The sequence below is a fragment of the Xiphophorus maculatus genome, chromosome 15 (genome assembly GCF_002775205.1).
Source record: "Xiphophorus maculatus strain JP 163 A chromosome 15, X_maculatus-5.0-male, whole genome shotgun sequence".
In the NCBI taxonomy this organism is placed as follows: domain Eukaryota; kingdom Metazoa; phylum Chordata; class Actinopteri; order Cyprinodontiformes; family Poeciliidae; genus Xiphophorus; species Xiphophorus maculatus.
Genome location: NC_036457.1, coordinates 9,560,581 through 9,703,441, shown reverse-complemented (window position 1 = coordinate 9,703,441; position 142,861 = coordinate 9,560,581). Strand labels below are relative to the sequence as shown.

General features: G+C 38.4%; 5 protein-coding genes across 9 annotated transcripts in view; 2 read left to right on the top strand and 3 right to left on the bottom strand.

The window, feature by feature from the left end:
* Positions 1-23,261: 23,261 nt before the first annotated feature.
* Positions 23,262-65,462, bottom strand: foxo3 (forkhead box O3). 2 transcript variants are annotated; one of them, XM_014470080.2, is made up of 4 exons: positions 65,184-65,462; positions 64,203-64,931; positions 28,853-30,305; positions 23,262-26,634 (listed from the first exon to the last, which is right to left on the bottom strand). In XM_014470080.2, exons 2-3 carry the CDS (start codon positions 64,758-64,760, stop codon positions 28,869-28,871), a joined length of 1,995 nt encoding a protein of 664 aa, XP_014325566.1. In that variant the 5' UTR covers positions 64,761-64,931; positions 65,184-65,462; the 3' UTR covers positions 23,262-26,634; positions 28,853-28,868. The 2 variants fall into 2 exon arrangements, with proteins under 2 accessions (XP_014325566.1, NP_001273216.1); NM_001286287.1 differs by lacking the exon at positions 23,262-26,634 and having other exon boundaries at positions 28,803-30,305; positions 64,203-65,409.
* A 3,713-nt stretch (positions 65,463-69,175) lies between these two features.
* afg1l (AFG1 like ATPase) lies at positions 69,176-100,351 on the bottom strand. Of its 3 annotated transcripts, XM_023348240.1 has the most exons (16): positions 100,298-100,351; positions 100,100-100,119; positions 99,652-99,717; positions 99,008-99,168; positions 98,599-98,891; positions 93,854-93,911; positions 93,612-93,713; positions 93,247-93,374; positions 88,639-88,738; positions 83,394-83,452; positions 75,794-75,876; positions 75,036-75,106; positions 74,020-74,120; positions 72,915-73,055; positions 71,174-71,281; positions 69,176-70,998 (listed from the first exon to the last, which is right to left on the bottom strand). In XM_023348240.1, exons 4-16 carry the CDS (start codon positions 99,120-99,122, stop codon positions 70,852-70,854), a joined length of 1,506 nt encoding a protein of 501 aa, XP_023204008.1. In that variant the 5' UTR covers positions 99,123-99,168; positions 99,652-99,717; positions 100,100-100,119; positions 100,298-100,351; the 3' UTR covers positions 69,176-70,851. The 3 variants fall into 3 exon arrangements, with proteins under 3 accessions (XP_023204008.1, XP_023204007.1, XP_023204009.1); XM_023348239.1 differs by having other exon boundaries at positions 99,008-99,142; positions 100,100-100,319; XM_023348241.1 differs by lacking the exons at positions 93,247-93,374; positions 93,612-93,713; positions 93,854-93,911 and having other exon boundaries at positions 100,100-100,319.
* Positions 100,352-100,640: 289 nt separating this feature from the next.
* snx3 (sorting nexin 3) lies at positions 100,641-114,071 on the top strand. The gene is made up of 4 exons (XM_005802608.3): positions 100,641-100,837; positions 109,533-109,628; positions 110,957-111,081; positions 113,262-114,071. Exons 1-4 carry the CDS (start codon positions 100,676-100,678, stop codon positions 113,365-113,367), a joined length of 489 nt encoding a protein of 162 aa, XP_005802665.1. The 5' UTR covers positions 100,641-100,675; the 3' UTR covers positions 113,368-114,071.
* Positions 114,072-116,075: 2,004 nt separating this feature from the next.
* nr2e1 (nuclear receptor subfamily 2 group E member 1) lies at positions 116,076-125,220 on the bottom strand. Of its 2 annotated transcripts, XM_023347401.1 has the most exons (10): positions 124,825-125,220; positions 124,636-124,737; positions 122,187-122,332; positions 121,430-121,517; positions 120,224-120,459; positions 119,570-119,716; positions 118,355-118,451; positions 118,101-118,250; positions 117,853-117,958; positions 116,076-116,742 (listed from the first exon to the last, which is right to left on the bottom strand). In XM_023347401.1, exons 2-10 carry the CDS (start codon positions 124,694-124,696, stop codon positions 116,580-116,582), a joined length of 1,194 nt encoding a protein of 397 aa, XP_023203169.1. In that variant the 5' UTR covers positions 124,697-124,737; positions 124,825-125,220; the 3' UTR covers positions 116,076-116,579. The 2 variants fall into 2 exon arrangements, with proteins under 2 accessions (XP_023203169.1, XP_014325577.2); XM_014470091.2 differs by having other exon boundaries at positions 124,636-125,220.
* A 17,486-nt stretch (positions 125,221-142,706) lies between these two features.
* The window catches only part of ostm1 (osteopetrosis associated transmembrane protein 1), a 4,833-nt gene continuing 4,678 nt past the window's right edge, over positions 142,707-142,861 (top strand). The window contains exon 1 of the mRNA XM_005802612.3: positions 142,707-142,861. This exon is cut by the window's right edge and continues 331 nt beyond it. Within this exon, the coding sequence (XP_005802669.1) occupies positions 142,797-142,861 (65 nt within the window). The 5' untranslated portion in view covers positions 142,707-142,796.

The following is a 142,861-nucleotide window of genomic DNA, read 5'->3' as shown; positions in this document are numbered from 1 at the left end:
TTGGGTCATTGTTATAATTATAAAGAGAGCTTAAGCTTTTATTTCAGCAGTTCTTATATGTCCTGTTTAAGTTTGCAGTAGATTTAGCAAAAATCTATCATTAATTCAACATATTTACATCTGTTAAGATGTTCCACATAAGTATGTTTTGTTAGAGGAAAGCTAATATATAATAATCTGACTTTATGACCTTATATATACTAATAATCAATCTAACTTCTTGAAATTACTTCAGGTGGACAAAAAAGAAGTTAGCTAAAGTAACTATACATTTATGTGTTAGTTTGACAAAGCATGCATAATAAATGCCCAAAATAGTTTAATTTCATCCTTTATTCAGCTACTATCAACCAAAATATACAGTTGTGAAAAAGTATTTACCTGTTTACAGATTTCTTCTGTTTTTGCTTTAAAAAAAAAAAATCATACTTAAATGTCTTGAATGACACAAAATTTGAACATCAGAATAACTCGAGTAAGTTCAAAAAGCAACTTACTCAATTTAATTTGTCATTTTTTCCCCTGATTATTTCAGTATCTATGACTAAGAAACCCTTTAAATCGAAATAGTCTGAAAACACAAAGTAGGCAACAAGTCTCATAAAGCAACACATTTTGCTCTGATATAAAGAAATTCAAATTCAGTCCTCAAGGGTAAATTTCTTGCAGCTTTTAGAAGTTACCTTGTGCAATAGACCTAAATTAAATAGCAGAATTGTCTCCTCAGTTGGCATTGAAGTTATCCAGATTCCTGCTAATGATCTGATTAGTTGACTCTGGTGTGGGAAAGCAGACACATCTGAAAAGTTGATAACTTTTACAAATTAGATAGATAATTTGAAACACCTATGAGTGACAAAAAAAACAACAAAACAAATCCATATGGGGAACCTCGAAGTGTAACATTCAGTGCAAATACACATTTGTAATCTCAATAATTATCAATACACATACAAATATTAACCCACATACGTTTATCAAATAAATCATGTAGGCTATGCTTTCTTCAGGGCAACAAACTTTATAGAGATGCTATAAGTTACAGCATTTTATTTAGATGTTCTTGTCAAAAACTGAGTAATATTCTCTGTTGTCTGTCAAAAAAATAAATTACAAGTTGGAGCAGAGACATAGAGCTCTTCTGTTCTCTCTAGTTTTGGTAATTTTGTTTTTTTTAATCATCCCTATATCCTTCCCTTCCCCTATATGTTAACACAGAGATTACGCATTTTAATCCCGCAGGCAGAAGTCTTGATCTATCAATAAACTGGTCCGAGCTGCAAAATTTGTGGCCAATCTGAAAAAAATTGCAGAAAAAAGCTGTTGTCTAGTTATGACATCTGCTGGTTATTATTACAAAATATATGCATAAACAAATAAATATTCAGTTCTTTGAAGTAGAGAGAGTTTACTTGACAGGAATCATCATTTTCATTCGTCCACCATTTTGGATTTACTCACACTGTGACGATTGAAATAAGGGATACGTCCCAAAATGGCCGCAGATTTACACTCTAGTTTTTAAGTCTGCAGTTGTGGTCCAGTCGCAAGTTATTCTTCGATGCAGCAGTCCTGTTTCCGTTTGCACCATTAAATACAGACAGCTGGCTGTAGTTTCACCAAGCTGTCCTCACGCTCTTCAAGCGTCGTTTACTTCAGATGAATCGTCGCTGCAAAATGGTCAGAATTCAAAGGTAAACTCAGAATTATGGAGAGCACAGGATGCCGAAGTTCATAAGCCTAACTGGTGTTGCATTCTGTGTCTCTTCAACGCCGTCTCGATGGGCTGACCTCTTTGAAAACCAATCAGGTCTGTCTGGATTTTCACATTTATCCACTTGTAAAGCTTTCAGCCCCCTGGCTTTTTATTTTTTATACTCTGAAATATACATCTGAACAATCTTGCGAGTCTCTGGTTGGATTTAAATAGCCTTACATGCTTCAGTCTCTTGGATACAGTGAGCTTGATTGGCCCAGAGTGCACGCTGGCCATGCCCAATCACAGGGCATCACCGTGGAGCTCAGCAGCCAATGGGAGGATGAAGATGTTCTCTGTGATTTCATTGTCACTAAGGGAGGGGAAAAGGCACTGCCAGGACAGTTGGCACCAACATGTTAAGCAGTGAAGTCTGCAATAGTGAGGGTGTTTATGTTTGAGATAACCTGTGGAGCGAGACGAAGGAGAGCAAAAGTAAAGACGAAGCAACACAGCCCCATTCAAATGAATTCGTAGCACTCCCACATCACTGACGTCAGAGATGCTCTCGTCAGAGGAGTGAATAGTTTGATGTGTAAGGAGGTGTTGTGTCTTAGCTCAGACTGACCAAAAGCACATCTTTTCTGGGCTCCCTCACTCTTCACATTGATATTCAAACCCTGTTCGACCCCCAAAGGACTTACATCTGTCTTTAACTTCTTTCCTTTAACCTTTTCACCTCAAAATGCTACCTGAATGCACTTTATACCTTGTGTGTTAGGAATGTGCATTGCATTTCACAATTTCTATCTTTTTTTAACTGTAAGACATAACCTCTATTCTAATTTACCGATACTGAGTTTAAAGTAGATTTTTACTATTATTACCGTTATCTGTGGAAGAGAATATTAGAAAGCCAATTCTGCATCTGGTATGAATCACACAAACACTTACTTTTCTGTTTAAAATATAAAATATATTCAGTATTTGCTCAAGAACTCAGTTAAACTGCGATTTATTACACATTGCTACACATCCCTGGTAAAGTCGTGTAAAAGTCCTTAAATAAATTCATTTTTCAATACAATTTTGATTTATCAGACTCACTATTTATTTGCACCGGCGACCTGTCCAGGGTTTACCCTTCCTCTCGCCCACTGACAGCTTGAGATAGGCACCAGCATCCCTCTGGATCCCAGTGGGACAAGGGTGTAAGAAAATGGATGAATGGATGGACTATTTATTTGCAAAATATTATAAATGCCTCATGTAATTTATGTTTCATACTATCCATCTTTTTTTGATATCCAAGCCCCTTTTTCCTGTGACATTTTAGTATTTTTTTGTGAAATTGCCCAATGTGAGTGAAGTTTCTTTTAGTCAGCAGGTTGTTGAACTGACACCAGAAATGAAAATTCCCATTTAATAGGAAGAAACCTCCAGCAGAACCAGAACCTGGCTCAGAGTAAATGCCCATGTGTCATCACTGACCAAGCATGCACCACCACCACACACACACGCACTCAAAGAAAAACCTGCAGAGAATATAGAAGCGCTGATCCAGGAGTACTTTTTATGTTAAAGAAAAGTAAAACGTAATTGGGATTAGTAGGTCTTTTAGTGGCTTAACCTAGGATAGAAACACAGCTAAGTCAGCAGCTTTCATTTTGCTGACTGACCCTGACACAATAAATCAAATTTCTACCTTTTTATGCATTATTGCCTACACAAGATTACAGATTCAGCTTTTTACAAAATCTGCAGTGGAATGAGTTGTTTAAAAGGGAGTGGTCTCTTTGAACAACTTAACACTAAACAGAAATGCATATTTTGCATTTTAAATGCTTAATAAACTTATCTTACATAACAGCAGGCATTGTTTTTTCTTTTTGCTTGATTAATGCTGGTTATATGCAATACCTACCTTTGAAGATTTATCTATTTTTATCTGCCTGGCAGTTCACACTTGTGTCATGAGGCTGAGGTGTGTTTCCACACTCTGCAACGAGAAGCAGAAGTGGGTGAAAAGCCAGATACGTTGTCTGGACCATGAGGAAACCAACTCCGTGCACAGACATTCAAATAAAGCAGATGAGCTGGGCAGACGGTTGCCAGCTTATCACTCATCTCTCTTTGCATGCATGGAAAATAAAATATGTCTCCCACACACTCATGCTCACCCCCACACACCTGTGCTGCTCATACAGCAAATCTTTTGTATCTTTTGTTTTTACATCCGTGACATAAAATAACTTCTGGGAAAAATATAAATTAGCATGTTCCCATTTAGAGTTCTTTAAAAGAATGTACATTTTTTCCTCTGAGATATTTATAAGTACCTTATTTTTTAGCCACTCAGAGTGAGGACACTTGTTACCCAAGCTGCCAACCTAAATAAAAAGCGACAAATACTGACCTTCTTGCAGCCTCAACAACAACAGCTTTATACCGTTGCTTGCAAAAGTCTTCATACAACATTTGCACATTTTGTCATGTCACAAACCACACTGTCTTTTATTAAGATTTAAATGATAGACAAATGTAAAGTATTGTATCATAAATGTCAAGGAAATGGACTGCAGGTTTTTTACATTTTTTTACAATTACGAAACAGTAAATTTAGTGTGTATGAGACTGCAGAATCACATTTTGGGGTGTGTCTCTATCAGTTTTGCAAAGACTTGCAAAACTCTAGATTTTTGCAAGAGAAAAAATATAGTTTTTTGCAAACTATATATACCTATATAAATATATAGGTATATATACCTATATATTCCTATATATAGGAATATATAGGTATATATTCCTATATAAGGAATATATACCTATATATTCCTTATATAGGTAAAAATAAGGAATATTTTTACCTATTCCTTATAGGTAACTAAATCGATGTCACTTTGTAAGTAAGTCAATAATAGCTATTTATTTATATAGTACACTTCACTGGTAATGGGTTACTCCATCCATCCATTCATTTTCTTCCGCTTATCCGGGGTCGGGTCGCGGAGGTAGCAGCTTCAGAAGGGAGGCCCAGACTTCCTTCTCCCCAGCCACTTGTTCCAGCTCCTCTGGGGGAATCCCAAGGTGTTCCCAGGCCAGCCGAGAGACATAGTCCCTCCAGCGTGTCCTGGGTCTTCCCTGGGGCCTCCTTCCAGTGGGACGTGCACCTCACCAGGGAGGCGTCCAGGAGGCATCCTGACCAAATGCCCAAGCGACCTCAACTGGCTCTCCTCTCGATGTGAAAGAGCAGCGGCTCTACTCTGAGTCCTTCCCGATTGACTGAGCTTCTCACCCTATCTCTAAGGGAGAGCCCAGACACCCTACGGAGAAAACCCATTTCAGCCTCTTTAACTGTGATCTTGTTCTTTCGGTCATGACCCATAGCTCATGACCATAGATGAGGGTGGGAATGTAGATTGACCGGTAAATCGAGAGCTTTTCCTTTTTGACTCAGCTCTCTCTTCACCACGACAGACTGGTACAGCGCCAGCTTCACGGCAGGCGCCGCGCCAATCTGCCTGTCGATCTCCCGCTCCCTTCTTCCCTCATTCGTGAACAAGATCCCGAGATACTTGAACTCTTCGACTTGGGGCAGGACCCCCCCGCCGACCCGATCATGGGTTACTATTATAATTTTAAATATTTACTGAAAAAGGTCTCACAGAGATTCACTTGGATTTAGGGCTGGACTTTGACTGTTCCATTCAAACACACCAATACATTGCAAATCCAGATGTATGTTCTAGGTTGTTGTTTTGGTGGAACTTTAATCTCCTTCAATGGATGTTTTGTATTATCTAGTACAACAGACAGGACTTTCAATGGCTTTCTTTAAGCAATGGCTTTTTTTTATGCCGTACTATGACGTCGGCCATATTTGTTGAGAGCCCAGCCAATAATTGTCCTAGCAACAGATTCTCCAGCCTGATGCGTGGATCTATTCACCTCCTCCACATTTACCAGGTAAATCTTAACTGCTTTTCTTATTAATGCTCTAATCATATGAGTGAGAGCTTTGATATTTAATGTAAACCTGCTTTAGATTTCTCCACAACTTGACTGATCTGTTGTGTTCCTTCTTCTGATGCTGGTTCTTCACTAACGTTCTCTAAAAAACCTTCAAGGTCTTTAAGGTATATGCTTATTTAAGGTGTTTTACGGGGTTTGTTTAAATATTCTTCTGAAATATTCTTTTAATATACACATTAACAGGCTGTATGTTATAGCTATTATGTCACATGTAATGGAGGTGTTTAATAACAGTAACTAGTAAACAGAGTTTCCATGTAGATTACAATCTTCCAAACAAATCTTACAAAGTCATTTTCATCTAATTTTATTAGCTAATTTGGAAGTGGGCGGCTCAGCTTTTCCTTGATGGCCATCTTTGTTTCTATGAATAGATGTTTGGGCGTGAGTGCTGACCTGTCTGTGTGGTGTCCAGTGTTCCTCCCTCACATTGCTCCTTACTGTATGTTTCACCAAGGCCATCTGATCACACATGAAGCGTTAACAAACACGCATTCACTTACTCATTCTGAGTGATGTGTTCCCTCCATCCCCCCATTGTTTTTCTTTCCATATTAATTATGGAGAGAAAAATAATGGGTGAAGAAAGATTTGCTTTAAAAAGTGATCATCAAGGTCTGTGTTTGGCATCCTCTTAAATGGCTTTTCAGGTACACATGGAGGCTGGTGAAGGACACTGGTGCCTGCTGTGGCTTTTTTCAGACTGTAGGGTACAGTATGTGTTTTTTTGAATGTATTACAATGCCTAACCTTCTTTTTTTAAACACGTGTTTTCTGCTAACTCATGTCACAAAACTAATGTTGTCATCCTGCTCCTTTTTAGTAGTAAGTAAAATAAAAAAAATGCAGCTTCCTTTGTGATGAGAAAGATGAGTTGCTGTCTTCAAGCAGAAGACATTCACATAAGACATTATGTGGTTTGCAACAACTGTGGTCTTGAATAAAGAGGAGTTAGATAGGCATTTTTAGATGTTACCCAAGTAAGACCAATATGAAAACATCAAATATATCTCTGAAATATTCTCTCATTAGTGTGGCATAAATAAATAGAAGTCACTTTGGTGATTCTAAGCAAGAACAGATTGGTCTGACATAACATTAGATAGTGCTAATAAAGGTATATCTTTTTATTTGGTGTATTTCAACTGTATATTATAACTTGCGAGTATCACTGCTTCAAGTTTGTCATTTAAAGTTATTGAACGAGTCAGTTCTCCATAAATTTCAATATAAATATATTGATAGAAACCAATAAGGATATTTTAAAATGCAACACCTACAACTTTTTTGACACCACCAATAAATATGTGCAAAAAGCTTAAAACTGTATCCTCACACAGAAATATTTAGAAAAATTCAACTTTCAATTTGAGTACATTCATTCATTGGGATGGTTAAAGAAATGATGGTCTTTTTTCACACTCCTAAAAATTCCTATACAAACAAATTTTTCAGTTCATATCTTCATTTTGTAATTGATCAGTGTGTCTAGAAACTTTAAATTATTAATTCATGTTATATTTTCCTGGCCAGTTTCTCTAAGTCATTCGCAAAAATTGGAATAACAAGAAAGTACTCCATTAAAGTAGGCAGATTTAAGTTTATCTTCATTGTACTAAGAGAAATAGACAAAGATCCTTCTCTCTGTGTTCCAACTTTGTAAGATCGCATAGGAGAAATGCTTTAGTGTTGACAAACTGTGTGTTCCAAACCCAGAGAAGCTATTCTCAGTGGAAAACAATACAGGAAAAAACACAGGAACATGTTGCTTGCATAACTGAGCTAAACCACAAATGAGAAAATTATTAGTTTTAACAATAAAATGGTCAAAAACAAAAGCAGACTAAGTTTTTATATTATCATAATATTTTGAAGTTATTTGGGGAGCTTTACTATTATTACATCTTTTGTTTTGATATCTGCCGGTTAAATGGCCACGTTATCCTGACTGACTTTCTTTTAGAGCAACATTCTTCTTCTTTTTCTGAATAATTGTGATGTAACCGTGTCTTGTTTGGATCTTGCACGCTTCCATGTTAGCATACACAGAATCAGGTATTTTATCAGGGAACAACCTTTAAGCATTTCATGAATCAGCTGCATTCATTCGAATAATGAAAAGCTTTCCCCCACATTTGCAGCTAGAGATAAATCGTGTGCTTATCTTGACATGTGCCTTGTGAGCTTCCACAGTCCAAGCAATGGGATTTCCAGTGTAAGGACTGATTCACAGACAAACCCATGAACACCTGCCCTCAAGCTAATAAACACATATGAAATGCAGATGACAAAGAGGCTGCCCAGATGAAATGACTGTTTCACAACATAAGCACAAGGGCACACAAACGTGTACTGCTACACATGAAAAGCATATAAAAAAAGAAAAAAAACTACACAGATTGTGGTTTGGAATTGTGCTCCACATTAGCGAACAGCTCCATAAACGTCCAATGTACTAAGAAATCCTCAATATGAGATGTGTCGACTCTCTATAGGCTTTTTCTTTAAGGTAGATTAGCTCCTCTTTGTCTTTAACACCTCTGACATGATCACTTAACACGAGAAGAAAGCAGGAGGAACAGATGACAGAAGGGTGCCGTGAAGAAAGGGGGTAATGATGCTCGGTATATGCCTCCCCTGGTGGTTTCACTGTCAGCACAGGCCATTATTCACTTTAGCACACATAGGTACAAATGGCTGCATTCATACAGGCCTCATTGCAGATACACGCAAAGGAATGCTGCTGTCTCTTCTTCTTTGTGTCATTTTGTGTGTCCCACCCTCCATTTAGGCCACTGCAGTGAAGATATATGATGTGTGAAGCAGAGTAACCTTGACATTCTGGATATGTGTGGAATCAGGGAGCAAGAGGTAACAATGACACCCATTTAAATAATTTGCATAAAAAACAACTAAAAACTTACATCTTAAGAAAAAATGCCAAACTGGATGGTTTAGATAGGATATTTTAAGCTGTCGAGGATATGGTGACATACAGAGGCAAAGTTAATGTTATCAACATCATTTTAAACAATTTTTACCACAAATGAAGTTGTAGCCATCATTGTTGTATCACACCTTCTAAAAGTATTGATATCTCTTGAATCTTTTCACATTTGATCACACCACAACAATAAACTTCTGTGTTTTTTTTTTGATTTTTTGAGATACAGTCATAAAGAACAGTGCATAATTGTGATGGAATATAAAATGGATAATGGACTTCAAGGATTTTCACAAATAAATGTCTCAAGGTGTTTGAGCGCGTTTGTAGCTGGCTGTAATTGGTACACCCATAAATAAAATCCATCTCTAGAGGAATTTGCCAATCTTAGCATGAATGCAGGTGTTTTGTGGAGGCCTCAGAGTTTCATTTGAGAACTTTAGCAAACAAACCATATCATAAACCCCAAACAGCACAGCAGACTGATCAAGGATAAAGGTGTGGAGAAGTTTAAAGTAGGGTTAAATTATAAAACTATACTCCATGCTTTGAAAAGACCAAACAGAAAAAGTATGGCCCACTTGCAACCTACCAAGACCTGGCCGTTCCTCTTACTCAACAGACTGGACAAGGAGAGGATTAATCAGAGAAGCAGCCAAGTGACCCCATGGTAACTCTGTAGGAGCTGCAGAGATCAACAGCTCAGGTGGGAGAATCTGTTTCACTCTGCAAATCTGGACTTCATGGAAGAGTGGAGAGGAGAAAGCCATAAAATAAGACCCAGTGACAAAAACTCCCAAAAAGAATAAGACCCAGTGTTTAACATTTTCCAGAAGCCACATAGAGCAGGGGTTCCCAAACTTTACCATGCCAAGACCCCCCTACACCAGTACATTTTCAGCTGAGGCTCCCCCTCATATGAAACATGCGTAAACACTCATGTGTAAGCTACAGCGACAGAAAATGAGTGAACAAACCATCTAAATAAAAACACATTTATTTTGTAAAGATGAAGTCACAATTATATTTTATTAACCTTTAATTCATTAATTTAATGAATAACATACAACAATAACATAGGCCCACCACTTTAATTTTAATAACCTTTTTTTAAACGATGAACCTCTTTATACCTTGCAAAAACAGAAAGATTTGTGAACAAAATAAAAGTTTGTCCCAAATTAAACATGCAGGCATTTTATACAATGCAGGCCTAACAACAAATGTAGGCTACATGAGAGAGAGCAACAGACACATACCAGGCAGGTATAATCAGCTGAGCAGTAAATATTAATAGGAGGCAAGCAAGAGCAGAACAGTATTTCCTCTGCAAACTTTTCTCCTTGAAGGTACCTAACATAGACGAGCAGTTGCGCGGCATTAGCCACATCAGTGCTTTCGTCCAGTTGCAATGCGAAATAGTCACTTGCTCGTACCTGGTCCAAAAGTTGATTAGAAACGTCCCCTGCCATGTCACTTCTTCGTGTTGTCCGAAAGTGGTATAGCATCCATTTTCTTTGCCGCGTCCTCACCAAGCATTTCCCGAACCATGTCTTTGCTTGCTGGAAGTAAGAAACCGTCTCCGTGGATGTTTGTGGATTGGTGGGGTCTTCGCCAGGTCCTTTTCTTTTCAAAAACGTGTCCATGTTAACATGTTTGCCTGATATCTGGTTAGCACTATTATTTCCACGAAGCTAATGTCGGCGCAAGGCTAGTCAGGTTTGTTTACGAGTGCGTCATGGTCATGGCTATGCCAACCAGTTAGAAAGAGATGCGTTATTTAAAAATATTATTTGTAAGCTTTATGTGAATGATTTTCATAATGCAGTTATACCCAGACAGGAATATTTTAATTATTTTGATTCAATAAAATTATTTCATGTATAACTTTTTTTTTTTCTTCTCCATCTTCCCGCGGCCCCCCTGGCGCCCCCTTGCGGCCCCTACTTTGGAAACCACTGACATAGAGCACACAGCAAGCGTGTGGAGAGAGAAGAAGAAGGTGCCCTGAATGCACCACCTCCACACTAAAAGATAAGAGTAGCTTTGTACTGTAGGGAGGTTTTTCTTCACGTGGGACAGTGAAGGAGGTCAAAGTTGATGGGAAGATGAAAGTAGCTAAATATAAGGTAAGCCCTGAAGAAATCTTGTTAGATGCTGTAAATGACTTAAGACTTAGGTGAAGATTGACCTTCCAGCTGGATGCTGACTCAAAACATATAGCTTAGAAACTAGAATAGTTTATAGTAATGTGTGTTTATGTGTTAAAATGACCCAGTCAAAGAGAAGACCTGAATCAAATTCAGTCAAAGACAAGTTGATAGATATAAAAAGCTAGAAGACACTCCAAAAGACAGATGCACACCACATTTTATAGATTTTTTTTTATTATTTAAAAAACAAACAAAAAACATTTGTATTTTTTCCATTTTACAGCTATGCCCAACCTTGTGTTGGTCTATACTATAAAATACCAATAAATTATGTCGATGTAGATGAAGCAAATCGTGCTAAAAACATGTAGCTTTTCTTTCTGTCTTGTCATGCGTAGACTTTTCAGTCATTTCATACGGTGAGTATTTATTGAATATTTACTTTACTATTAAACAACATAGTAGAGCAGAGTGAAGCATGTTGCTGCATTATCTGCATCATCTGAACTCTGTTCAGATAATGCAGCCACATGCTACACCAGGAGTTAATACTCCTGACCCAGAGGGAGGTGGGGGGATGGAAACGTGATGAGGGTCAGTGAGCTTATGCATTACCAGGACTGAGCACAAGCTGAGAATGGTGCGCCCTCGTATGGGAAAGCAAAACAGGTCAGGTATGCATACTTGTGTGTAGGAAGACAAATATATAATTTCTGTGAAGGGTCTGCTTATATAAAAAAGGAGATGAGGGCAGCTCCTCTGATTCTTCCACCTCATCTCCCTCTCTGCATCCGGCTCAGCATCCCTCTCTGTGTCTCTGCGTGGGGTCGTTTTTGAAGTAAAGCGAGGCTGACAGAGGAGAAACGGGAGAAAAATGTGCACTGAAATGATACGGTAAAGAGCATTCAAAGTAGGAAATAGAAAAACAAGCCGAGGAAATTACCAGCTCACAAATTACTTATGAGATACAGTTAAATAAGATGGCAGATTTATTATTTTAAACCCAAGATTGCATCACTTTTTCCAATTAGCCATATGTATGAAAACAAATCGGTTCTAAGAAATGAAAAGTATCTATCAGCATAATAATATCTTCTCTTTGCTGCACTGCTAATGTGTGAGGGTATTTCATTCACTACCATTAGTTACAGAGAGGAGAAGAATAAAAATAATTTGGAAAGCTCCAGCAATGCTTCAGCAGGACAGATAACGAGTATGCAGACGGAGCATCCATCATTCTTTGGTTCTGGATCATTTAGTCCCTCAATAAACACATTTCTCAAACTTCAGATGATGATTTCAGATGCTACTGTAATATAAGATTACTTTTATTCAACTGAGCAGTTTGTTTTTGATAAGATTTATTTTTATTTTTCCTACCTGTTATAGTATGATAAGTGTGGGTCCTCGCCCAGCCTCTATCATCCTGGGAAATAGGAAATGCTGGAATAGTAAAAAGTTCATAGAAACTCTTATAAATTTAAAAATGGAAAGTATAAATAATAATAATAATAAAAAAATACTTTGGTCTAATTTCTTTCAAAGGATTAGGATTAGAATGCCAAATCTAATACTTTTGGTGATTTTGTAAAAAATAGATTCTATGACTGGACAGGTGTTAATAAGTGTGGTTACAAAATTGATATTCATTCCAAGAAAAAAGAGCTGACTTTAGCCTCTCTATGTATTTCATTTTGTAGTTCAACTTTTATAAACTCTTCTGTGGGAAAGAGTCACTATTTTACAAACTGTTACTAAATTCTATGAGCCGCAGTCTGACATAATCATGGTTTGAACATAATTTGTCACATTAAAGTGTACACTGGTGACATTTACAGATTTTGAAGTTTTGAAGACATCTGAACGTAACCAAAATGTAGAGTTTTCTCACAATTCTGTGTTCGGCGGTTTCACAGCTGACAACATTTTGAGGAACAGGTCAGATGTCTGTAACTTAACTCTAGTTTAAGAGGCAACATAAGACGGTAAGGTCACATGTTTAAGTGCCAACAGAGTAAGCAGGATTTATAACTTTATCTTGAACCTGTTTTGTATTAGAAGCAACAAAAAGACAGTGAGGTCTACTTTAATCCAGGTGTGAGTACAAGTTAGAAAATTATAATTTAAGTTAATGGAGATGAGAGAAAAGCAGAGTGGATGCCACACTCTGAGAGTTGTCCTTGTCCTTGTGTCTTTTCTTTGTGACTGTACTTTGTTCCTTGCGTAACTGAAGAAGACATGACTCTGCTGTGCCGTCATGATATTGTATGTATTTGAGTGCAACATTTCCACTGCAGAGGATGTTAAAGTACAATTTGGCAGCTTTGAAATCGTGCCACCTCCTATTCTCCTCTCTGCTAAGCCTGAACAGTTTTTATTACTTCCTCTCATTGGTGTTTCTGTCAGTGCTTTGCTCCTCACCTCCACCTGTCACTTTTCAGACCCTCTCGGGTTTTCACTGCTGATGTGCCCACACTGATCACATGGTGCTCAAGGAAAACAAAAATAAAGAGAAGGGATAGCCTGACTGACCGCAGTATTTTATGTCAACACATCAGAATAGGCCAAACCAAGTTAATGATTGTTTCTGTTTATTTTTGCTTGTCTTTATTGTGCCTGCAATTACAAAAGGACGGCGCAGTGTGAACAGATCTGTCTTCCCACCACAGGCTGTGACTGGAGCTATAATCTGCCCTGATGACGATGATCACAGCCTGTGAATGGAGGTGCTGCGGGACAATAACACTCAACAGCTCTGTGCCAGTGTGCCATTACAGGGATGACATCATTCCTCTGCAGCACTTAGTGCGCGCATGCACGATCCCTCTCATGCTACGTGCTCTCACGCACACACCCAGAGGTATCATTTACAACTGCTTCGGTCTCAGGTTAAGGCCCCCCCCACCTCATCATTAGCATGTGTGTTTGTTCATGTTTATTTGGAAAAGTGGAGAGATGAAAATTAGGAGAGGGTCTACGTCATCCATCAGAGAGGGGAGTGTCAGAGCAGGAGGATGAGAAGCCCACTAATGACCATATCTATCACATCTTTATCCTCCTTATACGCTGAAGCCCCACCCTGCATGATGACTCACTCCTTATTAGCAAGTCAGAGCGTAGCTGGGACTGTGGGTCTTAGATGGCAACAAACGGACTGATGGACAGACAGAAATACAGCTAGCTAGATAGATAGATACATTCTTTCATTAATCAGACTAATTTCTTAATGAAAATTCCTTAAATGCGTTCTTAAACTTAATAGAAGAAATAGAGGAAACCTAGGAGTCATATTAGGCTTCTACTCACACTTTAATTCTTTTTTCTCTTCCTGTTTTTTTCTTTATTTAAGAAAAATTTCTTTTTTTAAGTTGGTTTTTACTTAATTTCTAACAACAATTTTGTTTTTGAATCAGTTGCTTATGCATTTCTGTCATCATTATGGTTACCGTTTTACAGACATGTTTCACACCTCCAAGCTGTTCAGAGTGCAGCAGTCAGGTGTCCTAATTTCTTTCAGTTAATTTATATAATGCCAATTCTCAACAGGTATCATCACAATGCACAGATCCTGCTGATATAGTTTAGTTCAATCCAATCATGTAGACAGATTTTAACTATTTATTATAGTTTGAAAATGTAAACTTATTTAAAGTATCTCTACCAGGGGATGCGTAGGGAGTTAGACTGACAAAATGTGAAGGAATAGCATGTGTGCCTTCTCTTACATTGTGTTCGGACAAACCGGTCATCAACCTGTAATTATGAATAATGACAGTTAAAGCCAAAAGCCAGAGTGGTTTCTTGTTGTCTCTGCTTTGTCTTTCATGAAGGATTGAGAAGTCAGCTTATACATCATTCAAATATGATATGCTTTTTGAACGTGAATGTACCTTTGTCACAGTTTATTTATTTCTTAAAAAATGTTTTGATCATTTTGTAAACCCTACTAACAGCTCTTTTTTAAAGAATTTGTCATACACTATTTAAAGTTTATTTGGTTCCCTGGCAATATGATTAATATTCATAAGCATGTAACACGTGACATCAGTACATCTTGCAAGGGCAATTCACTGAATTAGGGCTTTGTCTGCTTGCACAAACAGTGCTTCGAAAGTCAGCACTTGAAAATGAAAATGTTGTCACACCCAAGGACTGCATGCTCTAGTTGAAGGGCAGAAAGATAATTGTCATGGTACCAACTTCTATTAGCTTTATGAGTCCATCACAAGTTATTTTCCACACTTTTACAAATTCAAACACTTAAGGAAGATGCTTACATATACAGACAATAAAATACAGTGAGTGCCTCTGGTCTAATAAGATACATAAAGAATGAGGTAAAAGCTGCAAGAGATAAATTGGGCAAAACACAAATTTTGGCCAGTTAGACGACAGCACTGGGCGAGTTTTCAATAAAGCGGAAACTAAATTATTAAGGTTTGTTGCTAGGGACTACACACATCTTTTCTTTCCTTGTCCCTGATACTATATATAAGTTGTATTTTTATCTACTTTTTTGTTTTGTGTCTTTTTAGGTGTCCAAATGATTCTTTCAAAAATTGTCAAGTACGGCATTTTTGAACCTATACCTCTATTTCTCTCATTTATTTGAATTTATAGTTGCCTTGTTGCATGTATCCATTTTTACACTTTATGTATTTCTTAAATAATATCCATTTAAGAGAAAGTGGAGGCTTCATGTTGATCCATTTCCTTGTTATCAACTCTTAATAAGACATTATTGAGATTTTATCCAAAAACAGATCTATTGATCATCTGAACGCTCCTATCCAGGTATTTATCTAGTGGTCATTGGGCAGGTAGGATACACCCTGGACAAGTTGCTATTCCATTGCAGAGGAACATAGAGACAGACAGGACAAATATCCACACACAGAGACACACACTCATATCTCAACACATTTTAGAGAGACCAATCAACGTAACTGCTGGAGAATGCTGGGGTACCCAGAGAGAACCCACACATGCACAGGTAGCCCCTTTGTTAATTATATGAGCAGCCAAAACCTGTTGATTTGAACATTTGTTCTTACAATTAAGTAATACAAATTTAGAAAATTTCTTTATGTGAACTCACGTTTCTGATGTTTCAATATGTTTAGCAACGATACCAATGTGTGTGTATCAGGCTATGATTATCTGCAGCATATTTCCTTCACATACCCACACATCACACTGGTATGACGTGCTGGCAGTGCCATACTTTCAGAAGAGTGACTGTAACCCTTTGATTGACTCATTTCAGAAGGTGTAACTGGATTTTTTTCTATTGTGAGGTGATAACAGGTCTTGTGATCTGGCAGAAGCCGCAAAAGTTGAAACTATGACTCACAGTACTGGTTTTACAAACAAGAATAGACTGTATAATACTTTGATGCGATACACGATAAAGAAACAATAAGGCTTGACCTTTGAATCACTGCATGACGTCTCAGTTTAAGTCAAGCAAAACAGATTAAATTGAGTTTACTTGTATAGCACTGCTTCACAACAAATGTCATCTAAGGCCACTTTACAAAACAAATAGCTCTAATTCAAATCCAATTATTTAGAATCCAATTTGGTGAAAATCAATCCGATTTATTCCAGCACAATCTAAATGTATAATCAGATTTAGATTAAATTAGAATTAGAGTGCAATATCCGCTGTGCAAGTCCTATACCAGAACAGGTTCCAATGCCACTCAGAAAGAAAGAAGCCATTATTCCAAAAATGAAATAAAAAGCCACGTTACAATTTGCAAACATGCTCAGGGACAAAGACCTTCATTTTGTCCTATGGGCTAATGAAGCTAAAATTAAAGTACCTGGCCAATTATTGATGTTGATAAGATTATCTCAAATATAAAGTACGGTGGTGGCAGCATCATTTACAGGAGGTGTTTTTCTGCAGGAGGGTCTGGTGCACTTCACAAAAACATGGCATCATGAGTAAAGTACATTGTATACAAATATTGAAGCAACGTCTCAAAACATTAGCCAGGAAGTCAAAGCTTTCGCTCAAATGGGCCAAAAATAAATCTGATCACAATATCACCAAGCTAGTTATCAAGACCAAGTTTTGGAGATCATCACAGAGTACAGAGCTCAGTCTGATAGAAAATTGGTTGACAAAGCTGGAAAGGTGTGTGAGAGTGAGATGGCCTACAGACACTGACTGACCCTAGTTAGAATGAATCAGCCCAATTTCCATGAAATTATTTTGAGAAGCAAAATACTCTCAGAGTTAAAATGAAATCCTAAGAAAATGTGGTGAGTGAAGATTTTCTATGTTTGATCCCCCCATATGGTAGAACAACAATCAGAAACTAAATTTAAACCTTGTAAATTTGTTTCGTCCCATTGGATGGTTTATTTGCCTTGTGTGACATAATATTTAATGTTGCAACATCTATTTTAATGCTGGAATGTACTGCAAACTGCACAGGCATTTAGTATAAACAACCATTGGCAATTAATTTGCAAGAGTGTTTTTTTTAAATTGGATTTGAAGATGTAGAAATTCTCTTTGGACCTGTTGCCAACAGGACAAACATTTAGCTTGAATTTCTTAGACTATTTAATTTCTCTTCTGTGCTGCAACTTAACATTAAACTTCTTATTTCTATGTGTGGGAGATGCAGCAAATTCTTAAGGATTGTATAAACAATTATTCAAATGTTTAACGCAACTCATAAAAAAAACTCTGCATGTTACAGCTCAGGCATTAAACTGTGTAATAAATGTATAACATCTTTTTTTGTTTACTGCTTGGCGTCTTCTAATTCAGCATGCAATGCATTAAAGCTAAGTAGTTTACATGGAGCTGGAAAATGCGGTAATTCTTGAGCATTAAGGAATGCATTTATTGTAACTTAAAATTACAGTGGAATGGAAGTGGTATTTCCCCTTTTTGTGGTGGTTTCCATAACATTCCTCTGTAATTTGAACAGTTTAATTAAATTTTCCTCTGTTTTGCACAACTAGGCAGCAGATATTTGTAGTCTGCTGGAATCTTGTGCACAGAGTTTGACTGTAAACACAGTCTTTGTATGTAAAGCCATACATAGAAGGTATCTTCACAATGGTTGAAGACCCTGCACAATGTAAAAAATATCATTTTTACAGAGGTTTTTTTCCGGTTCTGTTGGTGTAGTGCTGCTTGTGTGCTAAGGTTCTTTGGTGGATTTTCAGGGAATAAGTACATTCATCCTTCACACAGATGAGCTCTACTTTACAATGAAGGTGACTTCTGAAGGGAAGTAGCACTGGATTTTTTAGGGGTATCAAAGTAAAAGCAACTATATTCAAATGGACGCCACTGTTTTCAGCTTTTTATTCCAAAATAATTTTGATTTGAATCTCATTTCACAGTCTTGCACTACTTTTTGTTGGTCTGCCACTAAAAATACCAATAAAATCCAGCTATGTGGAAGTTGTGATGGTAATGTTTAATCGCAAAAAAAATTAAATGTCAGAGTATGAATGTTTTTTTTTTTTTTGAAAGCACAGCACATGGAGTTATGATTCAAAGCGCACTCATGTACACATAAATCAGCCAAAGATACACGTGAGGACGGCAATTCTCACATGGCTGATGATGAGCACAGGCAGTGTTACACCCTAATGTTGCATTTCGGTTAATTTAAGTACACATTTCTTTAAAGGCAACACCTATGTGTTTACATGCCTTCTCAGTGTACACAAGCTGTAACATTATGCCTACATTACGTTTTTCTTGTTAGTGTGCAGATTAAATAACCCGATCACATGAAAAAACTAAATTGCTTTTCTCATTTGCTAAATCAGAGTGCAGGTTTGCTGCTTCCTGGGTTAAAACAAAGAGGACATTTATAAAATATAAGCCTACTGACATGAAACAAGGCAGAGGCAAATTAAACCCTGGATATGTGGGTGGAGGTAAAGATGGAGTGCAAACAAAGAGGAGCAGTCATTTATTTATGAGCTGCCATGAAACCAGCCAGTCAGACAACAAGCGTGGCCAAGAAACAGGTTAAATATATGCTCTAACTTTAAATAACTACTCTAAATCTGAACTAGGCATGAAAATTGGAAGCCAAATTTAGTATTTTTCAACTTTTTTTTGGATATGACGAATACACATCACTTTGCTAAAAATGTAAGAGTCATACATCTAGATGAAGTGCTGTCACTAAAAGAAAAGAAAAAGCAAGCTAGATAAAAAATGATAAGTGCGAGGGAGTTTCCAGCTATGGAGTAACCTTGCTGACCTCATGAAAACACGTGTGACTGCAGCTAAACCAGATATGTGAGTCATAATATCAGCTGACTGGGCGCTGCCACTAAAATGTGGTTTACTCTTTGAACTTGGGCAAAACTCCTTCCCTCAGTTTCAAAGCATTTTGAGGTATTTTGAGTTGATCACTACAGGATCAGTGGATTTGTACAAACCTTATTTGTTTGTCTAATTGAAGAAAAGCCTTTGTTCCCTTAAAGGATTCCTGAAAAAATATACAAGCAAGCAGAGAATTTATCAGTTGTTTCTACATTTGTTGCTTCATATCCCACATATTGAGTAGATGTAGTGGATCCTCTTTAGTCTTTAAGATGCTTCTGTCACTGTTTCTGATTGAATTCATGTCCTTCTGTGAAGCCTCACTCTTGATGTTGCATGTCAGAGAAAAATCGAACACATGATGACTGAACACAAGAGGACTGAGTGAGCACAGATCTGTGAAGCTTCAAAACACAGATCTGAACAAGGGTACAGAACATTGAGATAAGCTGGTTTTCACATTGCAAACAGTGGGGGGTTTACTTTCTTCTCACATGATAAAAACTCATGTAATTCATTTGTTATTTCATTTTAGAAATGAAACAAAGCTCCGTTTCTCTTGTCTGCAGGTTATCAATAAATTTATTTTTAATGGTAGCTAGTTTTTGACTTTATTTAACCCAGAACAGGATGTTAAAAATATATATTTTTATTCTTAAGTCCTGCTTAAATGTATCATTTCTACAGATTCTGAGGTCAGGCTATTTAACCCCAATTTGATAAACCCAAAACGCCTTTTAATGACGTTCAGAAATTCAGAAATGTCTGTATGTGGACACAATACCACTAAGGTGAGCTTTTTCTCCAGAAATCTGTAATTAGTAGTTCACTAGACTACCTATTAAACCAGTTGGACATGATGTTGGTGCCAAGAAAAAGAGTAAAAAGGAATGGCAAGGCATTATTCACAGGTTGACTCAATGCCTCCACTGCTGCCAAATATACTTCTAAGATAGTTTTAGTTGGCTCTTGGACAGCATAAACTTATGTTATGAATCCAATCGTTAGGAAATTCTCCTGGAGTCTCTCAGTGTAAACTCTGTGCTGATATTCTCTGTCCTACTTGCTTTGCATTGGTAGAGCAATTATGAAAAGCTGGAAACACAAAACCAAGATGTTTATACTTCTGTCATCTTTATTGGTATAAATGAAAAAATATTAAAAAGCCCTCACTAGTTGTTTTTGGACATTAATTTCTGTTGTGAAATTCAAATTTAGATCTAACACTAAGACGATGTAAAATTAGGTAGGTGTGCCTGTTTATCATTTTTGGTTTACTTGTATTACTGCTGATTTTTATGGTTCATATAGTCAAAGTACTTCAAAATGAGCAGAGCATTTTTTTTTTAAAGTTTTCAAAGTAAACACTTATTAGAAAAATCTGTTTTTAGCATTTAGTAACTCACACTGGTGAACATTCACTACACCAAAGCCAGAACTCAATTTAGCATTCCTCATATTGATACCTGTGAAGATGAAAGAGATTTTTTTTCAAGATGAAAGCCATTTTTGTTCTTATAAAATCCCCTGAAAAATAGTCTTAATACATATTTACTTGATTAAATTTAGCTAGTAATCTGCCATGATCTGTTTCTGATACAACACTTGACCTCTGATTGTCGGTAAATATGGCCTTTTGACCTTTTGGATGAAAAGCGAGAAGGAGAATGGGGGTTGCTGGGATAAGACTGCCAGAGCGTGCGATCTGTGTTGATGTCTGGTGTGGAAGCATGGAGGGACATTTCAGACATGCAACACTTCGTCTCTGGCCGCCTTCCCTCCCCCTCGCCTTCCTTGTATGTTTTGCAACAAAGCAGGAAAAGTACCCAGCCCAGTGTCAGGTATCAGAAGATTGCTGTGTGTCTGCTCTCACTTAAGGCAGCCTCATACAAAACAAACATTGTGCAAGAATACTTCCAGGAACTTGAAGAGAACATGAAGTTCTTTAGCTGTGTTGATCTCCCCATACTGACACAGGAGAGGATTTATGTTCCTCATGTAAGACATGTAAGAGATAAAAAAAAAAAACATTTAAAAATGACATGGGGATATCTTTTTCCTGCGGCACTTGTGAAATGTCAGTACTTCTTGTACCTACAGTGCTTTCAAGAAGTTTACATGCACTCATCAGGGGCATAACTAACTGGATAAATCCAAGCTTTTGATGATTTTTTAATAATTTCTCTTTCAGGGTAATATTCAACAAACAACTTAGCACACCAGTTTTAATTTATTGTGCACCTTTCTTATCCACACTGAGTCAAAATTAGACAGAAGCTCAAAAGTGTAGATCTGTAAGGAAATTATGAAGGAAACAAATTGACATTTAATATCAGTTTTAACAATATTTAAAGACTAAACACGGGCACTATTGCTGAGTAAAATGGTGAGAATCACACTCAGAGACATTATATGTCTGTTGTACTGAGAGTGATAACCTTTGTAAAATTAAAAGAGAATTTTGTCTCAAGTTCACACGTATGAAAAATAGTCTACAAGTGGAAAACATCAGAGTAACCGCTAACATTCACAGGTCTGGTAAAGAAGATAACCCACAAAACAGACTGCAAGATGCTTTGTGCAGGCTTTTGCTACAGCTCATATCAAAATACATGCCTGTACAACCAGTCCCTTTGTAAGTTCATTAGAATATTCATTAGAATACGCAAGAACCAGACATAACTCATTGCCAGACAATTGCCAGATAATTACTTCAAAATTGAATTAATAAGATACCAGAACAGAAGACATATTTGGCATTCAACAGGTAAAGCTCACAAGGGAAACAAATTTTAACTGCTGGAACTTAAACTGGAACTTAAAACATAATATCGAAATAAAACATATCAGTTAGAATGCCATGGGCTGACAGATGGCAGAGGAATGGAGAGTACTCTGAATTTAAGTGGGCTGCAGGCAGAGAACCCCTTCAACATCTCCCAGTTGAATGTCAGGTTAAAATGTTCCTCAGATCCGTTTCAGACTGAGGGGATGGATCTGAGGGTCAAATGGTCATTCCCTCGTTTAGTGTGAATCAGAATGAAATGATCATCATTCAGGTTGAGCCGAGCCTGGAGACTGAGTTTCAATGTGTCTGTAGTTGGAGTTTGTTTGAAGATTAAACAGATTCAATCAAGAAATATGTCCTTATATGGTGGAAAATTATCATGTTTTATCATAATGATGAGGAAGAGGAGGATTTTGTCATCCTTTTTACCATTATCATTTTCAGGACTTCCTGAAGCTTTGTGTGGAAAAAGCCTCGTTGTTGAAGTTTAGAGTGATGTCATCTAAGGGTTAATCTGATCTCCTTACCGCTCTCCTCATCTCTGACTGCGATTTCCTAAAGTAAGAGAGACCTATGAAGTGAAGTTTTGAAGTCTGATCACCTGTTTGAAAATCCTTCACTTTGTTTTCATCAGCATTGCATGTTTCTGTGGCTGTAATCAATCTCAAGAAATAATGTTTTAGCGCGAACTCCAGAGAGACTGTTTCCCTGTCATTACACATAACCTTTTCTTTGACCTGTTGTTATACTAACGCAAAGTCCTACTTGGACTGAACTCATCCAGCCTGCACTGGACACAACTTGTTGCCTCCTCCTACTTCCTAAAAGTAACACAAGCTGATCCTAATGGCTCCTGATCTGGAAAAAGAACAAATGTGGAACAAAGAACGTCAAACCCGCTCTCCTTTTACCCTTAGATTAGTTAGTGATCAAATTAAGAGATCTTTTCTTTTAAAGCTTCACAAAAGTCTGATAAAGTCATCTTTTGACTTCATCAAAAGATAAAGTCAAAAGATGTGTCTGGATATGCATTTGACGTTAATCAGCTGAATAGCAATATATTGCTGAATGTTTATGTAATTGAGCTTATTACTAATTAAATGTGTAACTATATATTTTGCAAAACAGATGTAAAAATACACAACATTTAAATGTGTATATGTACACCATTTTGGCAAAACATTATGACTTATACTTCCATTGGAAAAAGACATTTTTTAAAATAAATCATAAAAACTCCAAAGTTTATACTACATGCATGTCAATGATGAGTGCACTGAAACTACAAGGTGCCATTTTAGAAAAATAAACAAAGGACAAGAACACACCAGTGGAGCCTCACCAAGCTTTATTTACATGCGCACCATTTCTTATACAAACTAGATTACAATTAAAAAAAGGGGGATACACAGGTAAAATAGCCACTAACATTGAGTTGAGAAGAAGCAATATTAATAAAGGGCAAAATTCAGAGGTGTGTGTGAAAACAAGAAGCTGTCCTGGGCTTCTTACTAAGAGACAATGATGAATATATTTGATGACGTGTTTGATGTTCCAGAGGTCGTTAAGGTATCTAGTGGTAATATTGTGCCATATTCGTTTTATTCCAGCAGATGATGTGACATTATTATGCAAACTGAACACTGCACTTGAATGACTCAAACAACTGTGTGATATTTTTTTTACAGCTCCACTGTAAAAAAAATATCAGGAACACCTTGTTCTGGATTGAGAGTTGCAGTTAATCTGGGATCAATAACCTATCTTTACACAAGAAAGGATTAGAGCGTTCCCGAGATCTACCTTGTCAGTGTCAATCTGTGCAGATGAATTTTGAATCATTAGCCGGCAATCTACTTTCTCCCTGCAAAGACAAATGGTAGTGTTACATTAAAGATGGAATACTTTTAATGTACTAAAAGTATTCCATCTTTTAGTACATTAAAGCTCTAAAGAGCTGATAAGTGTGAGCACAAGGCAGGATGTTAAGAAATATCCAGGGAGGCTCATCCTGGACATGCATGTAAGAGTATATGCATGTACAGTGGCTGTCAGAAGTGGTGTGATACATCAGTGTTTTGTGATATAAATAAACTGGGCCTTTAAAAATCATGTAACTTATTTCCATATATATAATGTTCCATGTTTCCTGTGCAATTCAAATGAAAAATTACTATTGAAGACAGGAGACCAGAGAGATTTTATAGACATTTTCCAATACACATTAGATAAATGTTGCGGAATCAAGTTTTAGCAAAAATATTTGTTTATGTCACTGGGTTATTGTAGTTTCTAATCTGAATGAATATCACATTATATGTGGAAAAGGTTTAGAAATGATTTATCATGGTGTAATTTTTTACATCACAAAAACTTGCCAGTCTAACAGGGGAGTGTACACTTTAAGAGAGCAACCTTAGCTATAAACATATTAAATGATAAGATGATGCAAGGGTTCCTAGGTAAGTCTTAATTTTTATGCCACAGAAAGTGTGTTTGGGTGCAAAAACATAGGATTCAACGGCGGATTATGATTCTTAAAGGGACGGAACATCTGGAAGGGTCAAGCTAAACCATGCACTAAAACCTCAGATTGCACAGCCGCTCTTTTAGCCAACCATGCACACCGACACGTCTGCTTCAAAATGATATACACAAATCTGTACACTATTATACACAGCAAGGAATACACTTCATGTCACTACCCCGAAACAGGAAAGGGGTATCACGGTTTCCAGATGCTACAACAATGGCGCTTCCGACCATTTAAAGAAAGAAAAAGAAAAAGGTTCAACAGTTAAATCGCTGGTAACAGTGTTCCCACTTATCCGGCGCGTAACGTTGTTCCATGTTTCTTCAACTACAGAGGTATCACAAAAACCCAAGGATCAAGTACTAAAATGAGTATATAAGGACAAAACAGCGAGTATTATATGCATTTGTCACACAACCCATGATGCATAAAGACGTACATGCATACAGTCCAACAGTGCTGTATGCACCACGAGATATTACACATCCTTGTGAGAATAATCCAACTGAAATCGACACGGTAAATAAACGCACACACGAAATTGACACGTAAGTCGGGAGATACAAGAAATCACCTGCAGGAGCACCAGGCGTGTCCATAAGGAGGTGTGTGTGTGTGTGTGTCTATGAGTTCAACAGGAGGAGGAAAAACTGCAAAGAACAAACAAAAAGTAAGGATAAAATAACAAGACATGCGTGACTTAATAATCCTGACATTTATCCTCCCTTCTACGCTTCATCTCAACGACCAAAAGTTCACAGGTTACAAGTTCACAAGCACAGAGTATTAGGTTTTATTATCAAGAAATTTTAAAAGTAATACCATTACAATGTGACTGGAAAGCCTCCCTTTCCCCCCTGAGTGATTGTGTGTATGCATAACCAGCCCTGCAATCTGCTTGATGAGAAGAGCTTTAACACAGATCCCTGCTTATAGATTTTTCTGTATATGTAAAATATATATGTGTGTGAGTGTGTGTGTGCACGTGCGATTTGGCTGCCAGCATACCCTACTGTTTGTTTCAAGTGAATTTGGCAATATACAGAAATAGCTTATTGTCTTTTTTACTCAAGAACCAAGTGGTTTCTAGAGGAATGAGTCTAAAAAAAAAAAAAAATCTTTCTGTGATTTTCGTTCTGGCTGCGCTACATGTGGCTGCAGCTCTGGGATCCCGCCAGTCGAGGATAAAGTAGAACCAATCAAAAAGCAGGTAAAACAACAGGCGCATTTTCCTTTCCGGACAGGACTCAACACTGTTCATATAGCACCTATAGTGGTGTGGAAATGTTCACAACTTTTGGCTACATCTTGGGGTGCAATAAACTAGCCCAACAGAGCTCCCCAGAAGCTTTTACAACAACTTTTCTCCTTCTTTATGTACACTTTGGTGTACACAGGATGAAACATATGATGCAAGTTTTAGCTGATTATTATGCTAAAGTTATTTAAATTCAAGCAAAAACAGTAAGTGCATGGCAAAAACTTTAAGGAATTTCAACTTCGAAGGTTTCTGAGGTCTTCGCAAAGTGTCAGTTTGTCTGTGTGAGTGCCTTCAAAAAGTGTGTGCACAACCACTCAGCAAGTCCCTCCAATTCTCTTCATTTCACCAACACACCAACTATGTTTTTTTTATACAGACATGATCGATCCAGAAACATCTTTGATAAAACAGAATAACACCAAAAAAACAAACAAACAGTGAACAGATAAAATAACTAAGAATAGATGGATTTTTTAAAACGTAAAACATCCCACGTCCTGTCTTGACTTTTATTTTTTTGTCTTTAGTGGGAACAACTGCAGCATGATCTCTTATGTCTTCACCTAACCTTTAGTCCTTTAATTCCACCTGAAGATAATTCTGAAAAGCAGTGTCTGCTGACTGGGCATCAAAGAAAAATTGCATAACTTCATGTTTTTTAGTAAGCTTGTTGTGATTGTGTTTTTTTACAATGCTTTTTTCTTTCACAGGAGGATTTGTGGGCTGATGTGCAGCATCTTTAAAGTCAGTCAGGTGGTTCATGCTTCACCAGTGTGGGAGCGAAGGTAAAGCTCGTGAGAGGAAGTCTGCTTCTGTAAACACAGGGTTTGTATTTTACATTGTGCTGATGGCTGGTTTGGCAAAAAGGGGAGGTTCTGTCTGATCTCCTCTTGCACCATGTAAGTCAGACCTGCAGAGATAAAGATAACAAAGTCATTATGCCTTCAATATTGTTGCATAAAGTCACGTATTCCAATTAGAAAAAGACCAGTCAGCTAAATTTCAAAATAAAATTTGCATCTGCAAGCTAGTGCTTTTAAAACTGCCACACGGTTCTGATGCCGTTCTTAGCTGTCGGATAATTTTGAAAAATTTTACCGTTAATGCTGAAGTTCATTCATTCAATTACTTTTCTTTTTCAACTTTACAATATAATTTTGCAACCTGGAAAGATTTTATGTTCAATAACCCAACAGAGTCTGGATTAACTATTTCTCCAGGACAGCCTGATCTTTCAAAACATGTCAGACTTAAGAATACAACAACAGAAGTGTATTAGAATCAGGAATTAATATAAAATAAGACCCTGATCAAATACTGGATAAGAACATACTTATAAATAACATTTCCACTGCAGATACGACACTGGGTTATAGATTTTGAAAATTATGCTCAATCTGGTATGGACATTTTTGACCTTAAAAATGAAATCTATTTTTACCTACTTGAACCGCTCACTCTAGCGATGAGCGTCCATTAAAACATCTTTAAAACTCCAGATTGAGAATGAATGCCATTGACTGAAGGTTAGATACAGACTACTGATGATCACTTTAAAAAGACTGACTTCAAAAACTCTGAATTTTCCCTTTAATCTCGGGTTGTGGGAGCAAAGTGCAGGAACAGAATTTGAACCCTCCTGTTATGTTGCGTGCCAAATTGACCCGTTTTGAAGTTAAAATTTTTTTTTAAATAGTTGGAAGTATTTGTTTTTGCATGAAACCTTTTCTATTTGTCTTAATAGGTACACTCTACATATAAATTGGAAATTTATTCATTTTACACATTTGCAACCCCCCCGTATCTACTTTTTACATAGATACTATTCGGGTCAATTTGACCCAGCAGTCAAGTTGAAGGTTAAAAAAGATTTTAAAAAATTTCCAATTCTACATGTTTCCTTGCAGCTATGAACCATATTTCACCACACACACACACACACCCCACCACACACACCCCTGCGCACCCCAAGACACCCCTACACACACAAGCCCATGTAACTCACTACTCTCTTTACTTCACTAGGAAACTGCGAGAAAGCAGGTGTTCCTACAACTTTTGACGGGAACATTTTCTGTTTCTGTGGATAAACTCCACCCACTCTGAGTGGACACTTGGCAGAAGTGGAGGGAAAACATAAATACTCTCTGCATGACTCATTTGTCTTGATTTTAATCACCAGGTCAATTTGACCCGGAACAGTATATGTGTCTCAAGTTCAATTATAAAGATCACCCATTGAAAAAAAAAAAAATCAAAATGTAATATAAAAAAATTACAAAAGATCAATTTCAAGAAAATTATTGTTTTTTGTTTGTAGGTTTTTTCCAGTGGACATAAAAAATTTTAATTCCATTTTTATGTCCAAATGAGTAAATGAGTAGATTGTTGTTATTGATCCTTTATTTGTGAGAAATAAAAACATATCATTACACAAATATTGATTGAAATGGTTAGTATTGGAGTTAATAATCAGATACAAAAATGTTTTGGAGGAATTTTTTGGTTATTGACACTTTTGAATGATTAAACACTCCCTGGGTCAAATTGACCCACGAGCATTATAGCTGTACCTCAGAAACGAACATAACAGGAGAGTTAAAGGGAAGCATTTTGGTTTTGGGTCACAAAAAATGTCACCCAGCTGCAAAAAACCCCTGCTTCAAACTTGATGAAGCACCTGTTTGCAATGCTCCTCTTCACAACACTTGTGGTGAGCCACAATCGAAGCTGAAAATTATGGTGGAGCAGAAGCTCTAAAACTGTAAAAGCTAGCTTTCCTGTTTGCTAAAGTTGACTTTCCACAGAAACATTACTAAGTTGTTGACACAACACAGGTACAGTGTCAAATTATTACAGAATTAGAAATATATTCAAATTATTTTACATGCAAAGCCCTCTGACAAATAAAAAAAGGGTTACTTTCCCCAATGACATGTTAGATTACTTTCTGAAGGCTGGCCTGTTGTGATTTTGTATGAGAATTAATAGGTCAGAGCAGTTCACTCTACATGGATTTAAACTTAAAAACACAGAACGTGTGCTTTATACTTCAGCTATATCTTTTTTTTTTTTTTATAAGCAAACATGGTTTATTTCCATACAAACCAAACCTCAGACAGACTCACCTTCTCTTCTTCTGTCTCAACCAGGCACCCAGCTGTGCTTGGTGCTTGTGAAGTTGCTGACTCCATTCATGTTGGCCAGTGACTCAAAATTAAAATCCAGACCATCAGCATCCATCAGATCATTCCTAATGATGGACTCCATGTCACAATCCAAGCTGCCACTGTTGAACATGTCCAGGTCCAAGTCTGTTGGGAAGCGGTCCTGACACCCGCCGCTGCTGCTTGCTGTACCATTTAGAAAGATGGAGGTGTCAATTTGCATGGAGGATGTTCCATTTCCACCAATTGGTGACAGTAGAAGTTGCTGTTTGACATTAGCCAAAGTGTTTGCCTCGTTGGCAAGGTTCAGATCTCCGTTCAAAGACCTCACGGTACTCTGGTTGTGGTTGTTAGTTTGGAGCGTCTCCCTATGGCTACTCTGGAGTCCACCGGTGGTCCCAAAAGTCATAACAGGATCATTACGGACCATAACATTTCGACGAGAGTTCTGGGAAATGATGGCAACAGCACTGGCCTGTGACATTAAGGGGTCAGACTGGGTCATCATGACATCACTATGATTGTGGCTGTCAGAGTTAAGAAGATCTTGTAGTGTATGGCTGCCAAAGTGAGACATGCCAGTTGTGGAAAATGAAGTTTGCTTATTCTCCTGGATGGTTTGCATGGGAGATGGACGTAGGGAGGAGCCTGCTGTGTAAGGGCTAAAGATGGAGTTACTGTAGCTATTACCTCCTCCATTAGAGGAGTTGTTAGAGGATGGAGATGAAGTGGAAGAAGGTGACCCTATCCCGTTGGGTTTGGACCCAAAACTAAACCCTGAGGAACCATTCTGCATGGCTTGGCTGCAGGTGGTTGGTACAAGCTTGATGTTATCCAGAAAATCATCCATCAGATCTTGTGTGATTCCATCATTTAGATTCATTGTATTTGCCAGATCTGCCAGACGAGGCAGCTCAGTGGGCACAGCCTTCCCATTGGTGTTTCCTGGAGACAACGCCCTGCCAGGACTGGAGTAGATCATCGGTGAGAGAGGAGGCTCATCGTCAGCCACCTCGTCTAGCTCAGGATTCGCTAAAATTGGCGAGAGGCGGCCGCTGAGCGTGCTGGCATTAGAGTTTGTTCGGGAGCGGAAGTCTGTCCAAGCATCCAGCTCCTCGCTGCTGCGTGACGTCGGGCTTCCCGGCCACTTAGAGGGACCTGTAGGACTGTCTCCACCGCCTTCCCCAGCTGCAGCAGCCACAGCCTGCAGGGCCGCCTTCTTCTTAGCAGCAGCACGGCCACGAGCAGACTTGGTGTACTTGTTGCTGTTATCCATGGAGACGGCCCGGCGCCGTGGAGCCTTGCCTCCTTTTCCTCCCTCTGGGTTGATCATCCACCACGAACTCTTTCCTGTCCCTTCATTCTGGACACGGATGAAACGACTGTGGAGAGATAGGTTGTGCCGGATGGAGTTCTGGAACAAAAACAAACAAAGAGATTTTAATAAGAAAAGTGAGGCAACCTTTCATAAAACAAATAGTCAAACTTTAACCATCATTATTAGAATTGGCACAAGATATCATGATGTTAAGACACCATGCTATTTCAAAATAATATCTCCTTGAAAAGTGTTATTTAGTCACTTGACAAAATAAACATAAGCTATTATGAGTTTTGGATTGAAGGTGAGTGTTTTAGACTTGACCCCTGAACATATATTTGAGACTCTTATTTTGAGGTTTAAAAGAAAGTAGTTCTTGGATTGCTGCCTTGTTGTGTTGAAAGAATTGAGAAATAAGGACTTCTTGTCTGGCTGCGTCTCCAATACCTAAATTATTTCTGGCAACATTTTCAATACTATGTATAAAAAGGAAATGTTGACAGAGTGACAGAGAGGGAAACAAGCTAGGTGCTGACGATGCAACAGATGCTTTGGAAATCTTCGTCTAAAATTAAAGTGCTATTTTGCAGTGTTGTAATGATGCAGATGGCATTTGATGATCTCTAGGGCAAAGTCCAAAATAAACAGATGAAACCTGAAGTGAATAATTTGACCTTAAATTAAGATTCTTCAAACACGGTGTGACATTTTGAAATCTTTATTGGTGTTAGAACCTTCTTAGAATAAGAGATGTGTGCAATATACAAACCTGCACTAGACTTTGCTATTCTTTATTGATTCTTTATTTCACTAATCAATAATTTGTTAAATTATTATTTTGTGTTTGCGAACATATTGATAAAATCTTGTCTCATCTTGTGACCTGGATGTATGTTTACACCCCTCTTCACAGTATTGTTTGTTTTTTTCCAGTCTTTGCCCACATAACTTTTAATGAATAGCTCACATTACATTTAAGAACACAGATCCATAACCCATCCCCCAACACCTCCAAACACACACACACGCACACCCCTGCGCACCTCCACATGCACACACACTCCCTCAGCATGACTAAACATACAAGCAAACCCAAAAGCTTATTGTTTCAGATGCTCGTCAAATACACACAAGCTCACATTAATGTGGAGTGATTCACTGCGCTGCTGGCCGCATTGTTCCTGCTGTAGCATTGTACTGTTGCTATAGCAGAAAAGAGAGACTATAATTGATCGTCTCTTGGATTATGAATGACACATACAAAGAGCTTCTGTTTGTGAGATCATGGGAGTTTGGGTGTGAATTTCAGCTGGTGTGTGCTCAGAAACTATGATTTCTTGTGAAAGCCCAAAAGCCTCATTGTGAAGGATTTGGTGCACATGACAGACCTTGTTAATGATCAACAGTTTCATTCATAAGGTACAGATATATGGATACATAAAATGCTTCTACTGTTGACAACGTTTACACACAGTGTTCAGCTGGACATTTGTTCATACTTGACATTGACATTATTGTAAATGACCATCTTTGTTTCTGCGGGAAAGTTGCCATCAGCCTTTCTGCCAGTGTTGCTTTTAGCACTTCTCCAACATGTGTTAAGTTCTGATCAGTTTGTACAAACACATTAAACAGACTATTGAAAAATAATTAAAACTATTGGCATAACTGTTTACTAACTTCATAACATATGTTTGATTCTTTGCTTTATCTTTCAAGTGGTATTTTCTGTTAGCGTTTCCATTTGTGCACAGGACTTCCTGCACTTTTCTGATGTCCAAATTTGAGAGATTTCCTACTTTTACTTAGAAATACTGATAAGACTAAAGGCTCTATTCTATCTCCATGCTAATCCAAACCTGAGAATACTTCAATCAAAATCCAGACTTTTCCAAACTTTGTAAGAACCTTGTGTGAAACAAATTTACATCACAAGTAGCTTTCAGTAGTTTTAGGTTCAAAGCAAATTAAAGGCTATAACAATGTTTAGGTCCAGTCAGGCAATTATTTAGTGTTTGACATTCTAGCTACATTTGATTTGATCTATTACACTCAAGCACAGGTCCATCTGGACTGCCCTTCCCTCACATGCAAACTCCCACACAAACACTAGCAGCCATCTGGTTTCTGAGAAGAAACCGATACATAGCGTGCAAGACAGTAAAATTATGAAACAGAAACTGTGACTGCATAGCCATAAACTCCAACTTCCAGGTCCGTAAATGTTTGTAGATGTGTTTTTACACGCTTTTCCTAAATATCACAACCAACTCTGAGCCTCTTTGAATTCCTTTCCTTGAACCCCATCTCCTTTCTTTCCATTCCCTCTCCCTCTTCCTCACTTTCTGTTGTTTCACAAACACATAGCTCTTATAGGCCCAGAGGGATTCTGGGGCTATGCTGTATCCTCCCATATAAACAACTCAACCACCATCCACAACATGCAAGCCAGTTTTTTTTTCCACTTTGGTTTTCTTCTTATGTATATTTTTATTCCTGAACACAGAGCAGATTTCTGGGCTCAAACCAGCACAAGCCTGAGCTGTTTTCAAAGTTTTTTGTGGGAATACCAACGTTGTTTTCCATAAAGCAATCCCAACTTTCTAGGCAAGCATTTCTGAACGATGGTCTGGGCTGTTATTCCGGTCAAAAGCAGTTTATTCAGAGTGCAAAGGGTTTAGGTTACATTTCTGAATGCTACGCTGGCAGACGAACCTGAACTTTTGACTCTTTGCAAAGTAGATGTGTCCAGTGTTTCGGAACTAATGCTCCTTATTCACACAGGACATCTCGGTGAACAGCGTTGTGTATTGTCAAATCATTAAACTTGTGTACAAAATCATGAATGGCTTATGTGGATGAATGCACGTTTCCCAAGTGTGTGGGTGTCTATTTTGTGCAATGAGGTAAGCGAAGAAGGAAATACCAGTGGGACTCGTGTTTGTCCTCTGAACGCATCTCCAGAGGAGTGACGCAAAGCTGCTTCATTACCAAGCTTTTTAAAACACACATTGAATTGACACACATTGTGACTAAATGTTTCCAGCCACCAGAAAGATCTAAACAGATATTTTAAGAGGAAAAAAGAGGAATAAATGCAACAATGTTTCAAGCTTTCACCTGCCAATCTCTTCATTCTGCATCCCTTTATTCCTTCTCACTGCCTCTTTCCAACAAAGGTGCTGATCTTATGTTTCTCTTTGTGACCACATATTTCATTGAAATGTCAAATAGAATGTTTCAGGACAGAGTGTGATGGAGTGAGTGGCAATAAAAAACAACAACCAACATGAACAGTGACAGTATAAAACTGGAGATCTGGTGCCAAGTGAGAGAAAGGGTGACTAATTGAAAGAGGAGGTGAGAAGATGATAAATGCAAGATAAAGAGGTGGAAATATCAGCAATGAGTACAGTAACACTGAAAGCTGCATATCCTCCTACATACTCATATTGCAAAAACCTTATGCTCATTATCTCTGATATACGACTCAAAAATACACATCACATATTTAGTGAATTTGTTTTGTCTTTCAATGAACACAAATGTTTGTTTTGCTTTTTCTTTCTGAATAAAACTCTGAATGGTGATTGGTGTGCTCATGGTACATCACAGTGAACAGGGTACAGTATTTTTATTACTCTAGCTCCTCCTGGGTATTCCCAAAGCCCATTAATAAAAAACAGCACACTGAGACAGCAGCTCTGATTCATAGCTCCTACTGAGCAACCACAGGAGCTAAATAACACACAAACACAATTTACAGCCAAAACTTACTGGAACAGGTTTAGGAAAGCACAGAGAAAACAATGAAATAATGTTTTACTAGCATAAAATATCCCCTATCCATGCCTTTACTGCAATGTGCAAATGTTTTCATCATAGCAATCCTTTTAGCAACCTAGTCGGCACTGACTGCTGGAGGGATGTTTGTACTGTAGTAATCAGCTGTTAATTGTTTTCTATATTCTATATCAGGGTTTTTTTTCCCATGTTATTTTTTACTTATGAGTATTACATAACATTTTTAAAAGCTGGGAGTCCTGATAGAGCTGAACTTGCTTTGTGAGATAGCAATGTGTGTCTGTATGTGTGTCCACCAGCTGCAGGCTAAGCTCAGGGGAACAGAGGACTTTTTGTCAGTCAGCAACATGTGGGAACAATTAATCACTGTCAGCAACCACGCAAGGAATCCATTTCCCTCCCTTTTTCTGTGACCTCTGATTTTTATTAGGGTGTGTAATGAACTCATATCTCAGATTATGTAAATCTCTCTTTGGATGTTTTCAATAAACCATTTCAAATGAATTATAAGACCTCCTGGAGAATTAAGCCCATGTCTAAGGAAAGCTTGTGCTGTAAATGTAATGAACCTCCTAAAGGTAGTTCTCAAGCTGCATTCTCTGATTGGCCCAGATGATTCTTAGTGCTCTTTCTAATTGGTTGTATCCATCCCAGCTCAAGCAGTGGTGATTGGTGGAGTGAAATTGGCTGATGTAGCCAGGCAGTACAGAAAAGGGCGGGTGTCCGTGGTGTTGCATGTGTATTTCATCACCCAGCTACAGCACATATCTGAACTCACATATATGAACTAGGCCAGTTTCACTTTACAAGGTTCCATGTTCTCTTTGTAAAATGCGCACCTCCCTTCACCTGATGCTCCAAAGTTACTGCTGGAAACTGATGAAAAATACATGTATTCATTCATTTATATTCCAAGAAAGTGCTGCTAGCTCTTTCTTGGAATTTTAATCAGCGTGATATCGCCTAAAACAGGACCAGGTGAAAGGTTAAAGTGCTCTAATCTTGCAGAACCAATCTTTTACATTACACCTTAACCTCTTTTAATTCTGTTTTCACTGCTTTGAAAGGACAAACTCTGTGGCCTGAGCCCGGTGGTGTACATAACCACCCACATGAACACTGTGCATGTGTCTGCGCTTGATTCTTGGCCAAACATGACCCCACGTTTTCAGCCATTATGTAAACCAGCACTAATCTGAGTCTAATGTCAACAGTGACTGCTTGCTGCTGGGGTCAAGCGGACATTTAGCACAATGTCAGTCATGATTTAACACGGGATGGAGGGACAAATGACTCCGAATAAAAACAAGGTTTCTCAGAAAGCATTAAAAAGAGACACAAACATTATGCAGAAATACTCTGAGCTTTCTAGAAAGTCTTTCAATAGGTATTTCTATAGACATAGACTATCTTTCCTCTGATTTTCTGTTCTGTCCTTATGCAGTCTGTTAACAATGAAACAAAAAAGATATTTCATGCCTAAAAAAACTATCTACAATAAAGAACAACACTCCTGCATTCTGAATAATGCTTCAGTTGATTATCTACTGTATGTCAAGATTTCAGCTAACTTTGTTGGAGCTACAAAACTATTCAACAGTGTAATTTGTTCATTTTTAATAGATTCAATTAAAGAAACAGTAATAGTTTTTAGTCTGTATTTTTCTGATCAACAACAATTAGTTTCTAACCTGCTTTGGAAGTCGTTATGTTGTAGTGTTTTTTATGCTTTACATTTTCTCATTTGTTTGTTGTTTACACACATCTGTGCTTCTTTTTAACAGAATTTCACTAAGTGGTTTTAGATAAAAAGGACCAACAAAGGGCAAAACATATACTCTGATGTGGCATCGCCTTACATACCTACTCAAAAGTAAGTCAACTTAAACATATGTAAAGCTTGGACACAAAGCATTGCACTTTAAAATAAAGAGAAAGAACCCAAATTTTAAAAGTTGAACTCAGTATATGTCTTGTTATTTCTGAATAACATAACAAAATGATTATGCTTGCTCTCCAAAGTCCATTAAAAGGCCTCACTCTCATAAACTTGTGAATGAAAATGGTTGGTGTTTCATAAAAATGTTACCTCGTATACAATGTAAAATAATAATACATTTTCCAGGATTTGAAAAATGGGGTGGAGTAAAAATGTAAATGTTAGATTTCTTTGAATTTGCGGTTGCTCATAAGCACCTAGAAGTTAGCATAATTATGGCCTGAGGCAGAGGTGTAGACAACACGCAGGTCTTTGACACGTATAAGCCGGTTTTATAAATAAACCGCCTGGCAAATCTGTGCTAACGCTGCAGAGAGGGGAAGGTTATTTATACTGTGACCCTGCATACACACACACACTCACCCAGTCACACAAACACACACTGGGTCCAGGTTCCAGCTGCTTGAAGCTCTGGACTACAGACAGAACATTCCATTCTCTTCAATCATGAGCGCCTTTTCCCAGCCAGCAGATCGGTGTCTTTCTCTCTTGCTCTCCCTCCAACTTGTGTTTATGTGTATGAGCTGAATGGGGATCTGGAAGTTGCCAGAAGGACTTCGGTTACACCTTCATCTGTTTATATTCATGCGGCTTAATTTTTGTAAACAAATTCAGATCTTAAAGGAGGCCTGGTCACAGTCAACAGTACTGGGTCCTTTAAATCCAAACAAATCTGCTGCCTCTTTTACCTTTCTCCCACTTCTCTCTGCCTGTTCCTGTATTTTGTGTGGACTCTATTGTGTAAGGCCACATGCTCAAAGAACGCCTCGTACACTCCTGTATTTTCTCCAATAGGCTGGCTCGGTGTTGGGGGAGTTGGCTAACCCATCCCACATCTAACAGCCAATCGTTGCAGGTCATTCAAAAAGCCTGCTAGTCATGTTACCCTCGCGTAGCTTCACTAGGTCAGTGTGTTTTAATCAGGGCTGCAGCATGTACACAAACATCAAGTGCAATCGTGTGTTTGTGTTTATTTGTCAAACTTATTGCAAAAGCTGTGTTGTTTCCTGTTGCAAATTCCTTTTGTTTCTGCTTTTTTGTCACATTGGAAGGTTTCACATGGTCAAATAAATGTTGATACTAGACAAAGATGATCTGAGTAAAAAGCAGCTTTACAATGGTGACTTTATTTATTAAGGACAAATTGCTATCCAACCAACCTGACTATGTAAAACATATATACCCACTATTACATTAAAATTAGCTGCAATAAACTTAAATTTTTGTGTAGCTGAATCATACCCCAGCCTCGGTATCTAGGAGCTCATAAATAGAACCTGTCTCACAACATGAAGTAGGCTAAAAGATGTAAAAAAGTATCCACTGTCTAAGGTAATTCAGAAACAGATAATAAACAAATTCACCAAAATCTGTTGATATAGAAAGGGTTAGAATGCTACTTCTAAGACTCTGGATTGCCTTCAAACTAAAAACTGAACTATTAGGGATGCACAATATATCGGCACTACCATCGGTATCAGATCAGACAAATAAAATGGGTATAACAATGATATTTATATCCATCTTGTACACATTTGCTTCTTGGTTGGGAGTGGAAGAAGTCAGTCATGCAGTGTTTGTTGATCGTGGAGAGTTTAAAGCTACAGTATGGAAGATTTTAAAATATATATATTTTTTTGTATATTTGTTGAAACTGTCACTACATTCTGACTGTATAGTATGAGACAGATAATCTGTAAAAAAATAAAATAAAATCCTCTGCCTTCTCCCACTGCTTCCAGTGCTAACTAGAAGCAACCAATCAGAAGCAGGAGGTGGGTCTTAGTGCTGTCAATCAGCCATTGCGAGTGTTACTCGATAACACAAAGAGGAAGAGGAGAAGCTTGATCTTTTCACAAATCATCTGTCTCATATTATACTGTCATGATATACTGATAGTTTTAACAAATATGTATAAAACATGTTTTTAATAAAAGTTACATCATGCATTATTAATTGGAAAAGTATAAGAATGGTGAAGTCAGTGGTGTGGTTGTAATATTGATAAATATCGGTTATTGGCCCAAATTTTCTTACTGGTGCATCCCTATGCACCATTTGTCTCTGTTGTCCACAAATGGAGACAAATGTGTTGGAGCAAAAACCTTTAACAGGCAGTTCATGCTCATAAACACTTCCGTGCAGTTAATAAAAAAAATGTACTGAAGTTAAAATTCCTACGCTGTGATGTAAAATACAGATTGCAAGCAAAAAAGCAAATACTGAGGAGAGAAATATCTGCTTAAGAGAGCAGATACATTTGAACAAAACTGCTTTGATGAGTCAATGAAAAGCTGAGTCATAAAAATAATAATAGTAAAAAGAGTTGATGTAACATTATGCTTTATGTGGGAAACTCTCTCACTCACTTGTTCACTCACTTGAGAAAGACATTTCAACAGGAAATTGTTAGAGAAAGAAATAACCATCAATTCCCTGAAAACTGCTATTATCACCAATATTAATCCTCATTAATAAGACGTTCACTGCAGACAACAGCTGTGCAGGTCATAAGTTGTTGCACAAAGCTATCTTTTCAGTCAGATTTTCTGATAATTATGCAAGCTGTGATTCCATCCTGTTTGATTTTGTGATGCATTAAACAAGGAAGAGTTTGTAAGATGGACTCCTTCAAAAAGAGGATGATTAGATATATACTGTATATTGTGTAAACTGATAAGATGTAAAAGTTGTTTTCTAAATGTAACTGCAGATGGATGGATGCCAAAAACAAACCTTCCTGGTTCATAGCTCCATTTCACTGATCTTATCTGGGGGTCTTCAGATAGATATTAGACTCATTTCCCAAACGAATTACATGTTACCTGCAGGAAATCGTCTTAGAGGAATAACAACAGTTGCCAACTGATAATCATAAATGATTCTGGCATCCCCACATCATCCTGTCACTCCTCCATGCTGTTTCTATCATACAGAGTTGTAATTAATCATGTAGGTACCCCGCTAGTCCTAATATTCAGAGTATTCTATTTCCCTCTACTTCTTGTCCTTCTCTGTCACCTTCAATTTCCATCTTTTTTTTTTTTGCCAAATTGCATTTAATGTGAGGGTCTCATTTGCCATTTGTTCTTATAAGCTCAAATTTATAAAAGCAAGATATTTTATTCATTAAGCAATCTTTCTCTTTGAGCCCTTGTTTCCAAGGCTTCTTGGATGACAATGGATAATTTGCCCCATTCCAGCCCTGGGGTTCAGCCCAAATAGTAATGCATGTGACATGCATTACCAAGTCTCATGCTTGCCCCAAGCAGTGACATCTTTCTGTCCCACATTCAATGGACTGTATTGTGTGACGCAAGTAGTTCCACCCTAACCGTACCGTACCATTGTACAATAGACCTACAACTGAAGGGGGCCCAGGAATAGTGCAGTATGGGTTGGTTGTATGGGAACAGACAAAATAGTGACAGAACTATACCAATCCAAACTATGCAGGTCAGTGAAAATAAGGTACAGCAAACCAAACATACTTGTGGGGAGGGTGGCCCTTGTCAAGTATCTTCTATCTAGTGCAAGCAGCACACAGTGCAAGCTGTGACAAGCTTGGTCAGCACTATATCTTCTCTGGCTTGTATTCAGTCTCTATGGCAACCAGTTTTATACAGGCCCAAAGATAGTGGTATTAAAATGGTAAAAAAGAAAAACACAACATCGTAATCTCCTCTTTTAGATGCGTAACAATTCTGTAGTTGGTCCATGTAGGTCAGCTCTAATTATTCCCATCTAACGGCTCAGCTGCCCAGCCTCCATGTCCTAGCACGCCACATTCCTTGCACAGTCACTCTGTCAGCAAGCTGCCTCCCTGGCAGATGAGGATGCAGCTTGTCTTCCATAATATGATTCAAATACCATTGAAGGTTAGTCTAATTTTCATTGAAACTGATGGTATAACAGAAAAATAAAGTCACCCGCTGACTTAAAAAAACTCATATTTACATTTTAGTCATAGAATACGCTAACTTCTTAATAACGAGCTTTTATTGCAGTCGCTTTGTGAACAGTAGTTATACTGTAAAATAGAGCTGCCCCACTTTTTTATGAAATATAGTGTATCAAACCATAAGTTTTATCTTGGTTCTCAGAATCTGTTTCTAAGTTAGCTTCTTTGAATTTTTAATACTCTGTGGCAGATGGTCCGACAAACCAAGTTTATTTGAATGGACAATGTTTGGGTGTGGTGCAGCTCCAACTCTTTAAATTCACAAAAATGAGAGGATTCTTGCAGCGTGCTGCTTTTCGATTCCCTTGCCAAGCTGTTTTTCCCTCTTGGTGGAGAAGTCGCTTTTGTCTTTACTGAGGGCTTTCTGTTGCTTGCATGCTTGTGTGTGTGTTTATGTGTGTCTGTCTATGTTCTTGGCAGGCTCAGTTGCTCCGTAGCCTGAGGACACGGTGTCCTGGAACTGGGACTGATAAAACCCAGCAGGGATGTCCTGTGCTGTCCCAAAGTGACGAGTGCTTCTTGTAATGAAGCCTTTTTGGTGAATGTGCACTGACCATGAGGATGACATGAACTGGATTCTTTTTGGGATCAAAATTTCAGGAGATTCTTGCTTTTTCCAAGTCTCTGACCCTCCTTCCACTTTGTGTGAGCGGGTGTTTTTGACACTGACATCTGCTGCGTCTTTGAACCAGTGTTTCCACAACACACACCGCTCATGATACCTCAGGGCTCGACTGCAGCCATGCCTATGAGACTTAGTGTGGGTGACTTCCTGTCTGTTGACGTTTGCAGTTTAATAACCTCTAAAACTTTAAACTCAGTCCTCTGAACGTGAGCTGAATTCTCCTGGGGATAGATTATGCATGTAATTGCATAGTTAACATGTTAGCCAACATGTTAACCAACTAAAGGAGTAACTCCAGTCTCGGATCTGGTCACATGCCAATTTCTGCTTGCATGCGTGTCGAGTTCTGGTGCAATAGTGGACTTTCACATCTGGTGCAAATTAATGTTGAGGCACCACTACTATTCAGGGGGCTTGTGATGCTCATGATGCTAAAAACAGATACAGTGCACACACCAGCTCACACGCCATCTCTACACAAGTTTTACAGGTTGCAGATGGTTTTAGAACTGTAAAAAAGACCATTTATGCAGTGGTTTTTTGAGATTAAGATCCTTATAAAATAACAAGTTGTTGCTATAAAAGTTACTGAAGGTACATCTTGCATAAGTATTAAGGCTCATTGAACTTTTTTACACTTTGTCTCAAACTTTTTTCTTTTGCAGTATAGATCAGTTTCATTCAAGTCTTGCCACAAATTCTCAATTCTCAATTCAGGCCCAGATTGTGACCGAGAAGTCTTATAAATTATGGTTTGATCTAAGATATTTCATTATAGCTCTTGTTGTGGACTTAGGGCTGTTATTTTTCTGTGAAGTGAACTGTGGCTCCAGCCTTAAATCTTTTGCAGCCTCTAAGTTTTCTGCAATGATTGTCCTGTGTCTAGTTCCTTCCATCTGCACTGCCCCTGCTGATGAAAAGCATACCCATAGCATGATACCACCACGTGTCTTAAAAAATTAAAATTGATCATTGATCCTATCTGGTCTAAGTCCATTTTAAATTGACTTAACTGTCCTAAAAATAAATTTCTTCTCTATATTCATTTCAACCTTGTGCAGTGTGACGGAATGAAGTGAGATCAGATAATAATTTGCCAAAACTGAGGACAATAGTAAGGAAATTGAAAATATTAAGTGGCTAGAGTGACAGAAAATATTAATTTGGAAATCTCAGAATACATCAACATTATCAGCTATGAAAATTTGAACCCCCTCTTCTTAAAATTTCCTTTACTGTTAAGGTAATGTAGAAACAGAGATTAATAGAGTGAATAAATTTACTCTAAGACTGAAGGAACTTGTAAGAGGAGTATTAGTCAACCTAATCTACTCATCATCCTAGCACTAGAAAGTTTTTTTATCTGAGTGCATGTGCATTTTCCCCCTATATGCTCCTGTTTTTGTCTCTCCTCCTTTGCTGATGTCAGCACTTGCAGGACTGCTGGCCCTCTGTCTGCCTGCCTGCACACCAGCTGAGCAGCTGGAGAAAGGGAAGCACAAACACACTGAAGGTTTTTGACATGCTTTTGCTCATGCACGTTGTCCTTTGTTTTGAGTAAGCCTTCCATGTGTGTTTTAGGACAAAGGGGAGATTCTAACCTTTGCAAACACACTAAAAGCACATGTAAAGAGTCCCCACCAGCAACATGGAACTTCTCTTAAGCCCCTAAAGGCTGAACCCTCATGAGGAAACACGTGATTTCCTGTTTCAAGACCAGAGGAAGGAAAGCAGTAGCTTGCCTCAGCTTTATATGTTCTCCTCTATTTTTTGCCCTGACCGTCCCTGCAAATTCAACCTTTAAATGTGGAAGGTGAACGTGCAAACTCTCCAAACACACACAAAAAAGACTTCACCATAAAAATGATTGTGATAAAAAAGCTGTTTCTCTTTTTCAAATGACAACACTCCAACTTACAGCCTCCCCCTTCGTTTCTTATGATTTCCTCACTTCCTCTAAACCCAATGTCAAAGGGTCCCTTTGAAATCATGGTGTCTGGAAGCCCTGCTTTTGTTCCATGACCCCGTGACCCACTTTGCTGGATTGTTTAAGTTCATGTATGAGTGTGTCCAACACAATTAAAGCTGGATACATACTGTGTGTGCATTGTGCAGGCTTGGACGTGGGTGTGTACGTGACAAGCAAACATTAGGTTTACCCACGTCTATTTATGTGAGAGAAGCATGCTTCTGTTAAGCTCATTAATCACTTCTGGAGGAGATGATGATGCCAAACCCGATGCTGCTCCGTCAGCTCAAATCTGCATATCCTACTCACTCCTTGAAAAGAGAAGATAAGTGTGGATATTTCTGTTATTAAAGCCTACTCTCAAAGTTTCTGTTTCAATTTCCTAATAGTTAATTGATTTTATTTCTGAGGGGTCATTTACAGGGTTTTACATAAATTAAAACATACAAGGATTTTTTAAAAAACGAACAATTTGTGAAGTAATAAATCAGCTGAATTGACTGAAACTAAACCCCCGCTGTAATCTGTGTTTGTGGTTTGCTGAAACAGGACATGAACTCTAAACAGAGACTGTAACCCACAACTGCTGCACAGTGTGCTGAGCAGTACATACCAGAATTTTTTGTGATGGCTTCTATCCCCGTCTTGACCCATTTTCTTTAATCTTAAGCCGTTCAAGTGTTTTTAGTATTTAAGATAAAATCTACACTTTTATGCAATTGGTCTGGCTTAAAACCTAAATGTTTACGGTAGATTAGTAACATGCTAAGAAGGATGAAAATATGTTATTTTAGGCAAAAGGCCCAACAATGCTAACCATATTTTCTGTACTATTCCATTCTTTGAGGAATGTAAACTCTGTAAATCATTACCACCAAGTATGTTGTTGCTTTCATGAAGTGAATTAAACTCATAATTCATCTTCAAAGTCTGGACAGTATTGTTATTTTTACAACGCCTGGCTTCATCTAACTTCCACGCTCTTTGATGTGAACTTCATTACTATGGTCACTCTGGAGGAATTTCATTAGCACAGTCTGAGCATACTGTATATTGTTATATTGTTATAAGTCTCAGGATTCATTTTGAGGGACATGAACTTAAATATTCCTCTCCTATGGATGGGTTACTGGGGGGTGCAAACATTGGCATCTTTGCACCGAGTTACCCCAAAGCAGAGAGGGTTCAACGGGTTCACCAGAGGCCCTTCATCCATCTCTTTGTCCTGGCTCTCTGAGGCACTCACAGCTTAAACTCTACGCTTCATACATGACAATACACACACTAACATACTTAGCGTGGCTCAAAGATCAGGCAGGAAATTCTCACATCCACTGCCATGTTTTGGTCACGTCCAAAATGACACAAAAAGGGAGGTGAACAGGGTCATTTGAAAAGGCTGATTTAGTGTCTTTCTAGCATGTTAAAATCTCAAATTTCAACGTGTTTATTGTGACCAAAACAGACCTTCATCTCAAATTCGAATCATTTAATGACTTTAACAGGTTTTCGTCCAGCATTCAGTGTTTTTGGGCATCATGTGTTCTAATGTGTCCAAATGTAACATGAGAACAAATCATAAAAACGCTCTGATTTTGTTCTGTCCCAAACTTTGCACTTAGCTTAGATTTTTCATACCTATTGGAGGATCTTTCAGGAAATCTTTTTTCCATGGATGACATTTTCTTCTATGTGTAGAGAGAAGATTTAATCCGACTCCCAGTTAGCAACAAGTATGGGGGACTGCATCAGCCAAAACATTTCAGACACTACTATTCTACAGCCTAAAATCAAACAACATACAATCAGTGTTCACACATATCCTGTTTACAATCATTCTTCTGAGTCCTATAAAGTTACCACAATAAAAACAGTTCTAATTGCCATAATTACAGTTTCAATTTTCAGTGCTGATCCTGCTGGTTTTCTAATAGCACTTTCCTGACACTACAAGAAAACTCCTTCAGGTCAGCGGAAAGTTTACGACTTTCTGGGAGTTTGCTCCATTCTTTAATGCCGTTTAAAGAGTATGCAAATGCTGAGTTACATTTGGGTTTTCTACAATCATTACAACTCATAAACCATAAGAGCAGAGCTGGACCAAGTTTTTCAGTGGTGGAAGAGCGGTATTGTTCCCAATTTTAAAGATAAGTTATACAGTTACAATAATGTCCGACTTAAATCTTGCATCACTTTTGCTGTCCAAAACTATGCACAATTTTTTGATGCCATGACATCACAAAATCCACATAAAGTTTGAGGTTAAAATGTCAAAAAAAATGTGACGAGAGAGTGATAAACTTTAATTTATACCCTCATCTTTCCCATCTAATTAGTTTCTCAGTCCCTCGGCACGTTCCCTCTTTAGGTTCGTCATGCCTCTTCTCCTTCGAAGACTCCATCATACCCAGTTTCTGAATATTTCTGTCATCTCCCACTTCTGTTTCTCCTCTCTCTGAAAGGTCCTTTCGAAGTCAAACCTCGACACAAAAGCTGCATGGTGGCACTAGCTGGCTGCAGGCCAGAACTCTACTCTCTGGCTTCTTCTCCCAGTTTGTACTGTTGAGCAGCAATCTACCCCTCCTCCCAACTCTTCTCCTTCCATCTCTTTATATTATTCCTCCTACACGTTCCTTTCTCAGTGGAGACAGAAAAGGTAGAAAGTACCCAAACGTTCACTTTTACACAAACAAGAACATGTACGCACCTCAGGTTGACAGGGCTGAGTGCTTTTGAAAAGGGTGTGTCTGATAGTCCTTTGGAACTCATGAGAGAAAGCCTTGTGGTATATACAGGAAAAAAATAGCAGAAAAAGAGAAACAACAGAAAAAATATGCAATGACTGGATTTGAGCTGTATAGGCCTTTTCTGAGTGGATCAACACCACACCCTCCACATGCTGGTAGCGAAGAAACCCACACGTGCTCACACATCACATTGTGTGTGAAACTGTAACCGAAAAAAGTACTAAACAGGCCATTAACACAGACTGGTAATGCTTTGACAGTTGCTGCTGAATCCTAGTCATGCAACAAATCCACATAGGGTCAGAAAAAATTAAAAGACAAAGCAAAATAAGGAGATGCAAGAAAATAAGGACAATAGTAAATTTCTCAAAACATTTGAAATTTTGAAAAAACATTTCAACAAAATCAAAGTTGCAACTTTTACCCTGTTTAACTAACATACTGACCTCCCCACATGCCACCACTTATGGTGTGGCACGTGTTGTCAAACTGACCGAAATAAGCAAAATAAAAAGGGAAGTGTTGGTGTTTGCTGTCCTGCTTAGTCATAGGATGAGAGAAAGAGCTGAGGTGGCTCTTTCCAACTCAAAGCAGTTAAACAGGTTTTAATGTGTGTGTCTTGCTCCCTGCTAAAAAGTCTTGAGTAATTTCTACCATTCTATCATATTAAGGCACCTTTACACTAAATATACTTTATTATGTGCTTAAGTAGTGTGTCTATACCCGTGTCTTTCTGTATATGGTCTGGTTTTAAGAAGCCCACGAAAAAGGCATGTCATAATGCAAAAGCACAGACAAAATCTATGGGACTTTTTTTTTGGCAAATAGCAAATAGCTCTCTAAATCAGCTGGTCTCTCAGCTGATTGAGAGACCAGAATGTCCAAATATGTGTCAAAAAAGGGAAAAAAAACAAAAACATTTCCTGCAGCCATTTGAAAATCTGCAACATTTTTAATAAATCAACAACATTTTATGGTAAGACAAGCTAACTATGCTAAGGTATGTTAGGCTAACCAATTCTATGGTTGAATTGAAAAATCCATTTTTCAAAAAGACCTGAATCAATGTATTACTAGACCAATACCAGATTACTGGGTGTCATGAAAGTTTTCTCTGTTTTCTATAACTGACATTAGCCAAAGAAAGCTAACATAAGCTAGGATTGCCAGGGTTTTATAAGTCTACCGAATGTACAATAATGAGGGTGTAATTAATCTTTTCTGTCTTTGTGGAGAGATTGATATTTGATTTGAGAAACTCAGTGCCTCATATTTGTCTTTCTGCAGATGATATGCTTTTATTGATGTCTCCCAGCCTTGATTTTCAGTAGGCAGTGGAGCATTTCTCTTTTGGCCTTGAGTTTGCATATGAGGGTTGAATTGTTACTTGAGAGAATAATATCTGGGCTTCCTTCCTCATTCTCGGCCCTGTCTTAGATAAGCACAGCACAGGATGGATGTATCTTTGTAAAGGAATGCACTTAGTCAAAAGGAATTACATGTAATTTTGTGGTATTATAAATGGTGTCAGGAAAATGCCTGAAAATTTGGTAAATAGAAAATTTTTTGTCAAACAAACTTACTGATTATTTGATGCCATCAAAGCAAACTGTGTTCCAACATCTGCATTAATACTTCCTGAGTGAGCAAGTCCATATGTTTATGCATACGCAGAATCAATTGTTTGTAGCTTATTTTTTCCCAGAATGCCGTAGACTGAAAATCCCGTCTGGTGTGCCACTGTGCTCTAAGTGGGTCAGCGTCTCGATGAGTAAGAGAGGTAAAGTCAGGCTAAAGTCAGTCATTCCCTATCTCTGTGTGTGTGCGCGAATGTGGGCGTGTGTGTGAGGATGAGTTTGAGTAGCTTGCATCCAGTATAATAAGTTCAAAGCCAGGGCAGAGTGAGAAGAAGACACAAATGTCCAGACAAGATTTACAAGATGTGGATTGAGCTGCATTCAAACTGCAGCAGGTTCTAGCGTACTCTACAGTGGGTTCCTAAAAAAAAAAAATTAATTTAGAAGAGAGGTGAGATGGGTTAGATAGAGACAGGCAGTCAAAAGGAGGGAGGGTTGCAGAGAACACACACTGCTGCAAGGCACTTTTAATGTGAAGTATGCAGACAGACTTGGGTGCAGAGGGAGTAGTAAAGTGAAGTGTAGTCTTTATTTTGTCTGCTTTTCACAGTCTGCTTGTCTGGGTTAGTCTGCTGTGGGCAACGCCTAGGGAGCACCACTTATGGTGGGTGCACAAGTGTGTGTATTGCTGGGCGTCTGTGGGAGTACTTGGGGGTAGAGTAAACACTGTGGAAGAATCTGGGTTAGCGTGAATTATTCACCGGTCGAGCCGCGCACAGAAATGCCGGGCTGTCTTCTCCTTGGGCAATGCACTCACTTTAAAAGCTCGAATAGGACATATGAGGCAGCTGTGGTAGGACTGCCATGCATATGAATGGCTTCGCTGTGCCCATGCAGTCACAACATGACAGATGAGATCACTAAACATCTTGGATCCAAAGCGGTCTGCCAGATAGTGAGGCTTACACCAACATAATAAAACAGAAGAAAATCTGTTGTAGTCTGTAAGGTATACCAGATACTTTGTCATATTAAACCACAACATTCAATGCATTTTATTTAGGTTTTATTAGCCAACTATTAACAATGCACACCAGTATTGTAGTTTTATGGAAGCCATGGGAAAGTGGTAAGAAGAACGCCGTAAGAAATTATGTTTAAAGTTTTTTGAAGATAGTTGGACCTAAATACGGGGCAAAACCTGGGTGGAATTTCACATTGCAGAAAAAGTATGACCTCTAAAAACCAGAGCTGCTCTGGGGGTTGTACAAATCAGACCCATCTGACTGAGTTTAAGCTATCTTGGACTGACGAAAATGCAAAAAGTTTCATTCTATATACTATAATGCAAACCTAGCAGCATACGCCTAAAGACGCTTTGCTGTAATTGCAGGGGAACATAGTTCTGTAAAGTATTGAGTCAGAGGCTGAGTCTTTGTAAGAGTTTAATGTTTAAAACAAATGTATGCTTTTCCTTTGATGTCACAATCATACAATACTTTGTGTTTGTTTATTATATAAAATCAAATAAAACACTTTCAGTTTATGGTTGTAATATGATACATGAGGTATGAATATATCTGCAAGACACTATGCTTTTTATCAGTTATGATCCCAGATGCTTATTGTTCCCTTTTATTACAACTCTTGCATTATTTAAACCAAATAATTTTAATGTGTTCTTCCATATTTATCAGATAGTTTGTCTCTACCTGCTTCACAAGTGTTTATGTTTTACAAAGGGACTGTAGTATTGCAATGTTGAGTGCAACAGGGCGCACCAATCTTTTACCAGTCCCCTTCCCCCTTCTATGCCCTCTTCCTTTTCGTCGCGTCTTCAACTTCCCCTCTTCTCGTTTTTGAGCTCCCTCTGCCTCTCGTTTCTGCCCTCAAGTCTGGATTTGAAATTTGGAACGTAGCCAATTAACACAACAGCCGGTTCGCCAAAACCAAGTCAGTGGAGGAGGGGAACGGAGCGAGAAAGACAGCTCACATCGCTACACACTGACCTACATACACTTCCACCCAGCTGATTGAGTCCTATGTCGAGGCCTACGGCCAATCGTGAGTGAGGGTGGAGTGCGAGCCAGCCAATGGCGTCAGCCGCTCTTCTATGAGGTCTCGCACTGTCTCCATACAGTTTTCAGTGATCATACAGCAGCAGAGAGAGCAAGCAAGGAGACAGAAAGAGGAAGGATGAGCTTCACAGATGAGAGACTGAAAATGAGCAAAAGAAAGAGACGGAGGAAGAAACGATGAGGCTGAGCGAATAAAACCGACCGGCCCTCTATCTTGTGGTGTTGTAACTTGGAAAGATAAATGCTAATACTGCTTAATGCTAAAGATGGGATTAAAGATCCAAATTTGTCTTTGCAACAATCCACCCCTGAGACCAAATCCCTAAAATGACCTTCTAAATCAATTTCTCAAAATCGAAGGGTTAGACACCATTCATCTATGAACCTGCACTTCCAGTTTTCCAGCGGTTATTCACTTTACAATTAGATTATTGGCAAACCCTCTTAATGACATTAATTCAGCTGTATTAGATCTGTTCTCTGAGCTGTAATTCCCCTAAATGTTGGGGAAAAGGCACATCTGTGAATACTCTGTGCTAGATCTACTGTTGATATCTAATGCGATAAAAGTCAGTCGACACACTGAACATATCTAAACGCGGTCTGTAGAAGTACAGCAATAACTAAGGTACGCACACACACTTTAAATGTTTGATACCATCACAGGGAGGATGAGGGCATCCCTGGCAACAAGCGAAATGGAAAGTTCAACCTGCAGCCAACTGACACCAGGCACTAAAAAGGGCTTATGTAAGCATTTAAGGTTCTGCAACATACACTAGATAATCCCTTACTATTTCTATTCTTCTTCTACATATTATTGTAGTCTGTGTGACACTGTTTTGCTGCAGCAGCAGAAAAAAAAGGAAAACTGTGCCATGAGCAAGAAAATAAAAAAAGCTCAGAAAAGCTAAGTAAAAAAAAAAGAAGAAAGGGGAAGTAGGTAGACACAGCATGGCACTATGCGGCACACTAACCCATATTCCAGAGACGAAGCTCCCAGAAAGGAAGAAAACGCTTTGGAAATAGTTTCTTGCCATTGTTCCTTTTTAAACTGGACAGTGAAGCCAGTTAGTAAATAATTATCCACATTTTACTCAAGCGCCCAGATAAAAATGGATTTCTGACCAACGCATTTTCCCCCAAAATTTTAAATAAAACAAAATCTCCACAGTACACTTGTACTATACTATGAAAGTAGAAGTTTGAGCAATTGTACTGTCTGATTGCTGCATATGGGGAGAAAGGTCTGATGTGCACTGGTGATATAATGAGAGTATTACATTATTAGTTTCATACCTTCTGCCAGATTTAATTTATGTCCCTCCGTCCCCATTAATGTTTTCTTATGACGTTTTAGAGGAAAAGTTACTGAATTATAATTAGAATATTTTCACAAAGGTGTTGAATTTTCAGAGAACATTTTAGACTTGAAAGATTTCACTTGTAACTTAAGTAAAACCAATCATTTTTGATAGTCAAGCGCAAAAAAGAGTCCCAAGTGTAAGTCCAGATTAATTGTTCGTAGAAGTCAATGTTAACCACTCATCCAAGAGAGGCTGAGGCCAAAATAGACTTCTGCTTATGTAAAACCCCAATAAAATGACATGGAAGAAGAAAGCAAATTGACTTAAATAGTCTTTAAACAACTCCAATATTAAAAGCATCAAAGTGTCATGGGCAAACTTTATTTTCTGAACTTTGAAATCGTTGTTGCCTTTGGTGGTGATTTACACACACTCCAGTGAATATTTACATAGGAAATGAAAGCAGGAGGTGGAGCACCATCAATGATCTTTCTGTGTGAAACACATTCTGAGAAGGGAATATGTAAAGCAGTCAGAGTTACTGTCTGATGTAAAGTGGAAAAAGTTAAATATTATAGCTGTTTGATTTTGCAGTGTCTTTTCTACTACTCTGAATATTTTTTCAGTAAGTGTTTCAAGAAGGAAGATCATTTGAGATGTAACACCTCCAACCTCCATTTCCCGTATAAACAATATTTACCCTTTTTGCAAATAACTACTGTTGGGTAAATTGTGTTAACAATGTTAAAGATGAAGAAAAAGTTTTTTTTTTTAAAGTCACTAAAACTGTCGTGATGCTCCTTAAAATGAACTTGTTTTAAGGAGGTAAAAGTCTGCCTTAGTTTAAGCCCCTCTTGGACTAGCTGTAAGATGGGACCGACAAAGCTGGAGTTCTAGTAAATGACAAAATAAAAGTTAAATAGTGCTGGTAACATATTGCATGCCTATAACTATTTAAATCCTGAGATATCTCTTTATTGTGAGAAGGTTGAAGCATTCTTAAGTTTATTTGCTCTTCCTTGTCATCTTCCTACAAAACATGTTATTTGTTTTAGACAGATGAAGATGACAAATAAGAAGAGAATGTGGGATTGACATTGATTTAGTCATTTCTATTCTGTCGTTATTCTCTAGCTGTGATTTCAAGTCAGACTGTTCCTCCACACTCAGGAAGAAGAGCAAAGTGTACTCCTGAGGTTCATGACAGTCGCCTTGGTGTATATTGACAAAACTATTTACTATAACCGTTGAAGGAGACCAACAAAAGTTGGTTTAGTTGTATCTTGTTTCTTTAGCAACAAATTGGAAAAAGTGAAAAACACTACAACCTTCAAATAAAACCAAATCAGAGATCTAAGTCATTGTCAAACTGTGTACCATCCCTCAGATAGTAAGTCTCATAGGGTGGGCCTGCGCATACAGTTTAACTCCCTCGACCTGAGGTAGATCACGAGCGCCAACACTGTACATACCCATCCCCCAGAAGAATGAAGGAACAAGAAGAGGGAGATGGAGGAGGAGTAACGCAGAAAGTGAGGGGCCCAGTTTCTTCTTCATGACTCTTGCTCTCTTTGGTGTAACTCATCCTGGTGGCTGGAAGCCTCCGACAAAAGGAAAAAGTGTGTGTGTGAAAGCCCAGCTGAGGCAAGGGCTTTCCTCTGCATTCCCCCAGCCGGTTTGCTCGTCGTACACTAGTGCGCACTCACGTGGTTGTGTACTCAGATGGAGCACAAAGCCCACTTTATGAGGCCTCCTACACATTCACCAGCTTGGGGCAGAACATGGAAATTAGAAAAGTCCAGCGGTGACTTTCTAACAGAATGCGTGCCGTCTGCAACGGGGTTGTGTGTATTTGCATGTGTACAATGAATTATAAATGCTGTTTTTCATTAATGTTTCTTTCTTTTCTTGCTAAGCAGCCAACTAAAGGCCTCAGCAATACATCGGCAAAAGATAAGGACAGCAACTGTTGCCTAAAAAAATACCTCTATTATTGTGCTGCGGGAATGGCAGATCTGTGTTAAACAGAGAGAAAGCAATGAGTTTGAGTAGAGAGCAATGTCTGTTGTTGCTTGGGGCTTTGGAGTAATTTCATGCCCCCATAAGCAATGAAACTTGTAGGCCTGAATATTACTCCAGCCTAGATACCAAAATCAAATGGTGAGAGAAAAAAAAAGGAGCATCACAAGAGTATAACATTCTGAGTAGGCATAAGGTATATGAGGATTTAAAAATGTTAGTTTTAAAACTGATGACATTTTTCAATGTTTTGGCCAAAACAAAGATAGTTATCATGTTTTAGTCTCCTACCAGTCCATCCCAACTCTTGATGTTCTTAAACACAATAAAGTTCCTATAGATGTTTATTATCTGGAACCGTCAGTTGAAAAAATGTAGGAATCTGGAGATATGGGCATAAATACAAACACAAGCAGGAGTTGTGAATATTATTTAGTTCAACAACATTTAGAATCTCTATGTGTGCAAGTTTATGTTCATGAAGTAAATTTCTGCCAAATGAACAATCACTGACATCTACATTGAAAGTACAGGGTGTACATTACATTATCTCATTTATGATCAGGTTTATGACCCAACTCAAGCTTTCAAACAACTCAAGGACAATGGCCTTGGAAAAGCTCAATGTGCTGCCTGGCCTTGTTTCCACATGTAATTGCATCTTGTATCTTCATTGTACCATCAATGTCTTAGGTGTTCTGCATCAAATGCAACACTATTTCAGCTGAGCAGAACCTTTAAGATGGAAAAGATTCACTGCAATTAGGTCAGTCACAAAGATCCCACATAAACCTTTGCTTCTCGGCCCATTTGAAGCAATGGGCTTCAAATGAGCTGATCTTTCCCACTGTCAGCTAAATGTAGATATATCCCTTCCCACAACTGCCGCATCCCATTTCACTGACTCTGCAAATTTCACTTTTAAGGCTGAAGGTGAGCCTTCAAAGAGTTTTTATTCCTTTACAAGATTATTCAGTCAGCCCTTAAGCTCCTCACCCATTTCCCAAACAAATGAAGCCAGTCAAAGATGACTTGGCCAACAGCCATGTTGGGTTTGTGCACCATCAGCACGTAGGTGCCTTTTTATTAGATCGACCCATATCTCTTAACAGGAAAGTTGTGTGTGTCTGTTATGCCTTATCAAACCGGTACCTTGTCCGCTCTCCCTAATAAAATCCAGGTGTACAAACACAAAAGTTTACCTAGGCCTCATACATGATAACAAAGGATGAAAGAAGGCTTCTCAGAGTCACAGTGACAGTGACTTGTCATTTCAGAAAAAAAAGCAAAGGAATTCTGCAGTAACCTTTGCCATACATCATTTTGATTTGGCTTTTGGCTGCACACAGATGACATGAATACCAACTCCAAGGCTTCTGAGGCTTTGCTTCCAAGTTTGGCAAAGTCAGTCCCAGGTATTTAATGTAATTTAGCCCTTGTACCAAATTTCCCATCAAAATGTTAAAAGTTTTTTTTGATCTCCTTGTGTGTCATTAAAAAACAGAGCATGGTCACACTGGTGCAACAGTGTTTACCTTTTGAAGCTAAATCCGTGATGTGAATGTCAGTTGCTGTTCATTAAAATGCAGCTGGTAGAGTTACTGGAAGTGCTCAAGATAAACGGAGGCTGGAACTAATTCTCAACAAATATGCAAATAAACTATAGCAGAAGAAAGGGATGCAACTAAGTGGTTAAATCGCCAGCCAAAATCTAAAAGTAAAAAATAATGCAGTCCTCAAACTTCTTAAAATGTAATGCTCTTTGTTTAAACCATGATTAAATCATAAACTATAATGCACCTTGTTGGGAGATTATGTGATAAACCAACACAAAGCAGGGCATAATTGTGAAGTAGAAAAAACCCATACACATGGTTTTCAATTTGTTTTACTTTATGTTGATCTACTGCATCAAATCCCAAATAAAATACATTTAGGTTTGTGGTTGTAGTGTTTTGTAGAGTTTTGCAAGGCACTGTACAACTGCGTGCAGATTTATCCCACCAACCGCCCTCCAACCTCCACATGTGCAGTTGTTTGCTCTGATAGAGAACAGAAGGCTATGAATTTTGAGAGACTGCACAAAAACACTGCAATTGTTAGTGTTTGAGGTTTTCTGGAAACATAAAACATCCATGTTTGACTGGGGACTGAGCACGGGACGGTGAAACAAATAATCTACCCAATAAATTCAGAGAAATCAGACGTGAAACATGGAAACTGCAGGAAACCATATGAAAATAACCATGACTAAACCAACCACCATTTTTAACTTGCAGTGCCTCAAAACAGATGGATTGCAGCTTTTAGAGAGTGACTTGGAAGGTGTGTGGGGAGGGGGGGGACTCTAATTGAAATTCTATCCATTGCATGTGTTTCCCTCTACCCTCTCAGTCAACCTCACACGCAACGAGGTGTTGACAAAAAAAGACATTTCATGCTCATAAAACTATAAATTACACAAAACAAACAACATGAACTTTTTCCTTTCGGTGTAGGTGTAAAAAAATATTTTAACAGATTCAGATGCAATCACCACATGAGCACACAACCTCTTTTTTTTCCCCTCCAGCAGCCGAACAATGGTTTGCCTTCATCCCACAGTGACTTGCCTCTTCACAAACAAACACACACAAACAAAAACCTCTGTAGTCATGGGCTTACGCCGGGACTTCATGAAGAGAGGGATTAGTCCTGGTAGGTTGATGGTAGTTGGACTTCAAGGCTTTACTTTTATCTTAAGCTCAAGCGCATATAGCTATGCTGAGACTAATCACTGTTGGAAAACATAATGGGAACTATTATCTGAAGCCCAGAAAAAAAAAAAAAAGAATTCTCATATTTTAATGATGCATGGACGACATGGGACGCTGGAGCCCAAAAGTGTGTGTGAGGGCGGCAACACATCTGAATCTGAAGCTGTGCAAATTCAGACCAGACACCAACGCGCTTCGCATGTGTGACTCTGACCTATAGGATTTCACAGAGACAAGAGAATCCTGTGTGTCCACTCAGAAACGCCGAGAGCTGAACAGGTGGCAGGCGGGATGACTTTTCGATGGCTCTCTGTCTTTGCCTAGCAAATCTGGGAGTGCCGTTTCTATGGTTGGAGAGTTTCCACTCTCAGATTCGAGTTTACAAAACATCCAAAGTGGGTGAAAATGTATGGATATTAATTTTAACTAATACTTACAAAAAATACAAAGGCAAGTAACAAGGAAAGTAATATAATGAGGCGGAAATAAATGAGCAACACAAAATAACTTAGTTTGATTCGTCAACGTAATAACGCTAAAGATGATCACACTGCTTGTTTTCTTTGCTCTTTTGAAACTATATACTGTTCTGTGCCGATGTTTCTTTAAATGTGTTTTCTTTCAAAGAGTCACACTTTCTTCAAGTCTTTTGAAGTTGTTGTCATGGTCAAATTCAAAGACTCAAGTGAACTCTACCTTTTTTTGGGAACAGGTAGCATTCCCAAAACCTCTATTTGTTTTGGGGAACTACTGGTCAGTTGTGGAAGCTAATATGGGGCTAATATGCATTTCTCTTGGTTCTTCCAGGAAGCAAGAGAAATGCTTCATTCCAGGAAGAGGAATGCATATTAGAAATGCATATTAGAAATGCACATTGCTTCCTGGAAGCAAGAGGAAGCAAGAATTCTGCTGTTTGGAAATATTTATGGTTGAAAGCATAGTTTCATGGTATGGAAACTAAAGGAGCACCACACGTCATCCTTATCAGGTTATTGAAGTAGCTGTTTAAAATCAGCTGCTAGAAGCATTGCTATCAAACAGCAGACTGCAGACTAGATATTCCAGCAATTAGTGGGACTTTTTTCTTTTCTTTCTTTCTTTTTTTACTGTAACTTTTGTAAAAGGCACTTCATAATAACACTTTTCACACACACACAACACACCACAAAAAGTTGTAATCTATAAGAGATTTGTTTATTGAAATAAGCCTCAGATCGGGAAGCACCTGCTCTATTTCTGTGTGGTTATGAAAATATATGCCAATAACGTCACCATTATGATTATATGTACAACCCATCACCTCTCATAGTGTGAAGTCACATATTGGTAACATGATTCCTTTTACCTTTTTAAACACACATGTGCACACGCAAAGATGGATTTAGCTCAGTTTAGCTGCAACTGCTGCGTCCAAAACGATTAATCTAATGTAATCTGGTTTTAATCTGGAGTCATGAATCTGGACCTACTCTGAATGAGAAGGAGAGGGCATGAGTGCACTGAGAGGGAGGTGGAAGCTGAAAGTGGGGGAGGGGGACGAGCACAGCACAGAAAGCAACTAATGTTAGATGTAAATGTGAGAGCATCATCAAAAGAGGTTATGAGAGTGATTTCCTTTTTCATCTGAGCAATACATTATTTTAACTACAAATTTCTCTTCAGACAGAAATCTTTAATCATAGTCAAATAAATGTTTAATGGGACAGTTGCAGTGAATGTCCTTTGCAGACTCATGAGAGCTGATTGAAGGAGTGGATAAATTAAAGCTTAAAGCCAGTTCAAAGTTCAGAACGGCAAATAACTAAAAGTGACCTACTAAACTTACTGTAACCTATGAAAACACAGCTAAGCATTGGCTCTAGTTTTGGAGGTGATGACTACAGAAGAGAAGGCAGAGGTGACAGGGCCCCACTTCAGCAATGTGGTTATCAGGGAAACTGAGAAGCAGGGCCAGAATGGGAGGTATGTGCAGGCTGGACTGTGTGAGTGAGTACGCAAAGCAAGACGGGTTCACTGGGTCACTCCGTTATCAGCTGTCGACCAAACCGCTGCCTATCCCCCAACCTGGCCGACAACTTATCAGACAAAAAAACTTTTTAAAAACACCGCTTTATCTTGACTACACAGGTACCCACATATACATATGGACTCATCTACATATCTTTTAAGTCATTAACCAGTCTTTCTGTTGCTGTCCGATTGAATTTCAGGGTTTTCCTTTTATGTTATGTAAGTTAAAAACCTGACCGTTGAAATGCCATACAATTTAGCCAGGTTCTAAACTAATTTCTTCTTCTTTCATGAGCTTTTTAACATTTTAAACTAAACTGAGTAATCTGTTTCCCTTTTGCAGGTTTATACCATCTACACCCATAATGCCTTTATGAATTTATTTTTCAGGATATTTCTGAGAATAAAAAACCTTTTAAAAATATTTCAACTTGTATTGCTTTTTTCTAATAAAAACAAAAACTATAATAAGTGATTAAAATTCAAAGATATTCAGCAACTGTGAGGTCTGCAGGTACAAATTACATTCTTAAAGAGAACCTGGAAAAATACACCAAAAGGTTTTATTTGTAAGGTAATCTTTAAAGGGTCTCAAACATAGAATATTGTTTTTGTGTGGTCTAGTAGCAGAGCATGTTGCCCATATACAGAGCATATTCCTCAACATGAGTCCTGGGTTTGATTCCCAAACTTGAGACTTTTGCTGCATCTCCCCCCCTTCTCTCTCTGTCCATTTCCTGTCTGTTATTGTCAATAAAAGTAACCAGCCCTTAAACAGTAATATAAAAAGAGACTTTATTCACTAAATGAAAATTCCATGTTGAGGAAAAAGTGATCTTGATGACTTTATGAGAGTGGTTTTTAATGGCAAAACAAAAATTGAAAGAAACCCAAAGGCTTAAAACTTACTCCAAGCCATTCTATCTTAACTGAGCAAACTTTGCTTTGCAGGAGACGTGTAATTACTGCTTTCATTTTAATTTACAACAACAGTCACACAGACTTAAGGTCTAAAGCAATATGTCTACAGCGTGGGTCTCCATTTAGCTAGAGCTACTTCTCATCCTAAATTATTGGCTTTGCTAAAGAAAAAAAAACATTTATCTATCTTTTTTTTCTAGGAAGGTCAAAGTTTAGGGTCACCTCCACAGCAAGATCAGAGCAGAAAGGAATGCAAGTCATGCTTTCAAGGAAACAGCAGGACATCTAATCCCGGTCACTAAGCCACAGGCAAACCACCGCTCTCATTTTCGCAACATGTTAAATATATACTGTACGCTCGTATCCTTCAGCCTATTTTTGTTGAAACTTATTTGGTTTCACCTCCTGATAAAATTTTTGCAGCTTCAGTTGTGTACTTTGCCTCAGTTATCTGAGTGGAACAACGCGTCCGTGCAGCAACAGTTGGAAGAGATGGGTGTAATCGGATGATGCACAAACATGCTGACGGTGCTTTGATAGCACCGTCAGCTATCAATGGTGATTCAACAAGTTGTGGAAAACCCACAGAAACAGGATTATTCATCAAACTGCAGCAGTAAGTCAGAGACCACCTTGCAAAATTATGCCATCTTATCTTATTGATATGATTTTAAAAACCATGCATAAAACTTGCACAAGTTTTTTGATAAAGGTCCCGACTTACCCATATTTGTGTAATTTTACTCTGCCACTTTTCCATCTAATGCACGCAAAGCAACTTCTAAATAAAAAGCAACCCCCATTGTGTGTACAAGATGCAATCAGTAAATTTGACACAAATGTTTCTGTTTTGATGTTATCACGGATGAGACATGTGCATACAGACCTCCACAGGAAACGCATTATACAGTAAATCCTGTCTGCACACTACTGAAGCAAAGTCAATTTCTGGAGACGATTTAATTTATTTCAAAACATTATGGAAGCCTACAAAAAATAGTGCAAAGAGAAGCATTGGAGAGATAATCCTTCAATCTTTACAATGAGTCAAAAAAGCCTGAGATTTATCTTCTTTCAATAGAGCCCAGAAAAAGAGAGTTTAAGAGTTGTGCAAAGGCAAACAGCCTGTTTTTAGCCCACAACAGTGTTTTACATCCAGATGAATGAGGGAGCTGGCAGGAAAATAATGAGAGATGGCGTGAGAGAAACAGGGAAAAACAAGGCCGTGGTGAAAATGAAGGAGAGATAGACTCGGCGAGGTTGAGTGAGGGTAAGCCTTCGGCCAAGAAATGAGCTCTTAAACATTAATACAGTGATCTGAATTCATCCTGAAAGCGCTGAATAATTAAGGAGCGTCTGTGAGGAGAACAGATCGTGCAGAGGGTGATGTGGGTGGCAGAGATGCCAAAAAGAGGAAAAGAAAATACAGAATATTTATGTTTTTCTTTCTTCTTTCCTTGTCAAGCTTTGACAATCATTTTTTTCTTAGAAGAACAAAAACACATTTCAATTCAAGAGGGGAAAATAAAATTAATGCAACTCGGCTGCGCGTATGTATCACTATCATTCATATTGGACATATTTTAGAGGACTTTTATCTAAAAGTCATAGCTCAAGAGAACTGTTGCTCTTGGAACAGCTGCTGAAATTTACAATGCCAACTATTACCTAACACGTAGTTCTAAACTACAAACTAAGTTGAAACAACACCTTTTATTACAATGAAAAGCTCCAGAAACTTAAGTGCTGCAATGTACCCAGTAAATGCTTAGAAAGTAATGTTCCGATGTCATTTTGGAGTACAGAAGTAATATCCACCTGTAAATCTCACTAGAGCAAAGGGTCTCTCCTACACAACCAGAAAAACAAACCTTTGACTTAAAATAGAACTAGAACAGAACCCGCCTGGAGCAGGTGGGCTCGTACAAATCATCGCCCCTGAAAAACTCCACCGCTGGGAATCACAGCCAGAGGGAGGTTGTAAGACACCAATTTGAAGCAGAGCTTGTTAATTTACCCCAAATCCCTCCACCCTGCCCTTCACTTCTCATCCCCCTCCTTCAGTCTCCTCCTTTTACAGTCTTCATGCACCACCTCCCCTCTTCGGCTCCTTTCTCTCCACGTTTTTATTGCCTTTTTGGTTGAGCTCCTCCAACTTGGCTCTGGGCCAGATCTGAAAGGGTTTCTGATTGCATTCGGCACGCACACCTGCAAATGCATATAGACAACCCCCACTTTCCCTTTTCTCTGTACCCTAGCTAATCTTTTTTTTTTTTAGTACTAAAGGAATTTTCTCACTAGACGGTCATCTCACGTTGATCATAGCGCTTAAATTTAAGTCCCATTCTCTACCAACCATGCATGGCACTGTGGATTACAAATGGATCCTTTCAGTTAAGTAAAATTTACAAAATTTTCCCTTTTGCTATTATTTCTGTATAACAAAAACGAAAAGAAAATTTCAACATGGTATCTGATGATATTCTGATCCTGCTGAATCTTGTTGTCATACTCCTTCAGAAACAGGCAGAAGGCGGGTGAAGCGTACGTTGGTTTTTTTTTTACAGTTGCATCAAAAAAAAAATCTACCTTTTTCAGTCTAAAGGTTCTTAGTGATATCTGCCATCTAATGGAAAAAACTCTTATGAGCTCAACTATTTTCAGACCCCGCCAGACTTTAACAATCATGAACTTGGTGATAAGACCAAACATGACCAGACAGAAGAGCTATAAACAGAACGCGCATGCCTGAGCATGAACATATTGACTGTATTCCAGGGTTAAACACACACATGCAAACAAACACACACAAAACGGTACAGTTTGTACCACTTGTGTTGAAAACTGTTTACCTTAAGTATGACATGACCAGGTCTTGGCCTGCAGTGGTTGGCCACAGAGAGCCTGTTAGAGCAGGATTAAGTAACACTAAAGCACGAGGTCTGCTGCAGTCAGGAGGAATCCCACGCTCCCACATGAACGAATACACCAACCACTGCACACGCATCCAGACAGGTGCACCTAATCTCTTTTTATGAAAGCACTCAGTGTTTTATGTGTTAGTTTATTGTGCGGTCTGTAAAGGATTCTTCAGCTTCTCAAATAAAACAGTTTAGCAGATCAAAACTCATGACTCTACAGGGAGTTTCTTTACTAGCTTTTTGACATTATTCCAATAATTTGCCTATTTTTTGAGAGTCAATACAAAAGGATAGTTCCACATTGGATGGATGGATGGATGGATGGATGGATGGATGGATGGATCTTTTAAATCACAAGGAATAAAATCACAAAGTCTGTAAATACAAATATTTTCTATATCTAAGTTTATTTTTCCTCTTTGAATTTTAAGTGAAATTCCCGATTTTTCCCTATCATTTTGGAATCCTGTTTTCAGATCAGACATATAGTCCAATCAATTTTAACCGTTTTGCATGAGGATAAGACACATGAACCACCTACCATCTCTTCTCACCTGTTGAAAGGCAAATCACCCAAACAAGAACAGCAAGAATAAAAACAGCAAACCTTGTCATTGGAAAAGCTCATTATGACATTAAAACAAATGTGGTGCTCATCTTGCTCTGCACATTTTGTTCCCTGTTGTGTGACAACAAGGGAGTGACCAAGTCTATTTGAAACATATCCATGTTAGGTGATAAAAGTCTTATGGCTGGCAGTCTTAACCTACTTCTGTCTGGGCTGATGGTTAACTGACTGATATGAAGGAGGATGACGTGGCTGTGATCCTGCAGCAGAGAACCCAGGGGGATTACCAGGATTTGTTCAGCAAATCTCTTCAACAAAGGTGCCCTGACTATGTGAAACTGTAGGCGTTCAAACCCTGGGTCTCCGTAGAGGTGAGAATTCAGAGTCACCAAAAATGAAATTAAAGCTTTAAAGTCTGTCTTTACTTTATGTATTTCATTTTTGCTCTAGGTTGGAGAGAGCCTGTCCTGAAAAGAATCCAAGAAACATTCTCAAGCTGCGATCTCCAGCTATGATTTACAGACAGGCCACGAGTAACACTATACCACTGACAGCTTGGCCTTCATGCCCCAAATTCCTGGAGTAACAAGCCTGCATGTTGACAGTGAACCCGGCCTTGACATGGAGGTGGGGGCTACACCCATAGCCTTCTTTGCTTCTTACTGGAGCATATCACATAACCAAAACCTGAGAAGCCCTGAAAAATATGGATGAAGAGCCCCCATAACACCATGGGGCGACACTTTTGACTTCTGATGTGTGTTAATCTCAGCTCTCTGGTCTTTTGTGCCTGTGCCGCAATTTTATTTGCAGGTCCAAATGTTAGTGTTGATCAGATCAAGTCCTTTAACCTAACCCCCAGGGCCAACCTGTGGTTATGTAATTCCCTCATGCTAGTATCAGCAAGCTTGGCTGTCACCTACCTAGTCTAAGACTCTGATAGGTCGCTGCCAAGGTTTACATAACAAACGGGAAGCAGACCAAAGCTGGTGTCCTTACAGATACGTGGTGGAAAGTTAATTTTTATAACACAAACAACAGAGCCAGAAGGTGTCTCCAACAAAAATAGTTAAATAATCCCCATGCTGAACCACACATAAAGAAAAGGGGCTTTCAGAGTTCACATTTTTTCCACGCAGCTTTTCCCGCTAAATCATTTTGTTTACAGTCGGCTTTCTTGGACCATTAATAGATTAGCTGCTGTTCGGGAGCAAACTTATGTAACTGTATCATTCTGCGAGCATCTTAAAACCAGATTGCAACACTCAAAATAGGCCACCGTGTTTCCAGACAAACCGGTTATGACATTTGTTCGCTCCAGTTGTAGCACTTAAAGCAAAATCAGATGTTGTACAACCCTGTTATAAAATGACAGCAGGCATCTGAAGGATTAAAAGAGCCATTTTGCAAAATCTATTAAATGTCTCTTGATTTTTGGGCAAGTTATCTGCATTATGAAATAAGTATTTTTCATTTAGGGGTCATTAATGATGCTAACTTAAACCTTTATGTAGTTCTCACTCAATTTTCCTTCTTGATTTGTAATTTTTTTATTTGATAATGAAGTATAACCAGAGTCAGTGCAAACCAGAATATTATTTGGCAGTTTTTAGAGTGAAGAAAACTAGAAATGTCACACAAGCCACATATATAATGAAGATATGTTTGTACAGTTGGTATGGGTTTGTCTAAAAAAATATAATATGAACAAAAAAAGGATTTTATTTTAGTAATTCACTATAAATACTAAAATCCACAGAACATTTAACTATTACTTCACACTTAGTAAATATTTCTAGCATTTATTTGGTTATTTCAGCTTATGAAAACCAAAAATGCTCCTCAGAAAACATAAATATTATGTTTGGCCAATGAAAAGGAACCTGAGTAAAGAAATGTAATATTATGATCGTGCTATGATCTATACAATCATGTGTCACACTGCTGACTTGCCAGATGTCCATCAGACAGTCACTGCCACTTGCCACATTGAGGTTAAGTCACAACAGCTCATTGCTTAAGAAGTTGGCGGGACACATAGTCCTGCAGCTATACATATAAATGGAAGGTTGAGTGGAAGGAAAAAGTGCTAAGGGGACATTCCTATAACCAATCTTAACTGAAATATTAAGCAAATTATGTGCATCTGTTTATCAGAAAATGATAGAGCACTTCAACCTGTAAGGTGATGCTAATTTCATTTTCCATCAGGTCTTGACATCTGTCCACACTGCTAAAAGTGCCAATAGCAGATTTAATGGCCATGGCATCAATTTTTACTTATCTTATGCAATCTGCTTTTCTGGGAAAACATTTTCTTTTTAAATATAACTCTCTATAAACTATAATTATCAGAGTTAACAAATGCCTGACACATAATTCGGTTCAATGAGGCTTTATAATATAGTCGTTTAACATTTCGAATGAATTACTAAGTAATTAATGTTCTCTGTGTCATTGTAACTCATTTGGATGCGCCTAAAGGGCAAATATCAGAATGTGGAGGATTTGATAAGAATATTATTTGAGGTAATTGATAGTTGCAAATGAGTGACATACTTTTCAAATACTCGCTAGTAAAACCTGAACTGGGATGGTATAATTGGATGCGTATGACTGTCTGCTTGTGCGTCAGCATATCAGTGGGTTCACAACAAACCACATGCTTTTTGTTTTTGTTTTGATGGAGGAAGGAGGGGTACCGGGTGGGCACAGGAATGGCTCTTACCTTCCATCCTGCAGAGCTGTTGCTGTCGCCTTTGTCCTTAAAGTAGGGGATGGATCTCACCATCCAGTCATAGATCTGGGACAGAGTCAGTCTCTTCTCTGGTGAGCTCTCGATGGCTTTGGTGATCAGGTCGGCGTAGGAGAGGTTGCCCCAGGCGTTACGGCGGGATGATGCCTTCCTCGGGGTCTGCGCTGCAGGCAAGCCGCTCGGAGTCAGGGCGCCGGAGGTGGCCGTCGGTGAGTGCGTGGAGAGCGGGGAGCCTCCGCTGTCATGGCCGGGGGAGGGGAACGCACCGTCGGTAATGGGGCTGTTACTGCTCTGGTCCTCCGTCGCCGCAGCGGAGCCATTGACAGTGATTGCCGTGGGGGTTGCGCTGTCCTCCTCGTCATCCTCCTCCTCGGGTATGATATCCGCCTCGGTGCTCTCCGGTTTCACCGCGCTGGAGTCCGGTCGCGGCAGCGGCCAGGTGCAAGACCGGGGCCGCTTCTGGGGCTCAAAGTCCGGGTCAATGACCACGTCCAAGTCCGGGAGCGTGTCGGGGAGCGGAGCCTCGGCCATTATCTCCGGCTCCAGACACAATCTGGCCCCTTGCTGACTGCTGATAAAGTTATACGAGAACAGACGGAGAGCTGTCAAAGTCGCGTCCCATGAATGCGCGCTCCCGTCCTTTGTTGCTATTCAACCCCAGCGAAGTCCCAGCAGAGCAGAAATACACTCAGAAATGAACGCCTGTTGAAGGTATGAAGAAACAGACTAAGATTAGTTGTCATATTGAAAACAATAAACTTCTAAAGAGTCCTATCTACAAATAAATGCCCTCTTATAAATAACCAACAGAGTTTAAATGTTGTCAGATCTCCGACAGATTCACTGCTGCAAGTCTTCTAAGACTGCCGCTATATCTGAATCGACCTACAGGCGATCAAGTGCAGAAATATATTCTGGATAATAATACCCCTTCAAACACCTTACATGAATTACCTTGTGCAGCCAGTCTCCACACAAAGAACAGATCAGATCAGATCCCAGATTGTCCACAGCCACGTTCTGAAGCCATGCCGAACCGCTTCTCGTCCACTCCGAACAGATATGGACTCAGATAAAGATGTGTGCATGGACAGGTCGATGTGGAATAAGACTGCCACCTCACTCTGGGTTACTACTGTATCTCGATTTGCTCTTCACGCAGCCTTACACACATACACACACGCGCACCCCTACATACGCTCACACACACGCATGCAAGTCGATCAAGGACCAGCCCCCTGGATCTTGCGCATGGGGGATCGGCCTTTTAAAGAGATATTACAGCCCTGCTGAGCAGTACTCTGCGCGCAGGAGGAGCGCTGGAATACGTCCTGACATGTTGGAGATATGTTCAGACAGAAACGGAGTCATAACAGCCGCGGAACATAAAGAAAAAAAAAGAAGAAGCTATTTTTAAAGATAGTTACAGTGATGGATTGGTCCTGTGTAATTCTGACATGATCACTGATACTATCTTATTCTACTAATAAATGCTTCTCAGATCTTTTTTATTATATATATATATATATACGTGTGTGTGTGTGTGTGAGATAGGGAGACTTTTTTATTAGTAAGATTTAATGGACAACTTCAGAGAACAAAAATGTTGACGTTTTCCCACAGAACCTTAATTGAATTAAAATCTGTACTTTGATTGTGGAACTCTAAAGCCTTATTTACACTGAGCGGTGCAGCATGGGTTGGTGAAGTTCGGTACTCTATTTTGTCTGTTTCCATTGTGAAAGTGGCCCATACAACCAACTTATACCTGGACCTCCTTCAGTTGTAGGTCCTTAGGTCATTATTATGGTTAAGGTGGAGTGACTGAAGTCACACAACAGTCCATTGATTGGAGGACAGAAAAATGTCACTGCTTACGGCAAATATGAGACATACTAGTGCATCAGGTTTGTCGTCATATGAGGCCATTTTAGGTATTTGAGTTTTACCCCGCCTGCAGTGAGAGAGCAACTAGTGGAAACGCTCTACCGAATACAACCTTAAAATTGGCAGAAGACAATAGAGGCATAAGACACGCATAAGTTTTGATCCACACCCTTTCATTAAAGTTCTGACTGAATATTTATTTTCATTGTTCAGTTGGAAGTTCAACCTCTACCCTAGTCTCACACTTTTTACAGCCTCCAGCAGGTTTTCCTTCTAGGGTTTATTTATATTTAGCTCCATGTTTCTTTCCATTGACTCTGAATGGGTCATTGTTGTCGGTGAAGAAAAGTATTCCCATAGAATGAGCCCTCTCAGGATTGTACTGAGCACTCTTAATTTTCAGCAGCTCTTTGAGTTTTGCAGGTAGGCAACAAAGTTCAGGTCAAGGTGGTATGTGTTCTCCTACACATAGCTCGGACTAATTTCTTAAGGCTTTCCTTTAACAATGGCACTCCTCTTGCCAGATTTTTTGAATGATAGTCTTCTAAAGAGATTCCATCACTGTGGTTCTCTGCAACTCCTCCAGAGTAAGCATAAGCCACTTGATTGTCTCACAGATTGCTGCTCTCCCTTCCCAGCTTGCAATTTATTCTTTGTAGATTTGTAGTTGTGCTTTATTCAATTCTCAGATGATGGACTAAATGGTCCTTTGTGAGATATTCGAAGCTTGGAATACTGTTTGATAACCTGGCCTTCATGATGCTGGTTGTTCACTATTGCTCTCCAAAATACCTTCTGAAATGTTAGCTGTGGTCATTCCGAGACAAAATTACACACAAGTAATATAAAATTTGTATTTAGATGACATCTTAAGCCAGTTGATTAGACTGATTAATATTTAGTGCTGTCAAAGTAGAGGGCATTAAATACAAATGCACACCACGATTTTTAGTTTATTTTAAAAAGAATAATCTAAAATAAATCCTCTGGGAAAACATTCAAGACTATGGGTGCTCACGATTTCGTGCATGTTGCCTTTAATGAGAGATCCACGCTGTCAATCATGCCTGTCACGATGATCTGACCACGCCCCCTACTGGAGTCCAAAAATAATTACGTCACCCCAGTTATTAACCCGAAATATAGAGGAAAAATCAGGATGGGTAAGTTGATGGTCAACTCTTCTCCTAACTCCCTTTTCTCCACCTTGACTGAATCATAACATCCTCCGTCATCCTCTTTGTCTCCTGCTTGAGTGATGTGCACGATGCGCGTTCTCGCCGCTTTTGTGCAGGAATGCGCAGCTGATCACGATTATTTTCACAAATCTTGCATAATATGCATTATATTAGTTCTCTTACTTTCTCAGATTATCATCGCCTGTATAATATCAACCAAATTTTAAAAATGGCTTAATAAAAACATTGAAAATAGGTTTCACACTACTACTGTTTTTCACCATCACTCAACATGTTGGTGCATTGGTGAAGAGTCATAACTCTTTATATATAGGAAAAACTCCATGCAGAGATGATGAGAGACGGTTCTTGTTCACATCAAGGAGGAAAGCTGACAGGCTTCTGCAGAGCAACTGAGCACTGATATGTTAAAATGTTTGCAAGCGAGTTTGTGTCTAAATGCACAAAGGAATGGAATTAAACACTGACAAATGTTTCCCACATGTACTTTTACAAACTTTCAGGTGAGTAAAAGCTGTGCGGTAAAGGTCCATTGCCTTTATTCCTATCCAACTTCCTTCTGCAGGGAAAAGGAAGTGATGCTGCCATCACTATGCTTTACCATGGAGATGATATTTTCATGGCGAAATCCTAGATTTTTATTGGATCTCACTTTCACTCAATGAAAGAAAATGCAACCTGCACAGAAGTTTGTGTCTTTTATTTGTGAAGAGTACAACTAGTTGTCTAATCAATAGATTCTCCCACCTGAGCAGCAGTAGATCTCTACAGCTCCTCCACAGTACCATGAGCCTCTGTAAGTAGAACAGTGTCTTTATGGATTACATTTCCATTTTCACATACTAGACTGAACGTTGAGTTTTTTCAGAATGCTTTCTGTTCACTAATGTTCTCTTACAAATCTCAATCTTCCACAGAACAGGATTTATAAAGATTAAAAGTACTAATTAAACTTTTCAAGGCAATTTGTTGCAACGGTTTTTGATCAGGGCTTTCTGTGTAAAAAGGGGTTGAATACAAATGCACAAACTATTTGACATTTTTACTTAAAGAACATATTACTTTGCATTCTTAATGCATGAATACTGAAGCAGGGCGCTGCAGCTTGTGGTATCAGATAAATCAAAGGAATCTGATTATATTGGATGAAAGAACAAAACAATCCAATGAAAATTAAATTAAAACCTCTTCCAGTCCAAAGACCCTCAAAGAAGAGATAATCCAACAAAAACTTGACAGACAGCTATCAGGGCAATGACTCACATCAGTATAGTGTGTGGTTTAGGTAATAGGACAAGGTGGTATTTTCCTGCTGGGATGTGTGGATTGAGACTATGAACAGTCTTGTAAACCGGAGGGGATAATCCATTTAAGACAATGACGATGAATGGCGTCCATCTCCCCTCTGACCAACGTAATGCACCAATTGGATAAAAGGGGTCCATAGCATAGGACGTAATGGATTTTCCTTTAACTGAAAGGTATGGTGCAGTGTAGACTCACATCTGATTCAAGCACAATTTAAAGAAGCTTGTATCTTTTCACATCCGCATCGTCGTTTAAATCTAGTGAGATCACAGATACTGTCTGGTATGTTGGTGCTTGTTCCAAGAATCTGGCTGGTTGGCCGGCTTGATCTGTTCTTACATAAGGCTCTTAGTCTAGATCGAGTAGATGCTATCAAAGCTCGCAGGGCCAAGCTGTAGTGCTGCACTAGGATGACCTCATCCCTGGTTGGACAATAATAACACCTGAGGAACTTCTTGATCTCTGCTGCCACCTACAGGCAAAAAGGGATAAATTGAAAACAACTACTGTACCAGATGGTCACAAATTATTAATAACAAAACACAGGGAATATGTCTTTTTTCTTATTTTAATTTGTTCATGTATTCACCAACACAGGGCATTTATGCCGTGAAAAACAAAGTTATTTAATCATATGAAAATAGAGTAACAGTTAAACATAGACCAACACTTTAAAAGGAAGATGAAATACAATTTGGCTCTTACATCACTAATAACTATTTCAAATAAAAAAGTTATGTTGAACTTTCTGTGGAATTGTCTTGTCTGGGATTTCTCCCAGTACTATTACTTTCTTCTGCATGTTATGTTTACTAAAAATCCAAACTGATCTTAGAAGTTGGAATAAGTATTGCTGTAGGTCTTGTTCTGTGCACAGCCATCAAGAAAGATATACTGCAGTGAAATATCACATGTTTCAATGCAATACATTACCTAAATAGCCCTTGTTTTATACAAATAAATGATCAAAACAGGTATTTGCATCCAAATGTGTATCATATTTCTGCCCTGCATTGTTTTTCCATGAAATTGTACAATTCCTGAAGTGTAAACCACTTTGTTCAAAGCTTTTCAGTTTGAAATTACTGTTTAGCTTTTTATAGTATAATTCAACTAAAACTATTACTACAGATTACGGTAAAGTGTAGAAATGATAACTTTAGTTGTGTTCATTCCAATAAAGTTGAATTCAGATTCTTTACATTAAAGTGCCTTTCACACCCTCTTAAAACTTTTAACAGTTTGGTTATGAGACGACCACAACTCTAGGTGTATTTTACTGGTGTTCATATGGTAGACAAAGGAAAAGCAGAGCATAATTGTGAGATAGAAGGACAATGATGCAGGGGCTAAATTGTTTCAAACAAATAGAAATCTGAAATGTCTAATGTATGCATTTGTATTTAGCCCCTAGAATGCCAAGTCACTTTCATTTATAAATTAGATTAAAGAACAAAAAAGCCATTGGCCAAAGCGCTGTAGGTTCTAATGTGCAGCTAATGCAAAAGCCCAGTCTATACTTGTAATACTTGTAATGTTTTCCAGATTTCTGGTTGTGAAAACAAATAATGAAAACTTTGCATCATTTCTTTTCACTTCACAATCATGCACTTCCTCATGTTTGAACAACACTCAAATTTGAAAAAAAAACAAAACAACCTGGTTTAAACTTGGTGTAAAAAAAATGTTATAAACTTTCCTCCACTAGAGGGCACTAATCACCCGCAAAGGAAGGATGTTTGATCCTCTCCCCAATGTGGCAGAAAATCCTTGGAAAGCTGTCGACCTTTTAAACCAGCAGTCCACGAGGGGGAGAGAGCAGTCCTTGTAGGACATATTCAACTCATATAAAACATGAGGAGATATCAGATGAATTGAGATGCAGTTTTTGTTTTACTGTTTGGAGCAAAGTGCTGCTTACTCTGAAACAGAACCAGTGTCCTGGATGTTTTTAGATGTGTCACTACACACACAGCTGATTTACATTGCTGAATTGCCTCCTCAGCATGACATCCAGTTCTGCACGACCTGCCAAGAGCTCCTTCATTTGCTTCAGGTGTGCTGAATCGGGAAAACATCCGAAACATGTAGGACATCGGCCCCTGAAGACTGGCTTTGGACAACACTGCTCTGAGACATTTTGATTCACTCCATTAGGAGTGAAGCTGGTTAGTGAGGCATCATGCTGTTGGGAGGTAGTTTCTAATCCAAGCTTTCAGCTGCAGATGTTAGCTACTCATGTGTCTACTGCTGGAACTGCGATCTCCCTCCATCCAATAAGCCTCAGTTTGCATCTCCCTCAGCCGAGAGACGGTCCTTTGAAAAGCAAAGATCTCTTCCTCGGCTGTGAACAGAGTGAGCCTCTCTGCTGCCTCCTAAAAAAGGTGGAACATCGCAGTTAGCAGCAACCAGAGCTGGGTCGACTAGGCTCTTGAATCCAGTCAAATTCAAATATCAGATGAAAGCTGTGAGTTTTTAATTTATGGATCATCTATATAAACCTCTGTCCAGAAACATTAATACATGTCTGTGCTGCAGGAGAGATCTTACATTACTGAGGCCCAGGTCATCCAGCAACTGTTGATCTCTCTCATCTTCTCCTCCAGTATGGACGAAAAGCTGCTCTAATGGAGCCGCTGCCAGAAGCACCACTCTTACCTGGGAAAAAAGTAAACACGGATTAGACATGGGAGTGTCTGACTTTTCTTGTCCTTGATGAATGTTTTCTGTAATTAAAAAAAAGTTACGTGACAATACATCAAGGACACGAGACAGCAAAACATCTGAAACATCAGGATGTATTTCCAAAGATCACTCACCTTGATTTGTTTAAGAAGTGCAAATTAATGTCAAATAAATGTTCATGAGCAGTGTTAACCTTTTGGAGAGGCTGAATTCAGCAATACCTAACCAGCTATCCACCTCTGTGGCAGACTGTTAAAATATTCTTCGTGGTTTACTTTGAATTTGTCTGTAATCCTCCCTTTTCACTTTAGTCTTACAGATATAACCTGAAGCTCTTGTTTGTACCATCTTTCAGACCTCTGTTTAGTTGTGACTGAACAGAGAGAGTTTTGCAAATATAGGAATGAGCCGACAGCATCCTGTCATTTCTCTCTTTATCCTCACTGCATGATAAACATTTTAGTATTTCTTTAGAGATTTTTGCTATTAGGACCTTTGGTAAAAGTGCTGCATGGTCAGACATTAGAGGAATGTTGGCCAACTCTCTGTGGGCAAATATCTCTGGTTTAATAATCGGTGCAACTTGCCTTTTCAAATCCCACCAGAGATTCCCAGGTGACTCTGATGATCACTCTTGTATCTTCCAATATTTCTTGTAAAGATCAGACCTCAACTTCAACAAAGACGGTTTGACATTTTCCTCTTGAATTTCCTCAAACCCACAATGCTCTTTTCTCTCTGTCCTACAATCATATGTATGATCCAAATAACAAAATATATTCTTGTTTTGATTTAACTGGAAACAAACTGAAGCAGACTTTTCTGTTTTTGGGTTGGTAGTGGTATATGCCCTGACCTGGAGCCCTTCAGTTTACAGTGTGTATCTTACTCTGGAAACTAAAATCACATTCAGGACCTTTCTTCTCTTTTTAAATGTTTTTTTCTTGTTTGTCCCTCTATTTTGAGCTTTTTGGACAATGACAATTCTCCTGAGCCATATTTCTAACATGCAATGAATCCTTACTGTCAACAGTCCACATATTTGAGGAGTTTATTTCAGTCTCACTTTATGCAACAAATAAAGCCCTTGACTGAGACCACCTGATTTACAAGAACGTGAATTAATTTAGCTTAACATGTTTGAATTGAACTTAGTTGGAGTTCTAGTTAAGAGCTGCAGGAATGAAAAGGTGGACCGTCATCATTCATCCACTTAAATCTGTTCCCTAATGCAGCATGCAGAAATCTCAGGTGCAAGCAGAGAACACAAAGGAAGCAAAAAAACATTTTTATTATAGATTTTGTTTTCAAAGTACAGCGAAGGTCTTATCCTATTACCACATGCTTATTATCGAGTATAAAAGTCTTTATTTTTCTCAATGCTAGATGATCTTTGGAACAAATCTAAATGCAAGGCTATGTCTCAAATCCCATTATTCGAAAATCAATGAGAAATAGCTTGACCTCTTCAAGGAAAAAGTACATTCTCCACACAGGTTAAGAAATCTAGAAAACCTTCATGGACCACAGTGTTCGAAACACAGGATTCAGCATTAAAAGGAGGAGCATTGATTCTCTTACACCCATTTTCATCTGAACTGTTTACCTTGTGGTCGTAGAAATTGTCTATGAGCGTGATGAAGCGCCTGGCCTGGTCCTTCAGAGTCAGCGTCAGTTTGGGAACATGGCGGATGAATACAGTGTCAAAGATCCGCGCCATTTCCAGGTAATCGCTGGCACCCGTTGGCTGGAGAAGAGGGGACAAGGAAGCACGCTGAAAGCAGTGGCCAGTCATGTTTACATCTATATAGGCTGTTTGGTCTGCGTATCCCGGCTGAGAGCAGGAAAAAAAAAAAAAGAGCCAAGTTTACCACAAAAGAATGTTGTGCAAAATATCCTTGCTGATGTAACGTCCTTGGGTGGCCCGCCATTCAATTTGATTGCTCTTAAAATTAATGATGGCATGACAACAAATGTCAGAGGAAGCCTTGAAGCTCAGATGCCTTCGAAAACTCCCCACTCTCCATCAGGGTTTAGACTTTACACATGCACTGCAGATTACTGCTGCAAAAAGGGTATAAAAGACCCAGCTAATAATAAACTCATCAATAGATTTGCTTTTTGACATTGAGCGGACCAATAGGACCTAGACAGAGAGAAAGGTTTGGACAATATGAGTGCACAGGGAAAAAGAAACTAGGCCCAGAGGTAATAATGATTCAAGTAAAGAGCATCAATCTCAGCCGTTTTTATTATTCACGATTGCATTTGGAGTCTCAAGTGAGAAATAAGCGACACGATGGCTAATAATCTATATGTTATTTTAGTTGAGACTATATGCTCAAAACTGAAAAACTGGTTAAACTTTTTTTCCATGCAGAAACTATGTTCACTCTTACTGCTTCCAGCAGTGTATGGAGGAAAATCATCAATTCATGAAGGATAGGAAAGGCACCTTCAAACAATTTTAAGTTCATCATCCCACACTGAAAATGCTTATTTTAAAGTGGAAAACAAATATGACCAAATATCCTAAATTTTGCCAAACTGTGCAGGCTAAGAAATCACAAAAAATTAGAGAACTTCATACTCTACACTATGTGCTTCAGTAATCACAGTAAAAAGTTTGTAGGAGGGGTCTGAACATTGCCCAATAGAGTCAGAAGGAGACATGTTGTTTTACATGCACATCATCTCCAGGCACTACTCACTTTACCACACAGTTCTTCAAAAGTACAATCAGCGATGGAGCCACACGTCTTCTGAAGAGTCACATCTCTGCCCAGGACAGTGAGAACACGAGAACCAGTAACTAGAGAAACCAAAGCACAGTGAAAATTGACCTCAATACAATAAAATGTTTTCAAAAACAACACAGTTAAACTTCAAGTACCGCACAAAAGGATAAAAAAAATCACAAAAAAAACTTTATCAGCTTTCTTTCTATTATTTTTTATTGCATAAATCTATGGAGGGCTGATCCTGCCTAAATTGGCAATAAATATTGCTTCTAAAATATAAAAAGCATGAATTTTCCAACTTGTTTTATTATACAGTGTGGCGCAAATCAGTAGTTGTTCAGAATTTTCAACAGTATCAATTAGGGGAAAAATGGAAAAAGGAAATTATGATGAGAAAAAAACCTAATAAAAATGTCTGTAAATAAAAAAAATAGTGAATAAATACAGAAAATGAAAAATGAGAACAAATTTAGAGTAGTCAGTAAATTTAGAGGTTAGTGTTTGAGGATAGCGTTTTGAAGGACTAGGCCTGGAAGTTGGTTCATAACGTATTTTTCTGCTTAACATGGATCTGTGGGGCAACTTTGAGCTGAAACTGGACTTCCCACAAAACCTGACAACACAATAGTCATATCGTCAGCAAAAAACAACTTAAAAAACTTAATTTTTTCGTGGACTGTAATCAATAATCATATTTGTCATTCCCCAACATCATTTCCTATCCATAGCAGGAAGTGTTTACACTATTTGGTTTATAATACAATTGTAAAAATATGTAAATAAAATTGGTTATCTTTGTGCAAATTTATAAGAATTTTAGATGTGTGCTCATTTTTACATTTTTTTCTCAAATTTTTTGTGATGACAAAAATAACTGGACGAACTTAAACATATTAAATTGATTCACAACTGCCAAAATTTCAGGAGAAGAAATATCTTTCTTTAGCATGAGACCCAGTTAAAACTTGAGACTTTAACTTCCTTACCACTTTTTTGTCTTAATGCCAGCTCCTCAAACAGTGCATCCAGGTAAGCCTCTGCTCCAGGCTCTCCTGTGCTGCACACATCACACACACACGCATGAAACAAAACCACAGGGGAAACAATTGGGTATAAAATTAATAACGCTGAAGTGGCTACATCAAACGCTGGCAGCAAGCAGAGCATTGGTGTTGAGTACTTAGCTTTTCACTCCATCAGCAGAAAGAAAATGAGGATGTTAGGCTCTAAACAGGAGCGTCAGCCTGTGAATGCGCGTTAAAGTGAAACTGTGGAGTGTGTATGCGTGTGTTTGTTTGCTTGTGTTTTAACTCCAGGTAAAAGGGTGTGATGCTCTCTATTTACATGCACTTGAATGGCCCAAACTTGTTTGGCAGTGTGTGTGTGTGTGTGTATACACAGTCCTAACAGCAGATATGTATTGAGGAAAATAAAAAAGTAGCTTTTAAAGCTCTGCCATTTTCTCATGTTCTATTGATTCCTTTCATTCTTTTCATGGCTCTTTCAAGGTAATGCTGGTCTTTATAAACCTCCCTGCCTGCTTCTGCCCATTTATACATGTGTTTGCCTTCTCTTTCAATCTTTTTAAAAAAGAAAAAAAAATCTAACCACATCATGTGCAGAAACATTTCCTGTGCATGAATGTTTATGTGGAGGTTAATGTCGACTCGCTATCAGACTTCTACACCATCTCTGAACTGAGTTGGACTGTTAACATTAACGTGATGCAATACGTGAGTCTTACAGGTAGTAAAGTTTTCCAGCCACAGGCCTGTCCAGCCACCTGTAGTCAATCCCAGAGTCCAGACAGACAGTGTGGCAGTATTTCTGTGCACAAACACAAGAAAACAATCTCTTAACTCAAAGGAGTTTGCAAAAAAAAAAAAAAGTCACAAAAATGCAAAGATTTTAGAGAACACATTAAAAGTAAAAGAAAAAAACAAGGGAGGCTCTCATTAGTATTAAACAAATAAATCTTTGTAAATAATTTGCATTATCTATGACCATATCGTTAATCAGAGGAGTCCAAGAATTGTGTAAGAAGGAAAGGAAGACATTTTAAACATAAATGAAAATATAAATTAAGATAAAGAATATATAAGAGTATGTATATATATATATATATATATATATATATATATATATATATATATATATATATCTTCCAAATCTTTCCAAATCTTCCTCATTACGACTTCTAAAAAGAGCAAAAGAGCTGTTGCATTTATAAAGGTTGCATGACCAAGAAGTTAACGGAAATAAAAAATAAAATATCAGAGATTTTGTTGTAAAATACAAACACATTTGGTCAAAGTCTTATTTTCAGCTTCAAATGTTTATTATATATCACAAATGTATTCTTTTGCCAAATTATAGCAAAAATGACTTTTTAAAGAAGAGGAAAACTGTGATTCAGAGCAAATACAGAGCAAAATACATTGATGTTTGTCAGGTTAAGTGTGGATCATACTGAACTCTCTGGCATTAAGCAATAAATTAATTCTCATCACACTTGGCTTTAGTTTTAATGACGTGTCATTAAAAAACATAAAATTCAGCTTTAAAAATATTTTGACGACAAATACACAGAAAATGCAGATTTTGTGTTTGGTGTAATGTCGTTTGCATTAGGAAAAAATATGAGAGTTTTTTTAGGAACTTAATCAAAAGGTTGTTATTGAGGACTAATAGATTTGGCTTTTCATTATATATTTATATAATATTGTTCAGCTGTACAATTTTTTTTGTAGTAAATATATACTGTATATTCTTAAGATTTGAGTCAGTGCTTTCTTAGGGAATAAAGAGCAAATAGTTTGAACAAATAAAAATGACAGGACTATAGAAGGCGACAGGGTGACATGAACCCATGTAGTGACAGCGCTCCTATTTTGTGTCACTGCTTTGTGGTTTTTTGAGCCGAACTATTGTTCTGTAGCACTCCAGCTGAGGTGAACCTGTGAAACTTTTTAAAATGGTGTAAAACGTCAACAGGATTCATGTCAGGGAGTGCAGCGCAAACTATAATCATCATCGCCACTATTCTATCAAAGAAAAGAGAGGAATTGCATATCATTCCAGGCAAGCCATCAACGTCTGACTGAGTATCCTGCGACAGCTCCATTAAATTATGAAATCAGTGAATTTCTGCCACTGGCCCCCTTAAGCTGCAGGATAATTAGTAATCATCACAACGCATGGGGACGGAAATACTCTATTCTTCTCCGCTGTCAACTTTTTATCTCCGTGTCCGCTCACACAAACGGGGTTCCCACTCTGAGCCAATTGGCTGAATCAGGCTTAATAACAACCTGACAAACTCACCCTCCCTCGCGCACAAAAGGGAGGTGTCATTTCATCAACCTTCGGTGACCCCACCAACCGGTAAATAGTCGCTCCGAAAAGCAAAAAAAAAAAAAGAAAAGAGAAACTTGTCACAATTGCCGCTACATCATTAGAATCTCAGTTCGGCTTTTCTCCTGCCATCTTCCACCAACCCCCCTCTCTCTTTGTGAACCATGTCTACCTACAGTAAAGACGGCTGACGGAGGTATAAATAAGAGAAGGGGAAAGAAGAAGGAGGAATGGAAACACAATCAGAGATGATGATTCCATTGGTTATTTATAATCAGATGAGGCTGAAGCCTTGCGGGTCATTACTTGATTATCCATCTTAAGGGGATTGTCAAGATCCCACTCCTTCAAGATTTCCTCCGCCTACACATTGTGGTCTTTCACCACCTCCCCCCTCCAAACACCACCCGCACCACCACCTTTCATCACACTCCTCTGACAGTCAGACTTCACTTTGAGTCTACTTTGCATCTTACTGTCTCGTCTTAAACTGTTTATTTGATTCCTAAATCCAACCGTTTAGGTCTGTGTTTTCGCACAGACCAGACACAACAGGTTTATAAACTTTTAAAACTATTAGTTGGCCATCAATAAGAATACGACAATTGTAATTTTATTGCTAATCTAATATTCTGGCCAGACAATAAAAGCAATAGCAACACTTTGTGGTCTCATGTCACTTAGTATTAAGACATTTCATCCAAACCTACTTACATTTCATGACTAAGAATAGGGACTAATCATTAAATTGCTAGTCATGGTCACTAATTAGTAATTGAACTATTAGTTAAAGTAAATGCAATTACAAAGGTGCAACATTACAATGTTGCTATTTATGGTAGTTAGCTACACGTAGCTCTGAGGTGCCACAAAGATATAAATATTTTTATAACTTAAATTGACTTTGGCCAAGCTTTCAAAAACTGCAAAGTTAAAATCAGTCTGAAGCAAGAAGTGTAGATTTTGCATGCATGATGTGCATGTCTTAAGGAGGTCTTTGCTTGGCTCACTTATATGAGTGGAGCTAAAGCAATATTGGTTTGCTGGAACAATAAGTCTGCGCTATGGGAAAGGCAAGATGGATACTAGAAATAGTAAAATTACGTCTTTTAGACACATCGGTTGTTAAGTATTTGGACAACATGTCAAAAAAAAAAAAGCTCAAATAAGAGATTTCTGAAAAGTCAGCATCTATATGCAACCACCTGGGATTCCTGAGATAGACCGTCTACACACCTACATGGTCCGTTTGACAGTGACAGTATTTAGAAAAGCAACATTTAGGAAATCATACTTGCTGTCTGACTTTAGAGTGTAATGACATTCCCAGATCTGAGGTCCAAATTGAATTAAAGCAACATATGAAGACATCCACATGTATGTTTGCAAAAAAGTTTCCCCACTCAGACACCAGACATAAGAAACAGACACTTCAGAAGAAAGTCATCCAAACACATGTTGTCAGAGCTGTCCGCCGCTCTAACAGGACAGCCGTTTAGCATAAAAACAGAGTGGCTTCTCTCTTTCTTTTATTGGCTCACCTTCCCTGTCCGACATATCTCTCTCAATCCTTCACTCCTCAAAAAGTTGCTTTTGAGTTTTTCAAAGAACGCGGTGCCATTGAGCTGCAACAAAAGCCAAGGATAGCTGACTATTGGGCCCTGATGAGGTCCACTCCCTCATTACCCAGCAGCAGAAAACATTTGATGCTTTTTCTTTTTTTTTTTTGTTTGGCCTGGAGAATTGACCAAGCCTCAAAGAAATGCAGGGTGGGAAGGCTGAAAAAGAGATGAAGGGGGCGGGGGGGGATTGGGGTGGCGAGAGAGATGAGGGGGAAAGGTTGTAGTCCATTCAGCTCTGTGTGTCTTACAGCCTTCTGTGGAGGGGGACAGAAGGAAAGTGGGAGGGGGCAGGGACAGAGGGGTCGAGAGACAGAGAGAAAAGGGGAGAAAAGAGAGAAAGCTTAAAACACTGCCTTTATGCTGGCAAGTTCTGTACGACTCTTCTGACATCAAAGTGCTTTCACTAACTGGGGAGCTGCTGTGTGTGTGAGTGGGCAAGCTGGGGGTGTATCTGGTGATTTTATTCATTCCTCAGCAGTCTGGGAGGGGGTACGTGACAATGTGAACACCCTAATTACACCTAATGATCTGTTCCCTTAAAGTGTGACTGCCTTCGGCCGGCCACGGATTGTTCAGCTGGGCCGTTCTCACAACCTCCCCTTGCCTCGGTTGCTCCTCTTGGGGAAACATCCTTTGAGTTTCAGGCCTCGCGTTTTGTGATCCGGGACCCCACCAGACTCCACTGCCCTCAACTCCTCTTGAGTTCTGCTGGCCCAAAACCGAGCCAACCCAAAAAGCCAGAATGGGGTGTGGTTCCTGCACCTGGCCAACAGAGGCTGAAAATGTCTAACAGCAGCCAACAAGGACTTAACAAATGGGCTTTATGTTTATCTATGCCACTTTATTTCCCTTATTAATGACAATAATGTTATTTATTGTATATTACAACATGCAATAAGTCTATCTTATATCATTATTATATATAATTTTAATCTTCATTGATATGTTTTTATTTTCCATTTTGAAGGTTTAACCTCAGATGTTTTCAAAGATTTGAAGAAATTTTTAGATTTTACTTCAAAGATTTTTCTGACTGGAAGTAATATGAACAATTTCAGCAAAAGTACAGAGTTGAATCTGATAAAGCTGCTTTCATACATTTCCAGAACAAATCAAAAGTGTGAAGAAATCCAACACACACAATTTGGCAGATTTTGAAAAATGTTCGTTTCTCACAGGGGAGCTGCCTTGAGCTATAATGACCCACTGTATTACTAAAGCACAAGGCTTTAATAATCAAAGAGATTGTGTGATTGATCACATCTGACAGAGAAAAAAAGACAAAATCAAACTGTCATAACTTGATCAATTGAACATCTACTGCAATTTAAGACCCAGATTTAATTTCTCACAAGTTTAAAAGGAGGAAAAAAAATCAATATGTTTCTTATTGATTAATCAGATTTCAAACAACACATAGAGAAATCATGCGAATCGACCCCAAGGGCCGCTCTAATTCTGACCTTAAAAGTTCCACAAAACAATGGCTGCCATCAAATATCAAACTTGGTTTTATTTGAACTTGTAGGTCTTTCTGCTCTTTCTCACCAAGGTCTACGTGGGAGGACCACATCGCTCCCATTCTTCAATTAGTCTATGTCATTCTGTTTTGTTTGTTTATATATATATATCTATATATTTTTTTCAAGCATCAGTAACTGCTCAGCACATTGCAATTATTAACAATACGAATAACGGGGAAGGAGAGCAGATCAAAAGAAGGGTTAATGACAGAAGGAAACCTACAGATACTCCAAGTTGGCTCAGGGTTGTCGTCATGTTTTTCCCTCTCCCTCCAGCAGCTTTGTGTGCGGCTGTAATCGAACAAGCGGAGGGGAGAATAAAGTCACTATTCTGCTACCAAAATGCAGAGACCTGACCTTGGGTAAGTAAAGCCTGCGAGCGGAACGGGATGGTAATGGAATAAAGAGAGAGGATAGGAGGGTGTAGACTGGATGGGCGATGAAAAGTGAAGTGGAGAGGGAGGACAGCTCATGAGACAGAGAGAAAGAGAGAGAGAAAAAAAGAGTGTCTTAGTTACAATACTGCCTGTGTCCATTAAAGAAGAGCCCCTAAACCCTGTATTTTACATAAACCTGGGCTTTGCCATGGCTACATAGAAAAAGGATCACCTGAATAGATTCTCTAATGGTCCTGAAACTGTCAACGCACATCTGCAATAACCAGCTAAGGATGTTTCAAACCAAGAAACTTTATACTTTTCATGTGTGACAGGTAAAACTGCTTCAACGACGCCTGATCTAATGTTTTTGCCGCTGTCAGATGAGCCAACTGGATGTTTGTGGAGAAAAAAAGGGGTCCCAACTAATCAGAAGTCAATGGTTAAATAAAGACATCGACTCAGGCGGAAGGAGGTGCTGGATTAACCTTTACCACCGGGGCTCAGGTGATCAGGATCAGAGGTCAGAAGATATTTTTCACGACTTAACGCCCTCATTCTCTTTTCCACTCGTTATAGAAATGATGCTGCAGCCCACATCTCCAGCCGTGATCTGCAGACTTCTGCTCCCTGCAAGCATTAATTCAATCTATTAAGGGTCAGCTAGTTAGCAGCGTCACCTTGCAAAAGCACGCTTTAACATTGCAGGGCAGGCCGCCAGAGAACGAAAAGGAAAAAAAAAACGACCCCAAAAAACCAGATGGTTTGACAAAAGGGGGAACATGGTACCCAGAAAGAAAGGAGGTATTCTGGGGCAGGGAGGGACAACAGGCATTCAGGACCTTGATGAGGGTGGATTAGAGAGGGCAAGGGTGCTGCTGGGCGGGGAGCAGGGTAACTCGGAGACTTCCCATGTTGAGTGACTACATTTGTGTGTTTTAAGTTAAAGGTTTTTTTATTGTATTGAATAAACTTTTGTGTGAAGCGGCTGATTACTAATGCTGATACATAAAACATCTGTGTTTAGGCGCTTACTTTGCAGTTATGTACTTTACATGTTGGAATATATTAGTCCTGCTGAATTTACTGAGCTAAGTTTATCTTCAGAACTAGACCTCAGTACACTAGTTCAACAATATTAAAAATATAGTGTGCCATGGTGTTCCAAAAGCTGGTTTGATGAAAGTTGGCTTATGATTGGTCTCATGTGATATTCTAATATTCTGAGACTCTTTTTGTTCCCTATTTCAAGTTTATGCTATACTTAGTGTCGTTCAATCATGAAATCCCAACAAATTACATCAACATTGGTGGTTGTATTGTGACAAAATGTGAAAACATAGAAGGGATTAGATATTTTGCAAGACACCCTAATTCAAAAATATTGCACAAATACAATTGATTCCTGAGTGAGAAATCAGATAAAATCAGGTACTGACAGAAATTGTCAGATTTTCAGTTTGAGCTGTCCTGGTGCATTTTATGTAATTAATGCATCATGCCTATCATGGAGTCAGGAAGACTCAAGCTTTGTTATGATCAACATCACTGAGGTGTTCAAAACAAAATCAGTGAATGTAGAAAGATTTTCAAAAGGAAACCGTGTCTGTAGTTCAATAAGGATATGAGAAAAAGAGAGACTTTCAGCAGATAACCGTGAGGCTGAACAGATTACAGTAAACTATGACATCACCTTTATTTCTAAAATAAAGGAATCACAGCTCACGACACGAAAGCTGCAATAAAATTATTTGAATGTTCTCACATTTCTGAAAAGGAAATTAGAATTAGCTAAAAAATGATTTGTTTTTACAGAAAAGAAAAAAAAGCTGAGTTTGGATATTGGCCCCAAAGCTCTGACTGCTGCATCTCCACTCTTAAGAGAGAAGATTTTAAAGACATCTCTTTGCCGGTAATAACACCGTAGACTAAATACCAATAAAAAGTGTAAGAATGCTATCCTCCTCTGTTGCAAAATGCATGACAACAAATTATTATGCAATTATTTATGATCATGATCACTCCAAACACATCAATGATCATTTCATATGCAGGCAGGATAATGATGCGACCTGCTTAAATTGCAAAGTAGATTTGTTTTAATAGAAATGGCTAGCTGTCGCCTCATTCTCTCCTATTTTGTCCTCTCTCTTATCCCCTACTTTTGAAATGCAAGGAGTGTGTGAGTCACTCACTCAGCTCGTTCACCCCTTCACATTACCTGTCCCATCTCTCTCCCTCTCTCCTCCTCTCTGTGAGTGTTTCAGTGTGCCCTGGCATGATCAAAGACAGCTTTGTGACGCCGTGCAAGGCATCCAGGAAGCAGAGAACATCAAACCACAACTCGCATCAGGACATTCACAGCGGGAACAGAGACACATGTGTAAGGTGAGTAGTGTAGGTGTGTGTGATAAACAAATGAATAAATTAAAAAGACAAGAACGAGACAGAGGTGACTTTGTCTCTACCTTTAGCACGTCGATGAAAGGTAGGAAGGTGTCCCTCTGAAGTCCGTTTTTGTACAGATCTGAAAGAGGAGGGAAGGGCTTGCATGAGAGCTGCTGTTTAGCCTCCTAATAATGTCATTCCCTCAATACAGATTGGCAGATAAATTGGCTATTGATGAACTGAAGGATGGGTGGGGAGGCACGACAAAAGGGATGGCGGGACCGGGGAGGGGGAGAAAAATGGATTTCTTCACCGGCAGCGGTAGCAACATAAAATTCATTACATTCCCAAACAATGGTGGCGAGAGAAAGGACCGTCGCCTTTTCAGCGCGGACAATGTCCACAGCGGCTGGCTGAATAGAGGTTTCAATTAGCTCGGCTGGAACAAATTAGATCTGAAGTAGCATCCTGGATAGACAGATAAAACAGATAGGGATGCACACAACAAACAAGCACAAAGACACAGAGTGAGGCGCACACAGTGAGGCTTAACAAATGCAAACAAACACTGATGTTGGGCTACAGTCTAACCTCACGTAATAAATAAACCTCACTTTATAACTCCTGCACTGATGAATTGATGCTGTGAATGAGACACGACTATTAGGGTTAAAAGAATAGAAATCAATATTTCGGGCCTCAATTAACTTACTTTGTTGACAAAGTTAATTGAAAAAAAAAGTAGCAAATATCAATACAGCTCTGCCGTCTGCGCAGTAAATATGACTTCTGCCGTATTGATTAATTAGAGAGTGCATGATGTGTTAATTAGTGAGATTTTAAGAGGTTTGTTGCCTTCATTGATTTTCAGATGCCCATCAGCAAGAAAGCTAATGTCCTCCTAAAAATCATTAAGCCATTCAACATGTAAGATTTAGAAAGCAAGCAGAAGCATGCAAGGAGTCATAAGGTTTTAGCATGATCTGTAATCTACTATAAAACATATTTTAATAAAAGGGGATATATAGCAATATATATCCCCTTTTACAATGTTTCATTATGTTCAAGATTCTAGCTCATAATAAGCACATTTTTATTTCCAAAACTATAAAATACATTGAGAATAAAATGTCACAGTACTCAAACTGGCTGTGCATATGTGGGGAGTTCACCACCTAAACACCACTTTAAACTAATGCTACACATATAAAGAATGGACAGGAAGTCAGATGACAGCAGCTGACAAATGCCTGCTTGTTCATTTAGCTCAGACACACAGAAAAGAAAAAGTGGTGCTACTACTAATTGGGGATACACATGTAGGAGGAAAGCAGTTTTTGATTTATTAGTTTTAGATAACATTAGTTATTTTGTACAGACAAAGGGCACAAAAAATTAAAAACCACAGGAAAAAAAAAAAAGATTTGCTTAACTGAAACTTTATGCTCACAAACAAAATCATAGGTCACATTTATGGTTCAGCTGTTTCTTGACGTTTTGATTGTTCCTTATTTTAAATCCTAGATTACACAACTTAAATGGATCAAAAAGGGTTTCCAACAAAGAGCTTTGTTGATGGGATAATAGAAATTTGGCCTTTCCTTATAGACTGCCTAGATTTGCTGCAAAGATTATCTTTGTAGCTTCAGTGCTCACTAATTATCTTTCTCTGCCACTAGTAAGCAACCTTATATCAGTTTGGCATATTTCTAAATATTCTTTTATTTGTTTAAAACTTAAGATTTTTATGTTTTCTGGCTCTAAAAAAACCAGTATTTTCCCGTTACCTTTTAATAGGCACAACATTTTAATCTACATGTGCAAACAATATTTTGTTCAAACTGTTTTTATTGGCAATGATGATGATCGCAAATTAATATTTAATTTAAACATCCAACTCTTGTATTCCACTGAACTTCTTCAAATCAAAAACAAAAAGAAAGAAACTCACTAAATTCCCCTCCTGAACTCATTCAGGGGCTTTTTGATGCCTGAATCTCCACATCAATAAAGATAGAAAATGTATGCCTTTCAAGCCCAGTTGTTTTTCTCGGCTTTTAGTGCTCCATTAACCTTGTAATTAATACCAAGTAGGCTCTCTCTCAAGTTTGCCTGCTTTGGCGCTTTGTTCTTAATAGCTGGCAAATATCAGAGATGTGCGCCTTTGTATAGGAGAGCCATCTTGCTGCCACCCACTTCACTTAGGGGCTCTGAGACATCAACATCTTCCCAAAGAAAGAGAGGCGTCAGACAGCACATCATGCATTTATCTCCACCTTGATCACCGTCTTGCTAATTCTTCCTGGAACTGGCTGTAAATGCAACTTCAAAGGTTTTTAAGAGACAGCATGCTTTCCAGATGCATCAGCTGTCCCTCCCCTAAATTTGTGATGAATTGCTGTAAAAGCAGTTGGTGTGGTCATGTAATAGTAATTGATTCTTGTTGAAGCAATGCATATTAGGAGAGATTACTTAACTAATACTTTTAAATGCAAGTAAAATCATTAATTGATGGATTGATTATTGATACTGATGGAAGAAAGAAGAAAAAGGTCGTGTGAGAATATTTCAGATGTAAATAATAAGCATGGTTCAAGATGCCCAGTAGACATTTTTGATTGAAACTTGAACTGGAACTATTAACAAGTACCCTAATAACTTTAAGTACAAAACGTTTTTGATTCATTGCTTATGCAATTTATTCAATTGCAACAGCAACACTGGTCAGTAGAGATTCTGTTTCACAAGACATGTTTTTGTTTCAACCAGTAACGAAGTTATGGCTTCCATTAGCTGCATGTAATGCTTGTTCTTCCTTCACGTATAAAGTACCCCCCAAGTCTATGGGGGTACATCTATGTCAAATCTGTATTCTATTTGCTGGACAAAGTTACGGACACTGTCTTTACTAGAATTAACTTTGCAAACTGTTTGTTCTTTGGAGTTGTCAAAAACTACTTCTAGATTTGTTTTCCTTGTAAAGTACTCCTAACTCCCTTATCTTCTCAGCATTTAGTCAGTCAGGTCTAATGGTCTCACATACTGAGCGTTGTTCTGCTCAAAGTTTCTTCCTATTTAAAAGAAATGGTTCCTCTCCGATGCTTACTCAAAAATGATTGACTCCTGCAAGGTCATTAACTCAGTGAAACTAATTGCTCAACTAAATATAATTGTGTTTTATAATTTGAATTAAATTTGACTGCCTTTTTTTGTAATGAATGATTTCAACAGAAGTTGGGCTGAATTGTGGATAAAAGCACGTTTAGATCATGAATATGGTCTAAAGTGCAGACATCAATATCTGTCTGCACAGAAGATGCAGTGCACACACTGATCAGAGCAAGATCAGTGTGTGCACTACTCATATATCACAAAGGACTGCAGTATTTGTTGGCTAATGTATTCCAACTGTTTTACATGTTATTGCAACTTTTTTAGCCAGCTGGACAGAGTCCCATGACAGCAGATGACACACAGATGACAGTGCAAAAAAACAACAACAAAAAAAAACACCAAAGGTCAAAAAGTGATGGAAGCACAGGTGAGAAAGAGAGGAAAGACTAATAAAAAAAGGAACATATTGCAACTGATATAGTCATAGCAATATTTCTATAGTTTTAATGCCTTTGTGGGGTTTGTTCCTACATTCAAAAAGATGCTTTGGACACATGAGTGGATGACAGAACCTATATAGTGCATGCTAATTTTAAAGATACTATCTGGGAAAAGTGCAGATTTAGGAGTGCTTCAGTACAAGCACAAACATCTCTTGTTGGACATTATTTGAACTGCCATAATATAAATTCAAATTGTGGATCATAAGGGGAGGTGACAAATTAAATATATGACCTGAATAAATTAGTGGACAAACACAATGCATCGACACAGGTGCAAAGCATGGCATAATTCAGCAATTAACTTCCAATCACGCTCTGTGACGCGTCTAAAAAAATACTAAACATGGCCAGCTGATGCTGGTTTTGTTTTAAAATGGTAGGGAGAAAAGATCTGAGTGCCTTTTGTGTTTATGGGCCCAGATGGCACAGACTCAGTCACTGCTCAAATGGCTGGTGTTTCAATAGAAACTGTGACTAAAAAGGGACATCTGCATTAGGATCTATGAGAGGTGACGAAGAAAATCCCAATACAATCATTCTCTCAATATGAAAAGTCAGTCAGTGAATTAAATTTGTGGAAAATGCAAATTTTACATTCTAGAATAGGAATAAATAATTACCACTATTAAAAATTGTTGGAAAAAAGAACATATGATAAAATAAATAATTGTTCGCCAGATTCCCTTGTGCCAGGTGACTGCAGGTGTAACGACGTTCAAAGAAGAAATGTTCAGGCTTGAATGCGTTAAGGGTATTCGGCACTGCTGTAAAGTTGTGGAGTGAAATTTGCTGGCATGGAGTAGATTTAGTTGTCAAACATCACAGAAAACCAGCACATTATTCTAAATGTTCATAAAATCACCTCAAAGACAATAAAATGATTACAAAAATCATCATGGATCCGAGCTTGGACCCTCACCATCATTTATTATAATGTTCAGCCAAAAAGTATAGAATGTATTTGAAGCACTTTTTTTTTAAGCTTACTTACATACCTACTTTGTCAGTAAAAATTTACAAATCTTTGCAGTGTGCAAGTGTACACTATATGGTGGTTGTTTGAACTAGGCTATAGAGTTGTTACCAACAGTAATTACCTGTAGTAGAAAATGTTATCTTTAGCTTAAAAAATAGACTTATTCCCTCACTTAACTGAGCCAATGGCTAGAGAAAGGCCAATTTCAAATTAGATTTTTCCTTATGTTAAAATAGCTTCAAAGTCAAAACTGTACAGATAAACAAAGGAGGACCTTGTTTTTAGGCTAGATTGCTGTATAAATTACTTTACAGGTGTCAAAAAGAAGAAAGACAGGTGTAGACTGCATCATGCAGTTTCTCCAAACTGACTCCCTCTATGAGGAAGGTGTTAATAACAGCCTTAATTAGTTCAGATAAATAAAGATATAATATGAATCTATAAATGTTGCTGAAGCCACTGTCATTCAGTATGACAGAGGATCTGCATAGTATTTAAGACACTAAATACTGCTCTTTTAGGGATACAGCAGCAACATTTGCATAGTATAAAAATAAATTAAGTAGCAGCATGAAAAACGTGTGATTAAAGTCTAAGTTCTACTTGAATAGGATTAAAAATTTTATTTAAAGAAACATGTGAATTCATACCATGACCACTTATTAACAAATAACACCAAACACATAGATGATAAACATCTGCAAAGCTCATGTTAAATGTACTTTATCATACCATCTGGGGGTCTGTTAGAGGTGGCCACCACCACCACTCCGGTTTTGAACAGTGCCTCAAACAGCTGCTTCAGGATCATGGCATCAGCAACATCAGTTACCTGATAGAAGAGAAGCAGAGAGGAAGAGAGCAGTGTTCAGGTTCAGTGCAGTCTGCCTTTTCATGCCACACACACACACACACAAACACACACACACACACGTGTATATGTTTGTGTTTGCATGTGTCTGAGGTCAAATCAAGCCGTCAACACTTCATGTTTATTAGTCTCTCTCAGGTGCTCTCATTCAGTCCTTTTTATCCGATCAAGGCCGCTTAGACTTTCATGCACACACACACACCCCTAACCCACTTGAACTGACTACAAAATGGTCACAGAGCGGTTTTCTGCAGAGGAGAAGCAGCAGATCTGAGCTGATCAAGTGAGCAGACAGGGGAGCGACAGGATGCAAGAGCAAAAACAGGAGAAGAAAAGAAGCATGAAAACAGAGCAATATTAGTCAGAGCAGGGGTCATAATTGCAAACAAAGCCTCTATCAAAGAGGGGGTCTTATAAAAGAATATGAAACATGTGTGCCTCTGTGTGCTGGGTGAGCTACACACACAAGGTCACACAAAGTTGCAATACATAAACCCAATTCAACTGTCTGCTGCCTTTTTCATCTACATCATTTCCATGAATCCTCAATGAACAAAGGTCGATGAAAAACACTGACGCAAGGACATTTATGAGTCGCTGGCTGTTAAATGAAGAGCTCTGACCTTTCTATTAGTAATCCAGTGCTCTCACTTTTGTTCTTATTCTCTCATCTCTCCCTTTTCCACCTATGTTACTCTTTTGAACATCCATAAAGGGAGAAATCATGGTAGTGTGTGATGGCCAGTAGTCAAAGCAGCATGTATTAAACTCATTTGATTAAACATGATGACTGACTGAGGAGAGTTCAGAATGGATTAAAATTAATTAAGTCAGATCAGTCTTTGGCCAATTGTGATTAAAATCTATTGAAATGCTGCCTCTACACCTATAAAAACATTAAAGCAATCTTTAGAGAATAAGTAATTGTCTTAATCTGGTATTTCACTAAGTGGTATTTTTCTAATCTCAGGAATAGGATAAAAAAAAGTTGAGTAAGGGCTTTGATTTGTCAGAAACTCAAAAGTAAGAGAGAGACAGGTTTAATGCTCTGAAATGACAAATATTTGAGGCTCATTATATATGATATTTTTAATATTAAAGAAAACAAATCTAAAAAAAGATTTGTTTTCCGAACAAGAAGTTATGCAAAACCAACTGAAGAAAGGTCAGATTTTACAAAGGTTCTAAAAAAGTGACAAAGATGTCTGAAGTTGGTTTTACAATCTTCAAAACACTAAATTTTGAAAAAGTTTTCTTACTTCTTAAGCTTTTTCACATTTTCTTACATTTTCTTACAACTACAAACCTCAAAGTAAATCACTTGGAATTTATATGAGACTAACACGTGTCAATGTCCGGAGAAGTGTTCGCCTGTTAGTCTTTATAAATAAGAATTTATCAGCAACAATTTCCATGTCTTACCAAGTCTTTTTAAAATTTTGACGGGTTCGCTTTACCATATGAATAGAATTTGATACAAATCATTTCTCTCTAGCTTTGGCAGTAGGTTTAGAGTGAGTGGTTAGACCTATACCCTGGTCTCCAACAGACTTCCTGGCAGGCTTGCCCTGTTTAGCTCAATCCATCTTCCCATAAAGTCTAACCAGCTTCTCTAAAAGCATCTCCGTATTATAGTGAAGCCACTATATGTGATCAGGGTGATGCATAGTGTTAGTTTTCTGTAACACATAGCATTTTGCATGAAGCCCTTCTATTTGGACTGTGTCTGTGCAGCCAGACAGGCCTGGACATGTTTGCTGTGCCCTTTGGGGCTTTGTGACAATCCTGGTCTCAAAGAACAGTTCCTGTAACTGTTCTTTGAGAACAGTCGCTGACAGTCGCTGTCAGCGAACAAGTCGCTGAATCCAGACCCTGGCCTGCAACATGATCAAGCAGGTGTCCATTACACCGCCCTCTCCTCTTACCTATTTTTCCTGTAAATAACAGGCACTTCTGATTGCAATACCCACAGCATATGCCTCCTTTCATACTCTGAAGAGTCTTCTGCTTTTGCATATTAGCTCCACTGCCCTTGCCAATACTTGATTAACATTTGTGTTAAAGCCTTGATTTTGCTGAGAAGAGGTGGCTAAGGGCATCAAATTAGAGCGTGCACACGCGAGCCAGTGATTGTGAGTGAGCGTAATGAGAATCAACAGAAAGCCAAGGCTCTGTGTCTCTCTGAAGGGGCCCCTGTGTTTGCTGCAACCACAGGATTTTATTTTCATTTCAAAAGAATCATTTAAAAATGACCTTTTATACTGCATGGATTTGTTTATTCATGTGCCCTCAACATGGTCACGGTATGAGGGGCAATATTGATTGCTGGGTGAGTAGAGAGAGAAAGGGGAGAAAGAATGGATCCCCACAGAATGAGAAGGGTGGAGGGGGAACGATGTGGCACTTGTGGAGCACAAAAATAATGGTGCAATCTCTGTTAGTTGTTGGCGAAATTTAAATGAGCAGCCAATTACTCAAGTGTGTCAGTTTGCAGCGAGGCACACGGGTGCCAAATGAAGCCTCTTTTGATGTTACACCTCTTTATGTACACAACCTATGAGTAATTTCACCAACGGAGGCTGCACTGTGACAGAGACCATAAGACAATGCTGCTCAAGCATCGTCTTCCTTTTCCTCTCTCGCCGTCTTCCCGTCTTTCCATCTCGGACCTCTCGACGGGCGAGTATTCATTAGGAGAAACCGAGAGAAAGGAGGGAGGGGGGGCTACAAATTACTGATAATGGCACGGAGCTAATGAAGAGAATGGAGAAATGTCATTAGCATTTAAGAGGATAAGATCCATCTGACCCGCCACCGCCAGTCGCTTTCTAGCTCCACTCACTTAAGGAAGTAGGAGAGCGCGACTGATACCCGGAGCCTCATTTGCATGCCTGAGTGGAGGAGGATGCTGATTGGTACGGGCCCCAAAGCCACACACATGCATACACACACACTTTCTCAACCTCTTATTTATGCATCCCAAACAACGCATGTCTGCTTGTTTCCCCTCCATTCACTGGTAGCAACAGTTGACAAACTGGAAACTGCAAAGCTAGGCGAAGGCGAACAAAACAAATCAATAACAGCGTGAAAACAGTGCCATGGGTCGTAAAGTGCATGAAAAGGAGCCGCTCTTGATCCTCGGAGACACATAGTGTTATTAGAGGGAGCAACTCCACCTTGGGTGACCTCTGACCTTCCCCCATATTAACTGTAATGATATCACTGAGAGGAGCAGAATGTGTTTTTGGCTCGGCTGATGAAAAACAGAAATATGCACTCTTATTTGCTGCAGCAGGATGACTAACCAACCTCACAGAGAACAGGGAGCGCTTCAGTCGAGGCTCTCTTGTCTGACACCAAAGGATAGAATAATGAGAATTTCTGCATCACTAATGACTGAAGGTGCTCTTTACACCCACAGGAAAAACGTAGAAGTTATGCAAGCCAACACTGAAGTACACAAAGACATATACATAAACGCTATATAAAGACACAAGTGAAAATACTCAAGTGTGGTGGATGTACTGTGAAGAACTTTCATCTGTGCCTTGTAAAATTTCTGCTATGTTCATGGACAACCACTAGGTGTCCCCAGTTCTGCCTTTTTTGTTAAGGCCAAAATCACAAAGTTGAAAAGATAGTTAAAAAAAAAAAATCAATAACATGAAAATAGCGATCACGCTTCCCTCTGAACTAGAGATATGGTTAAAACAATTCAAAACCGTGTATTTATTTGGTTGTAGTTTGTAAAAAGTGTAATTTCTGATACAAATATTCATTCTTTGATTTTAGCATTTTCTTACTTTACAATGCATTTTATTGTAAAGTAACAAAAAGAAAGAAAAAGGATGCATAGTTTCCCTTTTTTTTCCTGTTTTTACAAAAATAATCTGAATAGGATGGAATGCTTTTGTATTTAGCTGGTTCTATATCTAGACTTTCTAACAAATACTTGGATCCAAAAATTTCCATTGCAGTTCTGGCTGCATGTTTAAACTTATTAACCTGCTGGACGGTGAACCTCTGCCTCATTCTCAAGTCATAACCATGCTCACTTTCCAAATTTGGCTCCATCTATTACCCAATCACTTCGGAGACGTTTTCTGTGTAGATTGCTTTTAAACTGCAAACAAGATTTTCCTATGACTACGAGATTTGTGGAAGGCACCAATAATACTTGTCCTATAATAGGCATGACTGTAGATCTACTGAAATGTTACCATGGGCCTGTTGGCTGCTGCTCTGATTAATGTTCCCCTTGCTCAAACTGTCACATTAAGTAGGATGGTAATCGTGCTGCTCTTTACATTTTGATAGCTTTTTATTTTTATCTTATAATGACTTGATGTAAAAGATTAATGTTTATAGTTGTTATTGTCTGGTTAACATCTTAAGGAGCCTTTTAGAACAAACACATTATCTCTCAACACACACTTTAAAATAATGTCTGTAATGCACTTGCTCACCTGAAACTCATCAAAACACAACAGGCAGATCTCACTGCTGATCTCCATGGCAACCGGGGATATGGGGTCATAGTTGAACATTTCCCCTAGCCTTCGCTTCGGCAGGCTTTGTTTCCTGCGGTGGATCCCTTTAAGCAGCAGACAAATGTCAGGAAAATCTTAAAAGCGCACCTGCGTCGGCAGCCGAAACTACTGACGGCGCTGAATAAAGCTGTAATTTCACCTGGACGGATAATGGCAGACAATTAGCATGGGGACAAACAGATGGATAAATATAGGCTCGCCAATGCACTATGAGCTTAAGAAGAAAACAAAATTTTATCAGAAAGTCAAAATGTAATGAGGAAAGGGAAGTCGCTGCTTACTCTTATGGATATCCAACATGAAGCTGTTAAAATGGACTCTCTTTTTGCAACTGTTTTCCACATGGGAGTAAAACAAATCCATGAGCATGGTCTTCCCTGAGCCTGAAAGGTTCACAAAATTGGAGAAAGTAGGAGAATATAATGACTTAGTAATAACAACAAACTTGTCAGATGTAACGAGAAAAAAACAACAAAGATGATTTATTTATTGATTAAGCCATAATACAGACGCAGATTCTTACCAACATTTCCATATATATAGAGACCCTTAGGTGGTGGTGGTTGTTGAGGAGGAGGTTTCTATTTAGGGGGTAAAAAAATTAATTAAAAGCTTTTACAATAATGTTCTCTTTTTAACCAGTGAACACTCCTTTATAAGAGGGTCCGGGCCATCACAGCAGCACAGAAAGTTTTAAAAGCATTTACAATGAGAGGCACTTATTCTAAGTCTTTGATCTCTGATAGTTTTCAAAATATTCAGCTATTATCCTAATAATATCCTGTTTGAATTATGTATTAACTACTTATCAAATTTAATTTCAGATGCCCTGATCAATAGGTAATTTTTTTCTTAATTTGGATTGGTGTAACTGAATAGTCAGATTTTTTTCTCTTGTTATTAGATGCATCTAAATTAAAAGCTCCAAGCTTTTATTTGTGCCATAAATAACAACAACATGTACTTTGATGCAGTTCTTGAGTTAAATAAAAATCAGATAAAGATTTTGGATGATAATTTTTATGTATAAATTGGAAAAATAATCTTATCAAATTTTTTCTTTTTGCTGACAGTTTTCTGCAACTTTCTCATCATCTGAGTGTCAAACATTGAACTTAATTTTGTTTTTATCATCCACATGACCTACCCATCTTGCCCAATGACAAAGTTGGTTTCTAATTCAGAAGTGTGGGATGTTTTTCGGCATCTGGACTGAGTAAGACTGACTGTATTTCAAGATCTAGAACAGTTCAAGTCACATTAAGAGGGGACCAATAAAATCGGGTTCTTAAAATTCTTAACTTACAAAAAGTAAACTGAATAATAATCACATTTGGAATTTACATAATTTCCAAGTTAACATTCACATGTTGAGTTTAAAATTCTGATAAAAAAAAGGGCCAGAGATGCTGTGAATTGACCCTTTTTTGAATTTCAAGTGCTTCAATATTTTGTGGTAACTTAAAATCCCCCAAAATTTCTGATTTGTATGAAATCCATGTTTTGACTAGGTAGATTAAAGATACCCCTACCTTCAAAACTTAGCATTTTATGGAATGCAGTCCTAACAAGATGCCAGAGCAAACGTCAGAGTAATTGGTTCTGTTCTCCCCCTTACCCACCTGTTAATGCACACTACCAGTCAGCTGACAAGAAGGCAACTTAACTTTTTTCTTACTTATGTAAAATATTTTCTGCAGGAACTTCAAAATCACTATTAAATTTTGATATATTTTTTTCTATATTTCTACTTAAGTTTATGGACAAAGAATTTGCATAATTACATTACATTTAAAGGATAGCATTAGAATATCTATAATAATTAATTTGTTCTACCAATTAGCAGCTAAATTGTTCGGTTGTGACTAAAAGTGCTGAGATGTTTCGAATTTTGCCTAACATACCATCTCATACGGCCCGAAACAGTAACAAACTCCCTATTACTGAATATAACTAAAGCATCATTTAATAAACAAGGTACGCCAAGGCATAAAGCCAGCACTACAGTGTGAGGTTTCATATGATCCAGACTGGCCCACTGCAGGAGACGAAGACAAAGGGGATCTAATCAACAAGACAAGCCAGGGTTCCCACGAAAGAAAAGCATCATCAGAGGAACAATGGGGGGATTTGTCAGACAAAACGGAGAGGTCTGGATGAGGCTCCGTACGAGATGGAGTGGACTTGTGTGCACGGCCCGTTTAGCGCTGCTAATTGTGATACGGTACTGTAGCATTGAGGTGCTGCTGGAAGTCATTGTGCTGCCTGCCTCTTATTATCAAAAAGGTCTTTGCTTCAAAAAAACCCATCCTCTGTGTGACCGAGCTGAGAGTACAAGAGAAAGCCAACTATCACAAAGGAGAACGAAGCGTGTAAATGTATCTGCCATCAGTTTGTTCATAAACAAGATTTACTTATAGCTCATACAAGTCTGTAGATGGCTAAATTATAAGTTTTAGGAATGCTGCCGTTAGACTATCTCCATCTTTGTGACCGGACAATAACGACCTGCTTTGGGATTAAATGCCTCTTTCTAAAAGAAAAGAACTGTCCTCTTAATATTTAATTTAGAAACCATTTCATGAAGATGGTACTTGGAGTCCAGATGCACTTGGTCCCCACAGCACAAGGAGCACTTGACTCTGATAACTGGCGGCAACTGCAGATGGAAACCTAAATTAATAGCCTAAACCTGTTGCTTCTTCCCTCCTCTTTTGATTGCCACCCTCCCGCTCCCCCAAAAGCTTCTCCTAAACTAGTCACGAAAAAATGAAAGACCAACAGGCTGTTCCCGCCTGCTCTGGCGTAACAGCGTGCGACTTCTCCTTGACTTCCCAAACTGCCCTCCGGCATGGTGGGGTAATTGTCAGTGGTGGCTGGTAGCCATTCTGCCACGGCAGAGTGGAGAAGGACAAGGCTCTCCCTCAGCGACTTTGTCTAGCTAAGCTACACGGGCCAGTCTAGCCTCCTGGTGGACGATACAGACTGGCACATGAGTGAAAAGTTCATATGCAGGACATGGACCTCCTTTCCTTTTAAATTATTACATTTTTTTAAAGCCATAGATGCTGCATTTCTCACCAGAGTCATCACAGAGGAGATTGTAGGAGTCCAAGTTAGGTTTAACTTTAATGCAGGAGACTCTACACTGTACGTTCAACTTAAAGAGGGCGGCTCGGACTAAACAATAGTCCATTGTCAGTCAACCATCCGCAAAACCACGCCACATTGGGTCAATATTAAGTCAAGTGTACTCTCCTCACAGACTCGGTCAGTTAGTGGGGACAATGGCGGCACTCTCACAGAGAACGGACACCGAAGGACTGTGGTATGACCTGATTTAAACTGGAATAATTGCGTAAGTACGCAGTCAGTGAGAATGTGTGTGTGACAGACAGAGCAAGAAATAAGGTGCAAAAGGAGAAGGGTGACGGGTGGGGCAGTCTGCACTGGTGTTGATAGCCTAACACCAAAGCATTTGTCAGTAGCCCAAATCAAAAGCAAAAAAGACAAGAATGGCCCAAACAATAGGGATCCCCTCATTACTGCATGGGGACGGTGAGAGAGCGAGAGGGGTGCCGGGACAGGCCCAGCAGGAGGCCTGCCCTGCTGCCTTCCAAAATCTCTGCCTAACCCTGTGTGTCTGTGCCAGCCCACCAACAAAAACATGCAAAAAAAAGGAGACTCCCAGCACCAAATAGGAGACAGTCAGCTCCTCTGACCTAAAAACAACAACAACCCCCTGCATTATGCCGCTCATAACTCACACGCACAATAAGCTTCCCAGACCCCTACCCTTCCTTTGACCTGAACCCCATGGCCACCATCAGTGATGCAACTTGAATACAGTTTAGTCAACTGTAGTTCTCCCAACTTTTAAAACATCAGTTGCCTAAGCTGAAATTCTCAAAGGAAATCTGCCCCGCTTTTAAAACCTTCTTTGATTTTCTTAAAAAACATTTGGCTTTAGTGTTATTTCCTACAAAGCACAGACATTATACCTTTTTATATCTTATTGCTCCAAAGAATTTCTAAAGGAAGAACAGGTTAGAATAGGTTTTCCTGTGCAGTTAGTAGTTTATCTGGTCTATGCTAAATTCAACAAATCTCAGAATTGTGGCAGGGAGCCAATGTAGTAGTAACTTCAAGATCTAGGGTAACTTTAGTGTTACACATACTTGTCAACTCTGACCCAAACCTTAATGTTTTTGCTAGAAAGCTCAAGATGAAGATTTTATTTGTCACATTGACTCTAAGCAAACATCCTGAACATCCACAATTAAACTGGAGGCGTCACTTGAAGAGAGATGTGGATAAGCTATATCCACACAAGGTAGAGGAAAGGCTGTCAAATCAAGATGTGGGTTTCTAGAGCAGTATATAATGGATGTACTTTTGAAATTTTGCATCAAATAATAGATAAACTTCAAATAATCTTAAAAATGAAATAGAGATACATATTTGTATTCTGTTCCTTTGAAGTGCTAATCTTTTATATGTGCATAATTCATTTGAGGATGATACTATGGGATTATGTGCATCTTAGGTTTATTTGTCCTTCCTGTGACAGGCCAGACCTGTTCTACCAAAATTTAAGACTTGCCATGTTTGTCTCCTGGACAACAGCATTGATTAAAAAAGTCTTCAAAGACCCAATGTGTACATCTGCAGTGTTTTTGATTAAGACCATGTAAAGCAACACATCTGATCTTCTTTCCAAACAGCAACGTAGTGCATCTGCTTCAAGATGTCCTTATGCTGTTATGTAAATCTGAGCTGAATCCTGAAGAAGTTATAATACTACTATGGACTCCCTTCACCAATCAACTAGTATAACATTTGGTTACCATGGAAACTGAATGGAGACTCTCAAGTGCACATGCTGTTTCTCTGTAGAGTTACATTGACTTTTTAGGCATATTGCTGTTATACAATTTCATTGATAGTATCTGGATGAGAAGTTGTAGAGAAGAGGAATATTTGAAATGTATTTAATTTGATGATTGTTGATATAAACCAATAAACTGCTTGTTACTTGTCTCACTACATGAAATACTATTCAAATGTGATTTTATAAGAAGTGTCTCACTAAAATACAAGGAGCAGCACCATAGTTCTGCAATAAATATTATTATGCACAGGCAATAATGCTAGTATTATTGTCCCTATACGTACTGTTTTAATGCAGGAGATAATTTAACTCATATTATGAAATCATTACGCTCAGCTGTAAATCTGACACACATGACAGCAATACAGTGAAATTACCGTTTTGATTGTTGTAGCATCATCATTTTGAGGATGCCTGCTGTGATCTTTGTCGTGTTGTGTTAATGGTGGGTTCAGGTACATACTGTTAGTATAAGTCTTTAAGGTTTGCTGCAGTACAGCCAGCTGCTGGAGAACATATTTCTGCTGAACGTCCTTCTTTAGGGAGTCACTTTGCACAAGCCGCTCAAAGTGACCCACAATGTCACCGGAGCCACAAAGATCTGTAGCTGAAGTGTCCGAGGAGAAGCGGGACGACACGGAGAGACTGAAAACCCCCCACCACCTGGAACCTTCAAAGTACAGCGATGGTATGCCTGCGTTAATAACTTTACAATGTTTACAAGTTTGTACAGACAGCAAAAACAAGCCCATTAAATATTTTATAAACTACGAACCGAACTCTTACCTTCTGCGGTGGCACTCCGTGGAAGACGGCAGGTTTTATTTACAGATTGAGCTCGTTTTGTCAACAAAAACACTGCAGAGGATTTAACAGCGGCTGGAACCATGTAGGACGCCATGATGCTTCAAAGCGCTGCAACTTTATTGAGATACATAACACTGCATCTTGTAACGTTGTCAAAAAAATAAAATAAAATACAATTAAATTAATACAACGGGTTAAAAAAATCAAAAGGTAACTAACATTATTGTAAAAATGAATTTAGCAAATTACTATTGAGTAAATTACTATTATCAGATTCATATGATATATGAAAAATATAAAAATAATTTATTTCATTTATGTTGTCCACCTAATAAATAATTTTATGTTTATGACTTTAAAAGAAGAAGAGGATTGATGTGTTGTAAAATTTTAGATTCACATGCTTTCTTGTTTTTGTCTTGTTTGTGCCTCCTTATGTCACAACTTGGGGAGACCCTCAACTGATACCACTGTCACACTTGTAAACCACAAACAATTATGCTATTTCTAAATTATGAACACAAAATCTTGTTGTAGTCTAAAAAAAAAGCACGTTTTAACTTCATAAATTTACATTTACAGATTAGCTAAGATGTTTCAAATTTCAAGTTACACCATACTACCTCTTGGAATTTTGTTATCACTTTTGTTGTTGGTTTCAAATAGTGGCCCACGTCTTTTAGGTGGTCCTAAAAGAAGAAGATAAAAAGACATACAGGAGATTTATTGTTTTTTCAGCAAGTTCAAGTTCCTGTATTATATTGTACATTTCAGCAGCATTTCAGGATTTCAGAAAGCCAAGTGAAAAAATATGCTAGCATTGTTCCTTGTGAAAATTCTGACGTTTGAGCTTCTAGTTGATTTTAGTTAAGAGGATATTTCCAGGAAATATGAATGTTTTCATCTTGAAGTTGTTTAATTAAATTATTTTAATACATGTTCAAAAAATAGTATGCGGGTTTTTGCATACAGCAGTTCACTTAAGTAATTTTAACTCAAGTGAAAAATTGCCATCCAAGAAATTACTCAAGGAAGGGTAAAGAGAAAGTATTTCGTAACAAAACTACTTACTGTGTGAGTAATGCATCGGTCTATCGTTGAAGTGAGTAGAACGAAAACATTGACTATATTAACTCAAAATGCAATAGCGTACACACAAATACATTTATATCATTTAAACACAAAGTTTAATATTCCAGTTGGTTAAAAAATAATCAAACTGGACAATTTTGTCTTCTGTCTACTAATGATGACGATGATTAATTATACCAACATTCCCGCTGGCGAGTCGTAAACAAGCTGAGCTTCAAACAAGTGGTTGAGCTCCGTCAGCTGAACCTCAGCTGATCGGAAGTTCAATCTGTTAGAGTGCAGCATAATTTACGTAACGCACATTCAACATAAAAGCACATAGCAGATATTTAATATACTAAAATAGTAATTTGACATAAATAATGTCAGAAACCTAAACATTTAGCGGTAGTGTATATATAATACAACTTTTCCAAGCTTTTCCCCATAAATTGTTGAAGTAGAAGGAAGTGCTATGTTCCAGGTATTTTATTTTGAAGAACCAAAGCATTAAGTACATATACGTGTTGCGGCTGCCTTGACAGCATCCCTAGCTGATTGGGAGGACAGGGAGAAATGGCTGATGCTATAGCTGATACGAGAAGGCTGTACACTAAGCCCCAAAACCTAAATGACGCGTATGGACCCCCGAGTAATTTTCTAGAGATTGATGTGAGCAATCCTGAGACTGTCGGGGTTGGCAGAGGCAGATATACGACGTACGAAGTCAGGCTGAAGGTGAGGCTGCATTAACAAGTGCTAGTGACGTTAGCTTGTTAGCTAGCTGCCCAAGCTAGCTGACCTGGCTTTTCCTTTTAGTCAAAGTTATAAATAATTGACATCAGTGTTGTCATCGAGAAACAAATGCGAATGTTGACACATAGTTCACAAGTATTTGCATACTTGGGTATTATTTTTGAATAAAAAGTGTTTAGTTGTTAGTATTTGTGTGGGTGCTGGGTTTATCAGACATTGCCTTAATTACGCAATGCTATGCACTGTTAGCTAGTGTTAGCGTACAAGCGAAGTTTTAAAAATATTTTAAAATATATGCAAGATTGGACAATATGAAAACTGAAATGAAACCTGAATTTGCTTGTCTGTAGAAGGAAGCTCATAAAGCACCGATCTAAAAATAAAACTAGTCAAAGAAAAACACAGAATCTAAGATCTGGGAGCTTCTAGAAGCTGATTTTACACGTTCTCGTCATTAAAACAGCTAATATTTAAGTTAATATTTCAGTTTCACTTATAGGAACATTCCATCTACTAAGAAAGTGAAGTGAAATGTTTGTTTTTGTTAAGTTTCTCTAAAGTTCAACTCTGTTATTCTTAACACAAGGTTTATATCTGTAATTAGTAGTAGTAAAATAATGTTTTCATCTAAAACAAATGCCACAAAATCTCACCATAAACTTGACTCGTGCTTGAGTGGAACTCAAGGCACGCCCCATGATGACTGCAATAAATAGATAACAGTTATAGTCACACTAAGTAGTCTACGTGACTTGCGTTCAGTTTGAATACCCTCAACAAAAGTATTTAATGAAAAAGACTCAGGACATCATTTCACTGCCTAGTCCTGACTGATTAAGTATTACACAAAGTCTTGGACAGATTAGATAATAAACGGATCCAGCATGGCATAAACTTTGCAGTGTCTAATCACTGTTGAATTTGGTGGCTTTGATTGGTGAAGTCAGTTCCTCTAGAGCTTACAAACAGGATGCAGCTTGCTGACAGATTTTCCACTTTTTTCCATACCTCCTACGACACATTTCCTTCCCCCAACTCCGTTGTCAAACTTGCAGAGAAGTTCTTTCCATCCATTTGTCTTCATTTGTACTACAAATGAAGGTGCAAAATGAAATTTCATGGTAGTCCTTTGCAGTAAGGGAAATATTACATGGTAAAGTTAGGACATTGATAACAGAAAACATACAATTCAAAGGAGTGGACTGTTTGAGATTATGTCAAATTAAAGCAGCATACCATGTCTAAATGCACATGTCAAACTATGAAGAAGATGGGCCACAACAGGAAATAAAGCATTCATTGCCTCATCTGTCTCCTATGTAGTGGAAAATAGGCTAAAACTGAAAATTGGTCCCATTGCTATTATGTCAAATGGACCTAATTCTCTCAACAATGTTTCTGATACATTTTTGAAACTATGCTAGAAAGAACTAAGGCAGTTCTAAGGGAAATTCACCTTTTAAAAATTTCCCTGCAAAACTTTGACTGAAAATGTGGTGACCTCTTGGTGACCCAGGCCAAAGGAGTCCACACTACATGGAGTCAGGTGACTTTTGACCTATGGAGATGATGGTGCGAAGAAGGATTTTACATAAAATCAAGAAGATTGTGGCCAACCCTGGCCATTTTCTTCATGGGACTGTCTTAGTACAACAGAATGTCTTTTGTCAAACACTCTGACTAAAGACACTCTAAGTAAAGACAGAGGCTTATTCAAAGCCTCTGCTATTACTGCATCAGTAATACAAACTGCTACAGGAGACCTTTCCTGCCCACAGCCATCACCACCTACTTTTAAAGTTTTGATGAGTAACAGAAATGAGCAATGAGGGCAACCTGCATTGAGATGGCAACAGCATATTCTAAAAGGTTTAGCCCTGGTCTAATGATGAGAAAGTGATGTCAAAAATGACAGACATGCTTTTGTTAAAATCTTCAGCAGAAACAACTTTGAAAAAAGCCTTTTTTTCTCAACTGCTTTTCCAAATGTTAAAATTAAATAGCCTGTCTTAATTTAGTGTAGGTTACAAGCCTCGTTGAACTTTACTAAGGCAAATATTTATGTCTCAGACAAAATAAACTGTTTCGGCTATTAAACCATTTTCTGCAAATGAATGACATTTCTTGTAGCTGGCTTGTGTTAAATCTTGACGGTTTCACATTTCATCATTTTTTTTACTGCTAGTGTAAAACTCTTTGGCAGTCACAAGGCTCATCTGATTGCCTCATCTTTTATCTCTAACTTGTCATTTCAGTTGACTGACACCCCTGTAGTTAGTGACCTGAAGCGTTTAGATTGGCTACCAGCCTTCAACTGTTTTATAGCTTCCACTGTTTCTTAAAGAAATGAATTTAAGGGGATGGAAGCTGTCTCCAGGCATTAGCCTTGAATATAAGGCTACTGTACTTGATTAGCGTGTTATAATTAGCATATGCGTGTAATCAGCATTATTGTGCACCTCATAGCCCTGTGTGACCCTGCTTTGCATAAAACCACAGAAGAAGCGGCGCATCTCTCACTTTTCAATACACGTGGTGTCAACTTAGCTTTGCTTCTCTCCTTCTCCTTTCTTTAGCTTTCTTTGGAGACACTTTCACTCCATCTCCAGCATTTTAAGAGCGTTAGCCACAATGCCCTAGCCAGGAATGCATAGTATTTCTTTTGTTCTTTCTTGCTTCTTTACTTTCTTCCATTTTTAGTCTGATTTCTTTTAGACTACCACAGCATCATCCTCTACTGGGATATACAGTTTCTTCTATTAACTGTTTTTCCTGTTCTCACCACTGTCCTGATAGTCACCCCGAAATTGAGAGAGTCCTTGTGGCCGCACTGAGAGAGTCTTGCTTAATCCTCTCATTGAGAAAAGAGAAGAATGAAATGGGCCATGGTCTGGGGGTATGGGGGAGCTGGAGCATTTACTCCCCATCCTCACCCCCTACCCATGGGAGGGCAGAAAGCCACCCCTCTCCACCAGCCTTCATCTCATCCGCTCCTATCCCATTCCTCTCCCAGCTGTGTGCAGTCATTTGCCTATTTAATTGCATGGTTACTGTTCTTTGGAGTAATAATGTAAACATAAAAAATAATTAGGCGTACGAGTTTCTCACGGTATGATGCAGTTGAATTGAAGGACTGTAGTGTTGTAGGAATTACTCAGTAATGTAAAAGTAAAGGATATAATATAAACAAACATTTGAGCAAAAATAAACATTAATTTCCTACTGGTTATTGCATAGAATACACAACCTGTTGTGCTCTTTATAACATAACACAAGTATAATAAGCTTAAATTAGCTCATATTTTCTCAGGTAGCTAGCCTGCAGTGGGCTGCTTAGCAAACAGCTGCTTGTAGCTTAACAGCTTTACTTGGACAATGGCGTTACCTCAGAAAAACACACACCTCATGACTGTGTATGTTTTGGGGTTTTTTTGTTACTAGAAATATTTCCAAACAGATTAATTTCTTTGCAAGAGGAGAAAACTTGTAGTGGTCCTGTTTCAGCAAGCTGACTGGCAGTTCACTGCGACAAGTGTTAAGAAGGGGCAGCTTGAGAAAACTCAGTTTGGTACTTTCTCTGGCATCTTTTTTTAAAATTATTTATTTAAAATGTGAAAACAATTATAGTCCACATTTTATTGGTTTTGAAGCATTTTAAAACTTTGATAGTGGTAACTGACCCATGTCTGACAGTAACTGTCGTTAAGCTGTCAGGTTTGTTTTGCATCTATGTAAAATATTGTCAGTTTGTCCTTTTGGCTTATATCTCCATGTTTGGCTTGGGTTATCATGTGGTTAGACGCATATTTGAAGTAATATTGAGGGATGTTGTTCAGCCACTTGTTTACTGATTTCAAACTGGTGATTTAAATCAACAAACCAGATTTGTTTTTTATTTTTCCGATAGGAAAGCAAAGTTATTTCTAGAAAATGGCCTGTTTTCCTGAACTTTTCTAAACTTTTTAAGCCATACATTTTCGGTCTCATGAAAAATTGAGAGCAGTTAGTCAGGCAAAAAAATATTTTACGAGTACACCTGGACTTTTTTTTATGTTCATTTAAAAAAAATTGAAAAATTGTTATGTAAAATGGATATTAAGTAATTATTTATTAAATTGTTAAATATTTATTGTGTTTTCTTATCACAGCATAGCAGTGAACCTAAACTACTACTCCAATTTCATCCATTTTGCATCTCATAATTTTAAGTGAACTTTTCATAATGGTTCATGAGCAATAATAATATCTGTATTTTTGCCCCTAATTCCTGATGCCTGTAATGGAAAGAGTTACTCTGCTGAATTCTGCCATATTCTTCAGTGTTAATGGTGTCTTTTGATTGCTGGATCTCTGGAAGAGCTTCCCAAGCAAAGAAGTGTATTTTTGTTTGGACCCACAGCAAACCCCAGGTTGGAGCTGGGATGTGGGTGTAGGAAGGGGTGATGGGAATTACCAAAATTTCTTTTTTTTTTTTTTTAGTTGGTTCCCATCTCATCCATTCAGGGAAGCGGACTTTGGGATCTCACTTTGTTTATGGATAAGAGTACATAAAAGGGCTCTTATAGCTCTGTCTCTCACTCGGTCTTCTACCCCTCCTCTTCTCCCATAGCTTCTCCTCTCTCCTTTTTTTTTCTTCCTCTTTTTCATTTGAGTTCTGGGGTGGGGGCCTTTGGTCATTAATAAAATAGGGAGAGACAGGGAGTGTGTGTGTGCGGAGGAGGTGGGGGGTGGAGGGAGCTTGTCAGCCACAGTCAAGTGTAATCCAAAGTCTACAGCATCCTCTTCGACAACTATTTTAATGGAAATAGGGAACATATTGTATCAAGGCTACCATATCCTACTTGAAATGACAGTATCAAAAGTGGGAGTTGATACTATGGCAACAAAGCAGCTTTTTGCCAGATAGGCGAGTCGGAGAGAGGGTAGGCTGTCAGGCCACAGGGGCCGGCAAGCGAGGGAACGAGTGAGAGAGTACACGTAGCGACGAGAGCAAAAGACCCGTTGCCCCAACGCTTTTGTTCACAGCCTTTTTTTTTCCCATTTTGGAATATGATGCAATGAGATGGTATTATGTTGCCATTTTTTATGCCATTATTCTGAAAGGGGGACTATATGGCAGGGGTGAAGGAGGGGTGTGCACGGGGGAGGTTTAGGATGCGCACTTTCAAACTTGACTTAATCCATCCTGCTAAAAGCTAATGCATGGTGGCCTTGAACTGTTCTCTCTGGAGATGAGTGATCTTTGTCCACTCTCCCCCTTTCTTTCAGCGACGCGCTGTTTTTTAAGGGTTCTGCCTCTTTTCAGGCCGGTTTCAATGAGCCCAAGGCATTGTGTCCCACACATTATGATTCACATGCTCTTCCTATGGAGCACAGATTGCACCTTGTACGCCCATAATTGAAAGTGAAGCTAGGAGATCTACTTTGACAGAGATACAGCTAGCTTTCTGCTTCTTTTTTTAGAACACGCTCCTCTTATATATTTTGCTTTTAAATATGACCTCTCGTGTTTCTCTCTTTGGAAACAGCTGGTTTTCGTCGTTTCCTTTTTTTTTTCTCTCTCTCTCTTTCCCTTTCAACTAGAACAGGCCGAGTGTGATGTTTTACACGGTCACTGAAATGCTAAAACCTGAACGACGGTGGGCTGGTTCCGTGTTCTGATCGGTACAGAGGCCAGTAAGTTGAGACAGCCGCGCTCTAACCTCTAACCAGCCGTGAAGAGAACAGAGGCCAGGGAAACCTGATCTTTGACTCTCGGCACTCTCACGCACCGCCTCTTTCTGAGCGTTTTGTGCGAGCAAGAGAAAAAGAGAGTGAGACCTCTCAGATTTCAGCTCTGTCGTTTTCATCCCTCCCCTTGTCCTGAAAGGCCAATCTCTTAATCACTGGGTTTGAAGGGATGAGGGAACCGAAAGTCCAGGTGACTTCCATAACTTCCACTTTCACAGCTGCCATCATTGTGTTGACATGGATTGGTTTCAGCTTCCTCACGAATAGGCTGCAAACCTTTACATTTACATTGTCAACAAAGCCACTGGTCAAATCATGCACATCATCTCATGCATACTTTACAAATGTCAGTGTGCACTTGTGTTTGGTCAAGTGTTTTCCTGTGTGCACATGATGGGATTAGAGTCACGGCGGTGGCAGATTACCTGTAACTGTGATCTGTTGTGGAGGGGATTAACTTCATGGCGCTCCACGCTGTGAAGTAACACGACGCAGCGGGGACGGACCACGGTGAGAGCAGTGCAGAGTTAATGCTAGAGCACTGGGGCGATAAAGCTATGATAATCCACTTCTCCTGTGACCTGAGAAGGAGGAGGAGTGAGGGCCTCATTGATGGCTTTACCTGGAGAGAACTTGAAGTAAGGGGCAATGCTTTTTGAGGCGTGGGGAGTTTTAGAAAAACTCTGTGGGAAAGTGGGAGTGGCAGAGCTTTTAATCAGCATGTAGAAATGGTCTGCTTTATGCGACTGTCACTTTAACCTTTTTGCTTTACTGTACTTTTGGAAACCCTCTGGAGATACTGAGGATTCTAGGTCATTTCCAGTTGAAATGAGTAACCCAAAGAAAGTATCAAGTATAGCTGGCATTCATTACTTTAAAGTGAAGTTGTTTGCTTTGCGTTTTGTGTGTGTAAATGAATAAGAACTGCCCTTATATTCAGGCATAGTACTGATGAACATACAGTGGATTGCAAAAGTGATATAGTCATGGAACATTTTCACATTATACCGTACTGTAAGCATAGACTTTATTTTTCTTTAATTAGAATTTTGTTTTGTTATACACCAACAAGAAATGAGGCATAAATGAGAAATAAAAAAATTAACTTATTTGTTACCAATTGAAACTTTCCTTGAACTTGTTTTTTCTGGTTGAAATTCATGTTGGCCAATCGGCAAACAGGAGGAGTTGTGAACGAGGATGTCACTCTTCAGCGCTGCTTTAGAATTGTAGTCTGCAATGGCTGTGGTTGAGCAATGGCAGGGAATGAAGCCATTTGTTGGCCTTGCTTCCAAATATTGAATCGACATGAACAGCGCTTCTCTTCGCAGAATCAATCTGGTGCATAACGTATGTCATGGCCAAATGTGAGCGAATTTGAACTTCAGTAGAGTTCTTGCCTCCAGGAAATGAGTCGAGGGTCCTCACTCCTGACCAACTGTGCAAAGCAAAGTATAGAATGAGGGGCTGCTTTTTACTTCTCAAAGTCTGGAATAAAGATTAAAAATAACTATTTTACAAAATGTTTGACAAAATGTAGCATTTATGTGCCATTTAATAAGGTTTAATTTTCTTTATTAAAGCTCAATAAGAGTTTTACGTGACGTAAGGATGACTTATTTTGCAGATCAAGAGAAATGAGGTGCTAGAGTCCTAAAAGGAGAAACCATGAGTGCGAAACGGCCACTTCTGCTCTGCCTCCTCCTCAATTAGTCTTGCACTGAGCAGATGCAGCTCCCAGCCTCTCCAGCTCCCTTGCTCTTCCTTTATGACCACATGTACCCTCTCTTCTCTTTTGTTCAACCGTTAACTCTCCATCTCGCTTCCTGCACACAGTCACAGTCGCCTGCCCATCGATCAGGCTGCTGCTCGCGCTGCATTCATTCTGCACCTACTTGCTCAGTTGCTTTGCTTTTGTGATTCTCCCCTTTTCCCTGAATTCTGACCTTCTGTAAATGTGGCCTGCCCATGAAATGCTCATTCACTCCCTTCTTGTTTGTACATTGTCACAGGATGGCCATGTACCGCCAGGACTAGTGAAGAGCTTTGGCATTGTGCTGTAATTTGCTGTTTGCTTCACTGTTCCTGTCAATGTCGAAACATCTCCCTCTTTTAATTCGAAATTCACTCTCAAGTGCTTGTCAACAGCAACTTTGAATTATGTGCACACGTGTGGATTCACATACATGAACACACACACAAAAACCCGGTATGCTTTTTGAGTGGAAAAAGACCTTGGTGAGCAAAAGATTGTTGGAAATGTAAGTTGAACTTTTGTTTTCTGTTCCCTTGAGGCCAGTTTAAATTTAGTTGAATTTGTTCCTTTTTTCTACTTCTTTTTGTCCTTACCAAGCCACGTTTTTCTCCTAATCATGCCATTGAACCCCAAAGTTCAACCCAACATTTTTGTTGTCTTTTGTCTCATCTAGTGTTCGCTCCTCAGGCCTACCTTGCTAGTAGCTTTTACCCTAAATTAATTTAGGATATTTATATTTTAATCAATAAGGGTTGTCTTGCTGTCACTGGATGTTCATAACTACAGACTAAGCTGCATCCCATTTACCTTTCCCTATTTTAAAAATTGAATCTGTGAATGATTACAAATTAAAGATATTCCAGTTGAAAATTGGAAATTAAAATGTTGTGCTAAATGACCTTGATCTTTGCAATTAACTAAACAAGCCACTAAGGAATTCAGTATAATGTAGCAACACATCAACTGCTCATATGAGAATCCAAACAAATGTTACTATTACAGCCTTCTATATGTGTACTCTTAGGGTAGCCATACTGGATTTTGAGTTTAAGTTGGCAAAGAAATTTCCCACTTTTAAAGTTGACTTCCTACATCACAAAGCCTTCCACTAACATTTAGAACTATTCTAAGGAAACAGTTATCAGAGTAAGTGTTTTAAAATGTGACAGTTCTGCTTGTGTTTGTCCTCAGACCAACCTTCCCATCTTCAAGCTAAAGGAGTCCTCTGTGCGGAGGCGGTACAGCGACTTTGAGTGGCTCAGAGCGGAGCTAGAGAGAGAAAGCAAGGTAAACTTTCCATATAAGTTCGACATTAACAGTCTGTTATAGAGCTAACAGACTGTAATGTTGATCATACCTACCATGGAACATAATAAGAAAGAAAATGAGGTTTTGAACCCTTGTGAGTGGGTTTGATAATAAAAGGTTTAGGCTACATTCACACAGTAGGTCTTGATGCTAAATTTCAATTTTGTGCTGCAATTAGATTTTCTTTTAATTACACTAAACGCCACCACCTTACAGCGACCTGCATGTGTGGAAGAAGAATGTTGACGTCGCATATCAACGCGCTACGAAAGTAATGATGGTTTCCGCCGTCTATGAATCAATTTCAATATTTATTTAGCAATAGAAGCTGACAGTATCATCACAGGATGATGAGACTAAGGAAGCTTAAAAAAAAGAAAGCTCAGCTAACCCTGTCACAATAACAAATATTGCAGGTTGAGAAATTGTCTCATAGATTATTGTGATAAACAATATAGCAATGCAGGTTTGTCCTGTCAAAGGCTGATAAACTGTAACTTTATAAAAAACAGTCCACAAACATTTTAAATATCCATAATCAAACACGGCAACCAAAAACAGTAAGTAAAAAAGAAATGCAAACCACACACAACTGAATCTATCAACCAAATGGACTATGAAGTCTCCGTAAGCAAAACTGACATTCAAAAAATATTAGTCATCAGGATGGAAATTTTCAAACTCATTTCAATCCATCATTATTGGTGATAAATCAACTATTTCTTGATTAATTGATTATTGTGACAGGCTTAATCAGAACCTTTTAGCAATGGTCTTTTATGGAGCATGGGTGGCAACTTCTGTAGTGAAGTCTGTTTGGCTGCGTGGTTGAAACCAGCAGTGATTGTGATTTGACATCTTTCATAATTTTATGAATATGAATGTCAACCATTGTTAATGTCTGAATTTAAGCATCTGGCTTCTTTTGGTGCATGATTATTCAACCTCTCACATCAGTGACGTTGGACCGTTCAGACTGCAGACGCTTTGAAAAAAATCGGATACGTATCAGATTTAGTTTCACCTTTGAAAGTGGCACAAATATGATTTTTTTTGTTTTTGGGAAGTGAAAAATCAGAATTTGCCCCGACAGACTGTGTTAAAAAGTCTGATGTGGTCAGAAAAACCCCCCAGAATGAGACGCAGTCAGCTACTTTGTGAACTTAGCTTTAGATTAAGGACTCAGGAATGCTCTTATAAGCTTATTGAATCAGATCACTCTGTTTTGGAGTCATTAATTTAAAGCACTTAATAATGGATGCAGGTTTGTGTAACTGTTTTAACTCGGACTGTTTTGTTTTTTTGAGGTGGTCGTACCACCTCTCCCGGGAAAAGCCCTTTTCAGGCAACTTCCGTTCAGAGGAGACGATGGCATATTTGATGACTCTTTCATTGAGGAGCGGAGGCAGGGTCTGGAGCAGTTTCTCAACAAGTAAGTCTGTCCACATCTCTTACGTTTTCATCTTTCCTTTTTTTTTTTTTAATCTTGCTTTGAAGTTAAAATTATTTATTCTTCACAAGTTCTTCTGTGCAGCTGCAGTTATTTGCAGCTCCTTCCTGAGCTGAGGTGGTACTTGAACTTTGCAGAACAATGAAACATTTTGTGTGATAACTACATGCAACTTTTTCACTTCTCTTCATATTGTTAACAAACTGAACCCTTGGAGACAGGTTGGCCTTTTTCCCGCTATCCTTCTTAATTCTCTTATAATTATCTTGCAAAGGACAAGAAAACCAAAAGAGGATTCAAGCATGCACCCCCACAACATAATTTTTTTTCCCACATTTGTTTTGTTGTTGATGTGTAATTTATGTTAATTGCAGCTCAAATTACAGCGCGTGGTTCCCCGGGATGGTGTGTGCACCTCTGCTTATTTTTGATCCAGCATGTCCTCGTTTTCAGACGCCGAACAATAAAAGTTACAGTGTGATTGTAATCATTTGCAGTTATAGCAGACTTGGCCATTATCTTTGTTTCATGTGCAAATGCACCAGTGTTTCCTGCCGGAATATTAAGCGCGTAAAGACAGTTGAGAAAATTAGAAACCACAAATATGTTAAAGTAGAGGAAGATGATTCGGTAATTAGGATTTATACCCCCATCCCCCTGTCTTTGCTTCCTGTAAATGAAGCACTGCTGTTGATCATATTATTGTTCAGATGTATTACTGGCTAACATTGTTCAGTCTGTGATTGAGAGCATTGTGAAGAGTAATTCTTTTGAAATGCTAAAGATGATTGTTGCTGTGGAACAAGTAAGAGGGAGGAGAGAGGAGAATGATCACTTTTTGATTACGCCAGTTAAACATAATTTATACTTCAGGTAAGAGAGAAGAGCTTGAATCTCCTGTTTGAAAAGGCTTTTATGTTTAACATCCTCATGGCTCTTGTCCTCTGGGCCGATGTTTCCATATTCGCTAAGCAGAATCCGATCAGGCAAGATCGTTTTTACTTATTTATTTATTTTTTATTCCTTCCCAGTCATTTCTCTGGTACTTGACCTGAAAATCATTCTGCGCTGTTTCATCTCTCTGCAAATGTTTCCCCATCAGAGGTTAAGATGCGTACATGTGTGCAATGTTATCATGTTGGTCTGCTCCGAGTGATTTAGCATTTTAAAGAATGTCATGTTTAAGGGTCTCAGGTGCACTGGTCCGTTCTCGTTATGCTGCTGTGCGTCATCTCAATGGGCCTTCAAGAAAACCTGATGTCAGAATGGCTCTTTAAAAGGAAATGGCATTAAAAACAAGAATTTATAGCAAACCAGCTGTAATAATTGCTGACTTTGATTTAAATTTTCTGCTTTTGATTAGCTTTCACATGAAAAGTTTTGTTTGTAATTTGAGCAGACAAATATATGAAATTTATTTGGGTTAAAATTTGCGTTGAACTAAATTCATAATGAAGATCTTGGAAATTATTTCTGTTTTCTTTCTTTTTTTTTGATAAATTTAATTTCTTTAGTTTTTCATTTGCATTTTTCTGTCCAGAGTAAAATGTTGTGATACAGAAAGTTTAAGCATTTAATTTCTTCCAGTCAGTTCTCTTTCTTCTTAGATGAGGTTAGAAGCTTCGGATGTCACAATACAATGAAAATCAAATTTTCTGAGACGTATATTACTTACATTATGAACTATTGGAGATTTAATATTTGATTCGGGCTTATATTAACAGAATGCACTATTGGAAATATTCTTTTGATTTTCATGAGATGTATCTAGAAAACTGTTTTGTTAGTAAAGTACTGTTGTAGAAAAGTGGTATTAATTATCACACGGTGTAAGCATCTTTTTTTTTTTTATCAGTGAAATTCTGCATCAGCCACATAAATCATAAAGTGTATGTGAACATCAAGAGTTCCAGTGATTTACATGGCATTGATCTACCGAATTCATTATTTCACCTTAAATAGGTTTTCCTGACTATTTATTTTTGGTTATTTTTGCAAACGATGCACAAAATGCAAAGTACAAACGGTTGTTCAAGCTTTTTATCAGTGCCATTGAAATGATTCCTAATTATTTTTATTTTCGACCAGTTCAGTTTCATATAACTACACCCTTGTCTCAATGGGAGTAAAACAATCTCTTGCTCTTATGTGATTCTTTTCAGAGTGGCCGGACACCCTCTAGCTCAGAACGAACGCTGCCTACACATGTTTCTACAGGACGAGATTGTGGACAAGAACTACACCCCATCCAAAATCAGACAAGCCTGAGAAAAAAAAAAATAATAATCATGGCTCTGCTTGGCCTGGTCCGGCTCAGTCTAGCTTGGACCCACAACCAAAAGCTCTCTTCACTGCTCCAAATGTCTCTCAATAAACTTTTAAGTGACACTTTCTTCTTTCCTACATTGTCTAAAATATTATTTCTTGCCTATGTAAGCGTAATTGCTAATCACTGATTGTCTGTTTTGACCTTCCAAATGAAGTCAAGAATGTTCTATACACAGCTGTGGTCTAAAGTGATTCACGGATATTTTTTCTTCATGTCTAAAGATGCCACTAACAAAAATATATTATATATTTATCATTTAGCTATGTCCTGAATATATTCCTTCATATGTTACTTTTGAATGAAACTTCTTTGTATGCAACGCTTGTGTAATGTCCCACACCATCCTCCATCAACGACTGGCACATTGCTCTCCATAACCAGCACTCAAACATGCATACACACATTCGACGGACCTCGACTTTCAAGCCACACTTAGTTGTTGTCTTAAAAAGGATGCATGTGTGTGTCTGCGCGCATCGTGTCCACCAGCACCTACCCGAAGATCACCATGTTTTTTCTAGCATGCAGTTTACACAGAGAGAACTGCAGTATTTCTACTGGCAATGTGCGTTTTGAGATTTGTATACTGCTGTGCCATTTTTGTTTATTTTGAAAAATTTTCCAATAAAACAGGTGAAATGTCTCCGCGCCAAAGTGCATTTTGTCGTCCGAGCCATATCATGCCTGCATGCAGTCGCACTAACTGTCGAATTGTATTTAGTGTTTAATAAATAAATCTTAATACAATTTTGTTAAGAAGTGGTGGCTGTTCAAATGGTCTTTATTAGAGTAGATGAGATACATTTTGTATGAAGTGTTTGAATTGTCTGCTCAAATGATGCACAACTGTTGCAAGGCTTTTTATCAAATGATTTTAGTGTGCAGGTAAAATAGCGGTTAAATCAATAAATATTTATAATGTAGTAATGCACCTGATTCAAATGTGACCAATTTGGCTGGAATCAAGTCTCAATAACAGAGCATTTATCCTCACCATGAACATTATTTTAAACTTTTATTGATTTTTCTGAAGCATTTTAACTTAGTTTAGACTTTTAGGAACTTTAAACATACAATTCCAGTAATTTCTAAAATATCACTTATGTGCATATTGTAGGATTTCGTTGTGGCTTATCAAATTTTGTCCACAGTCTCAAAAATAAACATGCACCTCTAATAATAGTTGTGTAATTCTCTTATAGCAAGTTGCAAGAAAACTAAAGGATTTATCAGCCATCAATAACTGAAATAATTCTGGCTTCATATTTCTCTTATCTTTAGTAGCAGAGCTTGTTTCCTAGTGTTCAAAATATCAATAAGGTTTAGATCTCAGACTTTCCAGAAGCTTAATGTTGAGTCTTTTATCTATTAAAAAAAGATAAACTTTTGGCATGTTGTTAACCCAAGTTTTAACTTTCTAGCTGCCAATCTAGATTGAAGTTGAAGAATTATGACCATTGTTCTCTATGTTTATTTATTCCAGTGAAATACACCACTACCACTGATATTGACGCAAGTCCTCAGCATGACACCACCATAGCCATGCCTGAAAGTTCCCAGTGTTATTTGGCCTGAAAGCCTCACCATTTCTTCACCAAACACCGGTTTTGTTTCATTTCACTGGAAAACATTTGGCTTTCTTTTTGAGCAGCTATCAATTTTGCCTATGCCTCAAAGTTTTTCTATTGAAACATGAAAGTCTTGGTCAGCACCCTTTTGGGTACATGTCTCCCAACAACGCTTTGACCTTGGTTGTTCATGAATGTCCTCTGAACTGTTTGAGTCAAGGTGACTAAAACTTCAACACAGTTGGGTGTTCCAGCAGGGGGAATCATCTGAGACATAAACATTGAAACTTGCTTTGAACAGGACATTGCAAATTAAAATAAGCTCCTGGAACATTCCCAAACCTTTAACCCATGTCAATTCCAGACAGGAAACTAGTTTAAATGAATAATGCCAGACACCATGTGGTTTTTCTACAAATTGTTAAGGGACTTTTTTTTTTTCAAACAGTGAGGCTGCTTACACACATTTGGGCCTGTTTTACTCTGTGTATTAGAGAAATTTTGTATTCAATTGAAACCTATCTACTCTTATGATTAAGAGCATACGTTTTTTTGCATAAATATTCAGAACAGGTCATGAAAGTTGATCAAATGCATTGATCTGTTGGTGTGTCAAGCGGTGTAATATTATACTGAATTGTGACAAAAGAACATGTGTCATGTCATTAAATGGATATGTCATGCATTGTTAGTTGTATGTTTTGTATCTTGGACATTTCCAGGGTTAAAATAATCAAATGTAGGAGGAGCTACATTAGTCTGCAAGATGAAAAAACTTAAACTGCTGCTGTATCCTGGTATCTGATGTATGAAACCAGCTGAGTTCAGTCTTCATCTCTTTTATTCTCTCTGTTACAACTCTAAATAGTTATAACTCAGGATATTTACAGCAAACTCAAAAGAACACAGGCCACAAAAAAACATTTCCAAGTGCTGAATATTATTTTATCCAATGTTAGTGTCTGTCTTCGCAAAATCAACCTAAAGACATTTTTGAAATGCTGCTGCGTCTGAAAACAGAACACACTGACAGATAGGACAGCAGCCTCTGAAATAACTTCCTTGAATAACTTTACAGCAACATTTTTCATCTCAAAGTTTATTTTCTTCGTTGTTGGCCCCTTTTGTGCATTTGGTTTCAGCACTAGATTGCGGAACAGCGACTCGGGGCCCTCTCACTGTTGGGGCATCTTTTTGGTTTTCTCCACTGGGACTGAACACAGCAATTACAAGATGAAATTGGTCATCAAGCTCATTGGTCTCAAAGACACTCGAAAGACATCGTAATGTACAGCATTTCTGTTTAAAATGGACTTGGCAGGCGCTCTTTTAGAGTCTTAAGGTGACATTTAAATACTGTAAACTGCAATTTTCTGAACCTAATCCTTAACTAGTGCAAACTGTTAATAGGCGATCCAGCTGTGTTGTAGTCTTTACTTCAGTGTGGAGCCTACAGGCCTAAAAGACTTTGTGCTCCGTGAAAACTTCAACCCGCTTCTGCTGCACCTATGTTGAGTTGACCTTCTGTCCAGACCTGCATGGATGTCTTAGTCCTTTTCCACACCTCTGGACAGTCAGATAGTTCATATATCACTTGATTTGTACATGTCGGAGAGAAGCCTTGTGATGGGAACGTTCCCGATGGTCTTTTTGAAGAACACTTCCTCTATGGTGGAGGGGCTGACGGAGCGGAGTGCCGGGAGGAGCAGCAGCAGCTTCCCGAAGCGGCAGGGCTGAGTTGGGTACCTGGAACAGAGAAGAAGGTTCTAAAACAACCTTTTATACATGTTCGGTTTAGTATAACACTAAGAAAGAACAACCAGTTAAGACCAAGAAACATGATCCATCAGGTTGAAGTTAGGTCTGCATAAAGCAAGTAATGACAGATAGACTTGGATGGATTAGATTCTAACCTGTGGTGTTCCGTGAGGCAGAACAGCTGTATTTATAGCTTGCAGAAAAGTAGAACAAGAAGAAAAAATATTCTTTTATTCCACAAATGGGTGACCAGACAGTCTGGCTATGAAAATCCCACCTGCAGTTTGCTACAAGATAACAAGGGGAAAAAGGCATATGTGGACGAAGGCGTTGTGGTCAAATTAAACCATTGAGGTCAACATACAAAATGCTTTTGTGGTGGGAAAAATAGTATTGCAAATTATTCTGAACATATCAACCACACAGTGATATTTGGTGGTGGTGGCATCATACTGAGGAATCCTGTCCTTCAGAAAAAAGCAGGGAAGCTGGATGGATCTACATACACACCGATCCACATTAAAATAAAAGAGTTTGAGGCTGCAATGACTTCACACTGAGGTCAGAGTTCACTTCCCATCAAGACAATAATCCTAAACAGACAGCCAAAGCTTCAAGGGAATTGTTGAGGTCAACATATATTAATGTTTTAGAATAATGAGTCAAAATATGAAGAAATATTTTATTTTATTTTATGTTATTTTATTTTATGAAGGTTCTCCATCCAAATGAACTGAGGTTGAGTTTCTGTTTCATGGGTCTGCAACCATCAGAGCCACAACTGTCTCTTTGGACTGTCAGCAATAGGTTATTTTAGCAATAACCTATGCTAAAAATGACAAAGAGCAAACAAAGTTTGTAAAAATAAATATAATCAGAAATTAATTTTTAAGCAGTTTTCCAATTTTGTTTTAAAATAATTGCATGGGATTAACAAAATAGAATGACACTAAAAGTACTAAAAGTCATTTTTAGATCTATTTTTCTTGCCATTAGTTTGAAAACTATGTGTTTGACTTTACATCATTTTCCACAAAGATCCCCATCCAATAGAAAAAAATACTTTTGCAACATAATGTATGTCTCGTTTTTACATACCTGGTGTGGATGTAACTGTTGAGTGTGAGCTGTGCTTCATCTTGTAGTGCAGCGATGGCGCTGGCATTGCGGAAACTTCTTAATTCAGTGCTGCCTTGGGTAGGAACTGTAAAACAAAGTCTGTTTAGCTTTATGGAACGGATTAAGTTGACGTTGCTCAAGATTGAACCATCCCTTTTGACTTTGTCAGATAGGTTCAGGTAGAAACTTGTAGGATGTTTTTTTTTAGGAAGCTGACTGCTACACACCTGCTTTGAATGTTACGATGCATTTTAAACATGCAAACTCCGTCGCGTCAAGGCGCATCTGTCGGAACCTGGTCACCACCTCCTGAAGTGCCTGGATCTCAGACATGATCTTGTTCATCCGCTGAGATTCTGTGTTTTCTGTGTTCATCCCTGTTGATGGAAATGAGAGAAAAGTGTTACCATTTGGGAAAAGAATGCAGCAGCAAGCAGTCACACCCTGTCTGCTCATAGAAGGATTTTTGGATTTTACATACCAGAGACAGCAAGAAGAGTCGCGGAGTCCACAGGAATTGCCCACTGAGCGATACCCAGAACAAACAACTCTCTCCAGGCATCCTCCAACAGAATCAGCTGGAAAATGATTGGTTTGTTTAAGCCAGCATGAATATTTGTCCATTTATGACATTTTTATTAGATTGTGCTTCTACTTTTTTGTCTCAAAAAAATTGCTTTTGACTGTTGATGTTTCTCTAACACATCGGATACATTCAGTTACATTTTGGTGAAGTTGTTATGGCTACAAAACACTTTCTGAGCTTAATTATGTAGCTGAGGAGTAAATAAATAAATGAGAACAAATTATGTGTGAATTAGCAGAGCACAATGTCAGCCCACAGACACTGAAGAGATTAACTGCAGGAACTTCACCACCATAAAACACCTGAGGGCTCAATAGGAGCCATCAGCTACTTTACACAGCCTTAATGCACACACACAGTACTGTGAAATGTAATCAATTTGTGTATTTTGACCATATTATCCTTTTTAGGAATTATCTGGTACACCACATTGAATGGGGAGAATTATCTTTTAGCTTTTTAAAATAAAGTACATTATTAGTATTATTTGTGTGATAACTGGCCTCATATACTGCAGATATTCTACTAAGAATGCCAAAACCATTCTTTTGATTTCTTAAACATTCACATTTGAGGTTTATTAACATTTTGGAGTAAGAGCACTGTAGTTGATTAATAATAATAATAATAATAATAATAATAATAATAATAATAATAATAATAATAATAATAATAATAATAATAATAATAATAATAATAATTTAAAGACTTGCTTAATAATTTAGTATTTTTGCTTCTGTCTCTAGTATGTACATGTGACTTTGTGCTGTTTGTTCCTCTCTGTTCCAGTGTTTGTTCATTGGTTGCTTTCTCCAACTTAATAACACAAACTGTGATTCTTACGGCCTTTAGTTGCTGCCTTACTGACTTACAGTAGTTCTTCCATTATTTATTGTTTTGGTAATAGAATTATTGAGAAAAAGAAATAATAGATTATAAAGGCTTAAATTATGAGATGTTGAATTATATAGCCAAATATATAATATTCAGATTACATGTAGGTATGAAAACCCCTGTAAATGTTAAATGCTTAATCTTTCCACATGTTTTTACTTACATTGTGGGTTTATAGAAACAACATTTGATGCATGTCATGAATTTAAAGTTTACCTGATCAGATAAAGGCAGGGTGGAGAATGCGGGAACGCTTTTGGCCCACTTGATGCTCATGAAGAGGAGGCGCGCTGCGGACTCGCACACAGACTCCGTGGCCACCTCGTATAAATACATGGGGGTGCCACTGACTTCATGGGGATACTGCAGGACGTGTGACATAAAAACAAACACGTGTCAAAAGTCTTAGTGAATCACAGTTTAGAGAACAGCGAGCTGCAAAGATCAAATTCCAAGCTCTGGCACGTGACTTTATAATCATTAGTGTTTCCTGTGCTGGATTGGGAGAGAAAACTCTAATTGGCGGATTTGTGCTTCTTACAGGATGCTAAATCGGGACAAGAATTTCAGCTTCTAACCTCTGTAGAAAAATAAAATCTTATTTGGAGCAACTAAAACAGCATCATCATACCTGAGTGTGTGTACTTTTAAAGGGGTTTTCTCTAGGCTTTTTAAATCTCTTAATACTCATTATTTCAGCTCATTTCCCACAGCATGGTGGCTTAGATAAAGAAACATTATAAACAATATAATATAATATAATATAATATAATATAATATAATATAATATAATATAATATAATATAATATAATATAATATAATATAATATAATATAATATAATTCTAGAGTACATTTCAGAACATCGTACCTTGGGGGTGGGTTGTGCTAAGCTCACGATGGCCTGTCTTTCTGGTGTGGTTGCTACTGAGCTCATCTCCAGGTTGTGGGGCTCCAGCTGCGTGACTGTGGTGAAGAAGGGAGGCCCGGGCAGCGAAGATCCCGGGAAGTGGGTCGAGGAGCCGTTCACCTCTTTGTGGCCCCGGAAATAAAGGGCAACTTGTTTGCGGATGGTGGACGTCCGGGGCCCCCTTTCATGCTGGACGGCTGCAAAAGTGGGACAGCGGACACACAGAGTTCAAGGAATAGTTTCTGAAAGAGCGAACTGCCTTCTTTTAAGAAAATCTAATCTGCATTCATTGAGAGTGCCTGTAAAAAGTGGCTCTTTTTATACAGGTGTAAAGTTAAAAACTAAAACAAAACAAATAATCAAGTTCCACTTGGAAGTCAGAGCATGGCCCAGGGTTTCATGTGGCTTTAAGCAGAATTTTATGTGGGATGCCACTTCCTGTTAATGCCCATGACCCAACAGGGCCCATCATCAGAGTTTCAATGCAAATTTGGTGGGTTTAGAAAGACAGATCCAGGTTTATATGGAAGTGTGCAATAATTTGTTTAGTTTTATTAGCAAACAGTTGCAGTGTGCATGGAGTGGGACGCCAGCTCAGGCAGAAGCAGCAGAAAAGATCAAAGGGTCAATATTAATCTCGCTAAAAATGTTAACAGAGATATAACTATTGAAATTTTCCATCCTCATTTGACACCAGTACATTTACCAAACTTTAAAAAATATGTTTTTTTTAATTTTATGCCATTTGAAATATTAAAATCTAAATAAATAAAAAAAAATCTAATAAAAAAAAGCTGTTCTGAAAAAAGATTTCATAAGTTAGAAAGGAAACAAACATTGCATATAAGTGCATAAATAAAATCTTATATTTGTATGAATAAAGGACATTCACAAGACTGTCAAATACAAATGTGCAGGGAGGGGCACAGCCTCCCTTCATCCCCCATCGGAGGCGCCAGTGCAACAAACAAGTCCAAGCAATTAACTTTTATTGAAAGCTGCACCACGCTGGAACCAACGTCCCCTTCAAAACAAGCAAATAGCAGGTAATTATCAGCTTCTTTGGAGCTTTCATTAGAAGCCTTAATAAACTTTTCCACCTCGATACCAAACGCCACAGCATGGCGTGTCTATAGTCAGAGCCATAATTAAATCAAGCCCATTTACCGTCTTTATTCATGTTCACTTCCAGACACTTTTTCAAACGACACGCTCGGCATTGGTTCCTGTGAGTTTTGTCAACGGGACAGCCACCCTGTACAGAGACAACAAGGAAAAGAGGGGGTACGGGGGGGAAAGAAGAAAACAAGAAAAAAAAGGGTTAACACGAAATCCTCCTGCTATTATCCTCCTGGGAGGCAAATCTCCAGGTAAAAGATCGCGCTATTATCTTGCAGTTATGGCCCCCTCTCCCCTGCGGCTCTAGTGCGGCCTCATCCCACATGGATAAGTACTCGATCCCGCCCTCTGCCGCCTTAAATCCTCGACTGGGAATCATCACATTAGATTGGATTACACCTGATATATTAGAGCAGCGCTGTGTTTAGGCCAGTACTTAATGGTGCAGGCATGACACAATTAGGCTCATCAAGGAAGATTTAACACAGCGACCAAAAAAAAAAAAAGGGAGCGAGACACATGCGTAAAATGCGCATTCAGTGCGTAATGGTAAAACGTTTTTTTTTTCCTAAAAGGAACCAGTAAACATGTATATCAGAAGACGGTGCAAATGCAGAACAAGTTGCATAACAATTTATTGCAATAGAACAATATGTGCAACCGCTGCTTCGAGTCCGTATTTTTCTTTCTTGCATGGAAAAAAAAATCCAATCGACTATTCATATAGTTTGAATAGCACACACTATTTGAAACGAGCAACTAAAGCGATTCTGAGTACCTCAGTCTCCTCCCCTCCCCTTCTCACCTGTGAGCCCGACTTGCACACATAGGTTCGGTTCCTCCGGATGCTCCTCTTGAAGAATCCCGAACAGCCGTCGCATGCGTAAACACCGTAGTGTTTTCCTGAGCTGCGATCGCCGCACACTTTGCATGGGATGTCCAGAATCCGACCTTGGAGATGCCAAAATGTCAGTTGGACAGCATTCAAAATCAAGACTCAGTCAAGACCGAAGTAAATGAATGAAATATGATGGTAAATCATGGTGGTTTATCCACGCTTTTGAGTTTATACAGTAAAATGATTCACACTTGCACAATCTGCGGTGACATTAACTTTGTAAATGACTCTGGAGCAACAGATAAATTGTCGAGCGAAAGATTTATTTTTCGGGCAAACATGGACGCACGGCCCTTTCTTCACCCAACCATGACCATGGGAATTCACTGGAGCATATTTCGGGAATAAAGTCCGGTGGGAAGCGTCATATCTGAGCTCCCTAAGACAATAGCCCGAGGCTGCACAATGGAGACATTAGGGGAAAGTGTTAACTTAATGATTTTCCCCCATTGAACCTCGTCTGACTGCCTGGATCTCGACAAGCTGCCAACTCCACTTCATAATGGGACTCGACAGCTGCTTTATCCCGCAGGTCTATAGGCCCCAGGATTAGGGAGTGACACTGCACTGCGAGAATAATGCGCACCAACTCGTTTCACCAACTCAAATGAAGTGTATGTAAATCGAGCCCAGTGTAGATGAAAAAAAAGTGATTTTTTTGTGAAGATTTTGTATTCAAATCTGTTGAAAAAGAACTATATTTGTATGCATATGAGGGAGCTTTTTTCCCCCTCTCGTTCTGGAGGGAAAAGCCGTCTATGTAATTACACTGACGTTTTGCCACCTGCTCATTGATTCACCAGTGACCCGTCAAAAAGGGTAGCATGGGAATAACTACTCGGCAGCAAAGACAATGACTTCAGGGGAGAGTTATACGACTTCAATTGGCTGTTTATTCAGAATCAGAAGGCCGTGGGGAATATTGGTCTATGGGCCACAACCAACTACCTTACAGGAATGTGATTTCAAATATTACATTACAAGGTTTAAAGAATATATATGTAAAAAAAGAAGCGAATTACTGATTCTTACTTATCCTTTTCTTTCTATAACATAAAAAATATGTAAGAGAAAAAAATGTTAATGAAAATATTGTTTCTATTTGCGTGTATTGGAGGGACAATTGACTAAATGTTTGGGTGTGATTCAATTTAATTAAACCCAACTTTTTTTCTTTTTTTTTTTTAAACGACTTTTAAAACCGAAGACAGGTAACAAACCGCGGAATTTGATTGTCGATTTAAATAAATCGGTGACGAATTTTTGTTGTGGAAAGATTTAGTTTCCCCACCCTGGGGGTCCAGTGCGGGTCCATTGTGTGCATTAATTGCCTGAAAATATATGGCATATTTTATTAACGTAATCACCATCAAGACCGAGAGCTGCTAATAAAAAGGAGACTATTTTTGGACAATATGGCATTTGGTATAGGAAGGAGGAACTGATTTCAAATTACATTTAAACACTAATTTAAAAACATGTTGAGTTGCTGCAGAAAGTTAAATTTCCAATACAATCACAACATTTAGGGAAAAGGGAAACACCGAAACAAAAGCTTAGTATCACAGATTTTGATGTGATGAAACTCAAAACAACTAAATAAAAAGAAATACCATTACATGTAAATTTGACAGAAATTAGTTAAAAATTTGTGGAGGAAATATATTTCATTTGGTGTTTCTAAAGATCAGACGTTTAATATTTGCACTTTTTTGGGCCTTCTGCAGTGATGTCAAGAAAAGTTCCAAAGCGCAAAAAAAATGAGACAAGGAACCGTAAATACACCGCTCTAATACAATCACTGTATTTAAGGTTAAGTAATTGCAAAATGTTAAAGTCGTTTTAGGAAATTTTTAATGTATAAATTAGAGAATATATAAGAAATTAGTTAAAGCAAAGTTAAGCCAGAGGATTTTTGATCAAAATTAAATACTTAGCAAGAATAAAGTTGCCTCTTTTGTTGCGTTTTTATCTTATTTTATTTATTTATTTATTTATTTATTTATTTATTTATTTATTTATTTATTTATTTATTTTTACTTCGGAAGAACTTACATGAAACAGGCAACAAGTGGCATCGAGTGTGGCGCATAATTCTTCTTTTAATTCTTTCTATCTTGGTCTTTCTTTACGAAAAACAAGATGACACTTTGCGTGTGACAAACACATCTGAATAAAATAGTTCACACATAAGTATCTGAAATATTATTGCGTAAAAGCTGTAGTGAAAATTAAATTACACGTGCAAAAGGTTTATTGCTTATTTTCTTTTTTTTTTTTTAAATCAAGTCAGAGAAAGGCCTTGCTTGAACGGCGGAATATAGTTGAGGATAATCGAGAAATGAGAGAAACTTACTTGATTTGACGTTCAGAATATCCAAACAGCCACTTGTTGAACCGGCGGGTTTGCTCATCATGAAAGTTCAGGTCTCTCAAGGAAAATGTTTCCCTTGTTTACCTTTTATTTTAGGAGGACAACAAGAAAACTATCAAAGTAGAAGCGGTGTGTTTTGCTCTTCAGCGGATAAAAAGTCCAGTTACCAACTTGTCAGAGTCGCAGGCTTCGTTTGAGAGCTCCAAATGAAAACTCAGCGCCCGAGCTTTATCTCAGCACCATTTGCCTTCATCACAGCCGGACTGGAGCTCCGGCATGCAGGAGAGACGCAACCGGGTATCGGTGACAGACAGCAGCGCTGCTCCGGCAGGTCGGTGCGCACAAGCCCGGCGCGTAAAGTTGGACGTGTGCGAAGGAAAGAAACCACCGCCTACGGAGGATCTGACGGGGCGCTGAAGCCGCTAGAAAAACGAAATTAAAAAAAGGCGAATTTTGGGCTAAAATCAGAGGTGAAAATGTGTTAAACACACCGGGACGCGAGGTGACTTTGTGCTGCGAGTTCCCCCCGAATAAGCGTCGGTAATATTTATGAGAAGTGTCAGGGGGAGGCTGGAGGGTGGAGAGCTCCACTTCCTTCATCCACTTGGCTTTCTACACTAAACTCCAACCTGACGTCACCGGGAGTGTGTGAGAGAGTGTGTGTGTGTCTCTCTGTGTGTGTACGTGTGTTGGGGTGTGTGTGTGTGTGTGTGTGTGTGTGTGTGCGTGTGTGTGTGTGTGTGGGTGTGTGTGTGTGTGTGTGGAAGGGGTAGGGATGCAAAGTCCCTGGGTGAAAAGGCGCCGCATAAGTTTTAAAAAAAATACTTTTATGAGATATGTTAATATTTTCCATTTAGAAGTTCTAAATTAATCCAAAAATTACACTTTTCGAAATAACTAGAGTATTTTTTTATTCATTTGGTGTAAAAATGGGCAGTAGGAGTCAAAGTGCGTTGGCAAGTGTGCAGAGACGGTATTTGGAGCTTCACTTCCGAGTACTTTCCATAACTCATGCTGAGATGCTTCTGAATAAACAGCTTTATGTGCGTTACAGTTGGTGAAGTTCAGAGATTCGCAGCGTGACCTCAGTTGATGGAGAATAGCATATAGCCGTTTAGAAAGAGTTCAGCCACGGAAACAACAAAAAAGTTCCTTAAAGCTTAATAAATGATCCAATCAAAAAATTTAAAATACATGCACACCTCCTTTTTTTAACTCCCTCTCCCCACTTTCTCTCTCTCTCTTTCTGAGGGGTATTCCTCAGAGAGAGGGCGGGTGTCCATGCATGCGCCGCTTTCCTCCCGTTCATGGCTCGTTTTAAAGCCATTGTGAGCTTCACTGCTTACTGGGATTTTCAGTCTGTTGCAAGTATTTAAGCGGGAGTTTTTTAAATTTATTTTTAATTTATTTATTTTTATAATTGTGTTTCTTTACTTACTTAAAATGATTTATTCTATTGGCTACCGATAGATTAATGTAGTCTGAAGTTAAAACTCAACAGGCCGACAGTTAAAAATGTAATCCAGTCATACGTCAACCTATTAAAAATAAAATAAAAAAGAAAGGGGTATTTTGTCAAGTTGGAATCCTATTTTATTAATTTGGGTTATTTAAAACAATATGAAATCAGCTATTAAGATGAATATACTTTTTTCTTATGCTTTGCAGAAATACTTTCATGCAATCAATTATTGGTATTATTATTAATAATAACAATATGAGCAACAGCAGTTTCTCAAAACGGGACATCATTGAAGCTTCTGCTCTCAATTCGACACTTTTTTGTCCTCGTTTAAGGCTAAAGAAAATACATAGCTGTAAACATATCCATCGTTTCAGCAACAATACTTGGATTACTTTTTAAATGTAGGCCGTTAAAAATAGTCTTTAACGCCTTTTGTGCTTTCAGATAGAGCTACATTCCTATAGTTATGCCCAAATTTTAGATTAGTGTTACAGTCCGCCGCTCTCAGAACCCCCCGCGGCCCCTGATGCGGTTCGGACCCCTGAAAACCTGCCTGCGCACCGGGGCCTTCCGGACAAAGTTCGGGGGTCAGCCCGCGGGCCTGCACGGAGGGCCTCGACCTTGACAGCTTGTTCCGATTTCGCCGGGTATCTCTGGAAATCCATATTCCGTTTTTTTAATTGTGTCCATTCCCACGGTGCACCAAGGGCCATATGGACGCACAAAGTGTCGATTTAAGCGGACAGGGGTGAGGCGGAGAAGCGTAGTTAATTGCAATTAGCCATTGTTGCGTCCTGCAACCTGCCTTTCAGCTGAACGGCTGTAGTGCTGGAGCCTAACAAGGCCGACACGGAATCACCCTGATATTCCTTTGATTCCCCTGAAGGGACTCATGGAGAGCCTTACGTCTGAAACGCGACATTTAAAAGCCACATATTACATTTTTTTTATTATTATTATTAATTCTTTTTTTTTTTTACAAAAGTAGAAAATAAATACAATTTATTATAGCAGGAATCTATTTAATTGTTCATAAGATTCTATATAAAAAGCTTCCTATTTTTTAATAATCATGTTTTAGAGGCATTTCTAAATGTGTGGCTATCAGATATGGGTGTGTGTGTGTGTGTGGGTGGGTGGCTGTCGGGGGGGTGTGAACGCTGAATGTGTGACATAATCTCCTTAACTCGTCCTAATCCTCGTCATTCACTGATAGCCTTTACACAAATATAACCAACATCATGGTTGCCGGGGCTTCCCTCTTTCACTCGCCTTGTATTAGTGACTCCCTTCTCCTCAAGCAGTCAATGAAAACGGCACGAACAAAAGGCCCGACTGGATTGTGTATCTGTTTTCTCTCTGGAGCTCTGCATCAGTATGCGGGCAGATACTTGACATACTATAGGATGGACTTTAACAACGAGTAAGAGTCCAGCAGAAGTCAGCGCGGAGCAAAGCAGAGAGACCACACGTGTGTGTGCTCATTAGCTGAATGAGTTTGAACCGTGAGAAAAAAGAGATTTAAAAACATATAAAAGTCATCTGTTTAATATGGATGAGAAAATATGAAACATAATAAATCAGTTTCTTTGGTTTTCTCTCAGGGGTCTTATTCAGTGCGCATACTTCAAAAACAACAAAATGGGCAATATTACATTGGAACAACTGATCTCTTTGAATGCATTTAAGAGAAAAATAATGTGTAATGTGTGTAATAGTGTAGTTTCTCTAAAAATAGAGCTGATTTTTTTCCCCGACTCTCCTCCTCATTCTATCATCACAATTTCCCCTTCCTCTTTCTGCTAACTTAAGCATTTTGTCAACAGAAATCTACATCAGGTTTGTACATCAACAGTAGTGAAACAAAAACAATATAATAACTGCATAGAGTTGAATTCGTACAAGAATGAAAGTCTTATTATTGCTATTGCATGTCTACAATCTGCAGTCAAGCAATGCATTAGTGCATCGAAATCAACAGTTTGATCATGGCTTAGAAATCTTGGTAGTTTTGACTTTGTGTCTTTTCAGACACTTTTTAATTGATGAGCCAACAAGAAGTTTGGCTGACTGTGTAGAACACTTCTTTAAGGGTTCTGAAGAAAACATCTATTAATGTACAAAGTCCGTGTAAATGCCTGTTCTAAAGGCCTATGTGGTTCCGCACCTGTTTATTTATGTGACTAGCTAGAGCTTCACCTCCTCTCCAAGCCTGAGGTAACAGGTTGTTATTAGCACCAGAGACGCGTTTTAAGAGTGGAGGACAAAGATCTTTTAAAGTTGTGGCCTCCAGGTTATGGGATGTCTTGCTTTGATTCCATGTAGCTTTTAAGAAGTAGTGACAGACTTTTTTTTCGTTTCAACAGGCCTTTAAATATAAGAGCTTGATTTCATTATTTGTTTTATATTATGAATATTTTTGTTTTACTCCACCTTTGACGTGTCTGTTATGTCTTTCGAGCATTTGCCTTTTATTTGATTCTGTTGAACCGCTATACATTTTTACCGGTGAAATATAAGTAGACTTTATTTTTTTGATCATTTCTGCCAATAGGAATCACCACCCAGGGACTATAGTTTAACCGCCTTTTAGGCACTGCTATCACTGGCCAGGCCCCTAACCAACCAGGCGTGAACCAATTGGGTTTAAAGAGAAGTCACTAAGCTCCAGAGGACAAATAATAGGGAGAATTAAAGCCCACCAAAGCCGTATGCAGTCCTGCATCCTTTCAGAGTGGCCAAAGAGATCTTAGTATTTCATCTTGGAGACTCTGCAAAGTCCAGGTATTCTGAATAACAGAGAGAGGATGTTTTTGTACATGTATCTGTACACATGATAACTAAAACTATATTGAAAGACCTCTTTGAAATTAGATGGTCTTATATATGTTTTCCTTTTTGAATGAGAAGAAAATAATCCAGCCGTATTTCAGCACCATGGACAGTTCTGCAAAAAAGGAGTCACTAAATAGATGCAGATTACCTGTTGTTACTGAAATAGCCAATTATCTGTGTGACAATGAGTGTTAATCAGGTCAAAGCTTCCAAAAACACTGTAACTGTCTGCATGACATGTTTCTTAGAGCACATTTTGTGTTTTGGATTCAATTAAAAGGCAATCTAAAGTCCATCAAAAAGTAAAATGAGGGTTCAAAATGAGATAAAATGTAATTTTAAAGACAAAGTAACGTGTTGATTAGACTGTTATTTTAGTTAATTGTGACTATGCATTTAACATTTTTATGGAATTGTTTAAGGAAAGGCAATAGCATCAGGCTTAGAATTCATGCCAAAGTGGCAGCACAAGCAAAACAAAACAAACAAAAACAAAAATAATATCTAATAATGCTTTAGTTGAGTTGTGACATTTAATTACCTTAATATTTGCAGCTAAAATGAATAATGTATGTGATTTACAAAAGTGCTCTTACTACCTGCTTCTACTTATATGGATTTGTTTCTAACTCACATAAAGTAGCCTAACGTTTGATGGAAGCTGAGTTGAAAATTCTATAAATATTAAAATAGTTTTTCTATTATAGGAACTGGTGAGAAACTCATATGACAACATACTGTTGTTTTATACAAATAAATATAAGGTCACATTTTTAATTTTAATTAGCCCTTTTCTGCCCTAATTGGGGGCAATTATGGAACAGTTATGCTGAAATTACCCTAAAGTATTTCTTTTGGAATTAGAAAAGATCCTTTAAGTGAAATATCATAACCACAATTGCTAAATTTTTATTGTCTAGTTATTTTTGTCACTAACACCAAATAGATCTTGTTGTATTATATGACTTACATTTTGGCTAATATTTTTAGTGTAATATAGTAACGTTTAACTGTGTTTTTGTTTATGTATATATTTTACCTTGTTTTGGTGAAAGCAAATCCAATATATACAACAAATGTTTGTTATAACTTAACATTTTTCATCAGAGACAATATATTTACTTTCAGCTCAGTCACAGCTGTAAAGTTGTACATACATGTTTAATAAGTTATATGTCAGTACCTTTATCTTTTAAGAATAATATTTCATAATAATAAAAAAAATACAATTTGCAGCTGGATCAAAAGTGAATCAAATGGAACATATATGCTGTGTGTTTTTATGTGTGAGAAGTAAAAATTCTGAATTTTTCCAAGTTAATTACTAAATCTTTTATCCACACACATTTGTACATAGATTCAACCTTTTGTGTGTTTAATGAGTCCATTTATAGCCAAATAAACACAAGCACAAGCAATCTAAATATAGTTTGTACATTATTAATTCTAACATTGACCTTAAACGTTTAAATGGATATTTTGGAGCCTGTTTGCTGTTTTTTTTCTCGTCATATTAGGCATCACTGACATATATTTTGAACTACATGAATAATTTTAGGTAGCCTATGCTATGGTCGACTATTACAGAGAATAAAAAAAGTTTTATTTTCACTATGTAACAAGTGGGAAAGAGAACCAGCAGTTTAGTGCATTTCAAATAAAGAGTAAAATCTGAATTAGGCAGGTTCTTAACAACCTGATAGGCCAGACAAAGACACTGTTTTGACTCTATTTGTTCTGCAGTTAATAGATCTGTATCAAAACTTGACCGAGAGTCAGTTTAGTAAATCAAGCTCAACAAGAAACCCTGGAGAGCTGATATTTGTTCTTTGAAGAGAACAGCATCTCACTCTGCATGCCTTACATTTAGGACACACAGTTTATGTTGTGTGAGTTATCGAGGATGTTAGAAACAAATCTAAATGCACATTCCTTCATTATCATCAATCCACAACAGGAAATCATGTGTCATCCTTTGCAGTGCTGTCCAGGTCCTGTCCCGCCTGTGCATGCACTCACACTGACCAGCGCATTACTCACCCCCAACAAACCCGGGCCCAGAACCCAAACCCAGAAGCCCACAGGTTGGTGCGGTGCTGCTGCTGGATGCTCTGACAAGTCTATTTGGGGCAAATTGTCAGTGAGAAACTTCCGCTCGAACTGCCTTGGACAAAACTGACTGTTGGGGAGAGCAAATCCCGCTGCATGAGGGTGGGGGGGACAATGGGGGGCGAATGTGTTGATGTGCGGCCGGTGGCTGGGGAGGGACAATGGACGGATTAGTCAGTCCCCTGGCTGACTGATTTGAGATGGCTCCTCTCAGCCTCTCGCTGTGGGGAGTCCCATTGTCCCGCTTCTGATTCCCACTTCTCACAAACTCCAAACAAAAGTCAATCTCTTTCTCAAGGGAGGGGGGGCGGAGGGGAGCATGGGGGTGCTGAATATCGACCCGTGTTTCTGCAGGGGAAAGTGACTCAAAAACTTGTTTGTGAGAGAGACCGCTGACTCTCTAACTCCTCTTCCACTTTTCATGTGGCTTTATTCTGCTCTCTGCCTTCATCCTCTCCATTTGTGTCCACTGACCAGAGGTGGCGGTGACGGAGAATAGCCGGGATGTGTTGAATGCTGGCTCGAGTGGGGCTGGGGCACCTGTTGGAGGCTTAGGGGCGGCTTTACGGCTGCAGTCATTAATATTAAAATATACAGAGATGCCATCACGAGCTGGTCTGAAATCGGTCTGATGTCGCCCCTGGGTTCCCTCTCTGGATGGACCATGGCTTTCAGCGCCTGCTGAAGAGCTTTCTTTTCTTGCTTCTGTCTTCTCTCTTTCTTTTCCCTCTCTCTGAAAAGACTCGTTAACAAATTATGACAGCTGAGTAGAGGGGCTTAGGCTGGAAAGACAAACATGTGAGAGCCAAGGAGTCCACTGTGTGATCAGTGTATCTACAGTTCATTTAATATTCTGCCTGTGGTGTGTGAAAGTGCTAGGATTTGCCACAGTTGAAAAGTTTCAGTCATACAGAGGTGACTGGAGTCTGTAAAATATCAAAGCCTTCCCTCCTTACGCTTGGGCAGAACAAATAGAGGAAAATATTGTGATTTTATATTGTATAAAATTTCATTAAAATATTTTGTATTTTTAGGGGTTTTTTTAGATTTTGAACTTCAACTCTCATAGCAAGGCAACATCTGTCTTTACTGAAGAATTTTGCATGAGCTGAAGGCACCTTACCACAATATACTAATGTTATGTCGACAATTTTAAGTTTCTTTTTAAGTCAAACCTTTTTTTTTAATATTACCTTCAAATGTTTGATTTTTAATTTCTTATTGGTCCACGGGGACACAGGTGTCCTCATGGGAGTTACGGGGTTAAAAGCAGATTGCATTTACTTTTTTATATATTTTATGTGGAATTTTGTGCCACTTCATATCAAGTCACAGACATTTTTTTGTTGAATCTGAACTGAACTCGATTAAGAAGAATGTATGATTAATATTAACAACAGAGAACTGGAGTGCAAAAAATAAAAATAAAAAGATTAGAAACGGTTAAACATTTAAAGCTATTGAGATCAACTTCTTTTCCCCTGAATGTTGAAAAGCTAATACTTGAGTAAAAGAAAAGAAATAAACAAAATGCAAACAAGTCTTATACTGGGAAACATCTCTTACACTGCAAGTTAATTTCAAAGGAATCTAGCTGCAATGTGTTGGTCACAGTAATGGAAGTTCATAAAAATATGAGAAACATTCAAAATGGTTTTGCCTGCAACACAAAGAAATTCTGCATGATGTTTTAATGGATTTCAAACACACACACATTTTACACACTGTGTGGACACGCCGTCAGTGTTTAACACAGATTAACCTGAAAGTGTTCGTCTTCTGCAGCTGTTTACCTGGAGTCACTCTGGTGGTCACTCTGCTGTTCGTCCAGCTCTGTTCAGCCATCAGTCTTTCCTCTGCCCTGCTTCTCCCACTGTTTCCCCGCTGACTCCACAGGTCAGGTTCAGCGGTCATGATCTGAGGTCACCGCTTCCTCTCGTCATTAACCCTGCAGGACATGCCCTGTGTTCACCTCAAAGCTCCTGATACATAAACAGACATCCAGACAGGATACGAACTGAAGATTCACTGATAGAATCAAGGCTTAAATTCATGGTGGTTTTTATATTTTGGAAAACAATTTTTGTTGATGAATGTGTGCTACATGTTGAGCTAATGGCCATGCATGCTATTGCATGAAAAACATTTAGAACAATTTCACAGAAATATAAACTTTTTTTGTTGAATAAAAGTTTAAAGAACTTTTTCCTTAATTCTGACAGCAAAATTCAAATCATGACGCAAATTTGTCACAATGTCTGTGCTTGTAGAACGAGGTTTCTAGATTTAAAAAAATTACTATGACAATGTTTTGTGTAAGCAGAAGGCTTATGACTGAACTTTTTAAATAAGTAAAGCAAGTAATACGAAAAATAAATTAGAAAAGCCGAGATCCAATTCATATTTTAATTAGAAGCAGGTTCACTTCTACAAAACCTCTACAAGTAGAAGTTTAATAATACATACTGTACAACATGTGCTTTGTATATTTATGCAAAAACAGATTATTTACAATAATATGATAATTGGTGGAAAGAATAGCAGGAAGTTTACAGTTTTTTGTGTTTGTCCTCCTGGTTATAGATGATGATTATGGCTTTAGAGCCTAGCAACTGTTGGGAAGAACAACATGCAATATTTCTCTCAGAAGCAAAAAGACTAAATTGAACTGTTTCAATTATATTTCAGTCATTTATAGTGTTATGTATCTCATCATAATGGATACCACAACTATTTAGATTTTAGCCTGCATCACCATGTGAAGATCAGTACATCCGTAGGAGCTGGTGCTTATCTTCAGCTGTCATTGACCGAGAAGAGGCTACATCCTAGACAGGTCACCAGTCCATCACAGGTCAGCACAAAGACACACAGGACAAACAACCACAAACCTAACAGGAATGTTTCCAGACTGTGAGAGAAAGCTGGAGTACACAGAGAGAACATACAAACACCATGCAGAAAGAACATGCAAACACCATGCAGAAAGAACCCTGGCTACTAATTTGAACCCAGATGTTCTTGCAGCAAGGCAATAGCACTAAGCACTGACCCACCATGGGAAAATGTCTTGTTGTAAGTGAAATAATTTTTTATTTTTAAAATCAATATTAAGAAATAGTGTAGTTACAACAAACTCCTATATTTTGCTTCACCTTTCAAATATAAAGTGTTGGAGTGAAATGAAAGCAACAAGGCAACCTTTAGAAACACCCAAACGATATCAAGGGCAAAAGGCAATTTTTTCCCCTCATATTCACATTTTCCTAATCATCATCAGAACCTCGATGCTTTCCCATCCTCAGATTCCCTCAAAGTTTCATATGCTCACCATTTCACAATACCCAGATGCTGTCCTTTGGCCCTTCGCCCCCTCCCTCAGCCCAGACCTATCATTCATAACCTTTCTGTGGAGCTGGGAGTGAAAGAGGTTGGATAAGGGAGAGAGAGGGGGAGTGGAGAGCAACACGGCAGCTTATTTAGAAGACTTCCTTTATTGGAACATGTGCAAGCAGTTCACTCACAAAGGACTTAAATAGGATATTTTCTGTTCCCTATAGTTGCTTTCCCCTTTTAAGTGCCGAGGCAAAAAAAGTAAGTTTACAACTCCCTCCTCAATGGGGGCTCTTCACTCTCAGGTTGCGGGGACCTGAGTGACCTAGGAAAGTTAATTAGGAGGCGAACAAAGAGCGAGCCGGAGCAGAATGCCTCGCCTCTCCTCCAGCCAAAGATGTCATCCATTAATTAGGAAAATCTTTAAGGTGGCCTTATTGAATTTACAGAAAGCCCTGTGGTTGGCGGGCAACAGTTTTTTGATCAAGCCTTGACTCAAACAATGCCTTTCTGGGGGTTAAGAAAGAAGAAGAAGGGAGGAGATTGGTGGTAGAAGAGGAGGAAAAGGGGGGAGAACAAGAAACGTATGGGTTTGCAGAGCAGTACAGTTTAATGGGGGGGTGGCTGCCGATTGTGACAGCTCAGATTCACATGGGTATGGGGGGCATAGTTTGGGGATGATGTCATCCAAAGGCAACCTGGGGGCTTGGGAAGTAAGAAAGAGGGGGTGCCAAGCTTGAGCCACAGGGGCCACTCAAAGTTAACATCGCTGCCTGCATCTGGGCCAAATCCTTTTCTTTTGGCCCAGGAGAGGCTTCCCTGCACATCGAGCTCTCCACCACTCCTCCAAATTCTCCCCCTGTTCACAAATCAGGGCTTACTTTAAAGCTAAACTGACGAGCTAACTGCCTATTCAATCCCAGCTCTCTGTGAATAAAAATACCCAAAGGGAACGTCTGCACAGTTAGAAATGATCACCTACAAAATCTGATTTCTTTTACTTTGTTTAATGTGCATTTCAATCCAAATAGAAATAAGCTACATGAAAACATGTATACATCTCTATCAATGTAACGTAGCTTAATGTGGGATGTAAGAGTAAGAATGTTCTTACTTAAACTTGACATTTAGATGTTCAAATTGTTGGGAGATGCCAGACTGACAGTTTCAGAATCACTATAGGTTGTTTATTGCATTAAAAAAATGCTAAACTTCACTGAATGAATGATACCACTGTGAAACATAGCGGTGGAAGCATCATCCTACTTCAATACAAAGTCTGCAATAAAACATATGAACACACTAAAAATAGGACTAAAAGATACAAGCTGTGGCTTGAGAGCTTTTGTAGGACAAATATATTTTCAGCATGTGTTTTCTAGTAATAAAATTCCCACTTTTAACAATTATTTTTTTCCCCTTTATGTTAGAAATTCGGACACAATTTAATTTCAGTATCAAAATATCATGTATGGTGATGTTTTTTTTTTCTTACCGGTTGGTCAACTCAATCTCTTTTCTTGGACAGACATGATTTGGATTTAACTTAATAAGAATTTTGTTTAGCTACTTTTTCTGCATAAAAATTGTATTTCCCTGCACTTTCTTTTTTGGATGCATCTAAATAAATAAATAATAATAATAATAATAATAATAATAATAATAATAATAATAATAATAATAATAATAATAATAATAATAATAATAATAATAACTACAACTTAGTATGATTACTCTCAAGCAAAAAAGATTAACCTTCAAATTGAATCCAATTTGAAAAATACTTTAATGATCCCAAACAAAATATCGACAAAATCCTTGTCACTATATTCAAGTTTCTGACATCAGACTTTGTAACAGGATTCTGGTCTGTTTTATCTAAAATTTTATTTTGTTTGTTTGTTTTTTTTCAACAGATTTTCTTACATTTTCCTCAGCCTCCGTCTATCCCTTCTATACATGTCAGAACTCATTGGGGTTTCTACGATAGTGAGCTGGACATGTCCTGCTTCAGCAAAGCCTCTCCAAATCATGACACTTCCATCTCTGTGCCACTCCATTGGTTTGAGACTCTTTACTTGTCTTGGAATGTATTGTCAATCCAAATAACATTAGTCCAATTCAGTTCAGTTGTATTGTTGATAATTCACAACAATCATTATGAATTATGAACAAAAAGTCATTTCAATTCAATCACACATTCAGAAGTCTTGAAGTCTTTGTCTACATTTTTTCTGGAAATCGAAGGATTTTCTCCTTGCTTACCTTTCATTTAGGCTAAACTTGTGTTGAATCTTTTTGTTTCTCTTTTGTATCTACAGTGTTAAAGCTCACTCTCACTTTTTTAAAACCAAATATCTGAGGCTTAAACTGGGCTAACCTCCATGTACACCTGATGTGACCTGTCTGTGTGAGTTTAGCCATTTTACGTGGGATTAAATTAGAGGGTGTCCTAAGTTTTTTGTCACCAAAAATATGCTTTTTAAAGATTACACGTTACACAAAGTTTAAAAAAGATTTCTTTTTTAGTTTATATTGCTTATTTATTGCTCGTCTCTGTTGATTTTCTCAGTTAACATTGAAATTGAATATCATGGGTGCTCCTGCGATATGCTGGCATGCTGTCGTGTTCATGTGTCTCCTGGGACGTGAACCCCTCACCCCACCCCCTCCTGAGGGACTAATTTGAGGGGAGGGACGATGTGTTTTGTTGCTTGTCAGAAACAATCACCCCCGGCCCATTACATTTACAGCACGTCGCGCTTTCATTGCTGTAACACACTGAGGTCTGAGAGAGGTGGGGGGTGGAGGGCCGGGTGACAAGGAGGGGGGTGTGAAGAGAAATCACAGTTTATGAAATTGGAGAAAAATAACTAGTAAACATATGCCAGAGAGGTTCAGAGGAGCTACATGATGACTTGTGATAGCAGTTAAAAATAAGTTCCTTTTTTTTTTCTTTGAGATTAAACATGCAAAACAACTTTATTTAGGGAGCCATGTGCTGCCCCCACCTCTCTTCCCCTGTGTCCCGGCCCACCCGTCCTCCCTGTTCTGTTTGGGCACTGGAGGTTGTCAGTCGGGGTTTATGTCCAGTTCACTGGAGCTGAAAGAAGTCAGTTTCGCGTCTTGTTATGGAACAAGTCGTCCTGCCTCTCAGGAGTGACGGTCTGGGGGTGCGGGGTGAGCAGGGTAAGCGGGGAGCGGGACCATCCCCTGGAGACGACCAGCAGTGAGGAAGTCAATGCGGCTTTTGTGTCGCTGCTGTCGGGTTCGTGTTTGGTAATTACACTCTCCTATCCCTCTATGTGAGCGCAGACTGGACTTTTCCACAAGATATCCTAACCCAAATGGCTCGCATGTGCACAACTCACCTTCCACAAAGATGAACTTCTTACAGAGTCTCAATGATGAATGACTGATAAAAAAAAGCAGAAAATATATTTCATAAATAGAGCTGAAGTGTTTGTATAGTGACACATGGAAAGCTTTTACTAAGGCCCCATAACAACCTTTATCAGTTTCCTCAACTGTGTGTATTTTGTGAGCTACATCAAAGTAGGACACATTATTTTGTCCTTAATAAATTGATGGAAGTCGACATATCAGCTTTGTTTCCATCCTGCAAACCTTCCACAACTTAAAGAATTAGAAAAAGTTAAGAATGGCTTTAATGAATCATTTTGAAGCTTTGTTTTATTTTAAAGATTCAGTGCCAGATCTGGGCTTACAGAAGTTTAATAGCTGATATAACAGTAAATCTCTCAGGGTCTGTGATGCTGTGGGCTTGGAGGAGAAGCAAGCCCACAGCATCACAGATCATCCACCTTACTTACCAGAGAGGACAAGGTGCTTCCCTGAACAGTCATCCAGTCTGGATGTTTTTCTTTCCCAGTCTTAGTCTCATCTAGTGACAATGCATAATTCAGTTAAACTCCCAGTAGAGTATGTTTATCCATGTTTATCTGTCCTGTTTGACCAAAATGATAACAGGACTAAGGTTGCCCTGGCTGAATGGAGGTTTGATATGAGGAAAAAGAAGGAAAAGCTTACAGCACATGACGAAACCAAACAAACTGAGAGATTTAGATACTTGGGAGTGTAATTACTATCCAGTCCAGTCCAGTCCAGTCCAGTCCAGTCCAGTCCAGTCCAGTCCAGTCCAGTCCAGAGGGAACCAGGAGAAGCAAAGACATTGAAACAAGAAGCTAGTACAAACCAGCAGCAGGGTGTGACTTTATTAATCAAGAGTCAAACTGAAAGGTGACAAAGAAATTCAGAAACAAAAGCAACTGCTATATTTTGGTTTCACGTTGGACTCAAATGCAGAGACAGAAGGTGAAAGGATTGTTCTTTAATAATGAAAATTGGAAAGATTCACTAAGAGAAAAGGACAAAAGGCAATGAATCAAGAGACAATATTTATCTTGAATTATATTGGCCATCACAGTTAATGTCTGCAACATGTCTCTGAATATGCTCAAATGCACTGACTGTAACTGGAAATACAATCTGGTTATAATCTGACACTTTTTAACGCATCAGTACCATCCAATTTCCTTTTAGCCGATGTTAATCATTCACTTACTTGACCTGGTTTGTTCTAAAACCTTATTATACATTTTTTTGCATTACCGTATTTCCACTTTCTTGATGTGATATTGAGGGTGATGTTGGTTGAAGGACCAAATTACAGGCACACAAGAAGCGGCAGGAGAACAATTAGTTAAATACAAGGCTCTTCAATACAAGAGCAACTAAAGTGAAATAGACTGAACAAGGACATGCTTAACAAAAGGGTTTTAAAATTCACCTAAGCCAAAAAACTATGTGCAATAGTAAAAATACAACAAATGCTATTTTGAAAATTCTATCATTCTGAACATTTTTGGACTGTGAGTTTAAATGGTCATACTTCCTGTAAATCTCTGTTTCTGTTTTAGAAGAAAATAATAATTTGTAGGCATTTTATTAATGTGATAACTTTATATTTTTAATATTGCTTCATATAAACAAATCTCTTTGCATCAATTGGCTATTTTTCTCTATGTTCACCATTAATTTCTTCATAATCTGGGTTCCTACACCCATCATGCTAAGCTGTATTAAAAACATTTGAGTCGAATACCTTAAAATGGAATAAAGTTTGATTTTCTGGCTGGATATTAAACTAAAGAGCATCTGTTAGTCTCCTTCAATTAGAACTCCTCCATTTGAGCCCAACTCAGCTCAGCTCCTTTCAAACAGGCACAGAATAGGCCCGCCTTGATCTGTGTCAATTGTCATCCTGGGGCTCAGGGGCACTTCGGCGGGCCAGTGTAGCGGGCGAAGTCAGGGCTAATCCCTGGAAAAGAGGAGAATCACGGGAGAGGAGAAAGGCAACAATAACTAAGTCAAGCGTATAAAATGAAAGAGAAATCTCTATTATCACTCGCTGCGATTCCCAGCAAAGTGGTGAAAATCGGGGTTAGTTTGAGATGCGAGTCAGACGCAGAAGGGGAGAATATGGGGGTCCCTGTGGGTTGGGAGACTCACAGGACGAAAAGGACAATATTCTGGAGAAAAAGGGGAAGAAGAAAGCCTCTCTCCCATCCCGACATAACCATTAAATGCAGTCTGACTTTATGCTGTATAGAGAAGGAGGAACTAGAAAGGAGGCACAGTTCTCCGATGAATGAATGAGGTTTTTGGCGGATTAGGGACGGCCCAAAGGATGAAGAATAACTTCTGCATAACTTTAGAGCTATTTCTTTCTCGCCCTATGCAAGAGCCAAGTTTAAAACCGGTGGAGTTAACCCTTCTGTTCTTACCTAAGTTCAGGAGGTCATATCAAAATCAGTGGTCTAAACTGCAAGTTAAACATGTATGTATGGCTAAGATAGGCCATTGTCTGTTTTACTTGCATGCTGAATAGATCACAGACGTAGTGTCAAGACCTTTAAACTTAAAAAAAAAATGTCTGTAAAGGAAAGCAACATTTTATCCAATGTCATAATGCACGTATGTCATTCATCTTTTCTCTTATTTAATTTATCCTCAAAGAGCCACATTTGCCCATTAATGGTAGAAGATATGCATTAGTTTTAACATCATTTTAGACATTTTAAGATTTACTCTTCAAGGTGTTCCACTTTAATAATTAGAATAAGATAGATTTGGTATGAGCTGCTTCAGTAATGTTTGCAGTTTTTCCATAGAGTTAACATCTTTTTTAAGACAGTGACTTTGTGAGGTCGATTACACAGTGTGATTGACTAATTAGTAAACATGAAATGATGGCGTACTTGATATTTTTAGATGTTTCTGCTCTGTCTATTGGAAAGCACATAATAATCTTCCATTATCAATTGTTTGAAGATGACCACTTTTCAGTTAGATGCTAAATCATTGCTCACATTGCAAAGATGTGTAAAAAGCCTTAAAAATTAATCATTCATTACAGTAGCTAATAATAAAGAGAATGTTTTACAAAGACAGACCCTTTAATTTGAGTAGTACATTTATTCAGTGTGGCAATAAATCACCCATTTACTTGCATTTCTGCTGTCAGTGATTGGTAAACCTGAATCTTCTCCTTTGACATTTCATCGGGTTGGAGCATCTTTGACCCATCATCTTCACCCAATCTCTCGATCGCCTAGAGTCCACAGGCTTAATTCAAAGGATTTACACCATGAAACTGAGATTACTTCCTGTTCTCAGCTTCTTCCCTGCACAATATAATTGTAGAATACATGACTATTGTGCTCTAAATCACAAGGGTCTTCTTATGTCTAGTTCCTGAAGAGCCCTCATCATCACATCCTCTAATTTATGGACTCAATTAGTGTTGTAGTGATTTTTGTCCTCTGGATCTTTCTGTCTATTAGATGCTAATGAAGGCATTCCTTGGTCATTTCCTTAAGACATCCAGCTTGGGGATCTGCTGATTATTAGGAAAGACACAGAAAATGTAGGTAAAAATCAACATATTTATTTGATATACAAACTACCACTGCTGCTGATACTGAGGTTAAGCCAGATAAAGTTAAAGATATTTATGAAACTGTGCAAAAAAAAAAAAAAACCTGGCAAGATCATTTAAAGTTCATGCTGCAATCATTTCTTTTTTTTTTATCTGCCACCCTGGAAAAATAATAAAGGAGTGAGGGCCATCACATTACAATTATAGTGAACTCTGGTCAAGAAAAGAAGAGTTAATGAGCTGCCGGTGCCATGTGCAGCAAGAGCAACATCAGGGGCCAGAATTATCAGAGGAGGCATCAGAGTGGGCCGTGAATGCAGCGCCGCATTCTCTCCCCGCTTATTTTCATTAGGCTCTGATGACTGCGGAATTGATGCGGCCTCAAGTTATCAAGAGCTGCTAATTTCGCATTAACGACCATTGACTGCGGTCGCTTGATTTCGACAGGGTTTTTGACAATTATCTCAATCAGGATTGGAGCCCAGATCGTTTATACCTTGACTCCGTGATTATTTGCTGCGCGTCGCGAAAATGCGTGGTGTCAAGAACCCACAAATAATGAGGAGAGCAAGAGGAAGGGCTATCTCTCTCCAACAGGCCAGGCACAATAACACTGAAAATGTAGTGACCAACACCACGTAAACAGATAGATAGATAGATAGACAGACAGACAGGCAGGCAGAGACAGACAGTTGGGAAGGTATTTTCAGGATGATTTCAGGATGTTAGCTATCCATCAATTGTTTAACATGTATGGCAAAAAGTTAAATTGTGCAGCTTGCTCAGTGTTCTCCACATGATTTGCTGCAAACTTTAAGAATAAATCGCTTTGTTCAATAATGGCTTTGGTTTTGATTTCTGGGTGTGCAGCTAATGGTGATCCCCTTGACAGTGCAACCCATATTTCTCTGCAGCTCCTCCAGAACATAGATCTTTTTGGCTGCTCTGACGTTTTCTATGCTCAGTTTAGGAGGATTTTCAGTATTGGTGTCAAGTTGTGCCGTATTTTTCCAATTTCAGATGACTAACTAATCAATAATGTATGAAATATTCAAAGCTTGGAATATTGCTTTTTATTTACTGTCCTAAATCTGTTTAAAACGTTATTGCTGACATGCCATGTGTGTTACACACAGGTAACATGTTTAGTTTTGATCCCCCAATTAAGCTTTGTATTCGTATATTTGTATTGTCTTTATTTCGGATTTTATTTAAATTATCTCATACTTAATGGGTTTAATTAACTTCTCAGGTATTTACTGAATTCTTGCACTTTTGGCTAACTATGCTCAAACTGTTATCCGACTTGTAGTTCAAGTACTTTGACCTGGGGCTTTCTCGCGAGACTTCACATCACAAGTCACATGACCGTGCTGGTTGAAAACGAGGAAGTCATGGGTTGTTTGGAGTGACGCACCAAAACAAAACTGTTTTTCAGCCATGTCGCTGCACAGATATAATCTGGGTCTTCTACTTATAATTCTAAATATTTATTCTCTTGGACT

Coding starts and splice junctions, on each gene's coding strand:
- foxo3 (XM_014470080.2), bottom strand. CDS start 64,760: ATGGCCGAGGCTCCGCTCCCCGACACGCTCCCGGACTTGGACGTGGTC. Junction 30,306..64,202: donor ACAGCTCTGCAGGATGGAAG/GTAAGAGCCATT, acceptor TTTTTGTTCCAG/AACTCCATCCGGCACAACCT.
- afg1l (XM_023348240.1), bottom strand. CDS start 99,122: ATGGCGTCCTACATGGTTCCAGCCGCTGTTAAATCCTCTGCAGTGTTT. Junction 83,453..88,638: donor CTCTAACAGACCCCCAGATG/GTATGATAAAGT, acceptor CTCCTCTTTCAG/ATCTGTACAAAAACGGACTT. Junction 75,107..75,793: donor GCTGGAAAACTTTACTACCT/GTAAGACTCACG, acceptor TGATGTGTGCAG/CACAGGAGAGCCTGGAGCAG.
- snx3 (XM_005802608.3), top strand. CDS start 100,676: ATGGCTGATGCTATAGCTGATACGAGAAGGCTGTACACTAAGCCCCAA. Junction 100,838..109,532: donor CGTACGAAGTCAGGCTGAAG/GTGAGGCTGCAT, acceptor GTTTGTCCTCAG/ACCAACCTTCCCATCTTCAA. Junction 111,082..113,261: donor CTGGAGCAGTTTCTCAACAA/GTAAGTCTGTCC, acceptor GATTCTTTTCAG/AGTGGCCGGACACCCTCTAG.
- nr2e1 (XM_014470091.2), bottom strand. CDS start 124,696: ATGATGAGCAAACCCGCCGGTTCAACAAGTGGCTGTTTGGATATTCTG. Junction 120,460..121,429: donor AGTGAACATGAATAAAGACG/GTAAATGGGCTT, acceptor CCACTTTTGCAG/CCGTCCAGCATGAAAGGGGG. Junction 116,743..117,852: donor AACAGTTACATCCACACCAG/GTATGTAAAAAC, acceptor TCTCTGTTCCAG/GTACCCAACTCAGCCCTGCC.